Source organism: Lethenteron reissneri, chromosome 10 (genome assembly GCF_015708825.2).
Source record: "Lethenteron reissneri isolate LAM-NWPU_2019-01 chromosome 10, ASM1570882v1, whole genome shotgun sequence".
NCBI lineage: Eukaryota > Metazoa > Chordata > Hyperoartia > Petromyzontiformes > Petromyzontidae > Lethenteron > Lethenteron reissneri.
The window spans coordinates 6,451,042-6,595,220 of NC_083788.1; the positions used below are offsets into that span (position 1 = coordinate 6,451,042).

Below are 144,179 nucleotides of genomic sequence, written 5' to 3' on the forward strand. Positions count from 1 at the left end.
TGTGCTAGTGCTGGTGTTGGGGCTAGTGTTAGTACTCGACTACATGTGTTAGTGCTGGTGTTGGGGCTAGTGTTAGTACTAGACTACATGTGTTAGTGCTGGTGTTGGGGCTAGTGTTAGTACTAGACTACATGTGCTAGTGCTGGGGCTAGTGTTAGTACTCGACTACATGTGTTAGTGCTGGTGTTGGAGCTAGTGTTAGTACTAGACTACATGTGCTAGTGCTGGTGTTGGGGCTAGTGTTAGTAGTAGACTACATGTGTTAGTGCTGGTGTTGGGGCTAGTGTTAGTACTAGACTACATGTGCTAGTGCTGGTGTTGGGGCTAGTGTTAGTACTAGACTACATGTGCTAGTGCTGGTGTTGGGGCTAGTGTTAGTACTAGACTACATGTGCTAGTGCTGGTGTTGGGGCTAGTGTTAGTACTAGACTACATGTGTTAGTGCTGGTGTTGGGGCTAGTGTTAGTACTAGACTACGTGTGCTAGTGCTGGTGTTGGGGCTAGTGTTAGTACTAGACTACATGTGTTAGTGCTGGTGTTGGAGCTAGTGTTAGTACTAGACTACATGTGCTAGTGCTGGTGTTGAGGCTAGTGTTAGTACTAGACTACATGTGCTAGTGCTGGTGTTGGGGCTAGTGTTAGTACTAGACTACATGTGCTAGTGCTGGTGTTGGGGCTAGTGTTAGAACTAGACTACATGTGCTAGTGCTGGTGTTGGGGCTAGTGTTAGTACTAGACTACATGTGCTAGTGCTGGTGTTGGAGCTAGTGTTAGTAGTAGACTACATGTGTTAGTGCTGGTGTTGGAGCTAGTGTTAGTACTAGACTACATGTGCTAGTGCTGGTGTTGGGGCTAGTGTTAGTACTAGACTACATGTGTTAGTGCTGGTGTTGGGGCTAGTGTTAGTGTTAGACTACACGTGTTAGTGCTGGTGTTGGGGCTAGTGTTAGTACTAGACTACATGTGCTAGTGCTGGTGTTGGGGCTAGTGTTAGTACTAGACTACATGTGTTAGTGCTGGTGTTGGGGCTAGTGTTAGTACTAGACTACATGTGTTAGTGCTGGTGTTGGGGCTAGTGTTAGTACTAGACTACACGTGTTAGTGCTGGTGTTGGAGCTAGTGTTAGTACTAGACTACACGTGTTAGTGCTGGTGTTGGGGCTAGTGTTAGTACTAGACTACACGTGTTAGTGCTGGTGTTGGGGCTAGTGTTAGTACTAGACTACATGTGTTAGTGCTGGTGTTGGGGCTAGTGTTAGTACTAGACTACATGTGCTAGTGCTGGTGTTGGGGCTAGTGTTAGTACTAGACTACATGTGTTAGTGCTGGTGTTGGGGCTAGTGTTAGTACTAGACTACATGTGCTAGTGCTGGTGTTGGGGCTAGTGTTAGTACTAGACTACATGTGTTAGTGCTGGTGTTGGGGCTAGTGTTAGTACTAGACTACATGTGCTAGTGCTGGTGTTGGGGCTAGTGTTAGTGTTAGACTACATGTGTTAGTGCTGGTGTTGGGGCTAGTGTTAGTACAAGACTACACGTGCTAGTGCTGGTGTTGGGGCTAGTGTTAGTACTAGACTACACGTGTTAGTGCTGGTGTTGGAGCTAGTGTTAGTACTAGACTACATGTGCTAGTGCTGGTGTTGGAGCTAGTGTTAGTACTAGACTACATGTGCTAGTGCTGGTGTTGGGGCTAGTGTTAGTACTAGACTACATGTGCTAGTGCTGGTGTTGGGGCTAGTGTTAGTACTAGACTACATGTGTTAGTGCTGGTGTTGGGGCTAGTGTTAGTACTAGACTACACGTGTTAGTGCTGGTGTTGGGGCTAGTGTTAGTACTAGACTACATGTGCTAGTGCTGGTGTTGGGGCTAGTGTTAGTACTCGACTACATGTGTTAGTGCTGGTGTTGGGGCTAGTGTTAGTACTAGACTACATGTGCTAGTGCTGGTGTTGGGGCTAGTGTTAGTACTAGACTACATGTGTTAGTGCTGGTGTTGGGGCTAGTGTTAGTACTCGACTACATGTGTTAGTGCTGGTGTTGGGGCTAGTGTTAGTACTAGACTACATGTGTTAGTGCTGGTGTTGGGGCTAGTGTTAGTACTAGACTACACGTGTTAGTGCTGGTGTTGGGGCTAGTGTTAGTACTAGACTACATGTGTTAGTGCTGGTGTTGGAGCTAGTGTTAGTACTAGACTACATGTGCTAGTGCTGGTGTTGGGGCTAGTGTTAGTACTAGACTACATGTGCTAGTGCTGGTGTTGGGGCTAGTGTTAGTACTAGACTACATGTGTTAGTGCTGGTGTTGGAGCTAGTGTTAGTACTAGACTACATGTGCTAGTGCTGGTGTTGGAGCTAGTGTTAGTACTAGACTACATGTGTTAGTGCTGGTGTTGGAGCTAGTGTTAGTACTAGACTACATGTGCTAGTGCTGGTGTTGGGGCTAGTGTTAGTACTAGACTACATGTGCTAGTGCTGGTGTTGGAGCTAGTGTTAGTACTAGACTACATGTGCTAGTGCTGGTGTTGGAGCTAGTGTTAGTACTAGACTACATGTGCTAGTGCTGGTGTTGGGGCTAGTGTTAGTACTAGACTACATGTGCTAGTGCTGGTGTTGGAGCTAGTGTTAGTACTAGACTACATGTGCTAGTGCTGGTGTTGGAGCTAGTGTTAGTACTAGACTACATGTGCTAGTGCTGGTGTTGGGGCTAGTGTTAGTACTAGACTACACGTGTTAGTGCTGGTGTTGGAGCTAGTGTTAGTACTAGACTACATGTGCTAGTGCTGGTGTTGGAGCTAGTGTTAGTACTAGACTACATGTGCTAGTGCTGGTGTTGGGGCTAGTGTTAGTACTAGACTACATGTGCTAGTGCTGGTGTTGGGGCTAGTGTTAGTACTAGACTACATGTGTTAGTGCTGGTGTTGGGGCTAGTGTTAGTACTAGACTACACGTGTTAGTGCTGGTGTTGGGGCTAGTGTTAGTACTAGACTACATGTGCTAGTGCTGGTGTTGGGGCTAGTGTTAGTACTCGACTACATGTGTTAGTGCTGGTGTTGGGGCTAGTGTTAGTACTAGACTACATGTGCTAGTGCTGGTGTTGGGGCTAGTGTTAGTACTAGACTACATGTGTTAGTGCTGGTGTTGGGGCTAGTGTTAGTACTCGACTACATGTGTTAGTGCTGGTGTTGGGGCTAGTGTTAGTACTAGACTACATGTGTTAGTGCTGGTGTTGGGGCTAGTGTTAGTACTAGACTACACGTGTTAGTGCTGGTGTTGGGGCTAGTGTTAGTACTAGACTACATGTGTTAGTGCTGGTGTTGGAGCTAGTGTTAGTACTAGACTACATGTGCTAGTGCTGGTGTTGGGGCTAGTGTTAGTACTAGACTACATGTGCTAGTGCTGGTGTTGGGGCTAGTGTTAGTACTAGACTACATGTGTTAGTGCTGGTGTTGGAGCTAGTGTTAGTACTAGACTACATGTGCTAGTGCTGGTGTTGGAGCTAGTGTTAGTACTAGACTACATGTGTTAGTGCTGGTGTTGGAGCTAGTGTTAGTACTAGACTACATGTGCTAGTGCTGGTGTTGGGGCTAGTGTTAGTACTAGACTACATGTGCTAGTGCTGGTGTTGGAGCTAGTGTTAGTACTAGACTACATGTGCTAGTGCTGGTGTTGGAGCTAGTGTTAGTACTAGACTACATGTGCTAGTGCTGGTGTTGGAGCTAGTGTTAGTACTAGACTACATGTGCTAGTGCTGGTGTTGGGGCTAGTGTTAGTACTAGACTACATGTGCTAGTGCTGGTGTTGGGGCTAGTGTTAGTACTAGACTACGTGTGTTAGTGCTGGTGTTGGGGCTAGTGTTAGTACTAGACTACATGTGCTAGTGCTGGTGTTGGGGCTAGTGTTAGTACTCGACTACATGTGTTAGTGCTGGTGTTGGGGCTAGTGTTAGTACTCGACTACATGTGCTAGTGCTGGTGTTGGGGCTAGTGTTAGTACTCGACTACATGTGCTAGTGCTGGTGTTGGAGCTAGTGTTAGTACTAGACTACATGTGCTAGTGCTGGTGTTGGGGCTAGTGTTAGTACTAGACTACATGTGTTAGTGCTGGTGTTGGGGCTAGTGTTAGTACTAGACTACATGTGTTAGTGCTGGTGTTGGGGCTAGTGTTAGTACTAGACTACAAGTGTTAGTGCTGGTGTTGGAGCTAGTGTTAGTACTAGACTACATGTGCTAGTGCTGGTGTTGGGGCTAGTGTTAGTACTAGACTACACGTGCTAGTGCTGGTGTTGGGGCTAGTGTTAATACTAGACTACACGTGTTAGTGCTGGTGTTGGGGCTAGTGATAGTACTAGACTACATGTGTTAGTGCTGGTGTTGGGGCTAGTGTTAGTACTAGACTACATGTGCTAGTGCTGGTGTTGGGGCTAGTGTTAGTACTAGACTACATGTGTTAGTGCTGGTGTTGGGGCTAGTGTTAGTACTAGACTACATGTGCTAGTGCTGGTGTTGGGGCTAGTGTTAGTACTAGACTACATGTGCTAGTGCTGGTGTTGGGGCTAGTGTTAGTACTAGACTACACGTGTTAGTGCTGGTGTTGGGGCTAGTGTTAGTACTAGACTACATGTGCTAGTGCTGGTGTTGGGGCTAGTGTTAGTACTAGACTACACGTGTTAGTGCTGGTGTTGGGGCTAGTGTTAGTACTAGACTACATGTGCTAGTGCTGGTGTTGTGGCTAGTGTTAGTACTAGACTACACGTGTTAGTGCTGGTGTTGGGGCTAGTGTTAGTACTAGACTACATGTGCTAGTGCTGGTGTTGTGGCTAGTGTTAGTACTAGACTACATGTGTTAGTGCTGGTGTTGGGGCTAGTGTTAGTACTAGACTACATGTGCTAGTGCTGGTGTTGGGGCTAGTGTTAGTACTAGACTACATGTGCTAGTGCTGGTGTTGGAGCTAGTGTTAGTACTAGACTACATGTGCTAGTGCTGGTGTTGGGGCTAGTGTTAGTACTAGACTACATGTGTTAGTGCTGGTGTTGGGGCTAGTGTTAGTACTCGACTACACGTGTTAGTGCTGGTGTTGGAGCTAGTGTTAGTACTAGACTACATGTGTTAGTGCTGGTGTTGGGGCTAGTGTTAGTACTAGACTACATGTGCTAGTGCTGGTGTTGGAGCTAGTGTTAGTACTAGACTACATGTGTTAGTGCTGGTGTTGGGGCTAGTGTTAGTACTAGACTACATGTGCTAGTGCTGGTGTTGGAGCTAGTGTTAGTACTAGACTACATGTGCTAGTGCTGGTGTTGTGGCTAGTGTTAGTACTAGACTACATGTGTTAGTGCTGGTGTTGGGGCTAGTGTTAGTACTAGACTACACGTGTTAGTGCTGGTGTTGGGGCTAGTGTTAGTACTAGACTACATGTGTTAGTGCTGGTGTTGGGGCTAGTGTTAGTACTAGACTACACGTGTTAGTGCTGGTGTTGGGGCTAGTGTTAGTACTAGACTACATGTGTTAGTGCTGGTGTTGGGGCTAGTGTTAGTACTAGACTACATGTGTTAGTGCTGGTGTTGGGGCTAGTGTTAGTACTAGACTACACGTGTTAGTGCTGGTGTTGGGGCTAGTGTTAGTACTAGACTACATGTGCTAGTGCTGGTGTTGGGGCTAGTGTTAGTACTAGACTACACGTGTTAGTGCTGGTGTTGTGGCTAGTGTTAGTACTAGACTACATGTGTTAGTGCTGGTGTTGGGGCTAGTGTTAGTACTAGACTACATGTGCTAGTGCTGGTGTTGGGGCTAGTGTTAGTACTAGACTACATGTGTTCGGGCTGGTTGTTAGGCATGGTGTTAAGGGTGTTTGAGGCTAGTGTTAGTGTGTCAGGGCTAGTGGCAGTGCTAAGTGCTCGTGTTGGGGTTCGAGCTCGTTTGTAGAGCCTCGGTTAGTGTCACGCCTGGTGTCAGTGTATTAGAGCAGGGGTCGGGAACCTTTTTTATTTCATTGAGAGCCATATAGTATTTTTAACGTATAATAAATTAAATATGTCTTACTTTTAATGTGACTTCTGGTCACGGGACCTGTGACCCGTGAAATTTATCTCCAAAACTAATTTCTGTTTACTTTAAAATGACACAGTATTATTAAACAATATTACAAGTTTTTTTTAAATCAGTTCCAAACTGATTTTATTTTAAAAAAAAATTCTTATTTTTTTTCAACTCAAAATTGTCTGGGAGCCCATATGCCGTCACCGGAAGAGCCATATATGGCTCGCGAGCCATAGGTTCCCGACCCGCTGTCAGTTAGAGAGTGTCAAGGCAAGTGCTCTAGCCATGGCTAGTGGTTGTGGGCAGTGCTAGAGAGTTGTTGGAGGAGTCAGTGCTTGTGTTTGGGCCTAGCGGTCATCACATCCGAGTGTCGTAGCGTCAAGGCTACAAACACGATACAGCAGTCAAACTCAAACTCTCACGAACAATCATCGTCCGTGTGTGGTGTTCATACGCAAGGCGTTTGTTCGGCAACTCGTGCGCGCGTCAAGAGTTATCATCCCACGTCTTCAACTCGACAGCGAAATCTTCTTCTTATCTGGCTCGCTTTGCCTCGGAATCCTGTACAGTCAATCTGCCAAAAACGTAACCATTCAACACGGCTGTTAACCAACGCATCAGCATGGTAACCAACGCATCATCATGGTAACGAACGCATCACCATGGTAACCAACGCATCGCCATGGTAACCAACGCATCACCACGGTAACCAACGCATCATCATGGTAACCAACGCATGGCCACGTTAACCAACGCATCACCACGGTGACCAACGCATCGCCGTGGTAAGCAACGCATCACCACGGTGACCAACGCATCGCCACGGTAACCAACGCATCGCCATGGTAACCAACGCATCACCACGGTAACCAACGCATCGCCACGGTAACCAACGCATCACCACGGTAACCAACGCATCGCCACGGTAACCAACGCATCACCACGGTGACCAACGCATCGCCGTGGTAACCAACGCATCACCACGATAACCAACGCATCGCCATGGTAACCAACGCATCGCCATGGTAACGAACGCATCACCACGGTGACCAACGCATCACCATGGTAACCAACGCATCACCATGGTAACCCAGGCAGTGGTACGTACAGTACTGATCCACGTGGTAAGCCAACCAGGCAGTGTGCGTGTGAACCGGTCCTGGGCCTCCCCTAGGTCGACTCAGCCTCAAATGAGTACCTGCTGCCATATGTAAACATCGCCACTGGGGAGACAAAGGCGGCCGGGCGTGGTGCTGGCCATCCACCCCCTCGTGTGCCGCGCCGGCCTTCATAGGTGCTCGCTAACAGCACTTGCCCCAACAGTCTGTAACAGGCTATACGGGGGATCTTTGCCATTTGTTCATTGATGGCGACAATGCTGGGTGGTGGATCGATAATCCTTTCCGGGGGGGGGCAACGTGGATTGGGGGGCTGTCCCGAAATTTCAAAATTTTCTAAATAAAGTTTCGTCTTGATTCTAAGCTTTCGTGACCGCAGGAATCCATACACTTTGGTTCTTATATTTCGATTTAAAGCTTTCGTGACTGCAGGGATTCATCTTCTTGGTTCTTTCGGTAAAGTCACGTAGAATGGAAATAATAAAATTATAAAAATAAAACATAATAAAATACAATTCTCACGACGTTTCGGCCACAACACAAGCAGCCGTCCTCAGGTGGAGAACAGTCTGTCCATTCTACGTGGCTTTACCGAAAGAACCAAGAAGAAAAAAAAGGTGATGTTTCAGTTAACGACCCTTCTCTGCACACCGGCCAACAATGTCGAGTTACCCGTAACCCTCCGACCTCTCTGGCCTCTCTATCTGCTGCCAAAGGCCATTGCCTAAAACGTCGCCTATTTATACATACACATGTTTGTCTTCTCAAGGCCACACACGCAGTGTTATTGATGAATGTGTCAATGTTTTGAAAACTATAATTCGCATTCCATTTATCGCTCCACTGCTGGACGAAGGCTTCCCCGTTCACTGGTGGTCATCACTGGGGGTTGTTTGACCATACTTCACCACGCTGCAAAGTGAGTTGTGGGGGGGAGGGGGGGGAGGGGGGGGGGCTGCGGGGGAGGGAAGGCCCAGGAGTGGTTCACGTTGCCAGCGGCCACCGATAGCCAAGCGACAGGCAAGTCGGGACTATGGGTCAGCGGGTTCATAGCGGCGACACGGTCGCTGCACCGCAGCCGCCACCACCAGCACCACCACCACTCTTCGTCCACAACTTTGGCAGGGATAATGCAGCGGTGAAAGTCGTCTGCGTCGTTAATCGTCGTTAACTGACGATGGCAACGACGATGAGAATTTTTGCGACGACGACGACGATGAAATCTGAGCCCCCTCCGCAGAAGGGGTCGCGATTTAGTGCGCGTGGTGGGCAGAAGGCTTCGCTTCGCCCAGAAAACATGAAAACCAAGTTATTTCAATTGTATATGTATATACACAGAATATATATATATAGTTTGTTTTAAATAACAAAATGTAACGATCTTTTTAACGTGACAGGAAATAAAAAAAACATCCAAGACAATTTTACTTGGGTCGCAATTTTTGGAAAAATAATAATAATAAAAATAATAATTATAATAAGTGCTTTGGCTAGTTTTAGAGTTTATACAATAACGATAATGATAACAGTGGGAAATAATTTAAACAATTACTGGAGTGGTTGAGCGGAGCGAGACGAGCGAGCGTGGGCGATTGGGTCTGTGAGTGTGTCTGTGAGTGTGTCTGTGAGTGTGATTGGGTCTGTGAGTGGGTCTGTGAGTGTGAGTGTGTCTGTGAGTGTGTCTGTGAGTGCGATTGGGTCTGTGAGTGTGATTGGGTCTGTGAGTGTGATTGTGTCTGTGAGTGTGATTGGGTCTGTGAGTGTGATTGTGTCTGTGAGTGTGATTGGGTCTGTGATTGTGATTGTGTCTGTGAGTGTGATTGGGTCTGTGAGTGTGATTGGGTCTGTGAGTGTGAGTGTGTCTGTGAGTGTGATTGGGTCTGTGAGTGTGATTGGGTCTGTGAGTGTGATTGGGTCTGTGAGTGTGATTGGGTCTGTGAGTGTGATTGGGTCTGTGAGTGTGATTGTGATTGGGTCTGTGAGTGTGATTGGGTCTGTGAGTGTGAGTGTGTCTGTGAGTGTGATTGGGTCTGTGAGTGTGATTGGGTCTGTGAGTGTGATGGGGTCTGTGAGTGTGATTGGGTCTGTGAGTGTGAGTGTGATGGGGTCTGTGAGTGTGATTGGGTCTGTGAGTGTGATGGGGTCTGTGAGTGTGATTGGGTCTGTGAGTCTGAGGGTGATTGGGTCTGTGAGTGTGAGTGTGTCTGTGAGTGTGATTGTGTCTGTGAGTGTGATGGGGTCTGTGAGTGTGAGTGTGATTGGGTCTGTGAGTGTCATTGTGTCTGTGAGTGTGATGGGGTCTGTGAGTGTGAGGGTGATTGGGTCTGTGAGTGTGATTGGGTCTGTGAGTGTGATTGGGTCTGTGAGTGTAAGTGTGATGGGGTCTATGAGGGTGAGGGTGATTGTGTCTGTGAGTGTGAGGGTGATTGGGTCTGTGAGTGTGAGGGTGTGGGTGTTTTAGGCTAGTGACAGAGTGGATAAGTGAGTTGGTCAGGTCAGCGAGTGAGTGAGCGAAAGTGCATGTGCGTGAGTGAGTGGGTAAGTGTGCGATTGCATGGGTGAGCGAATGACAGGGAGATTACGAGGGTGAGTAGTTACGTGAGGGATTAAGTGAAGGAATGAGATAGTGGATCAGTGGACGGGTACCTAAGTAAGAGAGTGGCTGAGGAAGTGGTCCTGTGATTGAGTGGGTAGACATGTGGGTGGGTGGGTGATTGAGCGAGTGAATGAGTGGGTAGGTGAAGGAGGGAGCGAGTGTATGAGTGGCTGAGCAAGTGGCTATATGAGAGAGCCAGTGAGTGGGTGGGTGAATTAGGGAGCGAGTGCCTGTGTGAGTGAGCGAGCGAGCGAGCAAGTGTACATGTGAGTTAGTAAGCGAGAGGGCAGGTGAATGAGCGAGCTCATCGCTGAGTGAGCGAGCAAGCGGCTTGAGTTTGTGTGTGGCTAAGCGTGGCAGTGTGTGCGCGTGTGCGCGTGTGTACGTGTGTACGTGCGTGTGTCCGCGTCGCCTCCACCCCTCCACTAAGAGTGCTGCGTGGGTGAGCGCTCACGCGCCTGAAGCGCCGTACTCGCCCCGCGATTCTCCCCCCGGCGCCCGGACAAAGCCCTCACGGCGTCCGACGGCTCCCTCGTCACCACCACCACCTCTTCCTCGTCGTCGTCGTCGTCGTCATCGTCGCCGTCCTCCTCTTCGTCGTCCAGCTCCTCCAAATATTCGTCGTCTTCCTCCGTCGTTGATGACAGCGACGACGCCTTGGCAAACGCCGGGGCGAAAGCGCTCATGGCCCTCGCCTGCGAAGGTCACGCACGGGTTCAGTTTCAGTTCCCTAGAACCGTTATTGCATAATCATAATAATTCTAATCACCATCTTTATTTTCACGTGAAAACATCTCGGAGCCCACTACTACGAGATGATGAAAAATTAACCCGTAAAAACAAAGTTTTTCACTATAAATCCTTTATATGCGTGTTCAATGGGCCACAACCCAGCCAACATTGGTCTTTGAAACGGGCGGCTAGAGTCCTCTCGTCCTCTGGCTTGAGATGGCTGCCACCTATGAGTCAGATGATTGTCTGCTACCATTAAGCAATTGGTAATTAAATAAATAAACTTCCTAAAAGGTGTCAAATTTTGGAACATTTTTTTCACGAAAATACATTGTCACGCACAACGAGTCTGTGTGCAAAATGTCAGCTCGATTGGATCACGGGAAGTGGGTTAAAAAACGACCGAAAGATTTGCACGGTCGTAAGCGCGCAAGCAAGCAAGCAAGCGAACTTAATATAAAGGATTTAAAAATGTAAAAGAGACTGCTTTCACGAGTGTGCATACAACACGATGGGAATGCACTTGCAAACTATGATCGAAGACAATAGTCAATACTAATTATTGATTATTAATCATTATAGTTATTAATACGCCACACTCGCACTGTGGATCGATTTGAAGGACAAACTACAATCGAAGACAATAGTCAATAATAATTATTATTATTAATAACGATCAATTATAATAATTCCACAGTCGAGGTAAAATCCAGTCCGACTGCGGGAAGAGCCAATGAGTAGCAGCACAATCGGGTCTCAAGCTGACACGGCCACAATTCCTGACAGAGGATGGGATCGCTGTGGAAGTGAAAAACAAAAACGGATTTTAGAACAAGTGCGAGATATCCACACTTTACCCCACCAAACGCGACCTGCCAATCGATTGCGGTGCACCCGATGTACAACGCTGTGTCGGGTAAGGGATATATCACGGTCTGCTTTTCACTTGCAAGCTTCAGATGGACTGCAATACACCCGACCTCGCATGGGAAAAAGTCTAAGTACATACGTTAAGTTATATTTTTCACTTCATGGTGTTTGTTTTCAGCTCCGTGTGATTGCCGTGCGGTGAACACTGCAGGGTGTCTAGACGGCACGCCGCTAACACAGGCAAAGATAAGAAGCTGACCTCCAGCGAGCGGGTGAGGGGCGGCCGGACTGAGGGGTCGGAGGTCACAGGGAGCTGCTGGTTCAACTGCACGCAGCTCAGCGCATCTGGACCTGCTCATGCAACACAGAGACAAAGATCCCCCGTATAGCCTTTAACAGACTGTTGGGGCAAGTGCTGTTAGCCAGCACCTTGCGTGTGCTGGCTAACAGCAAGTTCCATGATCACGGTTGGCTACATAGTGTGCGAAAGACGTTCAACGTACATACGTACAGCGCATGAAGGAGTGGGTGGTCAGCACCACGCCCGGCCAACTTTGTCCCCAAGTGGCAATGTTTACACACCTTATGTTGAGTATGGCTGACGATGGTCGTGATGATGATTATGATATTGATGATTACAATAATTACGACGATGATGACAGCACTGCTGCTGCTGCTGATGATGATGACAAAGATAATGACGATGATGATATCAACAATGACAACAAAGGCCGCAACCCCCATCCAGGACTCAAACTTGTACAAAGGGTCAACAACAACAGACAACTATACAATACAAGTTACATTTATACCATCGAAAAGCAACCATATCTCAAGACTTTACAATAAGATCAAATAAAAGGTAAGACGGGTTACAACGATCTTACTATATTAATATATCTGTACAAGAACAACAACACTGAGAAATTAAAGGAAATCAGGTTAAATGTGATGCCGGCAAAAAAGCTAAAATTTCAGAAAAACTCAAAATGTAACTTTTTCAACTGTGTTTAAAAAACAAAAACACCACTGATATGCTCTCGCTAAATTTCAAACAACATTCAAAAAAACGTGTAAAAAGCCCACATGCTCATTTGTGCATTGTGCAACAAAACCATCAGCAATTCCTGCAGAACTGCATTGTGGTTCCTCTCATCTTAGGTCACCTCCAAAATAATCGGTGACCAAATGTGATCGACCGACCGCAGCAGCAGCAGCAGCAGAAGTGATGCAGCGATTGACAAACTGCGATAGACCATTGTCGCCCTACTTAGAACTCATCAGCACGGTATTGTCACCAACCATCCACGTGGAGTCCCCACATCCACACGACAGGGCCAAGGCCAACATTTCATCATCTCCTCGTTTGACACTGACGGTTTGCGGGGGCCTGTGCTACTATCAGAGGTCGCAAACGGGTTTTGATTCCTTACCCGTACCTGTACCCGTCCGCACAAGGGTCGCAAACGGGTACCCGTACCCTACCCGTACCCGGCCGGGTACGGGTAGGGTACGGGTATCGGGTACCTGATTGCGACCTCTGGGATGAAGCCATGTTGCAGGCGCGGGTGGGTTGATTCTAGGAACTTGAATTGCGAGAAGAGACAAGACGTTGGGAAATGAGTGACAAACGGTGACTCACCAGTGACTCACGGTCTACCCGTACCCGTACCCGGCCGCACCAGGGTCGTAAACGGCTACCCGTACCCGGCCGGGTACGGTTAGCCGGCCGGGTACGGGTAGCCGGGTATCGGGTAGGGTACGGGTATCGGGTACCCGGTTGCGACCTCTGACGTGGAGTCCCCACATCCACACGACAGGGCCAAGGCCAACGTTTCAGCATCTCGTCGTTTGAAACGGACGGTTTGCGGGGCCTGTGCTACTATTCAATTGCGATTGGGCCTTCCTCACAATGTACACGTTCCATTTTTGTTTTGTTTTGCTCACCGTGCCGCAGGGGCTTCTGGGAGGGGTCGCTGTGCGGGGCGACGGGGCTGCCCTGGCCGCCGCCGCCTGCCTTGAGCATCTTGGTGGAGGAGGCGGCAGGCGACCCGTGGGGGGACTCCCTGTGGAGCTCCGCGGTGGACGAGGGGCAGGTCACCTCAATGGGGTCGCTGCACAGCGACTGCAGCGGGTCCTTGCCGTCCCGTGCGTCGCCCCGGCGGCGCTGCTTGATGCTGCCCTTCCTCTCCAGGATCAGCTGTGGGGGGAGGCAGTCGCACACACGCACACACACAATTATAAAGGTCTCCCACATAGCCTGTGTAGACTGTCGGGACAAGTGCCGTTGGCGAGTCTACCAGGCCTCGGACCGGTTCAAATAGTCGCCACTGTTTTTGGTCACGAGCGGGAATCGAACTCGGGTTGGCAGTGTGCTAACCACTGCGCTACCGCTCCGCACGCACGCACGTACACGCGCACGCACGCACACGCACGCACGCGCACACACGCGCACACACACACACGCACACACGCACACACACACGCACACACACGCACACACGCGCGCACACACACACACGCACGCACACACGCACGCACGCACACACACGCACGCACGCGCGCACACACACACACGCACGCACACGCACGCGCACACGCACGCGCACACACGCAAACACGCACGCACGCACACACACACACACGCACGCACACACACACACGCACACGCACGCGCACACACGCAAACACGCACACACACACACGCACGCACACACACACGCACGCACACACACGCACGCAAACACGCACACACACACACGCACGCACACACACGCAAACACGCACACACACGCATACACACACACACACACGCGCACACACACGCACACACACGCACACACACACACACAGCTGGCTCACCTCGTACAGGTGGCTTCGGTAATCGTTGACGGCGAGCTGCGTGTTGTCGTCCACGGGAGGAACCACGTCGTAATTGAGGGACGGCTCCGTGGGGGGGTCGTGGAACCTGGAGTGGGGGGCGAGGTGGGGGGGGCAGTGGGGGGCGGGGGGGGGGCAGTGGGGAGCGGGGGGAGGAGGGGTTGGGGGGCGGGGGGAGGAGGGGTTGGGGGGCGGGGCGTTGGGAGAGGCAGCAGCACAAGAGGGTTAAGTGAGCGACGCAGCAGCAGCAGCAGCGTGCCAATTGTCATCCCAGCAAACACAACAATGCACCAGCAACACACGAGCACCTCCGATTAGCACATACATAGCACACATACACACGAGCAACACGCTCCCAACATGCCGGTGTCATACCAGCAACATGCCAATGCCATACATGCAACATGCTTGCAACATGCCAGAATTGTACGTATTTACGAATCGTGCCACCGACTCCACGTCCTGTGCTCCCCTCGTTCTGTTCAAGGTGGTGACCACCGCATTGGCCGCACGCTGACCGGAGAGATTTCCCCCTCGCCCTGCTAACAGAGTGGCTGCCCCCCCCCCCCCCCCAACAACACGACCACCCACTCCGCACGGTCCCCGTTACCGGCACACCAGAGGTCGCAAACGGGTTTTGATTCCTTACCCGTACCCGTACCCGGCCGCACCAGGGTCGCAAACGGGTACCCGTACCCGGCCGGGTACGGGTACCCGTATGCTACCCGTACCCGTACCCTACCCGAAATGAGTGACAAACGGTGACTCACCGGCGACTCATGGCCTACCCGTACCCGGCCGCACCAGGGTCGCAAACGGCTACCCGTACCCGACCGGGTACGGGTAGCTGGGTATCGGGTACCCGGTTACGACCTCTGCGGCACACGTAGGGGTGGGCACTGTCCCCCCCCCAAACCCCCAACACGACCACCCACTCCGCACGGTCCCCGTTACCGGCACACGTAGGGGTGGGCGAGCGCCTCGGCCGCCGTGAGCCTCCGCTCGGGGTTGAAGACGAGGAGACGCGACAGCAGGTCCAGTGCCTCGGGGGGCGCCCCCCTCGCCAGCTCCCCCAGCGAGCGCCGCTTCCTGCTGGGAGAGGGAGATGACCGCAAGCATGCGGGAGTTGGGGCTGGGGCGGCGGTGGCGGTGACGGTGGTGGCGGTGGTGGCAGTGGCGGTGGTGGTGGTGGCGGTGGCGGTGGTGGCGGTGGCGGCGGTGACGGTGGTGGCGGTGGCGGCGGTGGCGGCGGTGGCGGCGGTGGTGGCGGTGGTGGTGGCGGTGACGGCGGTGGTGGTGGTGGCGGTGGTGACGGTGGTGGCGGTGGCGGCGGTGGTGGCGGCGGTGGCGGCGGTGGTGGCGGTGGTGGTGGCGGTGGCGGCGGTGGTGGCGGTGGTGGCGGCGGCGGCGGTGGCGGTGGTGGCGGTGGTGGCGGCGGTGGTGGCGGTGGTGGCGGTGGTGGCGGTGGCGGTGACGGTGGTGGCGGTGGTGGCGGCGGTGGTGGCGGTGGTGGCGGTGGTGGCGGTGGTGGTGGCGGTGACGGCGGTGACGGCGGTGGAGGCGGTGGCGGTGGTGGCGGTGGTGGCGGTGGTGGCGGTGGCGGTGGTGGCGGTGGTGGCGGCGGTGGTGGCGGTGGTGGCGGTGGTGGTGGTGGCGGTGACGGTGGTGACAGCGGTGGTGGCGGTGGCGGCGGCGGCGGCGGCGGTGTTGGCGGTGGTGGTGGTGGTGGCGGCGGTGGTGGCGGTGGTGGTGGTGGTGGCGGCGGGGGTGGCGGTGGTGGCGATGGTGGCGGTGGCGGCGGTGGTGGTGGTGGTGGTGGTGGTGGCGGCGGGGGTGGCGGTGGTGGTGGTGGCGGCGGTGGCGGCGGCGGCGGTGGTGGTGGTGGTGGCGGCGGTGGCGGCGGCGGTGGTGGTGGCGGCGGTGGTGGTGGCGGTGGTGGTGGCGGTGGTGGTGGTGGCGGTGGTGGCGGCGGTGGCGGCGGGGGTGGCGGTGGTGGCGGCGGTGGTTGGCGGTGGTGATGGTGGTGGTGGTGGTGGCGGTGGAGATCAACGTTGGAGACGCGGTACTAGCGGGGCAAGGGGCTGGCACCGTGGGCTTGGGCATGGTCAGGGCACGGCGCCACGTCCGATGCAGCTCCTGGGCACTCGGTAAATTTATTTTGTTCTCCGTTCACAGATATTCGTCAGCGACCAACACCTGTGACGATAATTGTCCGAACCGGTCCTGGGTCTCCCCTAGGGCGACTAAGCCTTAAGAGATGCCCGCTAACAGCACTTGCCCCAACGGTTTGTTAAAGGCTACACGGGGGATGTGTGTGTGTGTGCCTATGGACGTGTGTATGCATACTCACTGAGCCATGAGTCTTTCTACCATTGAACGGCCGTAGTCCGAGCTGATCGCCATGAGTTCTGTGGAACACGGCACGGGACATCTCACATCACTGAGCATCACCGCGTCTCACCGTGTCTCCCCATATCACTGTCTCACAATATCCTGCCCCCCCCCCCCCCCCCCGCGTCTCTCCCAGTGTCTCTCCACCTCTTCATGTGCCTCCCTGTGTGTCCCCCGTTGTCTCCCCGTCTCTCTATGTGTGTCTCCCCGTCTCTCTATGTGTGTCTCCGCGTGTCTGTCTCCTTGTCTCCCCGTCTCTCCATGTGTGTCTCCGCGTGTCTGTCCCCGTTGTCTCCCCGTCTCTCCATGTGTGTCTCCCCGTGTCTGTCTCCTTGTCTCCCCGTCTCTCTATGTGTGTCTCCCCGTCTCTCCATGTGTGTCTCCGCGTGTCTGTCCCCGTTGTCTCCCCGTCTCTCTATGTGTGTCTCCGCGTGTCTGTCTCCTTGTCTCCCCGTCTCTCTATGTGTGTCTCCCCATCTCTCCATGTGTGTCTCCGCGTGTCTGTCTCCTTGTCTCCCCGTCTCTCTATGTGTGTCTCCCCGTCTCTCCATGTGTGTCTCCCCGTGTCTGCCCCTGTTGTCTCCCCGTCTCTCTATGTGTGTCTCTCCGTGTCTGTCCCTGTTGTCTCCCCGTCTCTCTATGTGTGTCTCCCCGTCTCTCCATGTGTGTCTCCCCGTGTCTGCCCCTGTGCCCCCCGCATCTGTCCCTGTGCCCCCCCATCTGTCCCTGTGCCCCCCTTTTCTCTCCGTCTCTCTCTGTGTGTCCCCGCGCTCGCCTCCACGTGCATCTTCACTATGTCCCGCCGCGTACCGTCCCGTGAAGGTGGCGGCACCACGGCCATGATCCGCTCAAGTTGGTTGATGGTTGACTCCCCGGGGAAGAGCGGCTTCCCCGTGAGCATCTCCCCGAGGATGCAGCCCAGGTTCCACATGTCCACGCCCTTCGTGTACCTAGCGTGGCACAACACAAATAGAGACCCCCCCCCCCACACACACACATTGCCTTCAACAGACTGTCGGAGGAGCAAGCGCTCTGAGCGAGGGCGGCCAGCGCTACGCCCGGCCGCCTTTGTCTCCCGCAATGTTACTGTTGTACACATTGCACCAGCAGCACTACGATTGTCAGGCTTTGGATCTTGTAACACAACGACAAAGATTGCCCCCCCCCCCCATATAGCCTGCACAGACTGTGAGGGCAAGGGCTGTTTGCGAGTACTGTCGCACCGACCTGTGGACGCCAACACGGCGCACACGAGGTGGTGGTCAACACCACGCCCGACCGACTTAGTCTCCCCAAAGGCAATGTTTACACACTGCACCAGGGACTGCATTTAAGGCTGAGCCGACCTAAAGGGGGGCCCAGGACCGGCTCAAGTTAAATAATAGACGAAATGCATTGAATCGTGACTTAAAGCTTTCGTGACTGCAGGAAATGATATTTGTTTCGTCTTTCAGTAAAGTCACGTAGATAGGTTCAAATTAACACTGGTAGGAACCTCCTGGTTACACCAGCCCACAGGGGATTATTGTGTCCGTCTGTCCGTCGTGCAGGGAGGGGCTGGGTGGGGAGGAGAGGGCGGGGAGGGGCTGGGTGGGGAGGGTGGGGCTGGGTGGGGAGGTGAGGGGCTGGGTGGGGGTTGGGAGGGGTGGGGCTGGGTGGGGAGGGGCTGGTGACCCCGTGGTGCCCTCATAAAACTAAACGTTTAACCTACTCACGCCGGCTTGTGCCCGCCCTCACAGTCGGGCATATTTGCGGAATACACCACGCCGCTGTTGACCCTGCAGGCCATTGACCGAGCAACCCAACCAGCTCCCTCCGCAGGAGGAATGTGTTAAAAAGTAAGTTTTTGGTTTATTTTATTTTTATTAATTTGAACCTATCTATGTGACTTTACCGAAAGATCCAAACAATACGAATCACATTTTTTATCAATCCCCCCCCCCCTCTTTAAAAACGGCAGCCCCCCCCCCCCCAATATTTTGTCTCCTGACACGTACAACCCCCCCCCCCCCCACCATATCTCGACAAGCCGTGGCCAAGAATTACGCAGCTGCTGATGGCCATTACATCACTAAGCTCCCCAGTCCAGCGGCACACCACGAGGGCGCAAACAGGGAAGGTGGATGGGTGTGCGGGCGGGCGGGCGAGATCTCGATACGCCCAATGGTTGGGTTACCCAGAATCCCTTCGGAATTCTTATCAGCAGAGCAGCGAGGCTTAACATCCCGACCCCCCAACGCGCTCGGCAACGCCGTCGCAGAAGTGGACCTTGTAGAACTACATTCCGAAAATGCCGTGACAAGAGGCGCGCACGAGGGGGCGATGTTCGCCCACGGGCAGCCCTCGGACACCGCCGAAAAAAAGCCAAATCCCCCAGCCCCCCCCTCCTCTCCCGAACGACGAATTGCGACCGGGCCGAATTGTGGGCGCCAAGTCAATGCCATTCGTTGATATTATCGAACTGGAACTTTCTCGATTCGCTGGTGCCGTAACCGACGATGAACGTCCCCCTATTGAAACGCTGCTTGCGTATTTCGCCGGTGATGGTGTCGTCGCAAGCCATTGACGATTTTGCTCACGGGATCGCATTCATTCAATCATACGGCCCCATGCTGATTCACTACGGCTGTGCCATTCCATGTTGCCCCCATTCATTGACGACGTTACTTTGTATTAATTCTATTACTGGTAGGAACCACCTGGTTACACCAGCCCACAGGGGATTATTGTGTCCGTCCGTCGTGCAACCAAAAATGGGAGGGGTGGGGCTGGGTGGGGAGGTGCTGGTCACCCCGTGGTGCCCTTATAAAACTCAACGTTTCACCTACTCACGCCGGCTTGTGCCCGCCCTCACAGTCGGCCATATTTGCGGAATACACCACGCCGCCGTTGACCCTGCAGGCCATTGACCGAGCAACCCAACGTTCCTACCAGCTCCCTCCGCAGGAGGAATGTGTTAATCGATTACCTCGCCGATGTTGCCCCTATTCATCCATGTTACCGATGTTGCCCCTATTCACTGATGGTGCTGCTGATGCTGTCAACTTTGTTGTTGCTGTGTTCATTGGTCAGTAATGCTGTGAACGGTGCCTATTGAATGTGGTCCCTATTCAATTCTTCATCATCATCATCAGCGGCAACGGTCGCCTTTCCGCTGCTGATTTGCGAACATTTCCTAAACGTTCAACTCCTGTCGTGATTCTGTATTGTTTGCTGTTGTAGCGTTCCGACACGCCCCCTACTCGGCATATGTGAACAAGAGCGTTATAGCTCTTCGGATTCCTCCAGGATAAATCATTGCTTTTCTGATACTGATCTCTCACGTCCCTGCACTGTTAGCAATCCACACGGAACTGATTCCATCGCTCCATCCTGCCGGTGGACGCTCCTCTGGGACCGCATTCCATCCCTTGGCTGCCGTTCCGTGATTGCTCTTGACCATCGTCCCATTCGAGACGTGACGCGGTCAGCCCAAGCCAGATGCCGCCACCCAGGTGCACGTGTTCCCTAATCAATGTGTTCCCCGACCCGCGCGTTCCCCGACCCGCGCGTTTCCCGACCCGCGCGTTCCCCGACCCGCGCGTTCCCCGACCCGCGCGTTCCCCGACCCGCGCGTTCCCCGACCCGCGCGTTCCCCGACCCGCGCGTTCCCCGACCCGCGCGTTCCCCGACCCGCGCGTTCCCCGACCCGCGCGTTCCCCGACCCGCGCGTTCCCCGACCCGCGCGTTCCCCGACCCGCGCGTTCCCCGACCCGCGCGTTCCCCGACCCGCGCGTTCCCCGACCCGCGCGTTCCCCGACCCGCGCGTTCCCGACCCGCGCGTTCCCGACCCACGCGTTCCCCGACCCACGCGTTCCCCGACCCACGCGTTCCTCTCTCACGGAGGCTCTCGGTGCAATGCCGACCGAGCGTGCGACACCCCCCCCCCCCCATGCTTCTTAGAATTGATTTTTTGGGGTTCTGTTCAAATTACGTATCTCGATTAATTGGTGCCGTCTGTATTCATATCAAAGCTGCCCCCCTATTACACGACACTGTCCCGAGCCATCGATGCCGCTGTACTCCTTGATCACTGATGCGAGCGGGTTGCTCTGCCCTTTTTTAATTGATGCTGTTTATAATGTCGACTATAATGTGCGTCTATTCATAGATGCTGACGCTGTTTGTTAACGATGCAGTCCTTGGTCATTCATGTTCCTGTTCTCGCTACGTATTCATTGATGTATCTATTCATTGATGAATTACTGGACATTAACTGATGTCTCTGTTGTGTTTCTGATGCTGCTTCTGATGTCTCTGTTGTCTTCTAATGCTGATGCCTCTGATGTGTTTCTGCTGCTGCTTCTGATGTCTCTGTTGTGTTTCTGATGCTGCTTCTGATGTGTTTCTCCGACCCGCGCGTTCCCCGCCCCGCGCGTTCCCCGACCCGCGCGTTCCCCGACCCGCGCGTTCCCCGACCCGCGCGTTCCCCGACCCGCGCGTTCCCCGACCCGCGCGTTCCCCGACCCGCGCGTTCCCCGACCCGCGCGTTCCCCGACCCGCGCGTTCCCCGACCCGCGCGTTCCCCGACCCACGCGTTCCCAGACCCACGCGTTCTCTAACCCACGCGTTCCCCGACCCGCGCGTTCCCCGACCCACGCGTTCCCCGACCCGCGCGTTCTCTAACCCACGCGTTCCCCGACCCGCGTGTTCCCCGACCCGCGCGTTCCCCGACCTGCGCGTTCCCCGACCCGCGCGTTCCCCGACCCGCGCGTTCCCCGACCCACGCGTTCTCTAACCCACGCGTTCCCCGACCCGCGCGTTCCCCGACCCGCGCGTTCCCCGACCCGCGCGTTCCCCGACCCGCGCGTTCCCCGACCCGCGCGTTCCCCGACCCGCGCGTTCCCCGACCCGCGCGTTCCCCGACCCGCGCGTTCCCCGACCCACGCGTTCTCTAACCCACGCGTTCCCCGACCCGCGCGTTCCCCGACCCACGCGTTCCCCGACCCGCGCGTTCTCTAACCCACGCGTTCCCCGACCCGCGCGTTCTTTAACCCACGCGTTCCCCGACCCGCGCGTTCTCTAACCCACGCGTTCCCCGACCCGCGCGTTCTCTAACCCACGCGTTCCCCGACCCGCGCGTTCCCCGACCCGCGTGTTCCCCGACCCACGCGTTCCTCTCTCGCGGAGGCTCTCGGTGCAATGCCGACCGAGCGTGCGACAACCCCCCCCCCCACGCTTCTTTGAATTGATTTTTTGGGTTTCTGTTCAAATTACGGATCTCGATTAATTGGTGCCGTCTGCATTCATATCAAAGCTGCCCCCTATTACACGACACTGTCCCGAGCCATCGATGCCGCTGTACTCCTTGATCACTGATGCGATCAGGTTTCTCTGCCCTTTTTTAATTGATGCTGTTTATAATGCCGACTATAATGTGCGTCTATTCATAGATGCTGACGCTGTTTGTCAACGATGCAGTCCTTGGTCATTCATGTTGCTGTTCTCGCTACGTATTCATTGATGTATCTATTCATTGATGAATTACTGGACATTAACTGATGTCTCTGTTGTGTTTCTGATGCTGCTTCTGATGTGTTTCTAATGCTGCCTCTGTTGTGTTGCTGCTTCTGATGTCTCTGTTGTGTTTCTGATGCTGCTTCTGATGTCTCTGTTGTGTTTCTGCTGCTTCTGCTGTTGCTGCCATCGCTGCTGCTGTTTCTGTTGCTGCTGCTGTTTCTGTTGCTGCTGCTGTTTCTGCTGTTGCTGCTGCTGTTTCTGTTGCTGCTGCTGTTTCTGTTGCTGCTATCGCTACTGCTGCTGCTGCTGTTCCTGTTGCTGCTGCTCTTTCTGTTGCTGCTATCGCTGCTGCTGTTCCTGTTGCTGCTGCTGCTGTTTCTGTTGCTGCTATCGCTGCTGCTGCTGTTGCTGCTGCTGTTTCTGTTGCTGCTATCGCTGCTGCTGCTGTTTCTGTTGCTGCTGCTGCTGTTCCTGTTGCTGCTATCGCTACTGTTGCTGCTGCTGCTGTTTCTGTTTCTGTTGCTGCTGTTCCTGTTGCTGCTGTCGCTACTGTTGCTGCTGCTGCTGTTGCTGCTGCTGTTCCTGTTGCTGCTATCGCTACTGTTGCTGCTGCTGCTGTTGCTGCTATCGCTACTGTTGCTGTTGCTGCTGCTGCTGTTTCTGTTGCTGCTGCTGCTGTTCCTGTTGCTGCTATCGCTACTGTTGCTGCTGCTGCTGTTTCTGTTGCTGCTGCTGCTGTTCCTGTTGCTGCTATCGCTACTGTTGCTGCTGCTGCTGTTTCTGTTGCTGCTGCTGCTGTTCCTGTTGCTGCTGTCGCTACTGTTGCTGCTGCTGCTGTTGCTGCTGCTGCTGTTCCTGTTGCTGCTATCGCTACTGTTGCTGCTGCTGCTGTTGCTGCTATCGCTACTGTTGCTGTTGCTGCTGCTGCTGTTTCTGTTGCTGCTGCTGCTGTTCCTGTTGCTGCTATCGCTAGTGTTGCTGCTGCTGCTGTTTCTGTTGCTGCTGCTGCTGTTCCTGTTGCTGCTATCGCTACTGTTGCTGCTGCTGCTGTTTCTGTTGCTGCTGCTGCTGTTCCTGTTGCTGCTATCGCTACTGTTGCTGCTGCTGTTTCTGTTGCTGCTGTTCCTGTTGCTGCTATCGCTACTGTTGCTGCTGCTGCTGTTTCTGCTGCTGCTGTTCCTGTTGCTGCTATCGCTACTGTTGCTGCTGCTGCTGTTTCTATTGCTGCTGCTGCTGTTTCTGTTGCTGCTGCTGCTGTTGCTGCTGCTGTTTCTGTTGCTGCTGCTGCTGTTCCTGTTGCTGCCATCGCTACTGTTGCTGCTGCTGCTGTTTCTGCTGCTGCTGTTTCTGTTGCTGCTATCGCTACTGTTGCTGCTGCTGCTGTTTCTGTTGCTGCTGCTGCTGTTTCTGTTGCTGTTGCTGCTGCTGCTGTTGCTGCTGCTGCTGTTTATGTTGCTGCTGCTGCTGCTGTTCCTGTTGCTGCTATCGCTACTGTTGCTGCTGCTGCTGTTCCTGTTGCTGCTGCTGCTGTTTCTGTTGCTGCTGTTTCTGTTGCTGCTATCGCTACTGTTGCTGCTGCTGCTGTTCCTGTTGCTGCTGCTGCTGTTTCTGTTGCTGTTGTTGCTGCTGCTGCTGTTTCTGTTGCTGCTGTTGCTGTTGCTGCTATCGCTACTGTTGCTGCTGCTGTTCCTGTTGCTGCTGCTGCTGTTTCTGTTGCTGCTATCGCTACTGTTGCTGCTGCTGCTGTTCCTGTTGCTGCTGCTGCTGTTCCTGTTGCCAGGGCGGCTGCTGCGCGCCTCTTGGTGTTTACGGAGCAACGGCGGCGGTTGCCGAGGAGCCGCGAGCAAAACACGCGGAGCCGCACCGCGCGAGGCACGCACAGGCGTACACACTCACACACTCACTTACACACTCACACACTTACTTACACACACACTCACACACTCACTTACACACTCACACACTCACACACTTACTTACACACTCACTTACACACTCACTTACTTACACACTTACTTACACACTCACACACTTACTTACACACTCACTTACACACTCACTTACACACTCACACACTTACTTACACACTTACACACTCACACACTTACTTACACACTCACTTACACACTTACTTACACACTCACTTACACACTTACTTACACACTCACACACTTACTTACACACTCACTCACACACTTACACACACTCACTTACACACTCACACACACACTCACACACTCACTTACACACTTACTTACACACTTACACACACACTCACACACTCACTTACACACTCACTTACACACTCACTTACACACTCACACACTTACTTACACACTCACTTACACACTCACACACTCACTTACACACTCACTCACACACTTACACACACTCACTTACACACTCACACACTTACTTACACACTCACTTACACACTTACTTACACACTCACACACTCACTTACACACTCACTTACTTACTTACACACTCACTTACACACTCACTTACTCACTTACACACTTACTTACACACTCACACACTCACACACTTACTTACACACTCACTTACACACTCACTTACAAACTCACACACTTACTTACACACTCACACACTCACTTACACACTCACTTACACACTTACACACTCACACACTTACTTACACACTCACTTACACACTCACTTACACACTCACTCACTTACTTACTCACTCACTCACACACTCACTTACACACTTACTTACACACTCACTTACACACTCACTTACACACTCACTTACACACTCACACACTCACACACTACTTACACACTCACTTACACACTCACACACTCACTTACACACTCACTCACACACTTACACACACTCACTTACACACTCACACACTTACTTACACACTCACTTACACACTCACACACTCACTTACACACTCACTTACTTACTTACACACTCACTTACACACTCACTTACTCACTTACACACTTACTTACACACTCACACACTCACACACTTACTTACACACTCACTTACACACTCACTTACAAACTCACACACTTACTTACACACTCACTTACACACTCACTTACACACTTACACACTCACACACTTACTTACACACTCACTTACACACTCACTTACTTACTCACTCACTCACACACTCACTTACACACTTACTTACACACTCACTTACACACTCACTCACTTACACACTTACTTACACACTCACACACTTACTTACACACTCACTTACACACTCACTTACACACTCACTCACTCACACACTCACTTACACACTCACTCACTCACACACTCACTTACACACTTACTTACACACTTACTTACACACTCACTTACACACTCACACACTCACTTACACACTCACTTACACACTCACTTACACACTCACACACTTACTTACACACTCACTTACACACTCACTTACACACTTACTTACACACTCACACACTTACTTACACACTCACACACTTACTTACACACTCACTTACACACTCACTTACACACTCACTTACACACTCACGCACTTACTTACACACTCACACACTCACTTACACACTCACACACTTACTTACACACTTACACACTCACTTACACACTCACACACTTTACACACACACTCACACACTTACACCCTTACACACTTACACACTCACTTACACACTTACACCCTTACTTACACACTTACACACTCACACACTTACACACACTCACACACTCACTTACACACTTACTTACACACACTCACACACTCACTTACACACTCACTTACACACTCACACACTTACACACTCACACACTTACACACACACTTACACACTCACTCGCCCGCTTACACACTCACCCACTTACACACTCGTCACTTACACACTCACCCGCTTACACACTCACTCACCCACTTACACACTCACTCACCCACTTACACACTCACCCACTCACCCACTTACACACTCACCCACTTACATACTCACCCACTTACACACTCATCACTTACACACTCACCCACTTACATGCTCCTTCACTTCCGCACTATTTTACACACTTACATACTTTACGAACGCTCATCCACTAACAAACTTACGAACACACTTAAGTGATAACAGGCGCACACTCACTTATTGCACAATCACCAATGCACACGAATACACGATTTAATAACCCACGTGCACACTCCCTTGCACACTTAAACACTAATTTGTACACTCGCACATATTTACTAACACGCACACACTCACGTACACACACTCGCCGAATAACATAATTACTAACACGTGAACACTTACAAACACTCACTTGCACACTTCCTAACACACTTATTCACACACTCAATTACATACCCACCCACACACACAAAAGACAAAGATCTCCCGCATAGCCTACACAGACTGTTGGGGAAAGTGCTGTTACCAGGCACCTTTAGAGGCCGGCACGGCAAACAAGGGGGTTGGGTGGCCAGAACCGGCCACCTTTATCTCCCCGGTGCCTGATGTTCACACACCACACTGGGTACGAATTTAAGGCTGAGTTGATCTAGGGGAGTCCCAAGACCAGTTCGGCTATTCACCACTGCACTAACGACGCCCCCCCCCCCCCTTCACATCAGAGTCACACTTAGGAATGTACGTGAGTGTACACGTGCATTGACACACACACACAGTCACGAACTTACTAACCCACAAACTTGAAACACAACCCTTGCGGATATACCAGGGAGCGGGGTTGGTGCAGTGATTCGCACGCTACGCTATGAACCCGCCAGCCCAGAGGTCAATTCCTGGTCACACGGCTAATGTCGGTGGCGAGTGATGAGCTTGAACCAAACCCAAACACATTGTCCTACTGCTACGGAGGGAGCTCGTAGGAACGTTGGGTTGCTCGGTCAATGGCCTGCAGGGTCAACGGCCAGGGCGTGGTGGATTCCGCAAATAAGCCCGACTGTGAGGGCGGGCACAAGCCGGCGTGAGTAGGTTAAACGTTGAGTTTTATAAGGGCACCACGGGGTGACAAGCCCCTTCCCACCCAGCCCCACCTCTCCCACCCCCCACCCAGCCCCACTCTCCCCACCCAGCCCTACCGTTCCCACCCAGCCCCTCCCCACTCAGCCCCTCCCCACCCAGCCCCTCCCCTCCCACCCCCCCCCCAGCCCCTCCCTGCACGACGGACGGACGGAAACAATAATCCCCTGTGGGCTGGTGGAACCAGTCGGTTCCTACCAATATCACTCCCTAATGCCCCCCCCCCCTCTCCCACTTTTGCCACAACCCACACCGCAGTACGGATAGTCAAACAAGCAGTGGATCAACAATGGGCTCAAGGTATTAGTATTATTATTACACACAAAGACAAAGGTCCCCCCGGATAGCCACCACAGACTAAATAGGCAGGATGATTCAGATTTGCGCATTTAGAGGGGAAGCGGTGTGTGTGTGGGGGGGGAGGGGAGGAGAGATTTCCACGTTTCACAAGCGCAGAGAAGGCATCACTGTGACAGGGGAGAACTTCGCTTACACACCCACCCACACAGCGTCAGGCAGGTTAGGAAGACGAAAGATCCCCCCGTGACCCCCCGTGACCTCTGTGACACAGACTACTTGCGGGCAGCAGCAGTACCGATGAAGGCCACGAGAGGGTGGGGGTTGGCCAAACGCCACGCCCGATTGTTTACTACACACCGCACCAGTTACTCGTTTGAAGGCCGAGTCGACCTAGGGGAGTGGTTCACAACACTGCGCTACGAACCCGGCGAGTGATATTCCGAACCGATCACGGATCGTTACCTTCACCGACTATTTTTGGTGAAGTATGGTCAATCAACCCCCCCCACACACACCCCCCCCCCCGACTGGAGGCTTTGGATTGACACTAGACGGGCTGGCACGTGATTCTTGTAGGTTGTCACACACTCACACACTTACACACTCACACACTTACACACTCACACACTTACACACTCACACACTCACACACTCACACACTTACACACTCACACACTCACACACTTACACACTTACACACTCACACACTCACACACTACACTCACACACTTACACACTCACTCACATACACACTCACACACTTACACACTCACACACTCACACACTCACACACTTACACACTCACACACTTACACACTCACACACTTACACACTCACACACTTACACACTCACACACTCACACACTTACACACTTACACACTCACACACTTACACACTCACACACTTACACACTCACACACTCACACACTTACACACTCACACACTTACACACTCACACACTCACACACTTACACACTCACACACTCACACACTTACACACTTACACACTCACACACTTACACACTCACACACTCACTTACACACTCACTTACACACTCACACACTTACACACTCACACACTTACACACTCACACACTTACACACTCACACACTCACACACTTACACACTCACTCACATAGTGATGTGTGTACGTAGTGATGCGTGTACGTAGTGATGTGTGTATGTTGCATTTCTTTCGCGCCGTACGTAGCCAAGCGTGCTAAGCGGAGGGGGGTGTGATGATGATAGCTGTGCTGTAGTGATCGCAGAAGCACAAACGTGTGTGTGTGTATAACACAGCTGTGTGTATAACACACTGTGTGTATATAACACACTGTGTGTGTATAACACTGTGTGTGTCTAACACTGTGTGTGTGTAACACTGTGTGTGTATAACACAGCTGTGTGTGTATAACACTGTGTGTGTATAACACAGCTGTGTGTGTATAACACAGCTGTGTGTGTATAACACTGTGTGTGTATATAACACACTGTGTGTGTGTATAACACACTGTGTGTGTGTATAACACACTGTGTGTGTGTATAACACTGTGTGTGTATAACACTGTGTGTGTATAACACTGTAGTGGTGACAGTGACACTGTAGTGGTGACAGTGACACTGTAGTGGTGACAGTGACACTGTAGTGGTGACAGTGACACTGTAGTGGTGACAGTAACACTGTAGTGGTGACAGTGACACTGTAGTGGTGACAGTAACACTGTAGTGGTGACAGTGACACTGTAGTGGTGACAGTGACACTGTAGTAGTGACAGTGACACTGTAGTGGTGACAGTAACACTGTAGTAGTGACAGTGACACTGTAGTAGTGACAGTAACACTGTAGTGGTGACAGTGACACTGTAGTGGTGACAGTGACACTGTAGTAGTGACAGTGACACTGTAGTGGTGACAGTAACACTGTAGTGGTGACAGTAACACTGTAGTGGTGACAGTGACACTGTAGTGGTGACAGTGACACTGTAGTGGTGACAGTGACACTATAGTGGTGACAGTAACACTGTAGTGGTGACAGTGACACTGTAGTGGTGACAGTGACACTGTAGTGGTGACAGTAACATTGTAATGGTGACAGTGACACTGTAGTGGTGACAGTAACACTGTAGTGGTGACAGTAACACTGTAGTGGTGACAGCGACACTGTAGTAGTGACAGTGACACTGTAGTGGTGACAGTAACACTGTAGTGGTGACAGTGACACTGTAGTAGTGACAGTAACACTGTAGTGGTGACAGTAACACTGTAGTGGTGACAGTAACACTGTAGTAGTGACAGTAACACTGTAGTGGTGACAGTAACACTGTAGTGGTGACAGTGACACTGTAGTGGTGACAGTGACACTGTAGTGGTGGTGATGATGTCAGTAGTGGTGGTGGTGGTAGCACCACCACCACCACTGGTGGTGATAGTAGTAGTGGTAGTCCTGTAGTGGTAGTAGTAGTACTGTAACGATGCCAGTACTACTGTAGTGATGACAGTAGTGGTATTGTAGTGGTAGTAGTACTGCTGTAGTGATGACAGTAGTGGTGGTAGCTCCACCACCACCACCACTACTGGTGGTGGTGATGACAGTAGTAGTAGTACTGTAGTGATGACAGTAGTGGTGGTAACTCCACCACCACCACTACTGGTGATGATGGTGGTGGTAGTAGTACTACTGTAGTGATGACAGTAGTGGTGGTAGCTCTACTGGTGGTGGTGATGATGACAGTAGTGGTGGTGGTAGCTCCACTGGTGGTGGTGATGACAGTAGTGGTGGTGGTAGCTCTACTGGTGGTGATGATGATGACAGTAGTGGTGGTGGTAGCTCCACTGGTGGTGATGATGATGGTAGTAGTAGTACTACTGTAGTGATGACAGTAGTGGTGGTAGCTACACCACCACCACCACTACTGGTGGTGGTGATGATGATGGTAGTAGTAGTACTGTAGTGATGACAGTAGTGGTGGTAACTCCACCACCACCACCACTACTGGTGGTGGTGATGATGGTAGTAGTAGTACTGTAGTGGTGACAGTAGTGGTGGTGGTAACTCCACCACCACCACCACTACTGGTGATGGTGATGATGGTAGTAGTAGTACTGTAGTGATGACAGTAGTGGTGGTAACTCCACCACCACCACCAGTACTGGTGATGATGACAGTAGTGGTGGTAGTGGTAACTCCACCACCACCACCACTACTGGTGATGGTGATGATGGTAGTAGTACTACTGTAGTGATGACAGTAGTAGTGGTGGTAGCTCTACTGGTGGTGATGATGGTGGTGGTAGCTACACCACCATCACCACCACTACTGGTGGTGGTGATGGTGGTGGTAGCTACATCACCACCACTACTGGTGGTGATGGTGACAGTAGTGGTGGTGGTAGCTCTACTGGTGGTGATGATGATGATGATGATAGTAGTAGTACTGTAGTGATGACAGTAGTGGTGGTAACTCCACCACCACCACTACTACTGGTGATGGTGACAGTAGTGGTGGTGGTAGCTACACTGGTGGTGATGATGATGATGGTAGTAGTAGTACTGTAGTGATGACAGTAGTGGTGGTAACTCCACCACCACCACTACTACTGGTGATGGTGACAGTAGTGGTGGTGGTAGCTACACTGGTGGTGATGATGGTGGTGGTAGCTACACCACCATCACCACCACTACTGGTGGTGGTGATGGTGGTGGTAGCTACATCACCACCACTACTGGTGGTGATGGTGGTGGTGATTGTAAGAGAGGCGTCACCACGCACACGCACCGCGTGTTTCTGGCGGTCGCTATGTAAACACACGCGCGTTGCTAGGGTTATTAAAGTGTTATTATTACACATCACACACACACACATAACAAACATACACGTGCACACATAGAGACACACACACACATAACAAACATACACGTGCATACATAGAGACACACACACACTCATACAACAGAGGCACAAACACAGACACACACAAACACATAGGAAACAGATACACACACACACAGTCATACTTACACACAGATACATATTATGTATAGATACACACAATGATACACACTTATACACATACACATTGACACATAGCAAACAAACATTGCATGTGCATACATAGAGATACATCAAATAACATTGAAACTCACACACAGAATCACACGTGGTCATACAGTAGTGTACAAAGACAAAGATCCCCCGTATAGCCTCAACAGACTGTAGGGGCAAGTGCTGTTAGCGAGCACCTATGAAGGCCAGCACCACGCCCGACCGCTTTTGTCTCCCCAGTGGCGATGTTTACTGCACACCGCACCAGGTACTCATTTGAGGCTGAGTCGACCTAGGGGAGGCCCAGGACCGGTTCAGATAATCGTCACTGGTGTTGGTATACAGACGCACACACAGACACATAGACAAAGGTCCCCCGTGCAGCCTACACTGGCTGTTAGGGCAAGTGCTCTCATCCGGCACCTATGAATGTGGGTTTGTCTCCCCAGTGCCTGATGTTTAAGGCTGAGTCGACCTAAGGGAGCGCCCTGTCCGTGAGCGTGAATCGAACTTAATGCAGTGCACAAAGACAAAGACCTCCCCGTATAGCCTTGACAGCAGTGGCGGCTCGTCAATAGAGGGCGCAGGGGCGCCGCCCCCATCAATATTCAAGAAATATACATATGCAAAATTTATATAAAAATACATAAATAAAATATTTTTTTCATACGATGTGCCGGCTGGTAGTAAGAAAAGCATCAGCATTTAATAAAAACTGGCTTTAATCGGTCAACTATTTTCTATGTTTTTCAATGTGTTTCATGCGGGGCGCCAGACAAATGGATGTCTATGTGAGACTTTACATTTTCGGACAGCATGTGACCTGAAGCTGGTCTCTAATTGGTTTCTTAAAGATTCTCCTCGGGGCGCAATTCGTTGCGTCCCTGGCCAATCAGAATTGGATACATGTTATTTTATCCAATCTGATTGGTTCTCGTCACCTGTCATTCAAATTTACGCTGTAGGCCACTACTGCGAGTGCGAAGGCGACACCACTTTGACACTTGCTAGGCTGATCAAATTTTTTGTGTAAACAATGGCAGCAGTTCATCCAAATTCTGTAATTTATTTACAAAAAAAACCCTTTCACAAGGCTTTCGCTGGAATAAATAAAAAAGATAAAGGATCTCGGACCGGACCAACCCGATTTACAAATCCAGCAGCAGGCCAGTGACAGAGGACGAAGCTACACACGAAGCTTCACCCGCGCTTGTTATGAGAAACGGAGGTGGCTGGCTGGATGTGATGTTAGCAATTCTCTTTTTTGTTTTCCCTGTCTTTTATTTCAAAGTCTCGGCACTGAAGTTTTGTGGACAACGACGGGGGTAAGAGACCTCAAACATCTCTCTGACAAATGCAAACGTCATGAAAGTAGCCGCAGCCATATTGATAATAGCATGAAACTAACGTTTTTATGTTCAAGTAGGAAACATGCTTTTTGGTACTTTGGTCTGAAATGTATATAAAAGAGAAACATTTATGTTCAAGTAGGAAACATGCTTTTTGGTACTTTGGTCTGAAATGTATATAAAAGAGAAACATTTATGGTCAAGTAGGAAACATGCTTTTTGGTACTTCTTTTGGTCTGAAATGTAAATAAAGATCATCAAAATTTATATTCAAGTAGTCAAAATGGTTTTTGGTACTGCTTTATATTTATTTGCCCCCCTCAATAAAATAAAAAAAATGCGCCCCCCCAAAAATAAATATCACCAGCCGCCACTGCTTGACAGACTGTTGGGGCAAGTGCTGTGAGCGAGCACCTTACATACACACACACACAAATAACACGTGACACACACGACACACACGTGCATTCACCCCGTCTCTCGGTGCAATTCCAAGTATTCACCTCCGCATGCGTCTTCTTGTCAGCTGTTGTTTTATCTGTCAATGTCAGTGTCTCGTGATTGATCTCTCATAGCAGGGAATGCACAGAGGAATGAAACGGCTCCATCGTGGAATGATGCCTCCTTCATTTGTTTTTAGATTCAAGAAGAAGTAAATACAAACACATTCCTCCTGCGGAGGGAGCTGGTAGGAACGTCGGGTTGCTCGGTCAATGGCCTGCAGGGTCAACGGCGGCGTGGTGTATTCCGCAAATATGCCCGACTGTGAGGGCGGGCACAAGCTGGCGTGAGTAGGTTAGACGTTGAGTGTTATAAGGGCACCACGGGGTGACCAGCCCCTCCCCACCCAGCCCCACCCTCCCCACCCAGCCCATCCCCACCCAGCCCCACCCCTCCCACCCCTCCCCACCCAGCTCCTCCTCACCCATCTCACCCAGCCCCTCCCCACCCTCCCCTCCCAACCCAGCCCCTCCCCACCCAGCCCCTCCCCACCCAGCCCCTCCCCACCCTCCCCTCCCCACCCAGCCCCACCCTCCCCACCCAGCCCCTCCCCACCCTCCCCTCCCCACCCAGCCCCTCCCTGCACGACGGACACGATAATCCCCTGTGGGCTGGTGTAACCAGGAGGTTCCTACCAGTATCAACAACTATACCTATCCGGCTTCTCTACGTTATGTGGGGGTGGGGCATTGCCCGAAACGTCGCCTATTATCGATGTGTTTTTTGTCCTACAGCATTGGTTAAGTATTGCTGACACTGCCCCGATTGTGTTGATTTGTTATTTTGCGTGTGCACCACTGCCAACGCAGCAGCATCGCCAAAAAATGTGTTCTGCTCGATCAATTAGGGAGATTTAAAACTTACTTGAATATAGACAGACCCATTAGGCTCATATCGCACACGCTGTGCATTCAATTCTTTCAACTTGGAACGAGCCGCAACCACGCTACTCGCTCGCCCTCGCAGAGAGAGGGGACGACTCAAAGGCCCCAGGAGGACGAAATCAATATATTAAGGTGTTATTGACCAATTAAACTAAAACTGAACAATTTTTTTTTATTTTACCAGGTAAGGCCCACTGAGCCATACGGCTCTTTTTCAGAAGCGACACGGCTACAAACGAAGTAGCTTACCGCGTGGAAATGCATTTCAGCCAAACACTCTGAACGCACATTGATTCTAAATGTGGGGGTAACAACCTGGAGGACCCGGAGAAAAATCCCCGCGACCACGGGGAGAGAGAGAGAGACACCGCACACTCCAAATATACAGCAGCAGGCGTCCAGGTCTGGATCGAACCCTCCGCCTCCTGCATAGCAGGCGAGGTGGTTAACAATCTTGCCACCGTGGCGCCCAATAAATGAGTGTTTGCGTGACAGGAGTAAACCGGAGCACCCGGACAAGACCGACGCGTGTGAAAGGGGCCACGCTCGATCCCGTCCACATTGCACAGCTCGAGTCAACGCTTGCTGCGCCGTCCTCTCCGCGGCAAGCCCAACGTGCGCGCGCGCGGGTGGGTGGGTGGGCGGGTGGGAGGGTGGGTGGGTGGGTGGGCGGGTGGGAGGGTGAGCTGGCGGGTGGGTGGGTGGGTGGGCGGGTGGGTCGGCGGGTGGGTTGGTGGGTCGTTGGGTGGGCGGGCGGGTGGGTGGATGAGTGGGCGGGTGGGTGGGTGGGTTGGTGGGTCGGTGGGTGGGTTGGTGGGTTTGTGGGTGGGTGGGCGGGTGGGTGGGTGGATGGGTGGGTGGGTGGGCGGGTGGGTGGGTCGGTGGGTGGGTTGGTGGGTCTGTGGGTGGGTGGGCGGGTGGGTGGATGAGTGGGCGGGTGGGTGGGTGGGTTGGTGGGTCGGTGGGTGGGCGGGCGGGTGGGTGGGAGGGTGGGTGGGCGGGTGGGTTTAGGGCGGGTGGGAGGGCGGGTGGGTGGGCGGGTGGGCGGGTGGGTCGGCGGGTGGGTTGGTGGGTCGTTGGGTGGGCGGGCGGGCGGGTGGGCGGGTGGTTCGGTGGGTGGGTTGGTGGGTCTGTGGGTGGGTGGGCGGGTGGGTGGATGGGTGGGCGGGTGGGTGGATGGGTGGGCGGGTGGGTGGGTGGGTTGGTGGGTCGGTGGGTCGGTGGGTGGGCGGGCGGGCGGGCGGGTGGATGGGTGGGTGCCCCTTCTCACCTGGGCGTTGAGAGCAGAATCTCGGGCGCGCGGTACCAGCGCGTGGCGACGCATTCGGTGAGCGCCGGGTCGCCCCTCACTCCTCCTCCTCCTCCGACGCCACTGCCCGCGCCGCCCTCCACGGCGAGCGGTCCGACGGAGCGAGCGAGCCCAAAGTCGCACACCTTCACCACGCACTCGCTGTTCAGCAGCACGTTCGACGGCTGCGGAGGAGACACGGCACCGGACGAGTTACGCTTGAAACGGCGCGCCTCCGTGACCTAACGGGACGGCTTGAGAAAGCGGATTCTCTTCGCGTGCGGCGTTGAGGGAGCGGGAGAAAGAAGAAAAGTGGCTGACTGCCCACCCGCCCGCACGTACACACACTCACCTATTCACCCACTACCTTTTTTTTGTCAAGGCGCTCTTCCCCCCCCTCCAACCCAGCTTAAAAAGACGCTCCAAGCCTGGGGTTGTCATTCAGACTCTGTCTTCTCGACAGACCTGTTCTTCACCTGAGGACGGCTGCTTGCTTTGTGGCCGAAACGTCGTGAGAATTATTTTATTATGTTTTATTTTTATTATTTTATTACTTCCCTTCTACGTGACTTTACCAAAAGAACCAAGAAGATGAAGACACCCACTACCTGTTCACTTTGCGCGGCAACGTGCCCGCACACCTGCTCACCCGTTCACTTACTCACCCACTCGCATACCAACCCACTCGCCCACCTCCTCACGCACTCGCTCACCCAATGGCGATGTTTACACACCACACCAGGTACTCATTTGAGGCTGAGTCGAACTAGGGGAGGCCCAGGACCGGTTCAGATATTCGTCACTTGGTGTTAGCCGTGAGCGGGGATCGAACTGCCGTCACTAGTTTCGTAGCTCGGCGCGCATACCGCTACACACTAGCGCTCTGCCACAAAGACGAAGAAAATCCCCTATATAGCCTCAAACAGATTATAGATTTGAAGCTTTCGTGACTGCAAGGAATCATATTCTTAGTTTTTTTCCTAACAGCGTGCTTCAGCCGCACCGAACCTCACAAAAATAATATTCAGGGCCTACCTTGGCTCCTCCCACCCTCAACCAGTATATCTACAAGTACTGTGTTCTTGGAATTTCTCTCACTTGATACAGCTATCGTGCTGTGACAGTTCCACCTGAAGACGGAAGCTTGTGTTGCCTCCGAAACGTCGTGATTTTATTTTTATTTTACTTATATTAATTTTAATTTTTTACCTATGTGACTTTACCGAAAAAACCTAAGAATATCAAACAGACTTTTCAGGGCAAGCGCGCACGCACAACGGCAAAGACGGCGGCAACAACAAGAGCAGCCACCCCGGCTCCGGTTCAACGGCGGGTCATGTCGCTGCGACTCCCGTGCCAGGCTAGGTGCGCCACGAGACCTTGTGATCGCGGTGGATGACGTTGCCGGAGTGGATGTACTTGGTCGCCTTGAGCAGCTGGTACATGATATAGCGCTTGTGGATGTCCTTGAGGATTCGCCCCTTCCTGATCACAGCGTGCAGGTCCGTGTCTGCAGTGACACGCGGATGGGAAGCACGAACGAATGAATTGATGAATGCAGGGGTGTCCAAACTTTCTGCAAAGAGGGCCACATTTGATAAAGTGAAGATGCCCGGGGGGCCAATAGTTCCTTTTGACATTGTTTTAACCACAAAAGTTACGTGGAAATACACACTGTTATAAAAAAAATTCATTGTCACAATTACCTTGATTTTTCAAATGACAATGTAACCAAATATAAGCCACTCAGGCAGACGGGAACAACTCTAAAAACGCAATTCTGTCTTTCATTCAGTCAGATAACATTGAACAAACCGTATAGAATACCTTACATTTCCATGAGTTTTATGATGTATTTATTCTGACAGAGCTGGCGAGCCATAACTAACACGTTATAAGACCGAAGCTGCGGGTCGTATGAAATCTGTCCGCGGGCCGTGATTGGCCCGCGAGCCGGACTTTGGACATGCCTGGATTAATGCAAGGCTTGCGGAGTGTCACGAGGGACTAACCCATGAGCTCACAGTTGACGAGGCTTGTTGTCATCACCAGCGAAACGTCATGCGCGAATTGTAAATGTTGCAGGTTTATTGTCAACACACCGGTGTGCTCAACTAGTAACTAATTGGCACGTTTTGTTTATGTGACAACCCTTACTAATTGGCTGTGGCGGGTTTAACGACAAACTTACGCGATCCAACCCAAGAAAAACTTTTTTTATGGATAATATTGCTCGTGAAAGCCTACCTGTTAAACTGAAAAAAAAAATATTCAGGCGAATTTACGAACAGACAGACAGAAGGGGTGGATGGGAATAAATGAAAGGGCATTGAATGCAAAGGAATTGACAATCTGATAGATGATGGTCGGGAAAGCAGGATAACTGGAGGATGCACAGACGAACGCAAAGGACTGAAAGGAAATTGAAATTGAAAGTGGTGGAATTGACAATCCGACGGATGATGGTCGGGAATGAATACAGGAGAATTGTAGGATGCACAGATGAATTAAAGGGAATGGAAAGGAAGTTCAATGCAGGGGAAATGACAATCTGACTGACGATGGTAGGGAATGAATGCAACTGACCGATGGCCGCATCACCTGAACTGACAACGTAGTTACTACGCCACTGGAATGATTGCATGGGAAGGAGTGCGTGGGAAATAATAATTTAATCTCACATTTCTCCGCATTGCACGTAGCTCCCAGAAAGTGAGACGCACACACTGCACCTTGCGTTCCTGGGTATCTACAAAGTTCTACAAATCGGGCTGAGCTTGTGAGATCCATCAAGATTGGTCAGTCCAGGAGATTCAATCCCAGGCACGAGAGTGTAGTTGTGTACAAGTGGTAGGACTAGGAGTGGTCTGGGGGAGAGGTAATGTAGTGGTCAGCGCACTGCGCCGCACACCTGGTGCGTGATCCAGGTTCCTGCTTACGGCCGAGGATCAGTGATGAGAATTTGAACTGACCCTGGTCTTCCCCAAGGCCGAATCGGCATTAAATAACAACCTGGAGCGGCGTGTAAAACTTCAGCTCTGGGGAGACAAAGGCAGCCGTGCTCGGAGCGAGTTGCATCTTCGTTGTGCTCGTGGGAGTATACATGCAGCGTCTGTGCGATCCCAGTTTGAATACCGCCCTTGGGTAACATCAGCGGCAAACATCTGAACCGGTGATGGGTTCGACTGGGCGTCAAATCAGCTCCTGGCGTGGTGTGTGAATGTCGTAGGGGCTGGGAAGGCCTTCATATTAGAGAGCTCGCAAGCAGCACTTGGCCCAAGAATCTGTGTAGGCTACACCAGGGGGCAGGGGCGGTGGGGAGCTTTGTCTTTGTCATTGTGGCAGGAGGAGGTTGTGGGGTCACGAGGAACGAACCCATGAACTCGAAGATGAGATAGATGTCACGGTCGTTGTCCGCGCGGATGATGTTCTTGAGTTTCACGATGTTGGGGTGGTCAAACTCCTGGTGACAGGGAGACCGAGGAAAGTCATCGATTGGCAATCTTAGAGTTGAAGAATCATAATTAATTCACCAAAAATTCGTACCTTGTAAGAAGGGCCATTGTTCAAAATGTCACCTATTATAACTGATAAGTGTTTTATTTTTATTATTATTAATTGTGCTTGTGCATCAGCATAACCTAAACATATATATATCTTCTTGGTTCTTTCGGTAAAGTCACGTAGAAGGGAAGTGAGAAATATATTATTATATATTATTATATAATAATATAACATTATATAATAATATAATATAAATGTATTATATTATATTTTTATATATTTTTTATATTATTTAATTATGTTTTATTTTTATTATTTTATTACTTCCATTCTACGTGAATTTACAGAAAGAACCAAGAAGATTAATCCCTGCAGTCACGAAAGCTTTAAATCGAAATATATATATAACTAATTAATTGGTCGTTCAAAACCGAAGCTCAAATGGGTGCAGAGCAGTGCTCAGCTCTGGTGGAAGAAATGAGCCAGTGGTGGACATTGCACATTCTCATGAGAAAGACCAGGCTACCAATAAGATGACCACCGTTAGCTTTGGATGGATGATGGTGCTGATAATAATAATGATGATGATATGATGAGCACATAAATGATGATTAAGATGAAACTGATGATCACAATGATGAAATGATGATTACCATGATAACAGGGATGATGATAGTTACGATGAAATAAACACTTTAAATTAGCTCACCTTTAAAAACATTACTTCTCGAAATGTTCTCTGTATAGAAAAATAAACCCACACACGCGCACACGCGCACGCATGATTAAAAATATACACGACATACATTGTACACACGCCACCTTACAAATACGCACATCTCTAAACACTCATACCACCATACTTTATCCATTACAAATTGACCAAAAATATTCTCAAATCTCATTTTGTGTTCAGGTTTCAAATGTGAGTTACCGGTTATTTGTGAACTTTCTCATAAATTCTGAAAGAAATATTTCATGCGGTCGCTGGTAGGGTGGAGTAGGAAAGTCTATAAGTCACAGCTGTAGCGAGGGGTAGACTGGATGTTGTATGCCGAGCCGGAGAAACCCGGTTGCAAATTAAAGCCTGCAGATTTGACCTTTGATCAATTGTAAAACTTTAGCTCGCCAGAAATCGAGTTTTCAATATTCATACCACAGACCAGGGGTCGGGAACCTTTTTGACTGGGAGAGCCATAAAAGCCAAATATTTCTAAATATCTTTCATTGATAGCCATATAGTATTTTTAACGTATAATAAATTAAATACGTCTTACTTTTAATGCGACTTGTGGTCACGGGACCCGTGACCCGTGAAATTTATCTTCAAAACTAATTTCTGTTTACTTTAAAATGACACAGTATTATTAAGCAATATTACAAGTTTTTTAAAATCAGTTCCAAACTGATTTTTTTTTAATAAAAAAAAAAAATTTTCAACTCAAAATTGTCTGGGAGCCATATGCCGTCACCGGAAGAGCCATATATGGCTCGCGAGCCATAGGTTCCCGACCGCTGCCACAGATAATCAATGATGGGGGAAATTGAGTGTTAGGAAAATAGAGTGACAAATAATTGCATTTCAGATTTCTGAGTATTGAGAAATCGAATGTTTAAAAATCGAGTTTTCGATACCGAATTGCAAATATTTGAGTCTCAGATTATTCAGCAGCTAATGAATCAAGTTGGAATATGACTTTACGGCAAGTAATATAATTCAGTTTTGCATAATCGAGTCTCTCATAATGGTTTTTGATAAGTGAGTTGGAGATCGTCGGATAACCAAATTACAGATGAGCAAGTTTGAGACAATCAGGTTACAAATGGGAGAGTTGAAGAGAAATGGAATTGAGGCTCTTTGGGTTTACAATAATCTAGCTGCATATTCTTAGGTTTTTTCGGTAAAGTCACGTAGGTAAAAAATTAAAATTAATAAAAGTAAAAAGTAAAAAAAAAAATCACGACGTTTCGGAGGCAACACAAGCTTCCGTCTTCAGGTGGAAACGTCACAGCACGATAGCTGTATCAAGTGAGATAAAATCCCAAGAAAACAGTACTTGTATATATACTGGTTGAGGGTGGGAGGAGCCAAGGTAGGCCCTGAATTTTTGTTTTTACTTTTATTATTTTTTTACCTACGTGACTTTACCGAAAAAACCTAAGAATATAAATCCTTGCAGTCACGAAAGCTTCAAATCTAGAATCCAGCTGCAGGTGCGAGGTGGATTCCCAGTCAAAATGGAACGTTGGGTCAACGTTGCAAGTTCACTGAGTTGTGGCATCGCAATAGCGCAAGAGGTGGTGGCGGCGGTGGCGGTGGCTTGTGGAAGCCTTCATCCAGCAGCGGATTGCCCCTGGCTGGCCACGCTGATGCTGTGCCGCTGATTCGGCTTGCCTGTGCGTCCGTACGGTTACGGAATGCGTCGAAAATTTTCTTGATGGCGACAACTTCTTCTGTAGTGCGGTCGATGGCCTTCCACACAATCCCATAGGCCTACACGCACACAGACATCACACACACACACACCGTTATACACACTACCTCCATGCATTTATATTTATACAGGCGACACAAAACACACGACTCTTTCCATAACCCTTCCACACAATCCCATAGGCCAACACGCACACAGACATCACACACACACACACACCGTTATACACACTACCTCCATGCATTTATATTTATACAGGCTACACAAAACACACGACTCTTTCCATAACCCTTCCACACAATCCCATAGGCCTACACGCACACAGACATCACACACACACACCGTTATACACACTACCTCCATGCATTTATATTTATACAGGCTACACAAAACACACGACTCTTTCCATAACCCTTCCACACAATCCCATAGGCCAACACGCACACAGACATCACACACACACACACACCGTTATACACACCTCCATACATTTATATTTATACAGGCGACACAAAACACACGACTCTTTCCATAACCCTTCCACAAAATCCCATAGGCCAACACGCACACAGACATCACACACACACACACACACCGTTATACACACTACCTCCATACATTTATATTTATACAGGCGACACAAAACACACGACTCTTTCCATAACCCTTCCACACAATCCCATAGGCCTACACGCACACAGACATCACACACACACCGTTATACACACCTCCATGCATTTATATTTATATAGGCGACACAAAACACACGACTCTTTCCATAACCCTTCCACACAATCCCATAGGCCTACACGCACACAGACATCACACACACACACCGTTATACACACTACCTCCATGCATTTATATTTATACAGGCGACACAAAACACACGACTCTTTCCATAACCCTTCCACACAATCCCATAGGCCGACACTCATAGACGTGAAGGCAAAGACAAAGATTCCACGCATAGCCTTAACAGGCGTTTGTGGCAAGTGTTGTTAGTGAGTACCTTTGAAGGCAACACAGCACACGAGGGAGTGGATGGCCATCCCACGCCCGGCCGCCTTTGTCTCCCCACTGGCAATGTTTACACACCACACCAGGTACGAATTTGTGACTGAGGCAACCTTGGGGAGGCTCAGCACCGGGTGGTTCAGATAATCGTCAATGGTGTGCTAACCACTGCGCCACCGCTCCCCATATTTTTACACAAAAACAAAGATCCCCTTATAGCCTTAACAGACTTTTGGTGCACACACACACACACACCACAATACAAACACACGCTACGTACACACACACACACACCACTCTTACCCTAACCCTTCAGCACCAACCGATACGCACACGGTAATCATCTCCATGTGTACATGACAATCAGCTAATCTGCATTGTGTGTGTACAATTACCCAGGCCATTTCAATGAATGAGAAGTAATTTGGGAATCTATGGTGGCCGTTTACGCAAATGACGTCTAACTACGGCGGGGGGGGGGGGGAGACCTTTACAGCTGATTATTCGGCTTTTCGACCGTTCAAGTGTCTCAATATGAATTTGTTTAGCCAAGTTGGGAAAAGTCATCAAGTCACCGGGGCTAGGATTGCGAGGGTGACCTTTACGCATCGAAATGACAGAAGCCAAACGAACAAAATAAAGTCACGAGGCAAGGAAGCAAACGTAAATCTGGACGACAACAACAACAACAACCGCGGCACGAGAGGCAATGAAAATACGGTATTGCAGGAACACAAATCGATGGCAAATACATTCCGTGTGACGCAAATCGGCTCGGGTAGATGAACCCTATCGATTTTAGATTTGAAGCTTTCGTGACTGCAATGATTCATATTGTTAGTTTTTTTTCGGTAAAGTCACGTAGGTAAAAAAATAAAAGTAAAATAAGAATAAAATAAAAATCACGACGTTTCGGAGGCAACACAAGCATCCGTCTTCAGGTGGAACCGTCACAGCACGATAGCTGTATCAAGTGAGAGTTTTACTTTTATTAATTTAACTTTTCTACCTACGTGACTTTACCGAAAAAACTAAGAATATGAACCCTATCGACTTATCACGACACAATTACAAATGGAGTCAACAAGCAGGTAACTATTGATCTTAGCATGCAATGAGAATAACTTATACTGGAGGAATCCGATGAGCTATGAAGCTCTTTTTAAATCCTTTATATTAAGTTCACTTGCTTGCTTGCGCGCTTACGACCGTGCAAATCTTTCGGTCGTTTTTTAACCCACTTCCCGTGATCCAATCGAGTTGACATTTTGCACACAGACTCGTTGTGCGTGACAATTTCTTTTAGTGAAAATTTTTTCCCCAAAATTTTACACTTTTTAGGAATTTTTTTTTTCATATTTTATTTAAAATACCAATGTGATAAAAATGAAACTCTTACTCAAGAAAAACAGAAATTAATAATAAAATAAAACTGATGCCACGCATATAAAGGATTTATAGTGAAAAACTTTGTTTTTACGGGTTAATTTTTTCACATGTCCAGTCGGGGCGTGTAAGATCGTTACAACAACAAACAAAACAAAGACACGATCATCGTGCGATCAGACAACGGCATGCGACTCACGTGCAAATTCCACCTTAAATTGACGCTGAGAATCTACGGTTTTGCACCGAATCGTGCCATTAAGATGGGAGAGTAAAGACACCAATGATTTCGATTTAAAGCTTTCGTGACTGCAGGGATTCATCTTCTTGGTTCTTTCGGTAAAGTCACGTAGAATGGAAATAATAAAAGAATACAAATAAAACATAATAAAAACGTCGTGAGAATAATTTTATTATGTTTTATTTTTATTATTTTATTATTTCCATTCTACGTGACTTTACCGAAAGAACCAAGAAGATGAACACCAATGATGTATTTGAAGCGAAGAAATCGGCGGTGTTTTGTGCACTCGTCCACAGGGAGCGAATGAGCACCACGTGATGTTTTGGGGGGCACGTGTTCGTTGGCAGGCAAAGGTGCAGCCCTGCAACTGCCTCCACTCGAGCCAGCTCTCGAGGGTATTTGGTCTACTCTTTCACGTTCACTAGGCATATCCAAAGAGGTGGGTGGACCCTTGGGAAAGTGGTGGGGGGGGGGGGTGCAGGGGGAGGGAGTCGTTCAATTTTAATGGGATTCCCCGTAGTGGGTATCGTTGTACATGCACACAAAGACAAAGAACCCCCGTATAGCCTTACCATACTTTTGGGGAAAGTGCTGTTAGCGAGCGTGGCCAGCACCACGCCTCGCTGTTTTTGTCTCCCAAGTGGCAATGTTTACACATTGCACCAGGTACTAAGTCGACTTACACACACACACTATACATAAACACGCGACATTGTGTACGTACACACAGAACAGCATTACCATAACCTCCCCATACAATATAATACATTACTGTATTGTGCTTGCACATGCATCAAAATAAACAAATACCATCAACCGCATCATCAGTATCATCACCAGGCCAATGCGCATACCTCCTTCATACATCAAAAAAACAGACACAATGTATGTATGTTCAACTTGTGATAATTGGTTTTTTGTGAGACTAGGCTCTAAGAAAAGCTGTCACATGGTACACCATGTGAGACTAGGCTCTAAGAAAAGCTGTCTCGGGTGTGGACCAATCAACTTCAAGGACAGTGCATACATTATCAGAGTTGTGTTTTTTGTTTGCATTATGACTGCAGGTATTGTGGTCTATGCAAACATGACTCCTCGCAAAAAAGGTGTCAGTTTTGTTGCCAGATAAAAGGGTAAAAAACCAATTATCATATTTTGCTACTGGCAAATGAGGTTCCAATGGTATGTTCAACTTATTTCGCACAATTCTTAGCCAACCTTGCCACAGCGTGAGACTGTGGCCATGCAAGGCAAACCATGGGCCAATACAGGAAACCCACACAGCCACATTGAGGTATGCAGAGGCCCACACAGATACAAAGAGACTCACAGAGACTCATAGAGACCCATAGAGGCCCTTAGGGATATATTGAAGACAAGCCACAGTTGAGCAATTGTGGCCACGAAACGCAAACTATGATCTGCGCCCAATGAACAGAGGGACAGCGACATGAACACTGTCTATGCTGAAGCCCTCTCATCGTGGCTAGCAGCAGCAGACCTCAACTCTGGCGTGGAGATCTTGAATCACATTTCTGCCACGCACAAGAATAGAAAAATCACTTTACCAGTGGCAAAATATAGTAATAGGTTTTTACCCTTTCAACTGGTACAAAAACTGACACTGAAAATCATTATCATTATCAGAGTTGTTTCTTTTGACTGCTTGTGTTGTGGTTATTGCAAACATGATGCCTTGTATAAAGGTGTCAGTTTTTGTACCAGTTGAAAGGGTAAAAACCTATTACTATTAAAACTACTACTCAAGTAAAAATATTGTTTACCAGGTAAGACCCACTGAACTTATAGCTCTTTTTCAGAAGCGACCTGGTCACAAATGATAGCTCAACGAAGTGGCTTGTCGTATGGACATTTATAGCAGCCAAATACTCCGAACTCGTGATGTTGATTCTAAATGTGGAGTACAAAACCAGAGGACCCGGAGAAAAATCCACGCAACCACCGAGAGAGCAAATTCCAAATATACAGCAGCAGACATCAGGGTCAGGATCGAACCCATGACATCATGTATACCAGGCGAGGGAGATAACATCTCACCACCGTGGTGCCCACACATACTTACACGCATATCACGATCTATCGATGGATAGATTGACGTTATTTTGTAGAACTTTGAGTTCTCCTTTTGAAGGGCGACCCGAGTCATAGATTTGCAACGATCTACACCAACATGTAAATAATCTGCAATAGGAGCTTTTCGTATGGAGCCAAATGCAAAACAACACCATTAGGAAATTGCACACAATACACTCAAACGTCTGTCCATATGCACGTAAACATACATACACAGAGACAAAGATACCCCGTGCAGCCTTCACGAATTGTCGGGGCAAGTGCTGATAACGAGTAGCTCCGATGAAGGAGACACGGCACACGAGGGGGTGGTGTGGTCAACACCGTCCGGGCGGCCTTTGTCTCTCCACTACTGACTCATTTAAGGGTTGTGCTGACCTAGTGGAGTCCCAGGCCGGGAATCGAACCTAGAACTCCGGGTTAGAAACGTAGTGCGCTAACCACTGACCCACCGCTACACCCATCCACACACACCACTACCCACCCACCACCGTACCTCCAATACAAATGATTTGGTGACACTGCATTGGCAGTGGTGGACAAGTTGATATTGTAATAGGCGACGTTTCGGGCTATGGCCCTTTGTCATAATATATAGGACGGCCAGAGAGAGATAGAGTAGATAAGAGTTGGATACTGCTGTATACACTGCGGGACTGCACTAAACACCAAAGAAATGCCACAATACACATCACCAACACATTCCTGCTGCGGAGGGAGCTGGTAGGAACGTTGGGTTGCTCGGTCAATGGCCTGCAGGGTCAACGGCGGCGTGGTGTATTCCGCAAATATGCCCGACTGTGAGGGCGGGCACAAGCCGGCGTGAGTAGGTTAAACGTTGAGTTTTATAAGGGCACCACGGGGTGACCAGCCCCTCCCCACCCAGCCCCACCCCTCCCACCCCCCACCCAGCCCCACCGTTCCCACCCAGCGTCTCCCCACCCAGCCACACCCCACCCAGCCCCTCCCCACCCAGCCCCACCCCTCCCACCCCCCCACCCAGCCCCACCGTTCCCACCCAGCGCCTCCCCACCCTCCCCTCCCCACCCTCACCTCCCCACCCAGCCCCTCCCCACCCAGCCCCTCCCCACCCAGCCCCACCCCTCCCACCCCCCACCCAGCCCCTCCCCACCCAGCCCCTCCCCATCCTCCACTCCTCACCCAGCCCCTCCCTGCACGACGGACGGACACAATAATCCCCTGTGGGCTGGTGTAACCAGGAGGTTTCTACCAGTATAACACGTGCCAATAACGCACGTGTACCATGCGTCTGAATGTACGTACAAGATAAAGGCGCAGCCCTGCAATAGCTCGCTCTCACGCCACTGCTGGCGGAAGGGCTTCCACTAGAGGGAGCTCTAGAGGAGGTTTAACTCTTCCATACGTCCTCGAAAGAGTTGTAAGTTACCCACATTTTAGACCTATTGACGTCTGAGTGCAGGTGGCTGTGTGGGGTGGGAATTTAGAGAGAGAGAGCGAAATAAACTTGCCCTTCTTCTTGGTTCTTTTGGTAAAGTCACGTAGAAGGAAAATAATAAAATTACAAAAATAAAACATAATAAAATAATTCTCACGACGTTTCGGCCACAACCATTACATCACATCACAGCAGCAGCAGCCTTACCGCGTGTGCATACATGTGCGTGCTTATATATATTAATGCGCGCGTATATTGTACAATATTTACGGTACGTGTCTGTGTGTGTGTGTCAGTCAGCTGTGTGCAGTTTCACGTCTCCCGAGTGTAACAGAGGGTCTCTGGCTCCATTAGGCTCAGAGCGAAACTTCCGTGTCGCCGACTCTAAAATGTTTACTCCGTTGCCAGGTAAACAGAAGCGCTGTTCACGTATCCCACCATCATCATCACCACCACCACCGCAAACCCCCCACACCCCAACCCGCACCAGCCACGGATACGGGCATCGTTTGCAATGCCCTCTCTCTCTCTGTGTCTCCTGTAGACTTGACATAGGGAACACGAGGAGGGCAAAAGCTGCTACAGCTGCCGCTGCTGCTGTTGCTGCTGGGTCAATGAAACCCGTCTCTCTGCCTCTCTCTCGATCTCTGTGTGTGCCCTCTTTGTCTCTCTCTCTCTATCTGAATGTCAAAAACCGGTCCACGGTTTGGTGGTTTTGAACGCAGTTGCCAATCGGTGGTAATTGTGCGCGCTCAAAAAGTGTCGCGTGGAATAATAACACTGGTCAACACACTTTTTCTGGCATAAGGTATTCCAACGGTGTTAATGTAATTTTGGGGTGCTGATTCCAAATCTGGCATCAGTTTTTGTCTATCACATCAGGTTTTTGAGATATCAAATATTGCATTTTCAATAAAAACTGCAGAAGAAAAATATTAAATCAATTTGGATATCTACGTAAAATGATATTATAAACACACTATCCTAAAAATACAGCACCATATTTTAACACTAAAGCAGTCACTGACTCGCAACAACTTGCAATCATAAGTGACAGAGTTAATTTCAGGTAAAATCAATGAAAATGGGGTAAGCCGATAGCATAAAAATGAGATGTGATAGAGCAAATCTGAGATCAGATTTGGAATCAGCACCCTGAAATTAGTCTAAAACAGCTGCAAAAGTCCAGGCCAGAATTTTTTTTTGTTGATCAGTGTAATCATGTGATGTGTGAAAAAAGGTCTGGTGGTTTCTCAAATATTTTTTGGGGTTTTTCGGTGAAGTCACATAGATGGGTTCAGGAGGAGGACGACCGCTTGTGTTGTGATCGAAACATCGTAGTTTTTTTCTTTCTTTGAACCTATCTACGTGAATTTATCGACAGCTTAGACGGTGTCAGCTAACCCCAGCCCATGTTCTCCGATGCAAGTGTTTCGCATTCTAATTATGATCTTCGTAAAGCTTTGACGATCGTATCATCATAATCGGCCACGATCAATCCAAGCCGCCGCTAAATCTCGCGGTCTCGTGGATGATGTCATCGTTCCATCTCAATATCTGTGTGAAGAATAGTAATTTAAAAAGACATTAACATTAATGTGCTATGAAGAATTGTATTTTTTTCCCCCCCACGAAACGTCGCCAATTTTTGTTCCCTTTTAAGGCCACGCACAAGCGGTGTTATTGACGGGCTGTGTTGTGGTTTTCTGTTGTTGTTGTCGTTGTTGTTTATTAATTGTGGACCGCTGTTAGCGCAGCGACCTCGCAAAATAATGATTTTTCTTACAAAAAATTGAACGGTTACACCAAGTCCTCGCGACCCTAACACCACCACCACCACCACACTCCCAATTTACTACTCCCCATTCAAATTAACTCCTTCCACGCTGCCCGATTGTTAAATACGTCCCATGCGACGGACTAAGCAATTGATGCCATGTTCGTCGCGTTCAACACGTGTACATGTACACACACACGCGAAGCACGCGTACAAACACACACATGGAACACGTGCAAACACAAATACAAAGCTAAATATCCCCCGTATAGCCCAAACATTATTTTGGGCCAAGTAAACACGTCGAATGCTTTGCGCGCGGCGTGTTTAACAATCATCCGGCGCGTGCGGCGTGCAACGAGTTTCATTTAAATGGGAAGGGGTACATTGGTCTACGCTGACAGACGCAGCGTGGTGGCCGTGGGGGGTTTGCGATGAATGAAGTCTGGAAGACCCCGAGTACTTACTGACTGAGCTTGCATGGTGGGGTGGAGAGGGGGGGGATAAAACAAATGTGGACACTACAAACTGAGAAACGGACTCGGAGACACACTTTTTGCCAAAGAATACCGCGTCAACCCATACGGATTAGTCCTTATTCTTGTCCGGAGAAATTGAGTTTTTAGGTCCATATGGCATCCAGCCGTTTTAATACGAGCAACTCTTTTTGTGTGTGTATTTGTGTTTGTGTTTCTCCCTTGCGATGGGACTTTGGAGGATGAAGGTTGAGATGTATCAGGGAGCACGGGGTGACCACTACGGTCTGAATTGGTCTGTAATAAGGTAGGGGCACTGATAAGGGGTTGACAGGTATGCCAAAGCCATTCACAGCGACCACCAGGATATGTTTTTCCCCACAACTCGTCGTATATGGCAGCGACATTATATGGCCACGTGCTAATAAAGAAGGTACATTGCCCAAAACGTCACAAATTATACATTTGTTCTCCTTATAAGGGCACACGCGCGCACACACATGGGTTTTAACGGAAAGTGTTGAGCTGATTTTATTGTTATTGTTTTTATCGCAGTAATCAAATATATATCCATCCACTGACCAATTCTTGCTGGCATCAGCACGTCCTTTGGTTTTGGTCGTTCGTGCTTTCGCGAGCCTGACTCTGCTCTGCTGATGAGGCCAAATGATCAAAACCGGTCCAAAGTCTTAGTGTTGAATACAAATAATGCTGCAGGGTTGCCAAATGTTATCGGGGTGAGGATAGGGTCCTGTAGGTTTCTTCATGCACTTTCAGATACAGCAATTAGATCAGCTCAAGTGATCTCGCTCAGCAGTGGATAGATCAAGGTTGACGATGGTTAGGTGTTTTTATAAAGTATCACGGTCATAATTGTTCATATCTTCATCGTTATTACGTCATCACCACGATGAAAATTTTTGGCATGACCATTGTAAACATAATCATGATGATGTATCATTATTAACACCAGCAAAAGCATCGGCATCATACGGATCACCATTATCAACAGCAAAAGCATCATCATCAAGAGCAGCATCAGTTAGCAGCAGTATCATCATCTGCAACAGCAGGGGTAGAGGTCACCCACATTACAATCAGCATCATCATCATCAAGGCAACTTAATCATTATCATCATTACCATCTGTAATTTTAAATGTATCAGCGGCGTTGTGTAAAGTAAAGCCCACACAGACCTACTCTTTGGTTCTTTCGGTAAAGTCACGTATAAAAAGAAAATAATACATTAAATACGAGCATACGACGTTTCGATTGCAACACAAGCAATCATCATCAGGTATAAATGAAATAGAAACACAAATCTAGTATTACATTATGTATTACATCACATTTCTAAGTATACTAGATTTGTGTTTCTATTTCATTTATACCTGATGATGATTGCTTGTGTTGCAAATCTAGTATACTTAGAAATGCAATGTAATAAATACATTAATACATTACATTTCTAAGTATACTAAATTTCTGTTTCTATTTCATTTATACCTGATGATGATTGCTTGTGTTGCAATCGAAACGTCGTATGCTAGTATTTAATTTATTATTTTCTTTTTATACGTGACTTTAATAATGCAGTCACGAAAGCTCCAAATGAAGATCCCACACACAGACTGCCACAAATCACGCCGCACACACAGTGACATCTCATCGCAGTGGCTCCCCGTGTTGTTTGCATCTGTCACAAGATCGCCCGTGCAAAATTAATATCATCACAGTGGGCTGTCAGCCGGTACTGTGAAAAAATACTGAATGAGTTACCCACACGCTCACTCTCCACATCACACTGACCACACTCGTGCACGATCACGTACATACCAGCAACCACACTTACCACACCACACGACATCACACTCACCATAAAAACCTTAGCACCGCACACACGCACCGCAAATCACGCTGTATCGCCTCTCCATACACACCAATCACAGACACCACAGCAATCACCCCACGTACAGATACTACAACATACTCCCACATCGCACCCACTCCACAAAGACAATCACTCATCACAATACAAATCAACAATTACATACACATCACACTCACCGGTGGCGCACCGCACCGCACCAGGTACTCAATTTAAGGCTGAGTCGATCTAGGGGTTGCCCAGCACCTGTTCAGATAATCGTCATCGGTGTTGGTGGCCGTCCGTGAGCGCGATTGGAACTCGGGAAAACCAGCTTCGCAGCGCAGCGCGCTAATCACTGCGCCACCGCTCCCCACACACACACACGCCACTCACACACACACGTCACTCACTCACACACACTCACGCCACTCACTCACTCACACACGCCACTCACTCACTCACTCACACACGCCACTCACTCACACACTCACTCACACACTCACTCACACACACACACTCACACACGCCACTCACACACACACACTCGCCACTCACTCACTCACACACTCACACCCACACGCCACTCACTCACTCACACACACTCACACACGCCACTCACACACACACACTCGCCACTCACACACTCACTCACACACACACGCCACTCACTCACTCACACTCACTCACACACACACCACTCACTCACACACACACACTCACACCCACCCACTCACACACACTCACACACACACTCACTCACTCACACACACTCACACACACACACCACTCACTCACACACACACACACCACACACTCACTCACTCACCCATTCACACACTCACTCACTCACACACACACACGCCACTCACACACACACGCCACTCACACACACACTCACACCCACCCACTCACACACACTCACACACACTCACACACACACGCCACTCACACACACACGCCACTCACTCACTCACACACACTCACATACACTCACACACACTCACACACACACTCACTCACACACACACGCCACTCACACACACACTCACACACACTCACACACACACCCACTCACACACACACACGCCACTCACTCACTCACACTCACTCACACACACACACGCCACTCACACACACACGCCACTCACACACACACTCACACTCACCCACTCACACACTCACACACACACTCACACACGCCACTCACACACACTCACACTCACCCACTCACACACTCACACACACACTCACACACGCCACTCACACACACACACTCACCCACCCACCCACTCACACACACTCACACACACACACCACTCACTCACACACACGCCACTCACTCACACACACTCACTCACACACACACACGCCACCCACTCACACACTCACACACACACTCACACACGCCACTCACTCACACTCACTCACACACTCACACACACTCACACACACCCACCCACTCACACACCCACTCACACACACTCACTCACCCCTTTGCCGAGTCTCTTGCGGATCGCGTATCTCTGCAGGACTCCCTGGTCGAGGTCCCCGCTCATCCCGCCAGCGGTTGGGACGCGGCACCAACAGCCGGGGCAGCTGAAGCAGGGAGCACGGACATTCACATCCAGCACGGCTCCTACAGGCTGCACAAACACAGCTACTACCACAGCTCCTACAGGCTGCAGAACCACAGCTACTACAGGCTGCACAAACACAGCTACTACCACAGCTCCTACAGGCTGCAGAACCACAGCTACTACAGGCTGCACAAACACAGCTACTACCACAGCTCCTACAGGCTGCAGAACCACAGCTACTACAGGCTGCACAAACACAGCTACTACCACAGCTCCTACAGGCTGCACAAACACAGCTCCTACAGGCTGCACAACCACAGCTACTACAGGTGGTAGAACCACAGCTACTACAGGTGGTAGAACCACAGCTACTACAGGTGGTAGAACCACAGCTCCTACAGGCTGCACAACCACAGCTCCTACCACAGCTCCTACAGGCTGCACAAACACAGCTCCTACAGGCTGTAGAACCACAGCTACTACAGGCAGTAGAACCACAGCTCCTACCACAGCTCCTACAGGCTGCACAACCACAGCTACTACAGGCAGTAGAACCACAGCTACTACCACAGCTACTACAGGCAGTAGAACCACAGCTACTACAGGCTGCAGAATCACAGCTCCTACAGGCTGCAGAACCACAGCTACTACAGGTGGCAGAACCACAGCTACTACAGGTGGTAGAACCACAGCTACTACAGGCTGCAGAATCACAGCTCCTACAGGCTGCAGAACCACAGCTACTACAGGTGGCAGAACCACAGCTACTACAGGTGGTAGAACCACAGCTACTACAGGTAGTAGAACCACAGCTACTACAGGTGGTAGAACCACAGCTACTACAGGTGATAGAACCACAGCTACTACAGGCGGTAGAACCACAGCTACTACAGGTGGTAGAACCACAGCTACTACAGGTGGTAGAACCACAGCTACTACAGGTAGTAGAACCACAGCTACTACAGGCGGTAGAACCACAGCTACTACAGGCGGTAGAACCACAGCTACTACAGGTGGTAGAACCACAGCTACTACAGGTGGTAGAACCACAGCTTCTAATATTCACAGAATCCACATGTGCTACAGGCAGCAAGCACACGTGTTGTTGGCAACAGCAACATCCCGGCATTCTCACCTTACTATGAGTGGTGTATAGTTGTGTCTGTGTGTGTGTCTGCGTGGTTGGAGGAGGCTTTGTGTGTGAATGTGTGGTATGGATATGAGACTACCTGTGTGTGTATGGGGATGTCTGTGTGTGTGTGTGTGGTGATGGGAATGTGTGTCTGTGTGTGTATGGTGATGGGTACGTGATCGTGTTTGTCTGCGTGATGTGTCTAATTGCGTGTCTGTGTGTATGGCTATGTGACTGCTTGTGTATTATGTATGGGGATGAGACTGTGCGTGTGTGTGTGTGTTAGGTGCTCGCTAACAGCACTTGTCCTAAGAATCTTTACCTTTGTACGGATATGAGCCTAAACCTGTACGTTTATGAACGTGTGTGTGTAAATGATTGTCTTGTTGTGTTGTTGTTGTTGTTGCTGTTGTTTAACTTGCATGAATATGACACAACATGTGAATGAACGTGTGTGTGTACATGATTGTCTTGTTGTGTGTTGTTGTTGTTTAACTTGCATGAGTATGACACAACATGTGAGTGAACATGTGTGTGTGTAAATGTTTGTCTTGTTGTGTGTTGTTGTTGCTGTTGTTGTTGTGTTGTTGTTGTTGCTGTTGTTGTTGTGTGCTTGCACGAGTATGACACAACATGTGAGTGAACGTGTGTGTGTGTACATGTTTGTCTTGTTGTGTGTTGTTGTTGTTGTTGCTGCTGTTGTTGTTGTTGTGTGCTTGCATGAGTATGACACCATGTGAGTGAACATGTGTGTGTGTACATGTTTGTCTTGTTGTGTGTTGTTGTTGTTGTGTTGTTGTTACTGTGTGCTTGCATGAGTATGACACAACATGTGAGTGAACGTGTGTGTGTGTAAATGTTTGTCTTGTTGTGTGTTGTTGTTGTTGTTGCTGCTGTTGTTGTTGTGTGCTTGCATGAGTATGACACAACATGTGAGTGAACGTGTGTGTGTGTACATGTTTGCAGGACTGTCTTGTTGTGTGTTGTTGTTGTGCTGTTGTTTAACTTGCATGAGTATGACACAACACGTGAGTGAGTGTGTGAGTGTGTCTCTGTGTGTATCACGGGACTGCCGTGACTCGATGTATGCGCACTATCACAACCGTGCAAGTGCATCGTTGCTACTCACGTCTGTGTACTCCCGCACGTGCACGCGCTTGCACGGATATCACAGGCGCGCGCGTGCATCGAGGGCGCGCGTGCACGTGGACGCGCGTGCACGTGGATGCGCGTGCGTCGCGAGTGGAGCGCGCACGTGGATGCGCGTGCACGTGGACGCGCGTGCACGTGGATGCGCGTGCGTCGCGAGTGGAGCGTGCACGACGTGTCGGTGCATGCGCGCACACACGTGCTATTCCTCAACGTGCACGCATCAGCGTGCGTATCTCGGGGTGTGCGTGTGTGCGTGTGTGTTATGGTGTGTGTGTGTGCTATGGTGTGTGTGTGTTATGGTGCGCGTGTGTGTGTGTGTGCTGTGTGTCTAACACGTGCACGCGATACGCGTGTGTGCTATGGTGTGTGTGCTATGGTGTGTGCTATGGTGCGTGCGTGCGTGTTATGGTGCGTGTGTGTGTGTGCTATGTGTCTAACACGTGCACGCGATGCACGTGTGCGTGTGTGCTATGGTGTGTGTGTGTGTGTGCTATGGTGTGTGTGTGCTATGGTGCGTGTGTGTGCGTGCGTGTTATGGTGCGTGTGTGTGTGTGCTATGTGTCTAACACGTGCACGCGATGCACGTGTGCGTGTGTGCTATGGTGTGTGTGTGTGCTATGGTGTGTGTGTGCTATGGTGCGTGTGTGTGCGTGCGTGTTATGGTGCGTGTGTGTGTGTGCTATGTGTCTAACACGTGCACGCGATGCACGTGTGCGTGTGTGCTATGGTGTGTGTGTGTGTGCTATGGTGTGTGTGTGCTATGGTGCGTGTGTGTGCGTGCGTGTTATGGTGCGTGTGTGTGTGTGCTATGTGTCTAACACGTGATACACGTGTGCGTGTGTGCTGCTCTGGTGCGTGCGTGCGTACGCATGGCGCAGTGTGTGTGTGTAGAGGCGAGCGTGCGCCTGCCTGTGTGGTGGTGGTGGTGGTGCAACTCAAGCGGCATATGAGTGCGTGCGACTGGCTCCGATGACAACACGATACATGTGCGTGTGTGTGTGTGCACGTACGGCGTTCAGTATGTGTGTGTGTGCGTGTTTTCTACGAGTCTTCGTGAGTATGTGTGTTCTTCTCTTGTGTACGTGTGTGTGTGTTGAAGTGTGTGTGTCTGTGTGTGTGTGTGTTTGTCTACGGCAGTCTCTTTTGACAAAAGCAGCCTCAACTCAGCCCGGTCACACACACACACACGGTGGGATGGGGATGGGGGTGGTGGTGGTGGAGGAGGAGGAAGAGACGGTGGTGGTGGGTGGGTGGGTGAGCGAGGGGTGTGTGGAGGTTGGGGTGGGTGTTGGTGTGACAGAGTGTGTGTGTGTGTGTGTCTTTGTGTGTGTGTGTGTGCTTCTGTTATGTCTATGGTGCGATGTGTGTCTATATTGTGCGCGTGTCTGTGTGTCTCTGTGTCAATATCTCTGTGTGTGCGCGCGTGTCTGTGTTTACCTTTGTTGTTTGTGTGTGTGTGTGCTTCTGTTATGTCTATGGTGCGATGTGTGTCTATATTGTGCGCGTGTCTGTGTGTCTCTGTGTCAATATCTCTGTGTGTGCGTGCGTGTCTGTGTTTACCTTTGTTGTTTGTGTGTGTGTGTGCTTCTGTTATGTCTATGGTGCGATGTGTGTCTATATTGTGCGCGTGTCTGTGTGTCTCTGTGTCAATATCTCTGTGTGTGCGCGTGCGTGTCTGTGTTTACCTTTGTTGTTTGTGTGTGTGTGTGCTTCTGTTATGTCTATGGTGCGATGTGTGTCTATATTGTGCGCGTGTCTGTGTGTCTCTGTGTCAATATCTCTGTGTGTGCGCGCGTGTCTGTGTTTACCTTTGTTGTTTGTGTGTGTGTGTGCTTCTGTTATGTCTCTGGTGCGATGTGTGTCTATATTGTGCGCGTGTCTGTGTGTCTCTGTGTCAATATCTCTGTGTGTGCGCGCGTGTCTGTGTTTACCTTTGTTGTTTGTGTGTGTGTGTGCTTCTGTTATGTCTATGGTGCGATGTGTGTCTATATTGTGCGCGTGTCTGTGTGTCTCTGTGTCAATATCTCTGTGTGTGCGCGCGTGTCTGTGTTTACCTTTGTTGTTTGTGTGTGTGTGTGCTTCTGTTATGTCTATGGTGCGATGTGTGTCTATATTGTGCGCGTGTCTGTGTGTCTCTGTGTCAATATCTCTGTGTGCGCGTGCGTGTCTGTGTTTACCTTTGTAAGACCTTTATTCTCAATAAGAGTCCTCTGACCTGAATGAACAATAAAGAACCATCCCCCTGAGCTGCCCACGTGTTCTGTCGCATGCGAACATCCCAGCCCCTTCATAGGTAGGTGCTCGCTGACCGGCACTTGCCCCCAAGGCTGTACGGGGGATCTTTGCCTTTTGTTGCGAGGCCCTGCGAGGAGCGGTGGCGCAGCGGTTAGCGCCGGTGACGAATTTACTGAACCGGTCCTGGGTCTCCTCCCCCTGGGGCGACTCGGCCCAAAATGATTTTCCTGGGGCGGTGGGGGAGACAAAGGCGGTCGGGCGTGGTGCCTTCATAGGTTGTTCGCTGACAGCACTTGCCCCTACAGTCTGTTAGAGGCTATACGGGTGTGAGGGGGATCTTTGTCTGTGTGTGGCTGTATCCATGAACATGTGTCTCAAGTAACGTCGTATGTTCTTACACACACGTGTGTATGCATCTATACCCATGTGAATGATTACGTCTTTGTAGGCACGGTGTCTGTGTCTGTGTGCACGCGTGATTGTGTACCTGTGTGTGTGTGTTTGTGTGTGAAGAGTGTGAGTGATTGATGTTGAGTGTTTTGCTTGTGTGTGTGGTGTGTATGTGTGTGTGGTGTGTGTGTGGTGTATATGTGTGTGGTGTGTGTGTGTGGTGTGTGTGTATGTGTGTGTATGTGTGTGTGTGGTGTGTGTGTGTGTGGTGTGTGTGTGTGGTGTGTGTGTATGTGTGGTGTGTGTGTGTGGTGTGTATGTGTGTGTGTATTGTGAATGCGTGTGTGTGTATGTGTGTGTATGTGTACATGTATTGTGAATGCGTGTGTATGTGTATGTATGTGTGTGTGGTGTGTATTGTGTATGTGTGTGTATTGTGAATGCGTGTGTGGTGTGTGTGGTGTGTGTGGGGTGTATGTGTGGTGTATATGTGCGTGTGTGTGTATGTGTGTGTATCTGTGTGTATGTGTGTACGTGTATTGTGAATGCATGTGTATGTATGTGTGTGTGGTGTGTATTGTGTGTGTGTGTATTGTGAATGCGTGTGTATGTGTGTGTGTGGTGTGTATTGTGAATGCGTGTGTACGTCTATTGTGAATGCGTGTGTGTGTGTAAGCGTGTGTGTGTATGTGTGTGTATTGTGAATGCGTGTGTATGCGTGTGTATGTGTGTGTGTGTATTAGCGTGTGTAGGGGCGTATGAATGTGCGTGTGTGTGAGTGTGTGTATGTGTGTGGTGTGTATGCGTGTGTGTGTATGTGTGTGTATTGTGAATGCGTGTGTATGCGTGTGTATGTGTGTGTGTGTATAAGCGTGTGTAGGGGCGTATGAATGTGCGTGTGTGTGAGTGTGTATCCGTGTGTTGCGCTGTGAGTCGTGGTTGTCACGGCGTAGCTTGGCAACAGGTCGCACACACACACACAAACACACACACACACACCCCCCATACCACTTCTCGCTGTGTGTGTGTGTGGATATACAACCGGGGAGCGGTGGCGCAGTGATTAGCGCTACGAACCCGGCCACCCGAGTTCGCTCACGATTATCTGGATCGGTCTTGGGCACCTCCCCTAGGTCGACTCAGCTTCAAATGAGTACTTGGTGTGTAGACATCGCCACTGGGGAGACAAAGACGGTCGGGCTGCGTGCTGGCCTTGATAGGTGCCCGGAAAACAGCACTTGCCCCAACATTCTGTCAAGGCTATACGGGGGATCTTTGTCTTTGTTTTCAACATAACCACACACGAGATGCATGTATACACGTGTACACATACTGTACACGCATGCATGCATGAATGTATTATCCGAACAAGCAACCAAAGCATCTCGTATTCAACGATGTGATATTGATCTTGAATAGCAATCCGATGATTATTATTATTATTTTATATAACAAATGTTGAAATCCATTGTTTGACTTGGGGGGTGCGGGTGGGGAGGGTCTTGTAAGTTTATCATCGGTTGACCCCGTTGCACGTATTCTCACGCGTTTGTGTTGTTATTCCTCGAAGGTCTAAAAAGGTCGGCCAGCCAAATGCCATTGTCCCGTGACCTTACTGGGGTCAACCCGGGTCACCGGCGAGTTTTCAACGCACGCGTGCGCAAGTCGAAGCTGACAACAAAGACACAGATCTCCCGCTACAAAGATGTTCACGTTTGTGAACATCTTTGTGAACATCTTTGTACGAAAAGGGCGGTCAGCACCACGCACGGCTTGCCTTTGTCTCCCCAATAAATAGACATCGGGAACACAAAGATGCCAACGATCAGCACTGGTTTGTGACCCAACCATGATGAACCCTCGTGTGCCGTGCCGGCCTTAAAAGGTGTTTGCTAACAGCACTTGCCCCAACAGTTTGTTCATGGCTAGACGGGTTATCTTTGTCTTTCTGTCTGTGCGTCTGTCTCTGTGTGTGTGTCTGTGTGTCTGTACGTGTGTGTGTCTGTGCGTGTGTGTGTGTCTCTGTGTCTCTCCGTGTATGTGTATCTGTGTGTTTCTCTCTGTGTTACAGAACGTGTATCTTTGTCTTTCTGTGTCTGTGCGTGTCTCTGTGTGTGTGTGTCTGCACGCGTGTCTCTGTGTGTCTGTGTGTGTGTCTCTGTGTGTGTCTCTGTGTGTCTGTGTGTGTGTGTCTGTGTGTGTGTCTCTGTGTGTGTGTCTCTGTGTGTCTCTGTGTGTGTGTCTTTGTGTGTCTGTGTGTGTGTCTCTGTGTGTGTCTCTGTGTGCGTCTGTGTGTTTCTATGTCTGTGCGTCTCTGTGTGTGTGTGTCTGTGTGTGTCTGTGTGTGTGTGTCTGTGTGTGTGTCTGTGTGTGTGTCTGTGTGTGTGTGTCTGTGTGTGTGTGTCTGTGTGTGTGTGTCTGTGTGTGTGTCTGTGTGTGTGTGTCTGTGTGTGTGTGTGTCTCTTGTGTGTCTCTGAGTGTGTGTGTCTGTGTGTGTGTCTGTGTGTGTGTGTCTGTGTGTGTCTGTGTGTGTGTGTGTGTCTGTGTGTGTCTGTGTGTGTGTGTGTGTCTGTGTGTGTCTGTGTGTGTGTGTGTGTCTGTGTGTGTCTGTGTGTGTGTGTGTCTGTGTGTGTGTTGTTGTGTGTGTGGTTGTGTGTGTCTCTGTGTGTGTGTGTGTCTGTGTGTGTCTGTGTGTGTGTGTCTGTGTGTGAATCTGTGTGTGTGTCTGTGTGTGTCTGTGTGTGTCTCTGTGTGTGTCTCTGTGTGTGTGTCTGTGTGTGTCTCTGTGTGTGTGTCTGTGTGTGTGTGTCTGTGTGTGTCTCTGTGTGTGTGTCTGTGTGTGTCTCTGTGTGTGTGTCTCTGTGTGTGTGTCTGTGTGTGTCTCTGTGTGTGTGTCTGTGTGTGTGTGTCTGTGTGTGTCTCTGTGTGTGTCTGTGTGTGTGTGTCTGCGTGTGTCTCTGTGTGTGTGTGTCTGTGTGTGTGTGTGTCTGCGTGTGCACGCGGGGTACAGTGGAGCTCGCGCGCTCTCCCAGGAGCCGCGCTGTTGACGCCGTCGCCATGGAGACGGCGTCAACACGCGGGCGGCGCGCGCGCGTTCTGAGGCGGCGCGGGTCACGTGCGCCGCGCGGGCGGATTCCGCGCGCGTGCGTCCCCACCCCCCACTACCCCCCACTACCCCCCACTACCCCCCACTACCCCCCCCTACCCCCCACTACCCCCCCCACTACCCCCCATTACCCCCCACTACCCCCCACTACCCCCCCTACCTCCCCTACCCCCCACTACCCCCCACTACCCCCACCCTACCTCCCCTACCCCCCCTACCCCCCACTACCCCCCACTACCCCCCCATTACCCCCCACTACCCCCCACTACCCCCCACTACCCCCCCCTACCCCCACTACCCCCCACTACCCCCCTACCCCCCACTACCCCCCACTACCCCCACTACCCCCCACTACCCCCCCCCTACCCCCCACTACCCCCCCACTACCCCCCATTACCCCCACTACCCCCCACTACCCCCCCTACCTCCCCTACCCCCCACTACCCCCCACTACCCCCTACCCCCTACCTCCCCTACCCCCCTACCCCCCACTACCCCCACTACCCCCCCACTACCCCCCACTACCCCCACTACCCCCCACTACCCCCCCCTACCCCCACTACCCCCCACTACCCCCCTACCCCCCACTACCCCCCACTACCCTCCACTACCCCCCACTACCCCCCCTACCACCCCCCCTACCCCCCACTACCCCCCCTACCCCCCACTACCCCCCACTACCCCCCACTACCCCCCCTACCCCCCACTACCACCCACTACCCCCCCTACCCCCACTACCCCCCACTACCCCCCCCCTACCTCCCCTACCCCCCACTACTCCCCACTACCCCCACTACCCCCCACTACCCCTACCCCCCATTACCCCCACTATCCCCCACTACCCCCCCACCTCCCCTACCCCCCACTACCCCCACCTCCCCTACCCCGCACTACCACCCCCACCTCCCCTACCCCCCACCTCCCCTACCCCGCACTACCCCCCACCTCCCCTACCCCCCACCTCCCTACCCCGCACTACCCCCCACCCCCCACTACCCCCACTACCCCCACCTCCCCTACCCCCCACTACCCCCCACCTCCCCTACCCCGCACTACCCCCCACCCCCCACTACCCCCCACTACCCCCCACCTCCCCTACCCCCCACTGCCCCCACCTCCCCTACCCCCACCACCCCCCACCTCCCCACCTCCCTACCCCCCACTACCCCCACTACCCCCACTACCCCCCACTACCCCCCCACCTCCCCTACCCCCCACCCCCCACTACCCCCCACCTCCCCTACCCCCCACTACTCTCCACCTCCCCTACCCCCCACTGTCCCCACCTCCCCTACCCCCCACCTCCCCTACCCCCACTACCCCCACCTCCCCTACCCCCCACCTCCCCTACCCCCCACTACCCCCCACCTCCCCTACCCCCAACTACCCCCACTGCCCCCCACCTCCCCGACCCCCCACCTCCCCTACCCCCCACCTCCCCTACCCCCCACTACCCCCCACCTCCCCTACCCCCCACTAATCCCACTACCCCCACCTCCCCTACCCCCCACCTCCCCTAGTTCCCACTGCCCCCCACCTCCGCTACCCCCCACTACCCCCACTGCCCCCCACCTCCTCGACCCCCCACCTCCCCTACCCCCCACCCCCACTACCCCCCACTACCCCCCACCTCCCCTACCCCCCACTACCCCCCACCACCCCTACCCCCCACTGCCCTCACCTCCCCTACCCCCCACTACCCCCCACCTCCTCTACCCCCCACTGCCCCCCACCTCCTCTACCCCCCACTACCCCCACCTCCCCTACCCCCCACCTCCCCTACCCCCACTACCCTCACCTCCCCTACCCCCACTACCCCCACCTCCCCTACCCCCCACTGCCCCCCACCTCCTCTACCCCCCACTACCCTCCTCTACCCCCCACTACCCCCCAACATGGTTTACTGCTCGCCGCTAACTCCACTCAGTGATTCCTTCGCCCGCGTTGATAGCTTTTGTCCAGCAGGCACCACCGCAGGTAACAATAGATCACCCTCTCATCCACTACATTACACTGGCGAGACGTTGACTACGTCGCCCGGTGTACAGGAGATCATGGGTTCGATTGCGACCCTGACGCCTGCTGCTGTATATTTGGAGTTTGCGTGTCTCTCTCTCTCTCATCATCATCATCACGGTGGCTAGGAGGTGTTAACTACCTCACCTGATCTACAAGAGGTCATGGGTTCGATTCCGACCCTGACGCCTGCTGCTGTATATTTGGAGTTTGCGTGTCTCTCTCCCATCATCATCATCACGGTGGCTAGGAGATGTTAACTACCTCGCCTGGTCTACAGGAGATCATGGGTTCGATTCCGACCCTGACGCCTGCTGCTGTATATTTGGAGTTTGCGTGTCTCTCTCTCATCATCATCATCACGGTGGCTAGGAGATGTTAACTACCTCACCTGGTATACAGGTGGTCGTGGGTTCGATCCAGACCCTGACGCCTGCTGTGTATATTTTGAGTTTGCGTGTCTCTCTCTCATCATCATCGCGGTGGCTAGGAGATGTTGACTACCTCGCCTGGTATACAGGAGATCATGGGTTTGATTGCGACCCTGACGCCTGCTGCTGTATATTTGGAGTTTGCGTGTCTCTCTCTCATCATCATCATCACGGTGGCTAGGAGATGTTAACTACCTCACCTGGTCTACAGGAGGTCGTGGGTTCGATCCAGACCCTAACGCCTGCTGTGTATATTTTGAGTTTGCGTGTCTCTCTCTCATCATCATCGCGGTGGCTAGGAGATGTTAACTACCTCACCTGGTATACAGGAGATCATGGGTTCGATTGCGACCCTGACGCCTGCTGCTGTATATTTGGAGTTAGCGTGTCTCTCTCTCATCATCATCATCACGGTGGCTAGGAGATATTAACTACCTCACCTGGTATACAGGAGGTCGTGGGTTCGATGCCGACCCTGACGCCTGCTGCTGTATATTTTTAATTTGCGTGTCTCTCTCTCACCATCATCATCACGGTGGCTAGGAGATGTTAACTACCTCGCCTGGTATACAGGAGGTCGTGGGTTCGATCCCGACCCTGACGCCTGCTGCTGTATATTTGGAGTTTGCGTGTCTCTCTCTCTCCCCGCGGTCGCTTGGATTTTCCTCCGGCTCCTCCGGTTTCTCCCTCCACATTTAGAATCAACATCACGCAATTAGAGTATTTGGCGGCTATACATTTCTACATGATAAGCCACTTCATTGGGCTACTATTTGCGGCCAGGTCGTTTCTGAACAAGAGCTACATAGCTCAGTAGGTCTTACCTGGTAAAATAAGAAAAAAATCGCTATAAGTAAATAGTCACAATAACTCACTCACTCACCACACTGCAGGTTACCATAAATCACTAACCCACCACACTGCTGGCCACAACACATATCGTTCTGCTTCTTCCCCCACGCACTGCTCCGATTTAAAACATCTCTCCCATCATCTCTTTCCACCACTTTCTTCCAATAACAAACTTTCTCAATTCAATAATTGCGTCGACTCGTATCTAATGCGGCTTCAAGAGTGCTGCTTGTCGCTGGCCGCTTGGGCCTTTTGAGCCAGAGCTCAGAAATTGTTTAAAACAAAACACGAGGAAAAAGCCATCATCACATCGCACCAGCCTCACCCAGGAAGGAAGGTCTCGGATGTGGCACACATTTCGAGATGCCACTCAGAGCCACCAATGGGGGTCGCCGTCTGGGGTCAATTCTTGTCTGTGAGTGCGTGTGTCTGTATGTGTGTGCGTGTGTGTGTCTGTGTGTGTGTGTCTGTATGTGTGTGTCTGTATGTGTGTGTGTCTGTATGTGTGTGTGTCTGTATGTGAGTGCGTGTCTGTATGTGTGTGCGTGTAAGTGTCTGTATGTGTGTGTGTGTCTCTATGTGAGTGTGTGTCTGTATGTCTGTGTGTCTGTATGTGTGTGCGTGTGTGTGTCTGTATGTGAGTGTGTGTCTGTATGTGTGTGTGTGTCTGTATGTGTGTGAGTGTGTGTGTCTGTATGTGTGTGCGTGTGTCTGTATGTGTGTGTGTGTCTGTATGTGTGTGTGTCTCTGTGTCTCTGTGTGTGTCTGTATGTGTGTGCGTGTGTGTCTGTATGTGTGTGCGTGTCTGTATGTGTGTGCGTGTGTGTGTCTGTATGTGTGAGAGTGTGTGTGTCTGTATGTTTGTGAGTGGTTGTCTGTATGTGTGAGTGTGTGTGTCTATATGTGGGTGCGTGTGTGTGTCTGTGTGTGCGTGTGTGTGTCTGTATGTGTGTGTGTCTGTATGTGTGTCTGTGTGTGGGCGCGTGTGTGTGTCTGTGTGTGCGTGTGTGTCTGTATGTGTGTGCGTGTGTGTGTCTGTATGTGTGTGCGTGTGTGTGTCTGTATGTGGGTGAGTATTTGGTGCGGTGCGTACACATCGCCACTAGGGAGACAAAGGCGGCCGGGCGTGGTGTTGCCCACCCACCCCCTCGTGCGCCGTGCCGACCTTCATAGGCGCTTGCTAACACTTGCCCCAACATTCTGTTAAGGCTGTATGGGGGATCTTTGCTTTGTGTTTCTGCGTTGGGAGCGGTGGCATAGTGGTTAGCGCGCTGCGATACAAACCCGGTGACCCGAGTTCGATTCCCGCATCACGGTCAACACCAGTGACGATTTTTTTAACCGGTCCTGGGCCTCCCCTAGGTCGACTCAGCCTCAAATGAGTACCTGGTGCGATGTGTAAACATCGCCACTGGGGAGACAAAGGCGGCCGGGCGTGGTGCTGGCCACCCACCCTCTCGTGTGCCGTGCCGGCCTTCATAGGTGCTCGCTAACAGCACTTGCCCCTCCAGTCTGTTGAGGCTACACGGGGGATCTTTGTGTGTATCTATGCACGTGAGTGCGCTCACTGTGTCGTGAATCTCCACCACCACCGATGTCGCCGTTGAACTCATTGAGTGCTCAGTTACAGCAATGTACACAATGCATGGAGTAGATACAGCATTGCATTGGCAAAAGGGCTCACTGTAGACTCGTGTTATGATAAATATTACTACACAAGTGGTTACTAATATGTAGACATTGCATAAGCAGTAGATATACAATTGTACTTAATGACAAGCATTTATTTACACAACGGCCTACAGGCATACGTGTATATACTTTGACCAGACTTATATCACTATAGTTGGCATCATCATAATTATTTCCATAATTATCTTGTTACCAACTGCAGCCATAGCATCAACCATAGCAACGGCATTAGCGATACAATTACATCATGAATAATAACGTCAACATCATCATCAGCAGCAGCAATAACAGCAGCATAATTAATATCAGCAGCAGCAATAACAGCAGCATAATCAACATTATCAGCAGCAGCAATAACAGCAGTATAATCAATATCATCAGCAATAACAGCAGCATAACCAATATCAGCAGCAACATAATCAATAACATCACCAGCAGCAGCAGCAAAGTCAACAACAAAATCAATGTCATTAGCAGCAGTAGCGTGAGCTGGTTTTCACATTGGTGTTAAATATTTGTCAAACATTTTTTACCTTTGTATAATAATTTAGATGGGGGGAGGGGGGTCAACCGGGCTCCCCACCCTCGACGCTACGGGGCTGACCATCATCATCATCAGCAGCAGCAATAAAAGCATCATCAGCAGCAGCAGCAGCATCATCAGCAGCGAGAAGGGGATTGTGTGGGACGTGCTCGTCCGACCGGATTGTGCAGGAGCCGTGTTTGTGTCTCTGGCTCCATGGCGACAGCGCTAGTCTGGGCAGAGATCAAACCCCATTCGTGTTGTCTGCGAGACACAGAGAGACACAGAGAGACACAGAGAGAGACACAGACAACGGGAACAAGACAGGGAGACAGGATGACTGGGTGGGGAGGCAGAGGGGGGGGGGTATGCAGGCAGACATACACAGAGACATTCTAGATTTGAAGCTTTCGTGACTGCAAGTATCCATCCATACTCTTAGTTCTTTCGGTAAAGTCACGTAGGTAAAAAAATTAAATGAAAGTTAATAACAATAAAACTATAAAAAAAATACAACCATCAACGTGATTTTAATTTTTTATTGTTTTATTTTTATTAATTTTAATTTCATTTTCTACCTACGTGACTTTACCGAAAGAACTAAGAGTATGAATCCTTGCAGTCACGAAAGCTTCAAATCTAGAATGTATCTGTGTATGTCTGCATGCATGTCCCCCCCCCCCTGCCTCCCCACCCAGTCATCCTGTCTCCCTGTCTTGTTCCCGTTGTCTGTGTGTCTCTCTCTGTGTCTCAACGTGATTTTTGATTGTTTTATTTTTATTAATTTTAATTTCATTTTTTTACCTACGTGACTTTACCGAAAGAACTAAGAGTCTACACAGAGACAGACAGACAAGGAGACGGACAGAAGGACGGATGAGAAAACACGAAGACAGACAAGAAGACACAAAGATGCAGAAACATGCCAAAAAAAAAATCCACAGGTTCATTCCGAATTCTAAAGCGTGGGCAATGTTTATTTATTCACTTCAAAGCCTCGTCGCGTCTCCCCGGCCAATCTCAAAGCACTCACTCAGTAGTAACATCTTCAAACTCTCTCCTCTGTGGGAGAGAGAGAGAGAGAGGTGCCGTCGCATTGGGAACATTCAATCAGCCGCTGCAGATGAAAAGGCAAAGAGGGGCATTAGGAATCCGTGCGGGGTGTAGTATTATCAAAATATTATACTTACTATACGTAAGTGGACCGCACTGCAAATGGACAAAGGACACACCCAGATACATAGACAAAGATCCCCCGTATTGCCTTACAGACTTTTTGGGGCAAGTGCTGTTGGGGGAGCCATCGAACAACAAAGACGGTGCACCGCATCGCGTTACTTTTTTAGATGCGCTTCTGGGCCGTCTGGGACGCTCCTCCGATATGAGTAAGCCGATGGAGCTGTGCTCTTTCAAATCATCTACATTGTAAACGAATCTCTTTGAGAACTGCTTTTTGCCTTTCGTTTCTTGTCCTTCCCCCGTACCGCCGATTGGCACGGATGGCTTGCGTACGGTGCGAAAGAAGTTCAACATACGTACGTACAAGGCCGGCACTGGTGGACGAGACAACACCCAACGTTGACATCTGCAAACAATGACCCCCCCCCCCTCAATGTTTACCCTTTCAGAGACTCTTGTGGCAAGCGAATGTTGTCAGCGAGCATCTTAGAAAGGCTGACACGATGCCCCCCAAGGGCACCGCGCCCGAACGTGTTTGTCTCCCCCAGTGCTGACGTTTAACACGACGCCGAGTTGACCTCTGGGATGCACCTCCCGAACGGACCACGAGTGCCGTCACCACGGGCGTGACAGACGCGAACGGGAATCGAACTCGGGTGGCCGAGTTCGTTAGCGCAGTGGCTGCGCTGATCACTCGGCTCACGTTCGTGGCTTTATTTTGGTGATTTCGAAAAGTGTATTGATTTGGCCATGTTTGTTTGTTGTAGTACGGAGTTAGACTGATGGCCTTAATCTAAGTTGTCTTGTGGTTGTTGTTGTTGTTGTTTGACTTGCATTCTACTGGGATTGTTGCACACAGCGTTGGTTTACGGTGTTTTTTATTCAATATTTTGCTGTCTTTTCTTGGATTTTCTGTTTGCACTTAGTCACATATTCACTTTAATATGTTTTTTGTTCATGTTTTGTTTTTTGTTTGTTGCGGTTGCACCAGATTCAAGAGCCGAATGGCTCACAGGGCTATACCTAATACATGAACTTGAACTAGAACCTTGACACACGTGGGCCCTGTGGGGGTGTTCCCACCCGTGAGGCAGTGGTTGTGGCGAGAAGCCACGCCCGGCCGCCTTTGTCTCCCCCACAGTGCGCGTGTTTTACGCAGCGCACCAGGAACTCGTTATTTAAAGTTGAGTTGACCTCGAGGGAAGCCCTGGATCGGTTCAGATATTCGTAAAACTATGTTGGTCGATGAAATACATGCATATCCCTGAACCGCATCTAAGCAAATACAAAGATCCCCCTTATAGCCTTGAACAGATCTTTGTGGAAAATGTTGTCGGCACTCGAGGGGGTGAGTGGGACCAGCACTCCACGCCCGGCCGTCTTTGTTTCCCGAGTGGCGATGTTCACACACCGCACCAGGAACTCATTCGAGGCAGGGTCAACTTTGGGGATGCACAGGACTGGTTCGGTTAATCGTCAGTGGTGTCGGTGGCCGTGAGGACTGGTTCGGTTAATCGTCAGTGGTGTTCGTGGCCGTGAGCGGGAACGAATACGGGTCGTCGGGGTTCCGTAGCGCAGAGCGCTAATCACTGCGCCACCGCTCTTCAAAGACCGGCACACAAAGTGGCACCTCCGATTAGCACGGCTAGCTACGCAGGGTGCGACATAAGTTCAACATACATACGGCAAGACACGCGCAATTAGACGCGTGCGTGCGTGCGGGCTACCAGAGGACAGGACCCAGGTGATGAGTGGTGGGGATGTGTGGGGGAGTCGTCACACAAACAGAAGCTGTGTTTTACTCCGGTATCCAAGGATTATTAATGAGTGGGCGGCTCACATGCTCACGGGTGTTTGGCAAGAGAGTTTGGGTGGAGGTTGGAGATCGGGGGGGGAATGGGAGAGGGTGGAGATGGGGGGTGAACGTGGAGATGGTGATGGTGGTTACGGTGGAGATGGGGATGGGGTGAGTGGTGAAGATGGGGTGAGCGTTGCGAGGGTTGATGTTGGTGATGGGAGTGAGGGTGGAGATGGAGGTGAGCCTAGTGAGGGTGGTGATGGCGGTGATGGAGATGAGGGTGGTGATGGGGGTGAGGGTGGTAATGGAAATGAAGTTGATGATGCTCAGTAATGGCGCTGGCTCGATTGGAAGCCTTAAGCAGAATGTATTTGAGTACCCCCGCCTTTCGTTTAGCGATGTGACAGACGAGCTATTGGACGAGAGATGTTGTGAGACGAAAGGAAAATCGAGAATGGACAGAGGTGTAGGGAGATGAACGATGTCGACCAGAGCCACGATATTGACGTTCGGCAGGAGATACAACATGGATATGAGAGCGGATATGTGATGGCCGGGGTCAATAGGTCATTGCGCGCTCGCTTGTATGAATGTTGAACTCTTTCCCACCGCACGTAGGCAGTCGTGCTAATCGGAGGTGTTTCATTCCTACTCTCTCAGCTGTTGCCCAGCGGACACCTGAACTTTCAAGCTTGGCTTGACCATCATCATCATCATCTCCACTATCGCCACCATCCTGGGGCAGGTCTTCGCCTCGATACGCAGTAGGCGCGACCTTCAAGGCTCGCTCGTAAATAACATCTCATCATCGATCGTCACCATTATTACCATCGCGACCATAATGTATCACGTGTTGCATTTCTTGCACAGATGATACTCGCCCTTCAAGTGACTGTCTTCGAGTGAAATTTGTATAATCATCATCATCATCACCACCACCATAATCATCATCATCACCACCACCACCATAATCATCATCATCATCACCACCACCATAATCATCATCATCACCACCACCACCATAATCATCATCATCATCACCATCACCATAATCATCATCATCATCACCACCACCACCATAATCATCATCATCACCACCACCATAATCATCATCATCATCACCACCACCACCATAATCGTTATCATCACCACCACCACCACCATAATCATCATCACCACCACCATAATCATCATTATCACCACCACCACCACCATAATCATCATCATCACCACGTTACGATTCAGGTCTTCTTCTTGTTACACCGACGGCTCATCCTTCAAGGACCTGTCTCAGAGTCGGTATGATCACCACACGAAGATCGTCTGCCTTTGGATTTTGTAACACAACAACAAAGATCCCGCTTATAGCCCGAACAAACTGTTTGGGCAAGTATACTCTTAGTTTTTTCGGTAAAGTCACGTAGGTAAAAAAATGAAATTAAAATTAATAAAAATAAAATAATAAAAATCACGACGTTTCGGAGGCAACACAAGTCTCCGTCATCAGGTGGGACCGTCACAGCCAGATTTGCTGTATCAAGTGAGGCAGAGATTCCAAGATGCAAGTTCTTAAATACAAGTTAAGGGGGGAGGAGGGAGGAGCTTATCTGAATGTGGTAGCCAATGAATGGAACGTATTGGGAGGGGGGGGCAAGGGCTGTTACCGAGTAGCACTTATGAATGCCAACACGACACACGAGGTTGTGTGGTTGCCAACACCACGCCCGGCCGCCTTTGTCTCCCCAGTGCTGATGCTTATACACACAACACCAGGTACTCATTTAAGGCCGAATCGACCTAGGGGAGGCCCATGATCGGTTCAGATATTCGCCACCGTTAATGATCGAATCTCTCCGTAGCGCAGTGCGCTAACCACTAACGCCACTGTTCTGCATCACACATTCATACATATGTATAGACCCATAAACAGACACACATTCACAAAGAGACACACTCATACACGCACATGTACAGTCACGAACACTTGCACGCATAGACACGCTGGCACTCACGTGAATTCGACCTGGCACGAGAATCTAACCCAGGTGCCCACCTCCATCGCGGCTGGTGAGCAGACATCCAATAAAGCCAAATGTACCCCGTATAGCCTGCATGGGCTGTTAGGGCAAGTGCTGCGTTAGCGAGCACGTGAGGAGGGGCTGGTGGGACCAGTAACACCACGCCCGGCCGTCTTTGTCTCCCTATTGCTGGTGGTTACACACCGCACCGGGTACGCTCATTCAAGCCCTATTTATGCCATTTATTGTGAAAATTCCGTCACAGTTCCTATGATTGCTTTTTCATTGCTTTCATGGCTTTATTTTGGTGATTTCGAAAAGTTTACTGATTTGGCCACGTTTGTTTGTTGTAGTACGGAGTAAGACTGATGGCCTTAATCTAAGTTGTCTTATGGTTGTTGTTGTTTGACTTGCATCCCACTGGGATTTGTGCACACAGCGTTGGTGTACGGTGTTTTTTTCTGCAATATTTTGCTGTCTTTTCTTGGATTTTCTGTTTGCACTTAGTCACATATTCACTTTAAGATGTTTTTTGTTCGTGTTTTTGTTTTATGTTTGTTGCGGTTGCACCCGATTCAAGAGCCGAATGGCTCACAGGGCTATACCAAATACATGAACTTGAACTTGAATTTAAAGAGACCAATTCTGATCTTCGCCACTGATGTTGGCCGTGAAGCAGGAATCTGACTCGGGTTTCCCGGGATCGAAGTGCACTGCATACACACAGGTACACACATTGATAAGCTAAACGTCGCAATACAATTAAGTCAACTTCGTTGTTTGATTTGTTTATCCACTCTCCCGCAGCAAACGTTAACAATCACACACGCAAATATAAACTCACGTGGACTACGAGAATTCACATCTACACACACACCTACACACACCTACACACACACCTACACACACCTACACACACCTATACACACCGACATACACCTACACACACACCTACACACACACCGACACACACACACTCCTACACACACACCTACACACACACACACCTACACACACCTACACACACACTACACACACACACACCTACACACACACCTACACACACACCTACACACACACCTACACACACGTGCAGAGAACAACCCATCTCGCTCTTGTTCCATTGCACTGCTGGATGGAGGCCACCCCACGCCACATCGATCATGGGAATTACTCAAATTAAGTTTGAATCATGGGAATGCTGGACCATACTTCACTTCACCGTGCTGGTCAGTGCGGCTTTGGTGAAGACGAGAGACCCAGCAAGCGAGGTCAAGCTGTGATATCACTTGCCACCGATGTTAGCCGTGCTCGGAAATTGAACTCAGGTGGTCAGGGTTCATAGCGCCAGTGCGCTATCCATCACCGCTCCACCCCGTATACATGTCAGCGAGCACCTATCACACTCACTCACTCACACACTGGCGTGTGGGGCAGCTTTGGTAGGCATTCCAGAATTAGTCTCCTAGACGACCCTGCCTGCCACGTGCGTGTGTGTGGGCGTATGCACGTGTCATCTACACACACGGACACACACACACACACACATGCATACAAAGACAAAGATCCCCCCTGTAGCTTAGACAGACTGTTGAGGCAAGTGCTGTTTAGTTGAGCGCCAATGAAGGCCGGCACGTCACCCCGGGACCTGATGTTTTACACACACCGCACCAGGAGAGGTTCAAGCCCGGTTCACATATTCGTCACTGGTGTTGGCCGCGAGCGGGAATTGAACTCAGGTTTGCCGGGTTCGTGCGGCTGTGCGCTAACCAACGCGTATGTCTTCTTGGTTCTTTCGGTAAAGTCACGTAGAAGGGAAATAATAAAATAATAAAAATAAAACATAATAAAAGACAAAATAATAAAATAATGAAAATAAAACATTATAAAATACAAAATAATAATATAATAAAAATAAAACATAATAAAATACAATTCTCGCGACGTTTCGGCCACAACGCAAGCATCCGTCCTCAGGTGAAGAACAGGTCTATCGGAAAGACAGCGTCTGAATTTTCCATAAATATGCTAAATTCCTCTGTTGATATGCTAATTCCTTTGTCAAGGCGCCCTTCCTCCTCTAACCCAGCTTAAATATACGCTGCCAAGCTTGGCGGTGTTCATTCAGACGCTGTCTTTCCAACAGACCTGTTCTTCACCTGAGGACGGCTGCTTGCGTTTTGGCCGAAACGTCGTGAGAATTGTATTTTATTATGTTTTATTTTTATTATTGTATTATTTCCCTTCCACGTGACTTTACCGAAAGAACCAAGAAGATGAATCCCTGCAGTCACGAAAGCTTTAATTCGAAATTCAACGCGTATGTGTATGAGAATGGATTTATTATTTTACAAAATTTAGCGAATGCTGTTTTGAGGGTGAGTAGGCCTTCGCTGAGTCTGTGGATTGGGCAGACTTCTAGGATGTTGGTGCATGGTTTGCTCTACCCCACAAGCACATAAGGGGCTTGTTCTTAAATCGTGACTTAAAGCTTTCGTGACTGCAGGGATTCATATTCTGTGGGTCTTTCGGTAAAGTCACGTAGATAGGTTCAAAGAAAATAACAAAAAACTACGACGTTTCGGTCGCAACACAAGCGGCCGTCATCAGGAAAAGGAGGTTAGCCTCTAACGGCAAACTGTTTATAAAGGTTTTAGATGTGCGTAGCCCAAGTGTCATCAGCATGTGCGGAGCAGCTGATGTTAATGTAAGTGATGGTACTCTAGAGGGCAACGATGGCGCTGGTCATGGGCTTCCACCAACAAAGGGCTACTGCTAGTGATGATGGCAGTAGTGGGCAGTGATGGTCCTGGTGGTGGGCTTCCACCAATTAAAGGGCTACTGCTAGTCGTGATGGTAGTAGTGGCCAGTGATGGTCACGGTGGTGGGCTTCCACCAATTAAAGGGCTGCCAGGTCTAAAATGGAAACATGACAGCCAGTTATGACTTCAACTGGTTGATAACGTCCTTCCAGTGACTGCTGAGTTTGTATCCATCTTCTCGGGCTTGATCTTGTGCCTCATTGGTGGAGGTTGAACCTGTTGAGGGTGGACCACTCCTTCCTGGGGAGGTTGTGTGGGGGTAGTGATGAGGTACTTATTTGCCAGGTCCAGTGACTCTCATTCTTGTGTCCAGGTGAGATTTGTGTTTAAGTCGTGAGTGGCTGGGTCTTTCCAAATCGGCTTTCTTGAGGGGGAGGCACCATCTTTGGTGGGTTGAAGAGGTCCTGGTGGAGTGGCAGGTGTGCGGCGTTGTGGACGTTTTCAACCATTTTCTGGGTTATTGCGAGTCTCCGGACATGTGGGGTGGGGGGGGGGGGGGGGGTGATGTTTGCCAGGAGGACAGGAAGCCAGAGAAGAGGGGTGAATGGTAGTGTAGCAGTGACAATGCGCATGGTTGTGTTTGGCTGTGCGATGACCTTGACCTGACAGGTGCACAGTGTTCTGCTGCTGAGAACGAGAGTGCTCGTGCTGCGGTATGGAGGAGGGTGGTGGTAGCGGTGCCCCATGTTGAGACAGCTTGTTTGGAGATGAGGTTGTTCCTGGTTTTGATCTTGGCTGCTGTCGTCCGCAGGTCCTCCCGGAAGCTGAGTGACCTCTCCAGGGTCACCCCGAGGTATGTGGGGGTGGGGTGGTGCTGTAGCTTGTGGTTGTTCGTCTGGATGTTGAGCTCTTTATTGGCCTTCGCGTTGTAGAGGTGGAATACACTGGGCACAGTTTTTTGCAGGGCTTGGTTGAAGTCGCCATGTGTTGCAGTGTTGTTCGAGTTTTTCTGTATCCTCGTTTAGGGTCTGATCCAGGGTGTCGAAGTTGGGAGCTTGCGTTGCCAGGCAGATGTCGTCAGCGTATATTAATGTTTGGGATGTGGTTTCTGGGTGGTCATTTGTGTGGAGGCTGAAAATAATGGGGGCCAGCACTGGGCCTTGAGAGAAACCGTTGGAATGTATCGTCCACGTGCGCTTTGCCTCTCCAAGCTGAACTCTGAAACGTCTATTGCTCAGTAGTTGCGGTGATCATTTTGATTGCCCAGTCGGGGAGGGACCGCGATAGCTTCAGGAGGAGGCCAGTGCGCAGAGGTCGCAAACGGGTTTTGATTCCTTACCCGTACCCGGCCGCACCAGGGTCGCAAATGGGTACCCGTACCCAGCCGTACCCGTACCCTACTCGTACCCGGCCGGGTACGGGTAGGGTACGGGTATCGGGTACCTGATTGCGACCTCTGGGATGAAGCCATGTTGCAGGCGCGGGTGGGTTGATTCTAGGAACTTGAATTGTGAGAAGAGACAAGACGTTGGGAAATGAGTAACAAACGGTGACTCACCAGTGACTCACGGTCTACCCGTACCCGTACCCAGCCGCACCAGGGTCGCAAACGGGTACCCGTACCCGGCCGGGTACGGGTAGCCGGGTATCGGGTAGGGTACGGGTATCGGGTACCCGGTCGCGACCTCTGCCAGTGTGCCAGACGGTGTCATCGGCGGCTGTGAGGTCGAGGAAGACAGCTCCTGTGTTCAGGCTTTTCTGGAAGACATTTTAGATGTTAGTGGTGAGGGCCGGAACCTGTTCTGCTGTGCTGCGGCCCTTGTGGAAATATGAGAACGGAGAAAGAGGAATACGTGGATTAGAGAACATACACCGGTTAGAGAGATCACATTGACTGCTATAAACAGACTTGGGCAGGACACGTCAAGGCTAGAAGGGATCGTGGATGGTGGTCAAGACTAATTATGGAGTGGGAGACAAAGGAGAGAACACACGGCCAAGTGAATTGTATTTAACCAAGATGAGTTACCTGCTGGGGCATTAGTCTGCCAGTAGGGGTATGTGATTATTGCTGCTGTGCGTATAATCCCAAGTGAGTCATTTGCGGCGGTGGATTGTAATTTTAGAATTTGGCAGATTTGGCGCCTGACGCCGGCACAATAATGACCTCCTCTTGCGAATGACATCAGGGGATCTTTAACGTCCACTGTGAGTGAAGAAGGCGGTGCGTGTAACATGATTACTGTATTACCGTAATTACAAACGCTGATCTTCTTGGTTCTTTCGGTAAAGTCACGTAGAAGGGAAATAATAAAATAATCTAAAATAAAACATAATAAAATATTATTTTATTTTATAATATTTTATCATGTTTTATTTTATTATATTATTATTTCCCTTCTAATAATAAAAATAAAACATAATAAAATATTATTTTATTTTATAATATTTTATCATGTTTTATTTGTATTATTTTATTTTTTCCCTTCTACGTGACTTTACCGAAAGAACCAAGAAGATGAATCCCTGCAGTCACGAAAGCTTTAAATCGAAATTTTACAAACGCTGAATTAATCAGGGCGGCCACTGGATTTCGAACCGTGAGCCTCTGCAACAACAAGCAGCTTGAGGACAGGGACATGCACCGCAGATATGCTAATGGCGATGGCTTGGAGAGGCTTTCATCCAGCAGTGGAATGATGATGACGATGACGATGTTGTAAATAATCGAATCGGTTTACGTATCATGAACATTATGCATCTTTCGTAATCGCTGGATAAGCGCATTGTTACGCGTCTCTAATTTCTGGTTAGACGCTCAGAGCAAAGACGGCCATACTCTACCGCCTCCTTGCGGCGAAGTCGACCTGGAGTCCGACAGAGGGGAAGGACATTGTTTACTGGCTTATAGAACTTACTCCTCAGGGCGCATTGGTGGCGATGTGTATACAGGGGGTCGTGGGATCGATCCCGATCGCGACCCTGACGCCTGCTGCTGTATATTTGGAGTTTGCATCTCTTTCTCTCTCATCATCATCACGGTGGCTATGAGATGTTGACTACCTCGTCTGGTATACAGGAGGTCGTGGGTTCGATCCCGACCCTGACGCCTGCTGCTGTATATTTGTAGTCTGCGTGTCTCTCTCTCTCATCATCATCACGGTGGCTAGGAGATGTTAACTACCTCGCCTGGTCTACAGGAGGTCGTGAGTTCGATCTCGACCTTGACGCCTGCTGCTGTATATTTGGAGTTTGCATATCTCTCTCTCTCATCATCACGGTGGCTATGAGATGTTAACTACCTCTCCAGGTATACAGGAGGTCGTGGGTTCGATCCCGACCCTGACGCCTGCTGCTGTATATTTGGAGTTTGCGTGTCTTTCTCTCTCTCCGCGGTCGCGTGGATTTTTCTCCGGGTCCTCCGCATTTAGAAACTTGCGTTTAAAGTATTTGGCTGCATTTTTTTTTCGATTTAAAGCTTTCGTGACTGCAGGGATTCATCTTCTTGGTTATTTCGGTAAAGTCACGTAGAAGAGAAATAATAAATTAATAATAATAAAACATAATAAAATAATTCCCACGACGTTTCGGCCACAACGCAAGCAGCCGTCCTCAGGTGAAGACCAGGTCTGTCGGGGAGACACTTATTTCACACCGTACAAAGTCAAATGTACCCACTCACCTACTCACTAAGCTACTCGTTCCATTCACCTACTTGTCCACGCAATCACCCCCTCACTCAAGATTCCCTCAAGCTCTCTGCCTCTGCGTCTACTACACCTCTGGTACAGTACTGCCACTCTGTGTGCACGGTACTGGCTGTGATGCATTGTTGTACGGATGCATGTTGAACTTCTTTCGCACCGTACGTAGCCAACCGTGCTTATTGGAGGTGCGGGGGAAGGACAACAAACTAAACACGAAAAGTATTTCTCAAGAAATTAGTTTTTAATCTGGACTTTAAAGTGCATAGCTCCAGTGGCTTCCTAATATTGGAAGAGCGTTCCAGACGGCCGCAAAAGCGCATCTGAAAGCGCTCTATGCAGTGACCGTCTTTGGTGGTGATTTCGAAAAGTTTACTGATTTGGCCACGTTTGTTTGTTGTAGTACGGAGTAAGACTGATGGCCTTAATCTAAGTTGTCTTGTGGTTGTTGTTGTTGTTTGACTTGCATCCCACTGGGATTTTTGCACACAGCGTTGGTGTACGGTGCTGTTTTCTGCAATATTTTGCTGTCTTTTCTTGGATTTCTGTTTGCACTTAGTCACATATTCACTTTAAGCTGTTTTCTTGTTCATGTTTTTGTTTGTTGCGGTTGCACCCGATTCAAGAGCCGAATGGCTCACAGGGCTACACCTAATACATGCACTTGAACTTGTTCGATGCCCCCCACAGAAGTAGATATAGCTGCACTGCCCTCTGCTGCCCAGCACACGAACCCGGGCAGCCGCCGAAAACAACATCCATGCAAAATGTTGACGGCCGCCTATTCAAGTAATATCCAGGCTTAAGCCTGCTTAGCTTATGATGTGATCGTTTGTTTGTTTGTTTGAGCAGCAAGGCCAGTGGTGGCTACGCACGTGGCCTGTAATCCAGCCCTTTGGAGAGAGTGATGGTTGATGGATCACACTCAAATGTTGTGGAATTCTCTTCCCCTGGGGCATCAAGGAGGAGGTGCAAAACCTGGCTGGCCAGGAGAAACCGGTACAAGAAAGTTTTGACTTCACCTGTTCCATCTCTATGGATAAGTTGTCTTGTGGTTGTTGTTGTTGTTGTTTGTTGACTTGCATCCCACTGGGATTTTTGCACACAGCGTTGGTGTGCGGTGATTTTTTTCTGCAATATTTTGCTGTCTTTTCTTGGATTTTCTGTTTGCACTCAGTCACATATTCACTTTAAGATGTTTTTTTGTTCATGTTTTTGTTTTTTGTTTGTTGCGGTTGCACCCGATTCAAGAGCCGAATGGCTCACAGGGCTACACCTCATACATGAACTTGAACTTGAATACAATGTATCTCCCTCTCACGCATTGGGTTTCTCTTTAATTGGCCGAAACACCTTCATATATAAAGGACATCAGAGCTTGAGCAATTGTTGGTAGCGTGTGGCTGCTGCCTCCCCCGCTTATCTGTGGTTGCTCCTCGCGCCTCTGATTCCTTCTCTCCCTCTCTCTACGACAGCGAGTGGTATAAGTTGACATCATTATACTGTAATTATATAGTGCATTCCAGATGATTTGGTCATAGGCAATGACAGCAACATTTGTGCAAATGAATGTCAGCTTTGCCGTGATCATAAAGTTTCCGAAATATTTGGCTCAGCTCATTGCCTAAGAATGAGCAAAAAATTAGCGAAGAATCTGTAAACTTTCTTCGCGTTGTTTTTTTTTTCAGAGGGTGCGACCTGATCTGAAGAGTGGGCAAAACGTATTTAACGGGCAGGACTAATATCTCGATGACCACCCCCTCACTGCCATCTGCGAGTAGCAAAGATATGGACATTGAGCTGTCACTGCTGATAAGACACTGCAGTTTTGACACCGATCCTGGGCTTTCTTGGTCTTGAAACAATGCTGGTGAAATGATGCCACTCCCAGAAGACCGTCCGTGCGACCAGTGGGTTATGTAATAAAAAAATGTTTTATGCCCAGAGACGGATATATAAAGGAGACACCGTCTTGCTTATTTATTTAGGAAATTACCGAAGAGTGCTGGTGGGGGTGTCGTACTCTGCACCATGAACTCGACGACACAAGGAGTACTATTCCTGACCAGTGGCGGCTCCTGCAAAATCTCTCAGGGGGGGCAAATGTCTGGATGATTGATAAGGATAAGGTCCACCCATGCAATAAATAAATTAACAGCTTAAGCATGTAAAGGCAACTTCACTTCTTTAATATTAATGAAAAATAAAGTGACTCTTACAATACATCTTGTTTGTTTCTATACTCACTATTAATACAATCCACTCAAGTTTCTTTTATTAAAGATTCCACTAGGTGGCGACAAATTATATTGTTGGATGAAACGTGCTTACGTATGATGACGTAAGCACGTTAGTGCGAGCCCTCCCGGAAGCCGTAGAGAATGCATTGTAGCGCCCGCCGTTCGAAAAAAACATCTTTCAATGTAAGTCTATGGGGCCACTCGGGGCGATTCTCAGCCGGAGTGAAATTGCCCAAAAAGAGGCAGTACTCCACAGAACGTGACATGACGCTGATTGGACTATATCCAGAGGCACAGTGACGGCTAGCGTGACTCTGTGGTTGAATGACATTGGTGGTGCGTCGCCCAATCGCCTTAATGAAGAAACCGCCCCTGTTCCTGACCACGGCGAACATCAGTGGCAGTGGCGAGTGATCTTCTCACCGGTTCCAAGGCCTCCCCACCTTCAACTTTCTTCCTACCTCACCCCCCAGTCCCTCATCTGCCGTGATTTCCACTGCCCTCACTGACCAGGTGTGCTGAAGTATCGTCAACTGACCACCATGATCCACACGGCGACCTGGATCATCGTGGGGACATCTTCATCCAGGAGTGTATTGACGCTGACAGGCTGTACAGAATAAGAGTTTTAATACTGCAGGAAATCCGATGAGCTGTAAAGCACTTTTCAGTAGAGGCAGGTCAAAACGTTACGAGAACAAATGATTAAAAAACAATAGGAGTGCAAAGAATAGGAAAGGTAAGCGCATCACTTAAAATATATGCTAATTAAACTAAATTATTGTTTACCTGAGACCTCCTTTACCAGTGGCAAAATATAGTAGGGTTTTATCCTTTAAACTGGTACAAAACTGACACCTTTATACAAGGCATCATGTTTGCAATAACCGCAACACAAGCAGTCAAAATGCAAACAAAAATAAACAACTCTGATAATGGTAATGATATGCACTGTCCTTGAAGTTGATTGGTCCACACCCGAGACAGCTTTCCTTAGAGCCTAGTCTCCATTGGTGTTTTTGAGTTGTACGCCTTTTGGGTGTCATCTGGTCCAACACCAATGGAGACTAGGCTCTAAGAAAGCTGTCTCGGGTGTGGACAATCAACTTCAAGGACAGTGCATATCATTACCATTAACAGAGTTGTTTATTTTTGTTTGCATTTTGACTGCTTGTGTTGCGGTTATTGCAAACATGATGCCTTGTATAAAGGTGTCAGTTTTGTACCAGTTTAAAGGGTAAAAACCTACTACTATTGTTTACCTGAACAGGTAAAGCCCACTGAGCTATTAGCTTATTTTTCAGAAGCGACTCAATTGGAAAACACATAGTAGCAACCGTCCTGTGAAAACCTGGCAGAACCCCTCCTAAAAAAAGAGAGATGCAACTCAGCGAGGATTGTATGGGTAGAGTAAACAAATGCAATAATAAATAGTAACAACACATCAATATTAATACTGGTAGGAACCACCTGGTTCCACCAGCCCACAGGGGATTATTGTGTCCGTCCATCGTGCATCCAAAAATGAGAGGGGTCGGGCTGGGAGGAAAGGTGAGGGTGGGGTGTGCTGGGTGGGGAGGGTGGAGAGGGGCTAGGTTGGGAGGGGAGTGTGGGGAGGGGCTGGGTGGGGACGGGGGGGCTGGGTGGGGGGTGGGAGGGGTGGGGCTGGGTGGGGAGGGGCTGGTCACCCCGTGGTGCCCTTATAAAACTCAACGTTTAACCTACTCACGCCGGCTTGTGCCCGCCCTCACAGTCGGGCATATTTGCGGAATACACCACGCCGCCGTTGACCCTGGCCATTGACCGAGCAACCCAACGTTCCTACCAGCTCCCTCCGCAGGAGGAATGTGTTCTCTTAGCGAGGAGCGTGGAGGGGGTTATATAACTCTGTGCATCGTCATTTGCGGTGAACAGACCGCAACTGTGTGCATGGGCTTGGCTGCTGCGGGTGACCGCCAGCTCTAACGACCACCTGAGCGTGTCCGGCCAGTCATTAACGATCTGCGGAAGCAAGGTGCGAACTTGTAATTAAAACGCCCCGCACAGATCAAAATGACGAATTAAAAGATCTCAAAGAATCGCTTTCGTCATCTTGTTCCTCTGCGGCGTGCGGTCCGCTCGTGCGGTGGTGGCGAGGGCGGGGGATCTGTCCTCCTTGATTCTCTCCCACCTCACTAATTCCTACCCTGGGCCACGATTGCCACATTCACTCCACACTTCTCAATTGCCTTGCCACCTCCCTGTGTCTTCTTCTTCTTCTTATTCCCCGTGTGTGTGTGTGTGCGTTGAATTTATGTCGCATCGTACGTAGCCAACCGTGCTCATTGGGCTCTGCCTCCCTTGGCATTCTCTTTCTCTCCACACTCACATCTGCCCTGGGCCATCATATTTCAACGTCCACGTCACACTCCTTCACCTCTTCGTTCACCATTTGGAATCACCTCGTCGTTTTCTCGGGCTGCCTCTCGATCTACAACCCTGCCCGGTGCTTTCACGTTCATCGACTTTATTCCACCGATAGCAGGTTTTCCTCTCGAGGTTTCACCCTCCACGTCTAGAAACACGCGTCTCGATTATTTTGCTGCTATAAATGTCCACGAGATAAGCCACTTCATAATAATAGGGGCTTTTCCCCGTTTTTCTGGCAACAAAACTGAAACCTTTTTTACAAGGATTCATGTAACTGCATTAACCACAATACCTGCAGTCAAAATGCAAACAACAAAAAACACACTTTGATAATATATGCATTATGGGAACCTCATTTGCCAGTATAAATATGATAATTGTTTTTTTTACCCTTCTATCTGGCAACAACGCGCCTTTTGGCGTCATCTGGTCCAACCCATGTGAGACTAGGCTCTAAGGAAAGCTGTCTCGGGTGTGGACCAATCAACTTCAAGGACAGTGCACATTATCAGAGTTGTGTCTTTTGTTTGTATTATGACTGCAGGTATTGCGGTCTATGCAAACATGACTCCTTGTAAAAAGGTGTCAGTTTTGTTGCCAGATAGAAGGGTAAAATACCAATTATAATATATGCATTGTCCTTGAAACTGATTGGTCCACAGCAAGGGATGGCTTTCTTTTGAGCCTCGACCCAATTGGTGCTCGACCAGAGGATGCCAAAAGGCGTACAGCTCAAAGACAATGATGCACTATAAAAGTAATGAGGGCTCGGGGTGAGCATCTACATCATTAGACCTCCTTTGCCAGTAATAATAGAAATGTAGCATTCTCAGGAAGAACGTAATCAACCAGATAGGGTGTTGACTGTTATGTTTTCCGACTCTCTGTTGTATTACATTACATTTCCAAGTATACTAGATTTGTGTTTCTATTTAATTTATACCTGATGATGATTGCTTGTGTTGCAATCGAAACGTCGTATGCTAGTATTTAATTTATGATTTTATCTTTATACGTGACTTTACCGAAATAACCAAAGAATAAAGAATTAAAAGGACAATGCATATATTATCAGAGTATGTTTTTTGTTTGCATTTTGACTGCAAGTATTGTGGTTAATACAGACATGAATCCTTGTAAAAAGGTGTCAGTTTTTTGCCAAAAAAACGTGGGAAACCCCCCTATTATTATATTTTGGGTACTGGCAAAGGAGGTCTGATGAATAAGCCACTTCGTTGAGCTATCATTTGCGGTCAGGTCGCTTCTCGAAAAATAATCTAATAGCTCAGTTGGCCTTACCTGGTAAGACACAAAATTGTTTAGTTCTATGTGTACTGTATACAGTGATCCCTCGTTTATCGCGGTTAATGGGGACCGGAACCCCTCGTGATAGATGAAAATCCGCGAAGTAGGATTGGCCCCCTAGGAATTTCCGTATATGTGTGTGTGGGTACCAGAATGTTTAACATATGTATATTTATAGTTTATAAATATTTTACTTGAATCTATTTAATTATAAAACCTTAATATTATACATTCACTCTCTCTCTCTCATACGATACGTATTATGGTGTTCTACACTCACCAATGACAGTAATATCTTGAGACTTGACTCCAGTAATGACAACGACGACGATGACAATGACAATGACGACGATGACAGACCTGTGCACTTCGATGAATGTGATGATGAATGATGATGATGGTGTTCAGTGATTTGTTTACATTTTTAATAATTCACACTCCTATCGTGTTGTTCTATTGTTGGCTGTTGTCATGTTCTGACCCGCCCCAACAGGACATCTGTGGACGAAAGCTTTAGAGTTCATCGGATTCCTCCAGGGTAAATAAAGATTCTAATACATGCCACCACGTGGTTCTGTCCAGAATGCCCTACGCGAGACTTCCAAAAACAAGTCTTCTTTGGCGAGCTGAAGAATGGCAAGCGAGCACAAGGTGGCCCCAAAAAGCGCTACAAGGACACCCTAAAAGCTTCCTTGAAGAGCTTTGGCTTCGACCTGAAAAGCTGGGAATCCCTAGCACAGGACCGACCTGTCTGGAGAAGAAAAGTACAGGACGGTGCAGTCCTCTGTGAGAGTAGGAGACGCTCCTGTGCCATCTTGAAGAGGCAGCAGCGCAAATCTACCAAGGAAGGACGTGTGGCTGCACCTCAGAGCTCTACATCCTCCCTGACCTGCTGTCCAGTGTGCCACAGAGAACTCCGGGCTCGGATTGGCCTCTTCAGCCATCTGCGCACTCATCAAATCCCAACAAAATGACAAACGTGCAATGGTCATCATCAACTTTGATGGACGAACAAAAAGGTTATGTCCATACCCACCCCACCCCACCCATCCTCGCTAACAACACTCAACCCAACATTCTGTTAAAGGCTTCCACGTGGGATGTTTGCGTGCACGTGTGTGCGTGTGAGTGTCTCCACGTGTAGACGTCTGGAGCAGTGCGCGCGTGTGTGTGTATGAGCGTGCGTGCTATTTCCAACCATTGACGTGATGCCTCGAACACTCGCTTCCCTTCCTCCCTCTCTTCGATTTTTTTTTACGAGCAGAGGAAACAAAAAGATGCTCGGTGTAGTCGGCACTTTGCTTCGTTCATCATTTAGTTTTGTTTTAATGCTTTGCTTTATGTAAACCCGCCCCCCCCCACCACCCTTTTTTAATGAAATATTTCACAATAGATTTCACGCTCTGCTCTCCTTACCCATTCCCTCTCTCTCTACCCCCCCCCCTCTCTCTACCCCCCCTCTCTCTCTACCCCCCCCTCTCTCTCTACTCCCCCTCTCTCTCTACCACCCCCCTCTCTCTCTACCCCCCCCTCTCTCTCTACTCCCCCTACCCCCCCCTCTCTCTCTACCCCCCCCCTCTCTCCCCCCCCCCTCTTTCTACCCCCCCCCCCCTCTCTCTACCCCCCCTCTCTCTCTCCCCCCCCCCTCTCTCTACCCCCCCTCTCTCCTACCCCCCCCCCCTCTCTCTACCCCCCCCCCTCTCTACCCCCCTCTCTCTCTACCCCCCCTCTCTCTCTACCCCCCTCTCTCTCTACCCCCCCCTATCTCTCTCTACCCCCCCCCCCTCTACCCCCCCTCTCTCTACCCCCCTCTCTCTACCCCCCCTCTCTCTACCCCCTCTCTCTCTACCCCCCCCTCTCTCTCTACCCCCCCCCCCCTCTCTCTCTACCCCCCTCTCTCTCTACCCCCCCCCCCCCTCTCTCTCTACCCCCTCTCTCTCTACCCCCTCCTCTCTCTACTACCCCCCCCTCTCTCTACCCCCCCTCTCTCTACTCTCCCCCCCCTCTCTTCTACCCCCCCTCTCTCCTTACCCCCCTCTCTCTCTACCCCCCCTCTCTCTCTACCCCCTCACTCTCTTTCTACCCCCCCCTCTCTCTCTCTACCCCCCTCTCTCTCTACCCCCTCTCTCTCTTTCTACCCCCCCCTCTCTCTCTCTCCTCTCTCTAACCCCCCCTCCTCTCACCCCCCCTCGCTCTCTACCCCCCTCTCTCTCTACCCCCCCTCTCTACACCCCCCCCCCCCCCTATCTCTCTACCCCCCCCTCTCTCTCTACCCCCCCTCTCTCTCTACCCCCCCCTCTCTCTACCCCCCCCCTCCTCTCTACCCCCCCCTCTCTCACCCCCCCCCCTATCTCCCTACCCCCCCTCTCTCTCTACCCCCCCTCTCTCTCTTTCTACCCCCCCTCTCTCTCTCTACCCCCCCTCTCTCTCTACCCCCCTCTCTCTCTCCCACCCCCCCCCCCTCTCTACTCTCTACCCCCCTCTCTACCCCCTCTCTCTACCCCCCCCCTATCTCTCTACCCCCCCTCTCTCTACCCCCCTCTCTCTCTACCCCCCTCTCTACCCCCCCTCTCTCTACCCCCCCCTCTCTCTCTACCCCCCTCTCTCTACCCCCCCCCCCTCTCTCTCTACCCCCCCTCTCTCTACCCCCCCCCCTATCTCTCTACCCCCCCTCTCTCTCTACCCCCTCTCTCTCTACCCCCCCTCTCTCTAACCCCCCTCTCTCTACCCCCCCCTCTCTCTACCCCCCCCCCTCTCTCTCTACCCCCCCCTCTCTCTCTTCCTCCCTCTCTCCAATTCCCCACCCACACCAACCACCTCATCCATCTCTTCTCACCATATGTCTCCCTCCAAAGACAAAGATACCCCCCCCCCCAACCACCCTTATAGCTCGTCAGAGACTGCTGGGCAAGTGCTGTTGGCGATTAGCGGCAAGCTAATACTTGTAGGAACCTCCTGGTTACACCAGCCCACAGGGGATGATTGTGTCCGTCCGTCCGTCGTGCAGGGAGGGGCTGGGTAGGGAGGGTGGGGCTGGGTGGGGAGGGGAGGGTGGGGAGGGGCTGGGTGGGGAGGGTGGGGAGGGCCTGGGTGGGGAGGATGGGGGTGAGAGGGATGGGGCTGGGTGGGGAGGGGCTTAGTGGAGAGGAGGAGGCAGGGGTGGGGCTGGGTGGGGAGGGGCTGGGTGGGGAGGGTGGGGCTGGGTGGGAGGTGGGAGGGGTGGGGCTGGGTGGGGAGGGGCTGGTCACCCCGTGGTGCCCTTATAAAACGCAACGTTTAACCTACTCACGCCGGCTTGTGGCCGCCCTCACAGTCGTGCATATTTGCGGAATACACCACGCCGCCGTTGACCCTGCAGGCCATTGACCGAGGAACCCGACGTTCCTACCAGCTCCCTCCGCAGGAATGTGTGAAGTCTGGCACGGCACCATGCGCGACCGCCTTTGTCTCCCCAGTGGCGATGTTTTTACACATTGCACCCAGGTACTCATTTGAGGCTGATAAAATCACGACGTTTCGGAGGCAACACACAAACGTCGTGATTTTTATTTTATTTTACTTTTATTAATTTTAATGTTTTACCTACGTGACTCTACCGAAAAAACCTAAGAATATGAATCCTTGCAGTCACGAAAGCTTCACATCTAGAATTTGAGGCTGAGTTGACCTCGGGGAAGGCCAGGACCGTACTCACACATACATTCCGCATAAAAAAAAACAAATTTATTGAAAAAATGTGCATGAGGCGGTGCCCTTTTATGTAGAGCCTCAAGCCAGTGGTGAGCATTCCACGTTCCTATGGCGGAGGCGAGTACATCCATAGAACAACCACTGTTAACTTCCCCAGAAAGGGCATTACACGTCTACTGTAGACATACAAACCGGTAACCGTTATAAATGGTTTCGGTATCGAACCGGTAACCGTTTCCAGTGGAATGTTACTGACGAATGCACTGATGAGATCTGACCCGATGATGATTATAATTCGTAACAAGTAAACCCGTAAAAACAAAGTTTATCACTATAAATCCTTTATATGCGTGGCGGCTAGAGTCCTCTCGTCCTCTGGCTTGAGATGGCTGCCACCTATGGGTCAGATGATTGTCTGCCACCATTAAGCAATTGGTAATTAAATATTTAATTTGTTTTCCCTAAACAGTGTAAAATTTTGGAAAAAAATTTTCATGAACATTAATTGTCTTGCACAACGAGTCTGTGTGCAAAATATCAGCTCGATTGGATCACGGGAAGTGGGTTAAAAAACGACCGAAAGATTTGCACGGTCGTAAGCAAGCAAGCAAGTGAACTTAATATAAAGGATTTAAAAATACAAAATGTTTCCTGATTGAACGGGCTTCCTCCAATTTGTGTTCCTGGGTAGTAAGTGTTATTTTCTAATTGTTTATGCCTCAAAAGTATAGAAAATGGCTATTATTGGCTATTATTGCCCACAAACGTTTATGTGAAGGAAATTACACAAATGCACACCACGTTTTCTCATTGAAAATAGGTATATTTCAAAAATATCACTGTCCTGGTCACAAAAGCAAAGTTTATGGGCAATAATAGCCATTTCCTATACTTTTGAGGAATAAGCAATTAGAAAATAACACTTACTACCCAGCAACAAAAAAAAAATATTTATTTTGTTACACTGTGAATTATTGGGGTGATGAATTAGCAGTGGCACTGTTCGTTGTACCAACTGGCGGTGACGTCACCCCGCTGAGGAGGGCACCGACGAACGACGCGATGACGTCACCGCGCATCACACACGACATGACGTCACCCGCGTCGTGATGACGTCATCTCTCCCTCCTCTGCTGTGTAGCGGTGCGCTACGAAACCCGGCGGAGCCGATTTCGATTCCCGCTCACGGCCACCAACACCGCCGAGTGAGGATCATTACCCTGAACCGCTCCTACCCACCTAGGTCGACTCAGCCTCAAATGAGCTTTGTGTTTTTGGTGACGTCATCCCCCGCGCCCCCGCCCCCCCTCGTGGGAACGTCACGTGCCGCTGGCTCACGTGACCGGAACTGCTACCGGGGGGGGGGAGTGGCGGCGTGGTGGCTGCTCAACATCAACAACAGCAACAACAACAACAGCAGCAACAACAACAACAACAGCAGCAGCAACAACAGCAACAACAACATCAGCAGCGACAACAGCGGCAGCCGGTCGCGACGACAGCGGTAAGAGCGGCATCGTTACCATTGCCGACGTCATTCGGCAGCAGCTGCAGCATCGCAACCACCACCACCACCACAGTCATTCGCACTCAGCGCTGTAGAAGTCAACAACAACAACATCATCAACAACATCATCATCATCAGTCATCGCGCGACCATTGAAAAAGTTCGGCATGGGCATAATTAACGGCGGCGTTATAATCATCATCATCAACATCGTTTCACCGTGAGCGTCGTCGTCAGGACCAGCATGAAACATCAACATCATCACCATCACCACGTGTCCTTGTGAAATCTGTGTGGCTATCACCACCACCACCATCACCACCACCATCACCACCATCACCACCACCATCACCACCACCACCACGTGTCTCACCACCACCATCACCACCACGTGTCCTTGTGAAATCTGTGTGGCTATCACCACCACCATCACCACCATCACCACCACCATCACCACCATCACCACCACCATCACCACCACCATCACCACCACCACCACCATCATCATCACCACCACCGCCACCATCACCACCACCATCACCACCACCATCACCATCACCACCACCATCACCACCATCACCACCACCATCACCATCACCACCACCACCATCACCACCAGCACCATCATCACCACCATCACCACCACCACCACCATCATCATCATCATCACCACCACCATCATCATCATCATCGTCACCACCACCACCACCATCACCACCACCATCACCATCACCACCATCATCATCACCACCATCATCATCACCACCACCATCACCACCACCATCACCACCACCACCATCACCACCAGCACCATCACCACCACCAATCATCACCACCACCATCACCACCACCATTACCACCACCACCAGCACCATCATCACCACCAGCACCATCACCACCACCAATCATCACCACCACCATCACCACCATCACCACCACCAATCATCACCACCACCATCACCACCACCATCACCACCACCATCACCACCACCACCATCATCACCACCACGTGTCCTTGTGAAATCTGTGTCTATCAGCATCACCACCACCATCATCATCATCATCACCACCACCATCACCACCACCACCAGCACCATCATCACCACCACCATCACCACCAGCACCATCATCACCACCACCATCACCACCATCACCACCAGCACCATCACCACCACCAATCATCACCACCATCACCACCAGCACCATCACCACCACCAATCATCACCACCACCATCACCACCACCATCACCACCACCATCACCACCATCACCACCACCACCATCATCACCACCACGTGTCCTTGTGAAATCTGTGTCTATCAGCATCACCACCACCATCACCACCACCATCATCACCATCACCACCACCACCATCATCACCACCACCACCATCACCACCACCATCACCACCATCACCACCACCACCATCATCACCATCACCACCACCACCATCACCACCACCATCACCACCATCATCACCACCACGTGTCCTTGTGAAATCTGTGTGGCTATCAGCAGCAGAAGCAGCAGCAGTTGCGAGAGGGGGTGGAGGAGTCAATGGAGGCCACCAAAGAGATGAAGAGGGAGGAGGAGGAAGAGGAGGAGGCCTTCTACCTGGAGCTGGGGCCCAACCCGGTCCGCTTTGAGGAGATCTCCACCATCAACAACGTCTTCTTTGACGAGGCCAACAAACAGGTTTGTGTGTTGTAGTACACAGTTAGACTGATGGCCTTAATCTAAGTTGTCTTGTGGTTATGCAAACATGACTCCTTGTAAAAAAAAGTGTCAGTTTTGTTGCCAGATAAAAGGGTAAAAAAACATCATCAGTGTGAGGTAGGTGGTGGTGGGTGGGTGGTGGGTAGGTGGTGGTGGGTAGGTGGTGGTGGGTAGGTGGTGGTGGGTGGGTGATGGGTGGGTGGGTGGTGGTGGGTGGGTAGTGGATAGGTGGTGGGTGGGTAGGTGGTGGGTGGGTAGGTGGTGGGTAGGTGGTGGGTAGGTGGTGGTGGTGGGTAGGTGGTGGGTAGGTGGTGGGTAGGTAGTAGGTGGTGGTGGGTAGGTGGTGGTGGGTAGGTGGTCGGTGGTGGGTGGGTAGGTGGTGGAGGTGAAGGCTGGGGGGCGACGGATAACGACGACCTGCGATGCTGTCAGCGACGCAAGTTTGGGTTGAGGTGACGCAAATCAAGTAGCGGTGTTAATAAAGTGCCGACGTGTTTGCGAAACGCCGTAAAAGGGGGGAAGACGTAAATCGGGGTACTTTCTGTACTTGGTGACATTTCGGCCAATTTTCACTGACCCAGTGTTCACAGTGAGGCATACGCGCCGTCTGCTTCCCAGTGGCCTCATTGGCAATAGTGACCCATTGTGTGCCGGCGTGATGGTACAACTTTGCCAAATGAGAAAAATTAGACCGCAGATTAATCCATTGCAATATACATAGCAATGATCGCCCCACCCCCCAGCATACGTAGCAATTATTGCCACAACCCTTACTGCGAAAACTTGGCAGGACCCTCTTGAAAAAATAATTATAGGACTCTGTGAGGCTCATCTGGGTTAACAAATGTAATAAAATAAATGTAAAATATTGGGTGCAGGGTGACGTGTGCGGTGTGGAGGATGTGTGCGGTGCCGGGTTATGTGTGCGGTGTGGCGTGGTGGGTGATGTTTGCGGGGTGATGTGTGTATTGTGGGTGATGTGTGCTGTGTGTGTGCACATAGCCTGGCACAAGCGTCGTGGTGACGTCACCGCCACTTAGTGGCGAATGGCGGTTGTTGTGGGCGATGTGTGCCATGTGATGTGTGGGTGATGTGTGGGTGATGTGTGGGTGCTGTGTGTGGGGAGCCATGTGATGTGTGGGTGATGTGTGGGTGATGTGTGCCACGTGATGTGTGGGTGATGTGTGGGTGATGTGTGTGGGGTGACGTGTGGGGTGACGTGTGCGGTGCTGGGTGATGTGTGCCATGTGATGTGTGGGTGATGTGTGGGTGATGTGTGTGGGGTGACGTGTGCGGTGCTGGGTGATGTGTGCCACGTGATGTGTGGGTGATGTGTGGGTGATGTGTGTGGGGTGACGTGTGGGGTGACGTGTGCGGTGCTGGGTGATGTGTGCCATGTGATGTGTGGGTTATGTGTGTGGGGTGATGTGTGGGTGACGTGTGTGGGGTGCCATGTGATGTGTGGGTGATGTGTGCCATGTGATGTGTGGGTGATGTGTGCCATGTGATGTGTGGGTGATGTGCGCCGTGCCAGGTGTTCGCCGTGCGTGCCAGCGGAGCCATTGGTGTGGTGGTGCGAGGCCTCGATGAGAAAATTACCATCAACTTCCGGTGATGAGCCATACCGCGCCACAGCGTGCCACTACACAGAACCGTGCTGCCTCAAACCGTACAACGCGTAGCATTGCGCCCATCGAGTCAAAACCGCACTGCAGAACACTGCACCGCTCAGTCACTCAATGACGCAAGTCCGTGTTGTATGAACACATTGCGTTGTACTGCACTATCCGCACTGCAATGCGGTGTACGATATTGAATTAGCGTGCACCACACTATACCTTGCCATGTCAATCACCCTGGCACGTATCACACCACGCCGCAAGGGTTATCTGCCGTGCACGGCACCTCTCCATGCCTCCATAGCTCCGCACGCAGCCACTCCGCGATTGTGTGCACCGCCACTACCCCTCCCTTGACACTGGACTACGGCCATCGGTAACGCTGTCCCAACCACACCAGACCTCGCCTGCCTCGTGTCTCCACTGCGTGTCATCTTTTGCGTGTTGACTCACCTTGCCCTGTACAGATTGACCATGGGACCCAGGCCAGATCTCTCACTTGTCGGTGCCACTGGAGGTGGCATAACTTTAGCTGTTCTAATTTGTGTACGTGACCAACGTATGTGTATATATGTTGAACTTATTTCGCACCGTACGTAGCCAGCCATGCTAATCGGAGGTGCCGGATTGTGTGTGAACCATTTGAAATGATTCTAGATTTGAAGCTTACACCTGATGAAGGAAGCTTGTGTTGCCTCCGAAAACGTCGTGATTTAACTTAGTTTTATTTTATTTTATTGATTGTCTTACCTACGTGACTTTACCGAAAAAACCAAAGAACATTTGAAATGAGTAGGGTTACCACATATATAACTGGTAGGATATATTAATGGGTTCGAATAAAGTTTTTCTATTTTAGGTCATACCTGTTTCCGATCTGGCCCACGGACTATGACCGTGTGTGTATCTGGGAACAAGCAGTGCATTGGGTCGTGTATCGTGCTACGGAGCTCAGAAACCTGGGTTAAATTCCTGGTGGTGGCTGAACCCTGTCCTGGGCTCAGCCTTAAAATGATGAGGTCTGCCTGGTGTGGCATGTGGGCTGTGGTGCCATTCCCGGCCTTAATAGATGCTCACCAAACAGGGTCTATAATGCTTCTAGATTTGAAGCTTTCGTGACTGCAAGGATTCATATTCTTAGGTTTTTTTCGGTAAAGTCACGTAGGTAAAAAAATTAATTAATAAAAGTAAAATAAAATAAATAAAAGCACGACGTTTCGGAGGCAACACAAGCTTCCATCTTCAGGTTTAACCGTCACAGCACGACTGCTGCATCAAGTGAGAGAAATTCCAAGAAAACAGTCCTTGTATATATACTGGTTGAGGGTGGGAGGAGCCATTGTGAGGTTCGGTGCGGCTGAAGCACGCTGCTAGCAATGAGCCTTTGTTTGCTTCATTGTGCTCTCTGCCTTTGCGCGCGCGTGTGTGTGTATTCGTGTGGTCTCCAGACTTGAGGACAAAGGGGAGATTAAGTCCATCAAGTTTTCTGTTGGGAACAAAATTCTGGCAGTGCAGAGGACGCCCAAATCTGTGGTGAGGACCTATACTTGTGTTTCATAAGACTGTCAACCTCGAGGAGGCTGCCTGCCTCCGGGGCTCATAATGGCCATGTCAGAGCACTGAGCTACTGTTGCTGAGCTTCGTGAAATGGTGGGGGGGGGGGCATCTTTGAATGTGTGTCCTAATGCGCGAGTGTGTGTACAGTTTCGTGTGTGTGCATGTATGTGTGTATCTGTGTGCGTAGGGAGCGGTAGTGTAGCGGGTTTAGCGCGCTGCGCTACGAACACGGGAACCCGAGTTCGATTAACCGCTCGTGGCCAACGTCAGTGACGAATATCTTAATTGGTCTCGAGCCCTCCTCTAGGTCGACTCATTCTGTAGTGAGTAACTGCTGCGTTGTATAAACATCAGCGCTGCAGAAGGTAACGTGAGTGGCACAAGTGCCTCGGTGACGTCACCGCCACTTAGTGGCGGATGAAGTCTGTTATCGTGGTGAGCGGTGGCGCAGTGGTTAGCGCGCTGCATTATGAACCCAACGACCCAAGTTTGATTTCCGCTCACGACCAATAACAGCAAATATTTGAACCGGTCCCGGGCCTCCCCTAGGTCGCCTCAGCCTCAAATGAGTACCTGGTACGGTAAACACCGCCACTCGGGAGCCATAGGCGGGCGGGCGTGGTGCTGGCCACCCACCCCCTCGTGTGTCATGCCGGCCTTCATAGGTGCCACACGCTAATAGCACATGCCCCAACAATCTGTTCAGGCTAAAATGAGGGATCTTTGTATCGGTGTGTGTGTATCTGTTTATGCGTCCTTGTTTGTGTGCTTATGTGTCATTGCATGTAATCCGCCATGTATCCTTGTGTGCTCTCTTAATGTCTCTGTCCCAACAGGAGTTCATTAACTTCATCCCGGACCTGAGTAGTTCCGAGTATTCGCAGGAATGCAAGGTGAGGAGGGGTGGGACAGGAGAGACGCTTGCTTTGGGCATCAGCACCGTGGCCCCCCACCCTACCCCCGCCGTCAACTTCGTAGCTCAAAGAATTGTCACCGTTCTGATTCTGGGGTTGTGGTTTAATGCAGGAGCTCATTCTTAAATGTCTCTTTCATGCAGTGTAGTTTTAATTAATTTTTGGTCTACTTTGACAAGTTTCGTTATCCGACTGCCCGCGATTCATACATACTTTGTTCCATGAGATGCATGGATTTCGATTTAAAGCTTTCGTGACTGCAGGGATTCATCTTCTTGGTTCTTTCGGTAAAGTCATGTAGAATGGAAATAATAAAATAATAAAAATAAAACAAGCTTGGTGGTGTTCATTCAGACGCTGTTTTTCCGACAGACCTGTTCTTCACCTGAGGACGGCTGCTTGCGTTGTGGTCGAAACGTCGTGAGAATTATTTTATTATGTTTTATTTTTATTATTTTATTATTTCCATTCTGCGTGGCTTTACCGAAAGAACCAAGAAGATGCATGGATTTATTTGAGCACAAGGTTTTGAATTTTATGGATATATCAACGGAGATGCGTGCCGCCCCCGCGACCGAGGCGCGGCAGCGGCGGGCGCTGACCTTTGCGACGTTGACATCGATTCTTGTTGCAAAAGAGGCGGAAATTGCCGAGCTACTGCTCGGCATCGTTCCACCGACCCGGTACTCACGGCCGCGTCCGCCCTGTTTGTCGCAGACGAGGAACGCCAAGGTGACAGGATTTTGCTGGACCAGCGCCTACGAGATCGTCTTTGTCACCGACTTTAGCCTCGAGTTTTACCAGGTGAGCGAGCCAGCCAGCCAGTACCATCGGTGTCCGCGCCCACAACTAGCTCAGCGCTGGCGACGATGGTAAGCGGCGGGTTGACGGGCGTGGACTGGACCGCGTGTGGATGGTCTGATAGAAGAATGGGTGGATTTTGTTTATAAGTAAATACACTGATTGGTGGATAGATGAGTGAATGGACTGATGCATTTGTCAATTAATGCATCATTGAAAGGATTCTTGAAAGGTAGAAAAAATTATAGATCACGACGTTTTGATCGCCACACAAGCAATCGTCTCTGTTCCACCTGAAGACGATTGCTTTTGTGGCGATCGAAACGTCGTGATCTATGATTTTTTCCACCTACATGACTTTACCAAAAGAACCAAAGAGTATGATTTCCTGCAGTCGCGAAAGCTTCAAATCAAGATTGATTCTTGGAAGGATTGGCGAGTGGATGAAGCAACTAATGCGTTAATGATGGGCTGGTCGAAGTATGGATGGACTAATGAATGGGTGGATTCGTGAATGGCTGGATTTACGAACAGGTGAGCCGATGCCTGAATCTGTAGCCAGAATCGTAAGCTGATGCGTTGGCAAATTTACAAGCTGATGGGGCTAACGAATCCTTGATCTGACCGATGGACATGTGGACAGATGGACGAGCCGATTGCCGAGTGAAATCTCTGACCGTCTTGTTTTGCCCCATGGGTCGACTCGCACTCAGGTCCTCCCAGAGAAACGCTCGCTCAAGCTGCTCAAGAGCCAGAGCCTCAACGTGAACTGGTTCGTGTACTGCCCAGACAGCAGCGTGGTGCTGGCCTCCACCACCGTGCTGGGCAACGTCATCCAACCCTACCACTTCAAGGTGGAGACGCGGGTGCAGACGCGGAGGAGACGCGGGGGAGGTGCAGGGAGACTGTGGGGAGACGCGGGGCAGACACACACACGACAGATGCGGGGGAGACACGAGGGAGACGCGGGGGAGACACGGGGGAGACGCGGGGGAGACGCGGGGGAGACGCGGGGGAGACGCGGGGGAGACGCGGGGGAGACGCGGGGGAGACACAGGGGAGACACGGGGGAGACACGGGGCAGACACACACACAACAGATGCGCACACACTTAGACCAGGCCACCACCACGGGGGGCTCCACAGGCTGCATGCTGCCTCGCGGGCCACAGTTTGCCCAGCACTGACACAAACGATGGTGCATCGCCGGTCTACGTGTGCGGCACTTCTGACCTTAACCGCTGCTCATTTACTGCGCTCGGCCCGGCCTCATGCTGCAGGGGGTTGTCTCTGTGTTTGTTCCCCCGGTCCGTGGGCGGCGAGGCAGCCGGGTTCCATGACGAAGCTGAGCAAGTTCGAGGTGGAGGTGCCGCTGGTGCCCAAGCCCGCCAAGCTGTGCCTGCAAGAGCGAGACATCTCCATGGCCTCCATGTGCGTCGCCCCTCGCACACCGTGCAACCACTGGCACACGCGTTGCCCACACGCAGCCGCTCGTGTGTTGTGCACCCTCGGTCCTGCGCACAGACGTCTTGCATATATGTATGTACGTATGTATGTAGAGCTTTTGTCACGCTGTGCGTAGCCAACCGTGCGAATCGGAGGTGCAGGGAAGTACAAGAAACTAAACATAAAAAAGCCATTCTCAACAAATGAGTTTTCAATGATAGGTAGCGTCAGAGGTCGCAAACGGGTTTTGATTCCTTACCCGTACCCGGCCGCACCAGGGTCGCAAATGGGTACCCGTACCCGGCCGGGTATGGGTACCCGTTCCCTACCCATACCCTACCCGAAATGAGTGACAAACGGTTACTCACCAGTGACTCACGGTCTACCCGTACCCGGCCGTACCAGGGTCGCAAACGGGTACCCGTACCCGGCCGGGTATCGGGTAGGGTACGGGTATCGGGTACCCGGTTGCGACCTCTGGGTCGCGTACACGATTTACACGCCTCGCAGAGCGCGCGTGGTAGCCGCGCGACCTAGCTCTCTCCTCTCTCGGCAGATACGGGCAGCTGTTTGTGGCCGTGCTGCGACACACGGTGCGCACGACGGCGCAGCCCGGCGCCGAGGTGCTACTCTACCACCTGCCCAAGTGAGCGCACCGAGGGGCCTCCACACGGGTTTCCAACTTGCCACCACGACGCGCGTGGGCCAAACCCTTAAATCGTAACGCCGCTGACGCCGCCACTCTCCCCTTACGCTGCCTCGTTCTCCCGCTGGCGCCCAGGGACGGGCCGTGCCGCAAGCAGCACGTGCTGAAGCTCAACACGACGGGGCGCTTCGCGGTCAACGTGGTGGACAACCTCTTCATCGTCCACCACCAGACCTCCAAGGTGGACGCGCGGGGGAAAGGGCCGGATTGTTTCGGCCCGCCGTCTGTGCCTAACGACGCATACATCTGTCTTCTGTCTATTCGTTGACCTTTCGGGCCCATCATCTACCTCTCCACATGCATGATGGGTCTCTGTCCGTCGTGTTGGACAACGTCTGCATAGTCGACTACCAGATCTTCGGCCCGCAGTCTGTGCCTCGCGATGTATAAGTCTGTTGCCTGTTCATTCTCCATACATCTTTCGATTTAAAGCTTTCGTGACTGCAGGGATTCATCTTCTTGGTTCTTTCGGTAATATTTCCCTTCTACGTGACTTCTCCGTATATCATCAGTGTCTGTCGTGTTGGACAACCTTTGCATAGTCCACCACCAGATCTCCAAGGTGGATGCGCAATTTGGACGCTTCGATTTATCTGTCCATCTGCCTTACGCAGCTTTCGGTCATCCTCACGTATCAGTCGTTCTCGCTGTATAGCCAACTATTCGGTTATCCTTCAATCGGTATTTCTATTTCTTTGTCCATCTGTTGGTGTAGATATCCAGCTGTCTAGTCATCTGTCAGATTATAGATGAACCCATCACATTCTGTATCTTTATTCATATCCATCCATCTAAAAGAGTTTGTATATATATATCTGTCCTTTCAATCTATCAATCTGTAACTTGCCGTAGAGACATCAGAAAGGAGGGGGGCGTTCGGTCCATCCGGCTCATGTCGTTGTTGGTAGGAGATCGATTCTAGGATCTCATCGAGGGATGTCTTGACGAGTCCCAGTGAATCGGCTTCTACCATTGCCACGTGTTGCGTGAACAGCCGGTTACACATTTCCACCGCTCTCTGCCTATAAATCACGATCACCTCGCTCCCGGCCTCGCCGCGGTGGCAAGATGTTGACTGCCTCGGCGACCCAGGCTTGCACAGATGCAGGTACCGTGAATTCTTTATTTGTTGGTTTCAGACGTCCTTGGTTTTCGACATCCGGATGGGGAAGGAGTTTGACGGCCACGTCAACATTCACTACCCGGTGCTGCCGCCGGCATCCATCCGCCCCTATGCCCTGCAGAGTCGCGCCGGTCTGCACACGCACACACACACACACACCACCGATTCGCATTGTTGGCTACGTATGGTGCGAAAGAAGTTCAACATGCATACATATAAACATACACTCACGCAAATGCATGAATACGCATGCACACACACACACGTGGCATCGGTCTACAAACACACGCATGCATTCACATGTACACACTCGCGAATGCACGTACGTACGCAAGTGCATGCTGTTGGGGCAAAGTGCTGCAAGTGAGCACGACACATGAGGGGGGTGGGTGGCCAACACCACGCCCGGCATACGCTACGTACGCATGCACACGCGCACTTGCATTGCACGCTCTTGTACACCTGCACAATGAACTGATTGCACAGCAGCCACTCGCTTGTGTTATTGTACACGCTAGTGGCCGCACACCGACTCGCATGCTCAGCTCGCTCGCTCACTGAGACTCTCCAAATGACACTCACACGTGGTCACTCGCACCCGTTGCTGATGCTCCCGCCCATGAACTAGCACGATCATTCTCTCGCTCGCCCGCTCACACATTGGCTCATACGTAGCCCAACACGCTCGTCGCTCTGGCTCGCTCGGACTCGCGTACACGAGCTGTGGATCTGGGGAGGAAGTTGTTTGATCTTTTTTTTGTTTCCGACTCCCAGGTCCCACGGCAGCACTGGCGCCCGCACCGATCCCGTTTGAGCTGTGTATCCTTGACACGGCACCGCAGGGGCAGCATTGGCTCTCACGTCAGCACCGCCAACACCGCCGCATCACCACGACCAACACCGGCGCATCGCCACTACATCACCGGCGCATCACCACCGCTAACACAGCCGCATCACCACTACATCACCAGAGCTAACTCCACCACATCACCGCCAACACCGCCGCATCGGCACCGCTAACACCACCACATCACCACCGCCAACACTGCCGCATCACCACGACCAACACTGGCGCATCATCACTACATCACCAGAGCTAACTCCACCACATCACCGCCAACACCGCCGCATCGGCACCGCTAACACCACCACATCACCACCGCCAACACTGCCAAATCAACATCGCCAACACTGCCCCACACCACCAGCGCTGAAACCACCACATCACTAATGTCACTGACATCACCACTGCTGACATCACCAGATCACCACAACCACTACCATCTCCACCATGACCTCTATCATCACCATCACCACCGTGACCTCTTACCATCACCACACCACAACCACAACCGCGACCATCATTATCACCAGCACCACAGCCGCTATCAGCACCGCCGCCACCATCCATGGTGTGCGTCTCCCCGGGTTAACCCTTGACCTTCTGCCCAGACTCTTCCAGCTGGATTGTGTTCCAGCCCAACATCATCATTGACGCCAAACTCGGTGAGTGGCCTCACCGGGCCTCCCCTGGGTCCACTCAGCCCGAAATTAGTCCGTTGCCCTTATCTGTATCTGCTGCGTCGATTGCGCAGGCTGTATGCGTGTGTGTTGTATGAATTGTGTACATGTGCGTTGTATGAATTGTGTACATGGTGTGTGCGTTGCGCAGTCTGTCTGTGTGCGTGTGTGTTGTATGAATTGTGTACATGTGTGTGCGTTGCGCAGTCTGTCTGTGTGCATGTGTGTTGTATGAATTGTGTACATGGTGTGTGCGTTGTATGAATTGTGTACATGGTGTGTGCGTTGTAGGAATTGTGTACATGGTGTGTGTTGTATGAATTGTGTACGCGTGTCTTGTATGAATTGTGTACATGGTGTGTGTTGTATGAATTTTGTACATGTGCGTTGCGCAGGCTGTCTGTGTTGTATGAATTGTGTACATGTGTGTTGTATGAATTGTGTACATGTTTGTGCGTTGTATGAATTGTGTACATGTGTGTTGTATGAATTGTGTACATGGTGTGTGCGTTGCGCAGGCTGCCTGTGTGCGTGTGTGTTGTATGAATTGTGTACATGTGCGTTGTATGAATTATGTACATGGTGTGTGTTGTATGAATTGTGTACATGGTGTGTGTTGTATGAATTGTGTACACGTGTGTTGTATGAATTGTGTACACGTGTGTTGTATGAATTGGGTACACGTGTGTTGTATGAATTGTGTACACGTGTGTTGTATGAATTGTGTACATGGTGTGTGCGTTGCGCAGGCTGCCTGTGTGCATGTGTGTTGTATGAATTGTGTACATGTGTGTTGTATGAATTGTGTGTGTGTGTTGTATGAATTGTGTGTGTGTTGTATGAATTGTGTGTGTGTGTTGTATGAATTGTGTGTGTGTGTTGTATGAATTGTGTGTGTGTTGTATGAATTGTGTGTGTGTTGTAAGAATTGTGTACATGTGTGTGTGTGTTGTATGAATTGTGTGTGTGTTGTATGAATTGTGTGTGTGCGTTGCGCAGGCTGCCTGTGTGCGTGTGTGTTGTATGAATTGTGTGTGTGTGTGTTGTATGAATTGTGTGTGTGTGTGTGTGTGCGTTGCGCAGGCTGCCTGTGCACACTGCAGCTGTGCCTGGAGCCCGTGCTCGACGCGTTCTCCGACCGCTCGCGTCTCATGGAGTTCCTGCTGCAGCGGCGCGAGTGCCGCTCCGTCATGCTCACCGTGTGCCGCCAGTGTACGCACGCACCCGGGGGGCACGCGGGGGACACGCGGGGGACACGTGGGGGGCACGCGGGGGACACGTGGGGGACACACCCGGGGGACACGTGGGGGACACGTGGGGGACACGTGGGGGACACACCCGGGGGACACACCCGGGGGACACGCGGGGGACACGTTGGGGACACACCCGGGGGACACGCGGGGGACACGTGGGGGACACACCCGGGGGGCACGCGGGGGACACGTGGGGGACACACCCGGGGGACACGTGGGGGACACGTGGGGGACACACCCGGAGGACACGCGGGGGACACGTGGGGGACACACGTGGGGGGCACGCGGGGGACACGTGGGGGGCACACGTGGGGGACACACCCGGGGGACACGTGGGGGACACACCCGGGGGGCACGCGGGGGACACGTGGGGGACACACGTGGGGGACACACCCGGGGGACACGTGGGGGACACACCCGGGGGGCACGCGGGGGACACGTGGGGGACACACGTGGGGGACACACGTGGGGGACACGTGGGGGACACGTGGGGGGCACCACGGCAGGGGATGGGGACACGCGGGGGACACGTGGGGGACACGTGGGGGACACACCCGGGGGACACGTGGGGGACACGTGGGGGACACGTGGGGGACACACCCGGGGGACACGCGGGGGACACGTTGGGGACACACCCGGGGGACACGCGGGGGACACGTGGGGGACACACCCGGGGGGCACGCGGGGGACACGTGGGGGACACACCCGGGGGACACGTGGGGGACACGTGGGGGACACACCCAGAGGACACGCGGGGGACACGTGGGGGACACGTGGGGGACACACCCGGGGGACACGTGGGGGACACACCCGGGGGGCACGCGGGGGACACGTGGGGGACACACGTGGGGGACACACCCGGGGGACACGTGGGGGACACACCCGGGGGGCACGCGGGGGACACGTGGGGGACACACGTGGGGGACACACGTGGGGGACACACGTGGGGGACACGTGGGGGACACGTGGGGGGCACCACGGCAGGGGATGGGGACACGCGGGGGACACGTGGGGGACACACGTGGGGGACACACGTGGGGGACACACGTGGGGGACACACGCGGGGGATGGGGACACGTGGGGGACACGGGGGGGACACACGTGGGGGACACACGTGGGGGACACGTGGGGGACACACGTGGGGGACACGGGGGGGACACACGTGGGGGACACACGTGGGGGACACACGCGGGGGATGGGGACACGCGGGGGACACGGGGGGGACACACGTGGGGGACACACGCGGGGGATGGGGACACGTGGGGGACACACGGGGGGGACACACGGGGGGGACACGTGGGGGACACACGGGGGGGACACACGGGGGGGACACGCGGGGGACACGTGGGGGACACACGTGGGGGATGGGGACACGGGGGGGACACACGTGGGGGACACGTGGGGGACACACGCGGGGGACACGGGGGGGACACACGTGGGGGACACACGTGGGGGACACACGCGGGGGATGGGGACACGCGGGGGACACGGGGGGGACACACGTGGGGGACACACGCGGGGGATGGGGACACGTGGGGGACACACGTGGGGGACACACGTGGGGGACACACGGGGGGGACACGTGGGGGACACACGGGGGGGACACACGGGGGGGACACACGCGGGGGACACGTGGGGGGTGGGGACACGGGGGGGACACACGTGGGGGACACACGTGGGGGACACACGGGGGGGACACGTGGGGGACACACGGGGGGGACACACGGGGGGGACACGTGGGGGGGCACCACGGCGGGGGATGGGGGCTTGCGGGGGGCACATGGGGAATACGCGGGGGACACGCCGGGGGGGGACACGTGGTGAGACACCGGGGGGCAGAGGGGGGGAACACCCGGGGGGAAATGTGGGGGACACGCGGGGGATGGGTACACGCGGGGTGCGGGGGACAAGTTTGGGAAAGCGGGGGACAAGCAGTGGACATGGGGGGGGAAGAGGGGGGGACGGGGACATGCAGAGGACGTGTGGGGGACACGTGCAGAACACGCACGGGGCATGTAGGGGACATAGGATTGCAAGGGATGTGGGGGATGGGGATATAAGGAGACATGGGGACATGGGGAGGATATAGGAGAAACACGGGTACTGGGAGACCCAGGGGGCAAGTGGCAACAGGGCAAGATGGAACACGGAGACACAGGGACACGGCGAGATGGTGATACGGGGGAGGCATATGGATATGGGTAGACAGGGAAATGGGAGATGTGGGGATACAGAAAACACAGGGGATATGAGGACACACGAGGGATATGGGAATACACAGAGATGCACAGGAAATGGGGGCATGGATAAACATGGTATGAGAGACATGGGTGTGTGTGTATCGCTTATGTGTGTATATACTGTGTGCGCATCGTGGAGAGGGGTAGTATCGCAGTTAGCACACTGCACTACGAACCCAGTGACCCAAGTTCGAGTCCCGCTCACAGCTAACACCAGTGACGATTATCTGAACTGGTCCTGGGCCTCCCCTAGGTCGACTTAAAATGAGTACCTGATGCGGTGTGTAAAACATCATCGCCACTGGGAAGACAAAGGTGGTCGGGCATGGGGCTGGCCACCCCACCCTCTCGTGTGTCATGCCGGCCTTCATAGGTGTTACTCGCTAACAACACTTGCCCCAAGCCTGTTGAAGCTTTCCGGGTGATCTTTGTCACCGTGTGTGTGTGTGTCTGTGCTGTGTGTGCGTGTCTGTGCTGTGTGTGCGTGTCTGTGCTGTGTGTGTGTGTGTCTGTAATGTGTGTGCGTGAACTGCGTGTGCGTGTCTGTACTGTGTGTGCGTGTCTGTGCTGTGTGTGTCTGTACTGTGTGTGTGTCTGTGCTGTGTGTGTGTGTCTGTGCTGTGTGTGTGTGTCTGTGCTGTGTGTGTGTGTCTGTGCTGTGTGTGTGTGTCTGTACTGTGTGTGTGTCTGTGCTGTGTGTGCGTGAACTGCGTGTGCAGTGCTGTACGCGGCGCGGCAGGAGAGTCTGCCCACGGTGGCCGCCGTGTTTGACAAACTCAACCAGGTTTACCACGAATGGCTCAGCACAGAGCTCGCCTACCAGCAGGCATTCCACCGCAGCAACATCACCACCACCAGTACCACCACCATCGTCACCACCAGTACCACCATCATCATCACCACCATCGTCACCACCATCGTCACCACCAGTACCACCACCATCGTCACCACCAGTACCACCACCATCGTCACCACCAGTACCACCACCATCGTCACCACCAGTACCACCACTATCATCACCACCATCGTCACCACCAGTACCACCAGTACCACCACCAGTACCACCACCATCATCACCACCAGTACCACCAGTACCACCACCATCATCACCACCAGTACCGCCACCGTACCCGATACCCGGCCAGGTAGGGGTAGCTGGGTATCGGGTAGCGTATGGGTATCGGGTACCCGATTGCGACCTCTGGGATGAAGCCATGTTGCAGGCGCGGGTGGGTTGATTCTAGGAAATTGAATTGTGAGAAGAGACAAGACGTTGGGAAATGAGTGACAAACGGTTACTCACCAGTGACTCACGGCCTACCCGTACCCGGCCGGGTATCGGGTAGGGTACGGGTATTGGGTACCCAATTGCGACCTCTGACACCAGTACCACCATCATCACCACCATCAAAGAAAACGATCCCCCTTATAGTCTTCAAAGACTTTTGGGGCAATGTCTGTTCGCGAGCACCTAAGAATGCACTCTGACCACCATCACCACCCCGGGTCACCATAACCACAATCATATCTATCATCATCATCATCACCAATAACACCACATAAATACAAATGTCCCCCATATAGCCTTAACAGACAAATCTAGACTGTTTGGGGAAAGTGGTGTGAGCTAGCACTTACAAAATATGGCATGGCACAGAAAAGGGTGGGTGTGGTGGCCGTGAATGGGAATCGAATTTGTGTGACCGTGTTAGTAGCGCAGCATGCCAGCTCCTACATTACCACTCCCCACACTCAAAGCCACGGCATCCCCACAGCTTCTACTTTGTCCAATAGAGGGTGCTAAGTTAGCACAGTACGGAGCACAGAGACACAATTGGCAGTCGCCTTTCAGTTAACCAATGAACACTTGCCAGCAGCGAGTCTTCCACACACTCCACGTGATAGCCTCAAAGTGCACCTAGCCTGGCGCAAGCACCGTGGTGGTGACTGCTGGTTGGTGGCGAATGGCATCCTCTGATGTTTGTGTTGTGCGCAGGCTTTGGAGTCTGGCCAGTACAAAGGCTCCTCTCAACTGAGCCGGCACCAGCAGAAGCAGTCGGTGATCGACCAGTCCACCATGTACACGCACGTGCTGTCAGCCTTCACCGAGAAGCGGGTACGGCACCAGCGCCAGCACCGAGGCTGCGTGTCTGAGAGACACCAGGCTGCGTATCTCACTTACAAGAGGGTCACAACTGCCGTGTCGGAGACGGCTAGCCACCAGGGCTGTGTGTCGTCTCAAGGGTTTAAGCGTTTGTCCGATTGGGTTCGTACTCTCCCATGGTGGTCGCGTGGTCTGGAGCTTTCTTCCCCCAGCCATCCATGCTGTTGACTCCCCACCACCCCTGTTCATATCTGGACTTCCAAGATATTATTTTTTTTTTACTCTGCCTTGACCTGTCTCTCTCAACAAATAACATGCGGACCGTTTCTTGCACAGTGTCTGGAGATGGGGCCGCGCACGTAGATGCTGCATGAATCCACATTTGTATTGGCTCTATCGGAGACACTGAGGCCGAAATGCTAAGATTTACGGCTCATGACCTTGAGGCTTCATATATAACTGTATTAGCTGTAACTACCCGGCTTTGCCCGGGACTTGGATCCGCCACACCCGGCCGCCTTTGTCTCCCCAGTGGCGATGTTCACACACCACACCAGTTACTCGTTTGAGGCTGAGTCGACCTTGGGGAGGGGTTGGGCTGAGTGGGGAGGGGCTGGTCACCCCGTGGTGCCCTTATAAAACTCAACGTTTAACCTACTCACGCCAGCTTGTGCCCGCCCTCACAGTCGGGCATATTTGCGGAATACACCACGCCGCCGTTGACCCTGGCCATTGACCGAGCAACCCAACGTTCCCACCAGCTCCCTCCGCAGCAGGAATGTGTCAATGTCCATGCCAGAGACGCTGTGCCCGAGTGCAACTGAAGTTTCAGGTTGTAGCCCTTGCACCTCTTGTATACACCGGTGGGGGGGGTTCATGACGGCCGTGTTTTTCTTTTCTTCGCGTGGCAGGAAATCTCGTACAAGTTCATCGTCGCGGTGCTCATGGAGTACATCCGCTCACTCAACCAAGCGCAGATAACCGTGCAGGTGAGTCTCAGCCCTGCCTCACACATCCCCCCCCCCCCAATGTAGGTGGAGGATATTTCGATTTAAAGCTTTCGTGACTGCAGGGATTCATCTTCTTGGTTCTTTTGGTTAAAGTCACGTAGAATGGAAATAATAAAATAATAAAAATAAAACTTTCAATAATTCTCACGACGTTTCGGCCACAACGCAAGCAGCCGTCCTCAGGTGGAGAGCAGGTCTGTCGAGTAGACAGGTCGCGACAGACCTGCTCTCCACCTGAGGACGGCTGCTTGCGTTGTGGCCGAAACGTCGTGACAATTATTTTATAATGTTTTATTTTATTATTTTATTATTTCCATTCTACGTGACTTTACCGAAAGAACCAAGAAGAGGTGGAGGATAGTTACAGTTCAACCTGTTGGGTATCGTCTCCGCTTATCATCTTCCCTTTTGGGGGGGGGGGGGGGGTTGGGTCGCTAAAGTGAGTACTGCTTTGCGGCGAGTTAATATTGACGTGTCCTATGGATAGACTTGTCCGCACCATAGGAATGTGGAATTGCCAGAACTGGTTCAGAGCTGTGGGATGAACAAGGGGCGGACGAGGCGCTTGCACGTGTGTGCTCTCCCCTGTTACGTGGGAGGCCGCTGTGAGGCCCGGCACTCACAAGGGGGCGCCACGTGGCTCTGTGTTTCCAACCGCCGCTCCCAGCTGCTTGCCACGTGTTGTACAGGGCTGGGGGCAGCGTGCGCGTTGTTTGACACGATGTCCGACGTTTCGCTCCACGTGCTGCTGGGAGCTTCTTCAGGAACTGAATTTAACGGCGTTTTTTTTTTTACGCCGATTGGCTCATTGGCCCAGCCTCTGCGTGGGTGGCTATACAATCAAGGGACAAAGTGCCGTGAAGAAAGAGGGCCATTCCACATAACGCCGACTTGTATTTCTTCCTTTTAAGGCCAAACAATAGTTGTTGACGTGTTAGTAGCATTTATTTGCTGAGATGCTTTAGTAATTTTTATGAACCCTGCAAAGATGGTAAAGATAATGATGGCGATGATGGGCTGAGTTGGCCCACAACTGGGCTTTGAACTCGTACCCTTTTTATTACACGCTTTCATTTAACTCACTCTGTCTGTTGTTGTCGTCGTTGTTGTATCTTCAAATCTTGTAACTCAATTTTAACCCACTTCCCAATGTGGTATCGACTGCAAAACGTGGTATACTTTTGTCTAACTGATGACAATACTATATTCTATCATTAAAAATGTAAATGGATTTTTAAACTATCTTTTTACACGCTTTCTATTAACTCACTCTGTCTGTTGTTGTTGTATCCTCAATTTGTAACTCAATTTTAACCCACTTCCCAATGTGGTATCGACTAAAAACTTCATATACTGATGACTATATTCTATCATTAAAAATTTTTTTTTTTAACTTTTTTTTTTAAACATTATTTTTTATATGTTATGTTTCGGCTTGGGTCGGATTGTCCACGGTAAACTGACGTTGGCTGTAATTCACCAACGCTCCCTTACGTTATGGCAAGCTTCGGGGCCACTTCCTGGAGTCGTGGAGTTCTTCCATTACTCGTACATTTCATAAAAGCGCGTTTAAAAAAAAGTTTTTTTTTTATATTTATTGTGAGTCGAGCACTCGGGTCAAGTTTAGTTTCTTGAAACCAGCTTTGGACTCGAGGTAGCAGAATGCGTCTCACTTGCAGGCATTTACCTGGGTCACCAAAAATCATGAAAAATTGCAAACAAAACATCGCAGCAAGCTAAGTAAATGTAAATCGGAAAAAAAACAACTGGACCACTACGCCATCCAACCCCCGGGTCGCAGCGGTGCCGTGCGTACATCAGACTGGACGGCTGACGAGCCAAGTCGAAATTAACCCCGTGATCGCCTACTTCCAGGAGGGCATCCTCCTGTATGCATGTTGAACTTCTTTCGCACCGTACACAGCCAAGCGCGCCAGATCGAAGGTGCAGGGGGGAAGGACAACGAAATACAAAATATAACCCGTAAAAACAAAGTTTTCACTATAAATCCTTTATATGCGTGGCAGCGAACTTAATATAAAGGATTTAAAAATATATTCGCCTGTGGAGGACGCGGGGATCGATCCCGCGACCTTTGGCATGGGAAGCGAGGGCGCTACCAACTGCGCTACTCCGCCACGGCCTGTGGAGGGGTTACGCTCTGGGCTCTTATACTGTGACGTTCAGCCAAAGCCAAGAATGAGTTCTATTTGAATATATGTAAAATACATTTTTTTTGCCTAAAAAGTGTAAAATTTTGGGAATTTTTTTTCACAAACATTAATTGTCTGGCACAACGAGTCTGTGTGGAAAATGTCAGCTCGATTGGATCACGGGAAGTGGGTTAAAAAACGACCGAAAGATTTGCACGGTCGTAAGCAAGCAAGCCAGCAAGCAAGTGAACTTATTATAAAGGATTTAATAAAGCAGTTATAAAGAAGTTAGTTTTCAATCCAGATAAAAAAAATGCATCTCTCCAGCGGCTTCCTAATATCGGAAAGAAGAACAGTCCAGACGGCCGTAGAAGCGCATCTGAAAGCGCGCGATACAGTGACCGTCTTTGTTCGATGGCGTTGTAGTTCATGCTCCTTGACGAGATCAGCTAGTTTATTTGTGGCAAACACTTTGTTCGTGATAAGTGCGACTTTATAACAATGTATTAATTCGGCAACCTGGAAGCCATACTGCTTGGCGAGCACTGGACGGACACAGTCAGATCGGAAATGGTCAGCTGGGGGAGCCTCATACCGAAACCCATGTGGTCATTGTTGTTGTTGTTGCCAGCACTACCTGTACGAGCTCGTGATCAACACGCTGGTGCAGAACAACCGCTTCTACCAGCTGCACCAGCTGCTGCAGTACCACGTGCTCAGCGACTCGAAGCCGCTGGTGAGTAACTCGTTGGGGGGGCGGGGAGGTAATTGTAGACGCGCGCCACCACCAGCCAACCGCGGCGGTCCCCGTGTCGCCGCTGTCGGATGTGCCGCGACGAACATCGTCGGCACTGGGGAGACAAAGGCAGCCAGGCGTGCACAGCAGCCGATGCAACGACAGTGCAGCCACGCAACCTAAAGACAATGTTGCCAGACAGCCTGTGTATGGCTATGAGTGGGGTGGGGGGGGGGACCTTTAGCTTTATTGCGTTCGTGCGAGTAGATGTGTCCTTTCGTGACTGCAGGGATTCATCTCCGTGGTTCTTCCGGTAAAGTTACGTAGAAGGGAAGTAATAAAATAATAAAAATGAAACATAAAGTAATTCTCACATTGTTTTATTATGTTTTGTTTTTATTATTTTATTAGATGGATGTGTCCTGTGTGTACGTGGAGCGGTGGCGGCGCAGAGTGTCGGCGCAATGCGCCACGAACTCGGCAGCGCGGGTTCGAATATCGGCCGTGGCCACAATCGGCGGCGAATATCTGCACCTGTCCTGGGCTGACTCGGCCTCAAATGAGAAGCTGGTGCGGTGTAAAACACGAGTGCTGGGGGAGACAGAGGCACCCAGGCGTAGTCCTGGGCAAACCACCCCCTCGTGCACCAGGTGCTCGCCAAGAGCACTCTCCCCAACAGCCTTTGCAGACTCTATGGGGGTATATTTGTCGGTAAAGTCACGTAGGTAAAAAATAGCAAAAGTAAAATAATAAAAAATGAAAATAAGTCAATAAAATCACGACGTTTCGGAGGCAACACAAGCTTCCTTCAACGGGTGTAAAAAGGGGCACAGCAAAATAACTGTCGTTGTTTTGCTGTGCCCCTTTTTATTTTCATTTATTATTATTAATTTACTTTTGTTATTTTTTACCTACGTGATTTTACTGAAAAAACTTAATAGTATGAATCCTTAAATTTCGATTTAAAGCTTTCGTGACTGCAGGGATTCATCTTCTTGGTTTTTTCGGTAAAGTCACGTAGAAGGGAAATAATAAAAGAATAAAAATGAAACATAATAAAATAATTCTCACGACGTTTCGGCCACAACGCAAGCAGCCGTCCTCAGGTGAAGAACAGGTCTGTCGGAAAGGCCACAACGCAAGCAGCCGTCCTCAGGTGAAGAACAGGTCTGTCGGAAAGACAGCGTCTGACGCTGTCTTTGAGGACGGCTGCTTGCGTTGTGGCCGAAACGTCGTGAGAATTGTACTTTATAATGTTTTATTTTTATTATTTTATTATTTCCATTCTACGTGACTTTACCGAAAGAACCAAGAAGAAGTATGAATCCTTACAGTCACAAAAGCTTCAAATCTAGAATTAAAGGTATATTTGTCATTGTGTTGTGCGTGCGTTTCCATGTTCGTGTGTGTGTGTGTGCGTCTGGCAGAGGTCTCACTCCGAATCAGTCGAGCGGCAATATCTTTTCATCGGTTGCGTAACGCTGTGTGGAAGCTACCTGGTCTGTTGCTCCGCACGAAGCTTCAGGTCTTCTCGGCCACGGTCATTCCCTCCCTTCTCTACGCTTGCGAAACGTGGACCCCCCTAGTGGAGCATCTTCGCCGGTTGGAAACATTTAGGCTGGCCTGCCTACGATCCATCCTGGGTTTAACCAGGCTGGATTGTGTGAGGAGCTCACAAGTCCTTGAAAGATCTGGGCAAAGTCCCATCAGTGAGCTCCTCCGGCAGGCAAGGCTGCGTTGGCTGGGTCATATAGCCCGCATGCCCAGCCACCGCATGCCTAAACAGCTTTTGTTCGGCCGGATCGAGGGGGCTAAACGGGCGCGGCACGGGCTAGAGAAGAGATGGAGTGATGTGGTACAGGAGGACGTGGAGCTGAGTGGACTTGCCGATGACTGGTACCAGCGGTGTCAAGATCGGCCTCAGTGGAGGAGGCTCGTGAAGGACGCTACTGGGCAGTGGAGGCAGTCGCCCTCCAACAACAACGGAGGGCGGAGAAGCGACGCTCACAACAACGAGCGGAGCGCCGGGTGGCTAAAGCACAGCAAGTTGGTACAGTAGGGGGCACAGGTGGCGCATCAGCCAGTCATCTCGGTCATCTCGGTCAGTCGACCCGTGGCACCTGGGTCTGCCCCGTGACCTCCTGCCAGCGGGCGTTCGACACTTCACGTGGCCTCAAGGTGCACATGGCCTGGCACAAGCGTCGTGGTGACGTCACCGCCACTTAGTGGCGAATGGCGGTTGTTGTTGTTGTTGTCTGGCAGCTGGGCGTGGTGCTGACCACCCACCGCCTCGTGTACCGTGCCGGCCTTCATAGGTGCTGCTCGCAAACATCACTTGAATCGACAGTCCACTAATGGCTATACGGGGGGGGGGGGGGCTCTTTGTTTTTGTACTTGCAGGCCTGCCTAATGCTCTCCTTGGAGAGCATCTATCCACCCGCTCATCAGCTGGCCTTGGACATGCTCAAGGTATCGAGTCGCTGACACAAAGAGTCACCGTTTCGTTTTTTTGCGTTGTTCCTCTTATCCATTTCCCGTTGCAAGATGTCTGCGAGTTGCAGGGTGCGTGTCCCGTTCACCGCTGAATCTCAGGAAATGTGCAAGCGGTGGTTCAGCGTAAATTTTATTTAGAGAGGCATAGCGCCGCCCTCCCCACATCGCTAACCATTGTGCCACCGCTTATTATCTTCATCAGCATATCGTTGGTACCTCTCATGAGTGTGACGGGTGTGACATCACCCTTGCCAAGCCTCGTTGAATGCGAGGTGGTCAGGGGATGGCAGAACATTCTAGATTTTAAGCTTTCGTGACTGCAAGGATTCATACTCTTAGGTTTTTTCGGTAAAGTCATGTAGGTAAAAAATTATAATAAGAAAATAAAATAATAATAATAAATGAAAATAACTAAATTAAATCACGACGTTTCGTGTTCAGACTCGTGTTGCCTCCGAAACGTCGTGATTGAATTTAGTTATTTTCATTTATTATTATTTTATTTTATTACAATTTTTTACCTACGTGGCTTTACCGAAAAAACCTAAGGGGATGGCCGGTTTCTCATTCACCTGCAGAGCAGAACTCTTTTAGAAATCAACTTCATGTCCTTATTCTGCTACTGGCGTCGTGTAATAAATACCGATTAATTGGCTGAGCACAGCTTAAGTTTCGATTTAAAGCTTTCGTGACTGCAGGGATTCATCTTCTTGGTTCTTTTGGTAAAGTCACGTAGAAGGGAATAATAAATAATAAAAATTAAACATAATAAGATAATTCTCACGACGTTTCGGCCACAACGCAAGCAGCCGTCCTCAGATGAAGAACAGGTCTGTCGGAAAGATAGCGTATGAATTATTTGATTATGTTTTATGTTTATTATTTTATTATTTCCCTTCTACGTGACTTTACCGAAAGAACCAAGAAGAAGAGACCAGGATAAAGTTTCACTTGCACGAGTGGACCCGAGTCCCCAAAAACTATGAAAGCAATAAAGTGAATTACTGCGGTGACGCAAACAGAAACCGGAGCGAAACAACAGCGTTGCAGAAGATATCAAAACAACTCTAACAAGCGAAACCATACTTAAAAAATTAACAAGTGAAACCATACTTTACAAATTAACTCGGCCCAAACATCGCCGTGGCGGATTCTACTGAACACAGCACTTCGCAACTCGGCGAGGCTTTCTGGGAAAAAAAGCTAAACGTTGAAACATTTCAGTTATTTTCAAAATGCGCAACAGATGTTCACTCCGACGATTGCACGGGAGATATATTGCCTCGAGCCTAAAGTTACAACGATGCTGGTTTGCGACACCGGTCGCGAGCCCCAACTCTGTTGTGTGCCAAGTTCCGTGGCAGCCAAACGCCAGTGGGTAACAGGACACGTGTTTACCAACACAGCGTCGCGTTTGAGAAAGCATAGAGGGGGCAAAGCTTAATCGGTCCGTCGAGCTGAGCTCGGACGAGCGGCAATGCCGCACCTCCGATCGGCGGCAGGAGGTATCGATGCAGACGCACCTCCAATTTCACACACCTACGATTAGCACGCTTGGCTACGTGTGGTGCCAAAGACGTTAAACATACGTACATACATACACATGAATAACACACGTACGTACAACGAGTGGAGTGGAAAGTTTACGGGGGTGGAGGGGGGGGGGTCTGGGTGCCTCGCTCACTGTTTACGTGGAGCTTTAATAATTGCCCTGTTGGTAACACTACGCCAGCGCCGCTGAGATACTGGCGTTGAGCTCGGGGCAAGGTCCGTCGTCTCTCCATTTGTTTTGTAAATGTTCTAAACTTTATTTATTTTATTTTATTTGACAAGGTCAGGCTCACTGAGAGCTACACAGCTATTTTCTCAGAAGTGACCTTGCTATCACTAATGATGGGTCAACCAAGCGGCTTATCGCGTGGAAATTTAACGGAGCCGAATACTCTAAATGCGTGATGTTGATTCTAAATGTGGAGGGGAAAAAAACTGGAGTGTCCGGAGAAAAATCCGCGTGACTACGGGGAGAGAGACACCGCAGACTCCAAATACGTAGGACGATCCTAACTACAAGTCGGATAACGATGACACGCACTACATTCACGATGACGGTGGTGAAATGATAACAACGGCGACTGAGATAAGAGTGACAACCATTACAACAATGATAATGATAACTACAGCAATAATGAAGTATTGACTAATCGCATATCTGCATTTCCCATAAATATTCGAAATTCCTCTTGATAAGCAAATTCTTTTGTCAAGGCGCTTTTCCCCCTCCAACCCAGCTTAAATATACGCTCCAAGCCTGGTGGTGTTTCATTCAGACGCTGTCTCCCCGACAGACCTGTTCTTCACCTGAGGACGGCTGCTTGCGTTGTGGCCGAAACGTCGCGAGAGTTATTTTATCACGTTTTATTTTTATTATTTTATTACTTCCCTTCTACGTGACTTCACCGAAAGAACCAAGACGATGAATCCCTGCAGTCACGAAAGCTTTAAATCGAAATTCAACGCGTATGTGTATGAGAATGGATTTATTCTCTTACAAAATGTTGCGAATGTTGTCTTGAGGGTGAGTAGGCCTTCGCTGAGTCTGTGCATTGGGCAGACTTCTTTACCGAAAGAACCAAGAAGAATAATGAAGCTGACGACCTTTCCTCCTCCATTGCCGACCCCTTGCTTTCTGCGCTACCCTCGCCCCCCCCACCCTTCATCGCCACCCCCTCCCCTCTCCCCCCCCCCGTTGGTTAGCGGCTGGGAACTGCGAACGACGAGATCGTCGAGGTGCTGCTGTCGAGGCAGCAGGTGCTGGGCGCCGTGCGCTTTGTGCGCGCCGCGGGCAGCCAGGACGGCGCGTCGGCGCGCAAGTTCCTGGAGGCGGCGCGCGCGACGGAGGACGGCGCGCTCTTCTTCACCGTCTTCCGCTTCTTCCAGCAGCGCAACGCTCGCCTGCGCGGCAACCCTCGCTTCAGCCCCGGTGTGACCTATGCGGGGGGATCGATGGATCGATTGATTAATCGATCTTTAATTTATTTTGCGTTCCGATATCGCCCTCAAATAAGTAGGCATCGGTGCGTGTCGTGGCGGAATGGGAGCGGTACGGTGGGGGAGGGGGGGGCATGGGAGAAACCCGTCACGCCACCATCACCAGCTAACACCGGCTGAACAAAGTTAATTGCGACTGAGCACAAAATATCGTGCTGCCGTGCGCTACGAATCACACAAGAAGGGTATTTATTAAAACACATTCCTGCGGAGGGAGCTGGTAGGAACGTTGGGTTGCTCGGTCAATGGCCAGGGTCAACGGCGGCGTGGTGTATTCCGCAAATATGCCCGACTGTGAGGGCAGGCACAAGCCGGTGTGAGTAGGTTAAACGTTGAGTTTTATAAGGGCACCACGGGGTGACCAGCCCCTCCCCACCCCTCCCACCCCCCACCCAGCCCCTTCCCACCCTCCCCTCTCCACCCAGCACCACCCCTCCCATTTTTGGATGCACGACGGACGGACACAATAATCGCCTGTGGGCTGGTGGAACCAGGTGGTTCCTACCAGTATAAAAGTAAATGACAAGTAAAGAGGCAATTTTGACTTTTGAAATGTTGACGTTATGTAAAGTCAAGTGTGAATAGGTATGCCTTGCACAGACCATTTAATTGAGAGACGTTCGGTGCTTTTTGGATGTCCGGTGTCTTGTGTGTGTCTGCATCACAACATCCTGTGTCTTAATTTTGTATGTCTGTAAATGTGTGTATCTATGTATGGAGTGTCACTTAGTATGAGTGTGGTATGTACTGTATATATAGAAGTGTCACTGTGTGCGCATGTCTGTAAATGTGCGTGTATGAATGTGGGCTTGTTTTTATGTATGTATGTATGTGTGCATGTATGTGTTTGTGGGGAGCGGTGGTGTAGCGGTTAGCGCGCTGCGCTATGAACCCGGCAACACGGGTTCGATTCCCGCTCACGGCCAACACCAGTGACGATTATCTAAACCCGTTTTGGGCCTCCCCTAGGTCGACTCAGCCTCACATGAGTACCTGATGCGGTGTGTAAACATCGCCGCTAGGGAGACAAAGGCGGTCGGGCGTGGTGCTGGCCACCCTCCCCCTCGTGTACCGTTCCGGCCTTCATAGGTGCTCGCTAACAGCACTTGCCCCTACAGTCTGTTAAGGCTATATGGGGGATCTTTTTTTGTGAGTGTTGGCAGCGGTATTGTAGCGGTTAGCGCACTGCGCTTACAAACCCAGCGATTCCTGTTCTCAACCAACACCGGTGACAAATGTCTGAACCGGTCCTGGGCCTCACCTAGGTCGATTCAACCATAAACTAGTACTGGAGAAAAAAAGGACGCTGTTTCTGCCTGTGCAGTGCTGGCTTTAATTAGTGCTCAATAACAGCATTTACCCCAACAGTCTGTCGGCTGAACGGAATATTTGTCTTTTGAGTTGTACATTCTTAGCTGTGTGCGCTGGTGTGTGTACAAACCCCTGTGCTCCCCCACACCCCGTGTGCAGGCGAACACTGCGAGGAGTACGTGCAGCATTTCGTGGAGCTGTTCGGCAACGAAGCATTGGCCCTGTGCACGTGAAGTCCCCTCCCATCCCTCCATCTGAACCCCCCCTCCCAGACTCCTGCAGACAGTGTTCTCAAAGTGTCATGATGTTCAAATCAGCAGTAACCTGCTGCTGTAGATTGTGTCGGTAAACAAGAGGTGGCGGAAAGTTTCGGATGGTCCACAATTGCAGTGGCAGAGCTGCTGAACCAGCACCGATGAGATCCTGGGCTCAGGCCCCAGTGGTTTGGTGTCTTTGCGCTCTCTCACAAGAGCTTCATAGTGGTCATGTCGGAGACACAGCCAGAACCACCGAGAGCTTGGTTACGAATATGGGTTTTAGCAGCTCAACTGCGGGTGAAACCAGGTTCTCGGGTGTCACGCATTTGATGTCTCAGCCAAGTGACCAACAGTTGTACAAAATGTAATTTTAAATACAATTATAATAAGTTCTTTCTCTAAAAGCCACGACCCAAGAGCATCTCCTGTAGATCTTCTTGGTTCTTTCGGTAAAGTCACGTAGAAGGGAGATAATAAAATAATAGAAATAAAACATAATATTTATGATTTTATTATGTTTTATTTTTATTATTTTATTATCTCCCTTCTACGTGACTTTACTGAAAGAACCAAAAAGATGAATCCCTGCAGTCACGAAAGCTTTAAATCGAAATCTCCCTTAGATGTTTACTGAGATAAGAGCTCTTGTAGATATGTACCGAGATAAGTCGTTGCTTTTTTTTAGTTTCATTGCCCCCTTGATTCAGCCGCTCTACCAAGGCCCAGGACTGAACTGTGTTGATTTTTTTTGTGGTTGACTGACAGGCGGGGGAACCCGCCCACTGTGCAGTGCGGATGAAGCACCGTCCGAGCGTTGGGTGGGAGAGGCCTTTTGAAGGCCAGACACCTCCGAGTAGCGCTCAGACCTTTGTCGGTTTGCGAAATCATGCGCGCTGCAAGTTATTATTATTATGGAAGTGTGGTTTAGTCTTTCGGGACAAGTTCCCTGACCCACTGACCTGACGATCCTCTGCCAGTCCAGAGGTCTGCTGCTACCGTAACTTAATGGAGCAAATAACGTAAAGTTTGATTGAGTTGTCTACGAGACATTTAAAAAAATAAATTATTGCCATTTATTTGCGAGACGTGCAATATTGTACGAAAAAAACGAGCGTCACGAACGCTCGCTAATGTGCAACGGTGACGTAATAAAATGCGGCGAGGGTGCACAGTTCGGATTGCTCAAATTTTGTACGCTTTTGAATTTTAACGCAAATAAAAAATTGGCGTAGCCAGTTGCTTTTTCCGGGAAATGTTTTTTAGACGCGTGCTTTCGTTCACAAAGCGACGCACACTTGACATGGCAGGAGTCGAGTTTGGCGGTCGGAGGTCGTACATTTGACACGGGTTTTTATCGAGTTTAGCAGATTATTTACGTAGTTCAAAATCAGTGATGTATCCATGTGGAACTTATTTCGCACTGTACGTAGACAAACGTGCTAATCGGAGGTGCGAGAAATGATGATGTTGACCATGACACGAAGAAGATGATCATTTTGATTTAAAGCTTTCGTGACTGCAGGGATTCATATTCATGGTTCTTTCGGTAAAGTCACGTAGAAGGGAAATAAAAAAAAAAATGTTTTATGACTTTACCGAAAGAACCATGAATAAGATGATAATTGACGATTCAATTCAAGATGACGACTGTCATGGTGACACCACGCCAATGATTAAGCACGACGATGATGATGATAATGACGATCATGGGTCCAATGTGACCTTGACGCAACATTTTAATATTCCAATCCACACGCACGAGCTTTGTGTGCCCCAAGCCCCGTCATTTCCAGACACTGGGCAGAGACCCGTCCTTGGACCCAGAACCTCCGGCCCAGTCCCCTTTGCCCCAGAGAGGGAGACCCAGATAGGACATGTTGGCAGGCAGACACGGGGTGGCTGGCGAGGATAGATGTGGAGGGCGGAGGTGGGGGCTGGTGTTGTGGAAATCATGTCTAAAAGCAGTATGTGTTTGCTTAGGAGATGGAAATTTCTAGGTGGCCAGGTGGTACGGGGGGAGGGGGGGGTGTTCATGATGGCAATGGTTAGAGCCATGCACCAGCGTCGCTGACAACATGGTTTTCGAATCCACTTTTTAGGCACCCGTGGTTAAATTAATCAACGAGAATCAAATCCACAGGTCTGCTGTGTGCTGTACACACAAATATTTTAGTCTAGGCCAGGATTTAATTCTAGATTTGAAGCTTTCGTGACTGCAAGGATTCATACTCTTAGTTTTTTCGGTGAAGTCACGTAGGTAAAAAATGAAATTAAAATTAATACAAATAAAATAATAAAATCACGACGTTTCGGAGGCAACACAAGTCTCCATCATCATGTGGGACCGTCACAGCCAGATTTGCTGTATCAAGTCTGGCTGTGACGGTCCCACCTGATGACGGAGACTTGTGTTGCCTCCGAAACGTCGTGATTTTTAAATTATTTTATTTGTATTAATTTGAATTAAATTTTTTACCTATGTGACTTCACCAAAAAACTAACAGTAGGTCAGGATTTGTCAAACTCCAGTCCTCGCAATGCACCACGCTACTTCTTTCTGCACTTACCGTTGTAACGCCGTTCAATTACACACCGAGTCGTTCAGCACCGCACGCGCCTGATGATTGTTAAACCTGCCCCACGTGACGTTCGGCAATGAACGCTGCGCACATCACGCGTACATACACGCACTTTAATCTCAAATCTTAATTTCAATCGGCTTGAGTAAGCCTATTTTATTTAAGATTGAGGTCTCGCTGTGCGCGCATAAGATGTTGTAGGGTTGTGGATCGCGAGTGCTGGAATTTGAATCTCTGGTCCAGACTTAATTACAGCCTTATATCATAACCACCTTATGGGGTATTGTTTCAGGCGATGCAAGGTTTGTAAAGCACCGTATTCATACAAAAAAAAAGCTGAGATGGAGCCATGGATGGCACCGATGAAAATAAACTAAACACGAGGAGCAAAAGAGAAAAATATTTTCAGTCCGGTCTTAAAAGTGCCGATTGTTACGTCTGAGCACGGACTTAAGTTGGAAGAGACCGTTCCAGATCGCAGAGGAGGACTGCAGCTCCGTACCGGTTGAGCGTAGTGAGCACACTTCACTACGCCGGTTCGGAATCTTAAGACATTATTAGTCGCTACCGATGTTGGGCCGTGGCCGTGAATTGAACTCTGGTGTAGCTGCCTTCACGGTTTGGCCCTCAAACCCATGGTTGCGTACGGTATCGAATACTGTGCTGCTTAATCCAATGTATGACACGTGTGACCTTTGACCCATACCCCCCCCCCCTAAAAAAAAACCCCTGAAAATTGTCTTCATTCTAATCATAGGCAGTGGAGGGTTCTGGAAGTGTTATTTTAACCTTTCCCAAATCCATCTTCTTGGTTCTTTCGGTAAAGTCACGTAGAAGGGAAATAATAAAATAATAAAAATAAAATATAATAGACGCTGTCTTTCCGACAGACCTGTTCTTCACCTGAGGATGGCTGATTGCGTTGTGGCCAAAACGTCGTGAGAATTGTATTTATTATGTTTTATTTTTATTATTTTATTATTTCACCTTCTACGTGACTTTACCGAAAGAACCAAGAAGATGAATCCCTGCAGTCACGAAAGCTTTAAATCGAAACTTTCCCAATCCCCTCATTTTCCTATCTTTTTAATGAGACAAAACACTGCAAATGGTCACCGCCTCAAGGCTCGTTTGAGCAACAACTCACTCCCGTGTGACTCTTGCATCGATCAAGGTGGGCTCTGTGAGCAGAGCTGTCTCACACGGGCATGGCGAATCGGGTACGACCGCCCCAAGCCCCGCGCTCCAACGTCAGTCTTCTTCCTAGCGTTGTTCCCGCTGTTGCGCAGGGTCTGCTTTTCGGCATTGTCTTCTCCGTTTGGCTCGGTCCAGGGCATCTTCGGGGGATGCGTTGACCGTCTTCACGTCTTCCTTTATTCGGGCCATCCATCGCTTCTTCGGACGTCCGCGTGGACGGCGGCCCTCTGGCTCAATACGCACGGCAGTCTTGGCCACTGATGACTCTTCACTTCGCATCACATGGCCGTACCACCGAAGCCTTGCCTCAAGCATCTTGTCCGCAATGGGGGCCACACCAAGTCGCTTCCGAACGTCTTCGTTCCTGACACGATCCCATCGAGTGAGCCCGAGGCTCCATCTGAGCATCCTCATCTCCATGGTGTGGAGAGCTTGTTCGTGTACAGTCGTGGCTGGCCAGCACTCGGATCCATAGAGTGCCACCGGTCGGACGATGGTCTTGTATATTTTTCCCTTCAGCCTATCCGGCATTTTCCGATCACAGAGGACTCCGGTGACTTCCCTCCATTTCATCCACGCCGCATTGACTCAGTGACCTCACATCCAATGTCAGTGTCGGATGTAAAACGTCCAGTTTAGTTTAAAGCATGGGGTGGAAAAACCCGATTTTTCCAGCGGCAGGCATCGGGTTTTTTTTCTTTAATACAATTAAACCCGATTTCGGGGAATTAAAACCTGGTTTAATGAATACGAAACTCTGATCCAAGGCTTAGGCTGCTTCCTCGTCGGTGCTGCTATCGTACTCGGGGGGGCCGTCGGGCACGGGGTAGTCGTAGAATGCGGCGGGCAGGTTGGTCTTGATGAACACGAGGAGCTTCTCCTCCACAATCGTGGGCGCCAGTGAGTTCCTTAGCTTGGAATGGATGAAGCCCCATCGTTGAGAAGTGCGGTTCTGCAATTAGAACCAATTACACCGGATTTCTCCCAATCTCAGATGATCGTGTTAATATGAAAAGACACTTAAACCCGACTGTGCCACCCTTGGTTTAAAGGCGTCGGGGCGTGTGGGGAACCCCCACAGTGCGATTTGCCCCGGGCACCTGACCCCACTGTGGCCGGCCCTGGTTATGAGAATCAATCTCAATCGATGAACCCCGATGCACGGTTACACCCGTGCTATTCTTAGAGGGAGGAACATCGGGGCACAGTATGTCCCTTGCATTAGATGAAATAGCTGCGCGGAGCGACTTCGCACAGATGGTTTGTGGATATATTTTGAGATTGTATTCCGTGCGCATGTTTGTCTATTTTTAAGCGAGCAGTAGCACCTATAAAGGCTGACACGGCACACTAGGGAGTGGGTGGCCAGCACCATGCCCGGCCGCCTTTGTCTCCCTAGTCGCAGTGTTTGCACATCGCACCAGGCACTTATGCGATGCTGAGTCGACCTAGGGGAGGCCCAGGACCGATTCAGATCATCGTCACTGGTGTTGACCGTGAGCACTTGCCCTAAGTCTGTTCAGGTTATACGGGGGATCTTTGTCTATTTTTAAGCCCAACTGGAATTCGTCAAAGTCTTATTTCAGTTTTCTCCGGATTGTAAGACGCGTCGACCTTGTATGTAGCATGTGGGGCTTGCGTCTTAGAATTCGGTAACTGTGTGTGTGTGTGATACTAGGTGCGTGCTGTCAGCCTTCGTGTGCTCGCCAACAGCACTTGCCACCAACATTCTGTTGAAATTTCTACGGGTTATCTTTGTGTTGTAAGACAGAGTGTGTGTGAGTGAATGTTTGGCCGTCTCAGCCTTAAATTAGTTTCTGGTGCGGTGTGTGTGTGTGAATGGTGTTAGAGTGGTAAGAGTGGTGTGAGGGTGGTGAGAGTGGGGTGTGAGTGGTGAGAGTGGGGTGTGTGTGAGAGTGGTGAGAATGGTGTGAGGGTGGTGAGAGTGGTGTGTGTGTGAGAGAGTGGTTGTGTGTGTGTGAGAGAGTGGTAAGAGTGGTGTGAGGGTGGTGAGAGTGGGGTGTGGGTGAGAGAGTGGTGTGTGGATGAGAGAGTGGTTTGTGTGTGTGTGTGTGAGGGTGGTGAGAGTGGGGTGTGGGTGAGAGAGTGGGGTGTGTGTGAGAGAGTGGTGTGAGGGTGGTGAGAGTGGTGTGTGGGTGGTGAGAGTGGGGTGTGGGTGAGAGAGTGGTGTGTGGGTGAGAGAGTGGTTTGTGTGTGTGAGTGAGAGTGGTAAGAGTGGTGTGAGGGTGGTGAGAGTGGTGTGTGGATGAGAGAGTGGTTTGTGTGTGTGTGTGTGAGGGTGGTGAGAGTGGGGGGTGGGTGAGAGAGTGGGGTGGGTTTTCGTGAGAGGCGTCATGGCACAGTGAGTTATCCGTGCCAGCGATTCTCAGAAAAGTCTCTCAATCTGGAGGCCCCCCGCTCTAAACGGGGCCCCATGCCACCTGACCCTGGACTCAAACCCTCGCGCCCTCCCTCCCACCGTCTCCAGCACCCTCTCTTGCCTCCCTCCATCTCTCACTCCGCCTCTCACTCCACATACATTTCCCTATCTCCATCCATTCAGATCTCTGCAAATCACTTCCTCGCTCGCCATCTCCCAATCTCACTCCATCCCTCCCTCACTGGCGCTTTTTTTCAGGAGGATCCTGCCAAGTTTTTGGCGATGATTGCTGCCTAATTGAGTAATTTGCGGGTAATATTCGCATTTTTTTCAAATTAGGCCCATGACGGCCGGCGAACGCAATCATGGCATCCTATTCCGAATGATGTCACGGGACCATCAATAATCCACTCTAGTATATGTTTACGGCTAACACACGCCGCAATATTTTAAACAAACAAACCTTTGACTGTTTGGGCAAGTGGTGTTAGCGAGCACCTATGAAGACGGGAACGGCACACGAGGGTGTGGGTGGCCAGCACCACGTCCATCCGCCTTTGTCTCCTTAGCGGCGATATTTTTACGCACCACACCAGGTATTCATTTGAGACTGAGTCGACCCAAGGGAGGCCCAGGACTGCATCAGATAATCGTCACTGATGTTGGCCGTAAGGGGGAATCGTACTCGGATCGCCCGGTTCGTAGCGCTACACTACCGCTCCCCGTTGAGCTACAGAGATCTTTTTCAGAAGCGACCTGGCCACAAATGATAGCTCAAAGAAGTGGCTTATCATGCAGGAATTTATAGCAGCAAAAAATACACTAAACGTACGATTCTAAATGTGGAGGGAAAAAAACCCCGGAGTAGCCGGAGAAAAATCCACGCGACCACGCGGAGAGAGACACCGCGAACTCCAAATACACAGCAGCAGGGCGTCAGGGTCGAGATCGAACCCTACGAACTCCCCGTATACCAGGCGAGGTAGTTAACATCTCCTAGCCACCGTGTGGCGCACATTGATGAAGATGGCCGCTGGGAAATCGAATCGTGAACCTCTGCGACACAGAGGTCGCAACCGGGTACCCGATACCCTACCCGATACCCGGCTACGGGTACCCGTTTGCGACCCTGGTGCGGCCGGGTACGGGTACGGGTAGATCCTGAGTCACTGGTGAGTCACCGTCTGTCACTCATTTCCCAACGTCTTGTCGCTTCTCACAATTCAAGTTCCTAGAATCAACCCACCAGCGCCTGCAACATGGCTTCATCCCAGAGGTCGCAATCGGGTACCCGTACCCTACCCGATACCCGGCCGGGTACGGGTATCGGGTACGGGTACCCGTTTGCGACCCTGGTGCGGCCGGGTACGGGTAGACCGTGAGTCATCCCAGAGGTCGCAATCGGGTACCCGTACCCTACCCGATACCCGGCCGGGTACGGGTAGCCGGGTATCGGGTAGGGTACCTGTTTGCGACCCTGGTGCGGCCGGGTATGAGTAAGGAATCAAACCCAGTTTGCGATCTCTGCTCTGCGGCGAGGGGCGGACGCTTCAGCGCTCGGCCACGTCACTCTCCACGGCTGCAGGGAGCGTGCAGCCGGTGCTATTTTGGGATTGTTGCTGCCTGAAGGTGACACGCACAGAGGGTCCCTGCCACATCGAACGAGGAGGGGGCGGGGTGGGTGGGTGGGTGGAAGGGGGCGGGGTGGGTGGAAGGGGTTATGCAAATTAGGATGAGATTGAGGAATCATACTCGTAGTTCTTTCGGTAAAGCCACGTAGGTAAAAAATGAAATTAAAATTAATAAAAAATAAAAACAAGAAAATCACGACGTATCACTTGATACAGATTTTTTGCTGTGACAGTTTCACCTGAAGACGGAAGCTTGTGTTGCCTCCGAAACGTCGTAATTTTATTGTTTTTATTTTTTAATTAATTTTAATTTCATTTTTTACCTACGTGACTTTACCGAAAGAACTAAGAGTTTGAATCCTTGCAGTCACGAAAGCTTCAAATCTAGAATGAGATTGAGGAACTTGGGGCGGCGAGTCTGGACACGTTAATTGCAAATGAGAAGTCATCTACTCAAGGAATGTTCAGGGTGAAATATATTTTGAATATTATAATTTCATATTCTTAGGTTTTTTTCGGTAAAGTCACGTAGGTAAAACATTAAAATTAATAAAAGTAAAATAAAATAAAAATCACGACGTTTTGCCTACATGACTTTACCGAAAAAAACCTAAGAATATGAATCCTTGCAGTCACGAAAGCTTCAAATCTAGAATTAATGTTATAATTTTTTTGAAAAACAGAACTCTAAATGATGTGCGGAACTGGAAACTAATAATCTCGTAATAATTTATTTGATTAAAATACTGATGAACGATGTTTATAATTATTGAACGTGCAATTTGGGTGTTTTTTCCCACAAGAGTTGAGAAACTACTGGAAATGACCATCATTTTTTAATATATATTTTTTAATCTTATACGTGAGTTTATGAAGAAAAAAAACTTCCAACGAAGTGGACAAACATAAAGAGAATATCGTGTGGTGCTGTGTATCGCTTCAGTGGAGTCTCTTCCCGTTTTTACTTAATTTGGAGCTTTCGTGACTGCAGGAATTATTCTTTGGTTCTTTCGGTAAAGTCACGTATAAAGATAAAATAATAAACTAAATTAAATACTAGCATACGACGTTTCGATTGCAACACAAGCAATCATCATCAGGTATAAATGAAATAGAAACAAAAATCTAGTATACTTAGAAATGTAATGTAATACAACAGAGAGTCGTATAACATAACAGTCAACACCCTATCTGGTTGATTGCGTTCTTCCTGAGAATGCTAAATTTGAGAGAGAGATTAAACACAGAACCAGAAACATAGACAGACATATAAGCAGACAGATATCGCAGAGATACATAGAGATAGAGCAAACATAGGCACAAAGAGACACTACGCCTCTGTGTCGAGGCCTTAAATAGAGAAAGGGGGGGCGGGGGCGGGGAGAGAGGGAGGGGTTAGAGAAATTAGCATGTCCATGAGTGGAAACGGTGAGTGGCAAGGTGTAAAAAAGCTTTTTAGCATTCTTTATACGTGACTTTACCGAAAGAACCAAAGAATCTCTTCCCGTTGTTTGTCCATTGTCTGCGATCCTCCAGATGGCTGTCGGAGCAAACCGCTCCTAGCAATCTGAAGGGTTGCGAGTTCAAAACTTGGTTGGTACTCAATCCATCATCCCCCTCTTTCCGGAGTTGATCAAGTAAACACATTCCTGCGGAGGGAGCTGGTAGGAACGTTGGGTTGCTCGGTCAATGGCCAGGGTCAACGGCAGCGTGGTGTATTCCGCAAATATCCCCGACTGTGAGGGCGGGCACAAGCCGGCGTGAGTAGGTTAAACGTTGAGTTTTATAAGGGCACCACGGGGTGACCAGCCCCTCCCCACCCAGCCCCACCCTCCCCACCCTCCCCCTCCCTCCCCACCCAGCCCCTCCCTGCACGACGGACCGACGGACACAATAATCTCCTGTGGGCTGTTGGAACCAGGTGGTTCCTACCAGTATAAATAAAATAATTACCATCAAATCTATCATTACCATTTTGTGGGAGATAATGAACATTGTCCTATGGATGGACTTGATCAGGAGATGAGCACCAATGCCTCAAATTAACCTTTTGGCGGAATTCCGGGGTCCCATAAGCCCCCGGCTCTCGCATAAACATTGCATTATAATGTAAACAACAACTTTGCTCTCTGTCTCTAAAAAACTGAAAACTACTTACCTGCAGTACCTCTATTTAAATACACAACCCGTTTTAAACCTTTAATAAACTCCTTTAAAAACGGTTTTATTTTTAAGCGCACTAAAAAGTAAAGAACTCGATTCTACAGCGGAAAGTGGACCACGTCTAGATTACCAGAGACAACGCGGCACCTGCTTTTTTGTTGCGAGCCGATTCCACAGTTTAGGGACCGCGGCGTTTTTCACCTCCACAAAAATATATAATTAATATGCCGTCCATACAAAAAAAATGTATTGCTTGAAAGGAGGCAATTCATTGATGGTTTGATGCTGATTTTAATACAGGCACGCATTGTCACCGGATCTGAGTACGTGTGCAAAATAAGGGATTGATTAGACAGCGGGAAGTGGACGAAATGTAGATTACAAGATTTGACCATGACACAAAAGTCAAGTTAAGTAAAACCGTCGAAAAAGTCTGCGGTCAGCAGCTTCCCCCCCTCTTTTTTTCTCCTGATGACGATCGCTTGTGTTGTGATCGAAACGTCGTAGTTTTTTTGTTTATTTTACACTTATTTTTATTCATTTGAACCTACCAGAAAGACCCAATGAATATCTGCCGGTAATAGGATTGTCATCGATTGATCCTGGCTGCAGACATTGATAGGTCACAAATAATAATGAAGATAAGAGAGCAGTTCCACTGTTTTATGCATTCCATGATGACAAATAAAGGACTTAAGTCGTCTAGGCAGTTTGAGCAGCTTTGGATAAGACTGATGATTCTGCCCAAACCCGAGCATTGAGTGCATTCGCTTGTTCAGCTCTTCTGAGCATTCGTCCTCGCTGCTGCTGCGCTTGGACACGACATGACAACAGAATGATCAGCGCCAGGCGGGTCGCTGTGTTTATGTGCGCGGTGGGACGGAGTCGTCAAAAATACACTTTGTTTTTTTTCGGTAAAGTCACGTAGGTAAAAAAAAATGCTGTATCATCTTGATACAGCGATTTTGCTTTGACGGTTCCACCTGAAGACGGAAGCTTGTGTTGCCTCCCTTTTTTTTACCTACGTGACTTACCGAAAAAAAACAAAGAGTATGGACCCTTGCAGTCACTAAAACTTCAAATCTATAAAAGAAAAAAAAAACATTTATTCATTACGATTTTGACTTCTGCCATAAAGTTCAAATGCCAATTTGGAGCGGGAACCACTCTGACCGTAGTCCATAGCGCATTTTTGTTTTTTCCACGTTGTATTTGCTCAGAAAACCCACTTCGCTCGCTCGTCCCCCATTCATCCATACTCGGTCTCTGTATGAGACGTCCCCTGGCGCGTCCCTCGCGTGTGTCTTCTGGGCGCACCCCACGAATCCCACAGCCCCAACCCAAGCGAGACACGTCCCACCGCCCTCAAATCCGGTGCGCGCCGGTTCACCGGTGACAGTAAAACCCCGCCGCGCCGATTGAATGCCTGACTCACAACGACCCCCAAAAATAAACACGGATCGCACCGCCCAGCGACCTCCCATCGACCACCAACTCACCTCCTTCATCCCACCCCCCCCAATACCTTCCCCTTGCTGTTGCACTCCACACACACACGGGAGGGCCGGTGGTGGGGGGGGGGGTCACCATGTGCGCGCGGAGTCACGGTCACCGCGTGGCGCGGTCGCATCAACGCACGCGCCGCCGAACGCAGCAGCAGCAGCAATGCGCATTATCGGCTGGCCAACATTTCCAGGGTCCTAACGAGCAACGCAACAATTGTTGACAGCGACGCGCCGGCAACACGACGACACTCGAGGAGTAAGAAAATTTAACCCGTAAAAACAAAGTTTTTCACTATAAATCCTTTATATGCGTGGCATCGGTTTTATTTTATTATTCATTTCTGTTTTTTTCTTGAGTAAGAGTTTCATTTTAATCACATTGGTATTTTAAATTAAATATGAAATAAATTTTTTTCTAAAAAGTGGAACCTTTTTTTCACGAAAATTAATTGTCAAGCACAACGAGTCTGTGTGCAAACATGTCAGCTCGATTGGATCACGGGAAGTGGGTTAAAAAAACTACCGACAGATTTGCACGGTCGTAAGCGCGCAAGCAAGCAAGCAAGTGAACTTAATATAAAGGATTTAACAAGTATAACCCGTAAAAACAAAGTTTTTCACTATAAATCCTTTATATGCGTGGCGGCTAGAGTCCTCTCGTCCTCTGGCTTGAGATGGCTGCCATCTATGGGTCAGATGATTGCCTGCCACCATTAAGCAATTGGTAATTAAATATACAAAACATTTTCCTATAAAGTGGAACATTTTTTTCACGAAAATTAATTGTCACGCACAACGAGTCTGTGTGCAAAATGTCAGCTCGATTGGATCACGGGAAGTGGGTTAAAAAAAACGACCGAAAGATTTGCACGGTTGTAAGTGCGCAAGCAAGCGAGCAAGTGAACTTAATATAAAGTATTTAAAAAATACACCGACAAACACATGCACGTGTACCCCGTGCAAACCAATGTTTGAAGTCAACCTACTGCCGCATGGAGGGCCTTCATCCCACGCCACGCGGATGACCAATGCCTCGCGTTCCATCGCTCGATATTTGCCTGCGTGTCGTGGCAGCGTTTGTGTTTCACACTCGAGATGAAGGACGTGGGCAGGTGTTCCAAATCGAGGGCAAGCACATTTATTTATTGTGGTTCATATGAATCTTGGGAAGAACAACACCGTCACATATATCACAAACGAACAATTCAAAGCCAAGCTTAAAGTCTAAAACAAGTCTAGAGCAAGTCTAGAACATTTATATAACGCTCAAAAACAACCTTTGGGTCCTTTACCTGTAAAATGCAACAGCGCGTGTTACACGCAGCAAATCTTCCGAGACGCCATTAACCATGTGGCTGGTCTACACGTGCGGTTATTCATTAACCCTGCCAGCCACCTACAGGCCCGATTCAGACATTACATGCTGCTGTACACACATGCACTGATGCATTGCACAGCACATCAGGACCTTCACAGAACCACACTTTACTCCCTTGCTGCACAAGGACATACTTAAAAGAGTGATCCATTCCTAATGTGCCACATTTGGCCGAGGGTAGCATGAATATTTTCCAGACATCAGCACCCCCCCCCCCGACTCCCTCCATCCATGCCTCCCACCGTTCCGACTGCTGCCCAGACAGTTCCAGCTGAAATGAAGCCATGCGTGGAGGGAGAGGAGTGGGAGGGGGAGGTCAGGGAGGGATCTAGTAACACATCACGGGGGGGTGGTGGGGGGGTGTATGTTGAACTTATTTCGCACCGTACGTTGCCAACCGTGCTCAGCGGAAGGCGCATGGAAGGACAACAACAACAACTGGACACAAAAAGTCGTTTAAAAGAAATTCGTTTTCTTGACTTAAAGCTTTCGTGACTGCAGGAATTCATATTCTTTGGGTCTTTCGGTAAAGTCACCTATAATATTAGAAGGAAGAGTGTTCCAGACGGCCGCAGAAGCGCATGTTAATATCGGTGCTGGATGTTGTGGTAGTGGTAATTAATGTAGTGATGATAGTGGAGGAGGTCGTCCTAGTGGTGATAGTGGTGGAGGTAGTGGTGATGATGGTGATGATGCAGGTGAAGGTAGTGCTAATAACGGTGATGTTCGCGGTGGTGGTGATGGTTGAGGTAGTGGTGGTGATGCTGTTGGTGGTGGTGGTGATGATGGATGTGATGGTGTAGGTCGTGGTGATGATGGAGGTGATGGTGTAGGTAGTGGTGATGATGCTGCTGGTGGTGGTGATGATGGAGGTGATGGTGTAGGTAGTGGTGATGATGCTGCTGGTGGTGGTGATGATGGAGGTGATGGTGTAGGTAGTGGTGGTGATGGAGGTGGTGGTGGTGATGATGATGGAGGTGATGGTGTAGGTAGTGGTGATGATGCTGCTGGTGGTGGTGATGATGGAGGTGATGGTGTAGGTAGTGGTGATGATGCTGTTGGAGGTGGTGATGATGATGGAGGTGATGGTGTAGGTAGTGGTGATGATGCTGCTGGTGGTGGTGGTGATGATGGAGGTGATGGTGTAGGTAGTGGTGATGATGCTGTTGGAGGTGGTGATGATGATGGAGGTGATGGTGTAGGTAGTGGTGATGATGCTGCTGGTGGGGTGGTGATGATGGAGGTGATGGTGTAGGTAGTGGTGATGATGCTGTTGGAGGTGGTGATGATGATGGAGGTGATGGTGTAAGTAGTGGTGATGATGCTGCTGCTGGTGGTGGTGATGATGGAGGTGATGGTGTAGGTAGTGGTGATGATGCTGCTGGTGGTGGTGTAGGTCGTGGTGATGATGGAGGTGGTGGTGTAGGTAGTGGTGATGATGCTTTTGGTGGTGATGATGATGGAGGTGATGGTGTAGGTAGTGGTGATGATCCTGCTGGTGGTGATGATGATGGAAGTGATGGTGTAGGTAGTGGTGATGATGCTGCTGGTGGTGATGATGATGGAGGTGATGGTGTAGGTAGTGGTGATGATGCTGCTGGTGGTGTAGGTAGTGGTGATGATGGAGGTGATGGTGTAGGTAGTGGTGATGATGCTGCTGGTGGTGTAGGTAGTGATGATGATGGAGGTGATGGTGTAGGTAGTGGTGATGATGCTGCTGGTGGTGTAGGTAGTGGTGATGATGCTGCTGGTGGTGATGATGATGGAGGTGGTGGTGTAGGTAGTGGTGATGATGCTGCTGGTGGTGATGATGATGGAGGTGATGGTGTAGGTAGTGGTGGTGATAGAGGTGGTGGTGTAGGTAGTGGTGATGATGCTGCTGGTGGTGGTGATGATGGAGGTGGTGATGATGATGATGGAGGTGGTGGTGATGGAGGTAGTGGTGGTAATGTTTGGTGGTGGGGATGCTGATTGTAGTGTTTCTGCCAATGATGGCTATAAATTAATCAGTGAAGTATTATTAACCATTCATTACATGCAGTCAGACTCTACACTATCCTCAGTCTGTGTTGCTGTGAAGAGCGTGACTCATTATAACGAAGCCACTAACTCACATTCCGTGCCTGCACGCGTGGCTCGCAATGGCAAACTTCTACGAGCAGTGACGTCACCGCGTGTCCACCACGCGGCGCAGTCGTGATCACCCCCTAGCCCCTCCCCCTAGCCCCCCGCCCCTAGCCCCTCCCCTCACCCACTCCCCCTCACCGCACTCCCTCCCCTTACCCACTCCCCCCTCACCCCTCCCCTCACCCACTCCCCCCTCACCCCTCCCCTCACCCACTCCCCTCACCCCTCCCCTCACCCACTCCCCCCTCACCCCTCCCCTCACCCACACCCCCTCCCCTCACCCCTCCCCTCACCCCTCCCCTCACCCACACCCCCTCCCCTCACCCCTCCCCTCACCCACTCCCCCCTCACCCCTCCCCTCACCCCTCCCCTCACCCACACCCCCTCCCCTCACCCCTCCCCTCACCCCTCCCCTCACCCCTCCCCTCACCCACACCCCCTCCCCTCACCCCTCCCCTCACCCACACCCCCCTCACCCCTCCCCTCATCCACTCCCCCCTCACCCCTCCCCTCACCCCTCCCCTCACCCACTCCCCTCACCCCTCCCCTCACCCACACACCCTCCCCTCACCCCTCCCCTCACCCCTCCCCTCACCCCTCCCCTCACCCCTCCCCTCACCCCTCCCCTCACCCACACCCCCTCACCCCTCCCCTCACCCCTCCCCTCACCCACACCCCCTCCCCTCACCCACTCCCCTCACCCACTCCCCTCACCCCTCCCCTCACCCACACCCCCTCCCCTCACCCCTCCCCTCACCCACTCCCCTCACCCACTCCCCCTCCCCTCACCCCTCACCCCTCACCCCTCCCCTCACCCACTCCCCTTCACCCACACCCCCTCCCCTCACCCCTCACCCCTCACCCCTCCCCTCACCCACTCCCCCTCCCCTCACCCCCCATCCGCACACATATCCCCTAACTCGCTTCCTCCTCCTCACCACTCCTCTCATTATGCCCCCCCCCCCATCCACATTTCCCTCACCCCCCTACTCACCCCTTTCACCTCACATACCCCCATAACCTCCCCCCCCTCGCCGTCATTCTCACCCACATCAACACCCTCCCTCCTCACCCCACCCACTCGTGTACCCCCATCTACATATCCCTCACCTCTTCACTCACCCGTCTCCTCACCCCCTTTCACCTCACCTAACCCCTAAGCACCCACCCTCACCCCTCCCCTCACCCACTCCCCTCACCCTCACCCATTCCCCTCACCCACTCCCCCTCCCCTCACCCCTCGCCTCACCCACTCCCCCTCCCCTCACCCCTCCCCTCACCCCTCCCCTCACCCACTCCCCATCCCCTCACCCCTCCCCTCACCCACTCCCCATCCCCTCACCCCTCCCCTCCCCTCACCCCTCCCCTCACCCACTCCCCTCAAGCAGCGACACCTCTTCGTGTTGGCTCACCTCGCGCCTCACCCCTCATCCCCTCGCCCCTCTCGCCAACTCCACGGGAGGGGAGCCAATTAGGTGGTGGGTCAGAGCATCCAGCTCGTGGACGAGGCGACAGGGGGGAGTGTTGGATGACTGAGTGAGTGGTGGGTGGTGTGGTTGGGTGGGTGAGTGGTGGGTGGTGTGGTTTGGTGGGTGAGTAGTGGGTGGTGTGGTTTGGTGAGAGTGTGGTGGGTGGTGGGTGATGTGGCTGAGTGAGTGTGGGTGGTGTGGTGAGTAGTGGGTGGTGTGAGTAGTGGGTGGTGTGGTTTGGTGAGTAGTGGGTGGTGTGGTTGGGTGAGTGGTGGGTGGTGTGAGTGGTGGGTGGTGTGGTTTGGTGAGTAGTGGGTGGTGTGGTTGGGTGAGTGGTGGGTGGTGTGAGTGGTGGGTGGTGTGGTTGGATGACTGAGTGAGTGGTGAGTGATGTGGGTGGGAGAGTGCGTGGTGAGTTATGTGGCTGGGTGAGTGTGTGATGAGTGTGCGGTGGTGGTGAGTGATTGTGGCTGGGTGAGTGTGTGGTGGGTGATGCGTGATGTGGCTGGGTGAGTGTGTGGTGAGTGACGGAGCTGATTTACTGTGTGCTGGGTGGTGAGTGATGTGGCTGGGTGAGTGTGTGATAGGTGGTGAGTGATGTGGCTGGGTGTGTTGTGGGTGGTGAGTGACGTGGCTGGGTGAGTGTGTGGTGAGTGATGTGGCTGGGTGAGTGTGTGATAGGTGGTGAGTGATGTGGCTGGGTGTGTTGTGGGTGGTGAGTGACGTGGCTGGGTGAGTGTGTGGTGAGTTATGTGGCTGGGTGAGTGTGTGGTGAGTGACGTGGCTGGGTGAGTGTGTGGTTGTGTGGCTGGGTGAGTGTGTGGTGAGTTATGTGGCTGGGTGAGTGTGTGGTGAGTTATGTGGCTGGGTGAGTGTGTGGTGAGTGACGTGGCTGGGTGAGTGTGTGGTGAGTTATGTGGCTGGGTGAGTGTGTGGTGAGTTATGTGGCTGGGTGAGTGTGTGGTGAGTTATGTGGCTGGGTGAGTGTGTGGTGAGTTATGTGGCTGGGTGAGTGTGTGGTTGTGTGGCTGGGTGAGTGTGTGGTGAGTGACGTGGCTGGGTGAGTTTGTGGTGGTGTTGCTGGGTGAGTTTGTGGTGAGTGATGTGGCTGGGTGGGTGTGTGGTGGACCTGGTGCTGGCCACCCACCCCCTCGTGTGCCATTCCGGCCTTCATAGTTGCGGTTCGCTAACAGCACTTGCCCCTGCAGTCTGTTAAGGCTACACGGGGGAACCTTTGTCTTTGTGGGGGTGATGAGTGACGTAGCTGGGGTGAGTGTAAAGTGGCTTTATTCGTGTGCATGTTGAACTTCTTTCGCACCGCACGTAGCCAAACGTGCTAATCAAGAGGTGCGGGAGGGAATGGAGGGATGAGGACGTGCGAATGAAGAATTGGGTGCGGCAAGAGGAGGAGGGGAATGAAGCAAGCAGAGGGAATGATGCAGCGACGGGGTAGGCGGGGAGGGAGGGAGGGAGGCGAGGAGTGAGATAGGGGCAAGGGTGGGAGATGGAGGGTGACGGGTGGGGGAAGGAGTGCATTGGGCGGTGTCAGATTCCAGTGCTCCGGGTATAAGAGTGGCGCTCGTGGTACGGACTTGCACGCACTGAACACAGCCGACCGGTCCGACATCAACACACAGACACCCACTTAGCTAGAGCCGGTGAGTCCAATTCTGTCGCTCTCTCTCTCTTTCTTGATCATCTCTCGTTGTGCATTGTGGACCTGGCGAGGTGACGGTGTGTGATGGAGTGTTTATATATATGTGTGTGTGTGTGTTTGTTTACATGGCCGTGCGGTATTTATTTTGTACGATTTGATTTCATTTCCTGGACTTTGCACTCCGTGTGTTTGTTTGTGTCCTGTGTTGTTCGTTGTAACTTTCTGACCCGCCCCCCCCAAAAGTGCTTCATAGCTCATCGGATTTCTCCAGGATAAAAATCCAGGTTCTGATTGTGACCTCCACAACGTTGGGCTGCAACGCGCGTGTTTAAAATAGCTTCTTCTTCGTGGCAAATTTGGTTGATCCAGCTGAACTCGGATGTCTTTGTCAGTGGGTGTGTTTTGAGTGTCATCTTAGGAGTGTACGTTTTAGTGTGCCGCGTGTGTGTTGTTTGTGCGTGTTTTTATCATGAACAGACGGATACTATACCTATTAATTAATTCGCACGCACAAAGACAAAGATCCCCCGTGTAGCCTTAACAGATTGTCGGGACAAGTGACGTTAGCGAGCACCTATTAAGGCCGTTACGGCACACCAGGGGGTGCATGACTAGCACCACGCCCGACCGCCTTTGTCTCCCCAGGCAGCGATGTTCACACACCGCACCAGGTACTCATTTGAGGCCGAGTCGACCTAGGGGAGGCCCAGGGCCGTTTCAGAAAATCGTCACTTGGTGTTGGCCGTGAGCGGGGGGAATCGAACTCGAGTAGCCGAGTTCGTAGCGCAGCGCTAACCGCTGCACCACCGCTCCCCGCACATTATCACACATTCACTCACACGCACAAACGCGTGGGTCCGATACCGTACTAGCCTGGTAAGTTGTGTGTGTGTGTTAATGTGTGTTTGTGTGTGTTTATGTCAACGTGTGTATGTGTATATATACTTTAAGCATTTTTACACAAGTCGACTGGGTCTCAAATGGGTACCTGGTGCGGTGTGTAAACATCGGGGAGACAAAGGCGGCCGGGCGTGGTGCTGGCCACCCACCCCCTAGTGTGCCGAGAGCACTTACCTCAACCGTCTGTTAAGGCTACACGGGGGGTCTTTGTCTTTGTATGTGTGTTAGTATCTTTGCCTCTGTGTGTGGTCGCGTGATATGTGAATCTGTAATGGGAGTTCTTGGTGCTGCGTGTTTAAAAAAACAACTCAAATAAAGAGACTGTGGTTGATGACGGGGCGTGGTGCAAGCCACCCATGCCCATCAGCTCTTGCCCCAATAGCCTGTGTGAGGCTACCCCGGGAACCTTTATATTGTTGTTGTTGTTCTAATCCCTGTGCTGCTGCTGTTGTTGTTTTATGTCACAGAGTCAAAAGTCTCAGAGCGATGGCTTCAATCCCATCCGCGAACTCCCTCCTGGCTCGCAGAGAGTTCTACAGAAGTGAGTAACATCGTAAACATGCTCACTCCACTGCTGGATGAAAGCCATCCCAAACCTTTGCCATCTCTCACGATCACCAACCATCATCCGATGGTATTTGTGTGTGTGTGTATATATACGACTAGCTGTACTACCCGGCTTCGCCCGGGACTTGTATCCACCACGGCCGGCCGCCTTTGTCTCCCCAGTGGCGATGTTAATACGCTACAGTAGTTAAGTTACTCGTTTGAGGCAGAGTCGACCTAGGGGAGGTTCAAATAATCGTCACCGGTGGTGGCCGTGAGCGGGAATCGAACTGGGTTTGCCGGGTTGGTAGCGCAGCGTAGCGTTAAGCACTACACCCACCGCTCCTCACACACCACACACGCACAGACACACACACAGACACACACACAGACACACGCAGACACACACAGACAGAAACACACACACAGACAGCACGCTAACCACTACACTACCGCTCCCCACACACCACACACAGACACACACACAGACACACACACAGACACACACACACAGACACACACACACAGACACAGGCAGCACGCTAAGCACTACACTACCGTTCCCCCTACACAACACACGCGCGCGCGTCCATAGGTACACATACACGCGCTTGCTGCAGACACACACGACTTTCAGGGTGCATACGGCAGTAAACGACTGAAATAATAAAGCGGCAATGCTGTGTAAGGAACGCCTTAGACCCGCATTATACATTTGTGTAATGTGAGCGTAAACACACAAACACACACAAACACATACACAATACACACACACATACATGCAGACACACAGACAGACACATAACACACATACATACACACACATACAAACACAGAAACACATACACACACATACATAGACACACACATACATACACACAAACACATCCACAGACGTACATACACACATACATACAGGCACGCAGACATACACATAAACACATACAAAAAAACCCACATACATACACACACACATACATACACACAAACACATGCACACACATACATACACACATGCATACAGACACACAGACATACACATAAACACATACACACATACACATGACCCGGCTTCGCCCGGGACTTGGATCCACCACGGCGGCAAAACCGACATACATACACACACAGACATACACACAAACACATACACACACATACATACACACATGCATACAGACACACAGACATACACATAAACACATACACATGACCCGGCTTCGCCCGGGACTTGGATCCACCACGGCGGCAAAACCGACATACATACACACACAGACATACACACAAACACATACACACACATACATACACACATGCATACAGACACACAGACATACACATAAACACATACACATGACCCGGCTTCGCCCGGGACTTGGATCTACCACGCCCAGCCGCCTTTGTCTCCCAAGTGCCGATGTTAATACGCCACACCAGTTACTCGTTTGAGGCTGAGTGGACCTAGGGGAGGTTCAAATAATCGTCACCGGTGGTGGCCGTGAGCGGGAATGGAACTGGGTTCGCCGGGTTGGTAGCGCAGCGTAGCGTTAAGCACTACACCCACCGCTCCTCACACACCACACACGCACAGACACACACACAGACACACGCAGACACACACAGACAGACACAGACAGACACACACACACACAGACACACAGACAGCACGCTAAGCACTACACTACCGCTCCCCACACACCACACACGCACACACACAGACACACACACAGACACACGCAGACACACACAGACAGACACAGACAGACACACACACACACACAGACACAGACAGCACGCTAAGCACTACACTACCGTTCCCCCTACACAACACACGCGCGCGCGTCCATAGGTACACATACACGCGCTTGCTGCAGACACACACGACTTTCAGGGTGCGTAAGGCAGTAAACGACTGAAATAATAAAGCGGCAATGCTGTGCGAGGAACGCCTTAGACCAGCAACACATTTGTGTAATGCGAGCGTAAACACACAAACACATACAAACACATACACACACATACATACACACAAACACATACACACAGACATACACATACACACAAACACACACATACATGCACACAAACACATACACAATACACACACACACATACATGCAGACACAGACAGACACATAACACACATACATACACACACATACACACACATACATAGACACACACATACATACACACAAACACATGCACACACGTACATAGACACATACATAGAGACACGCAGACATACACATAAAGACATAAAAAAAACCCACATACATACACACACACATACACACAAACACATACATACACATACATACACACATACATAGAGACACACAGACATACACATAAACACAAACACACATACACATGACCCGGCTTCGCCCGGGACTTGGATCCACGATGCCCCGCCGCCTTTGTCTCCCCAGTGACGATGTTCACACACGACAGCAGTTACGCTTTTGAGGCTGAGTGGACCTAGGGGAGGGCCAGGTCCGTTTCAAATAATCGTCAGCGGTGGTGGGCGTGAGTTGGAATCGAACTGGGGTCGCTCAAGCAGCTTAATGACTGTTTGTACAAAGAACATATAAAGAATCGATTATAATAACCAGGCAAGAGTCCACATTATAGACTGCCAGTACACGCACTCAGCTTCATAAGCAGGCTAGAGTGTACATGATAGAGTGGCAGTACGCTCACCGAGCTTAATAAGCAGGCTACAGTGTACATGATAGACTGGCAGTACGCTCACCCAGCTTAATGAGTATTTGTACAGTGAACATTAAAGTAATCGATTGTTGGCGCGTTGGGTTTAAAAGTAATATTAATAGCACACATTGTGGTGGGGGTGTAGTGAAGAGTAGGAAAAACTTTGATGAATTTACCTCAGAGTGGCGTGGTGGGTGTCGAGGCCTAGTAGCGTGCAAAGCCTGCGGCCTCGCCTAAAATTGTCGGCTTGGAAGAGGCAGGGTACGGGTGGCGTTCCTTCCCCCCCCCCTAGCGCTCCAACAATACTGTGTAATGGCTATTATTTAATTAAATACGGAGCTTATGAAAGTGGCGAAGGCGTGGCTAGCCGTTGGCAGGGGCAACCGCCGTCCAATGAAACTGCAGCCCTTGGCGAAGGCGTGGCTAGCCGTTGCCAGGTCCAATGAAAGCGGCGAAGGCGTGGCTAGCCGTTGCCAGGGGCAACCGCCGTCCAATGAAAGTGCGTATGGGCCAAAGTCCACACACACACACACAGACAGACAGACATGAACGATTTTATATATATAGATGATACGTATGATCATTAGATGTTAATGTTACTTCGATATTATTTCGCCACACCGTCATTCCCACTATAATAGGTGCTCGCTAACAGCACTTGCCCCAACTCTTGACAGCAGATCTTTGTCTCTGGCCTGTAGATACGAATAGAGAGTATACGGCAAAAGGATCAAGAAGGGCAATTGCCCGAAACGTCATCCTATTCTACGTGTTAGTTGCAAGGCAGTGTTAATAACTACGGGTTTGAGATGTTTTATTTATATAATAATAATAATACGTGAGTCAATTATGACAATTGTATTATTGGTTCTAGATTTGAAAAAAAAAACCTAAGAGTATGTATTATTGCTAATGATTATTGTGAAAGTGTGCTGCTGGCTATACCGCACCTACTCCTGTGCTGTACAGGAACTCTGTAGCAGCAGCAGCACTTGCCCCAGAAGTCCACGTAGGCTACCCGGGAGATCTTTGTCTTTGTATTGATCTTTGCTAACTCCCCTTCTTGAATCTCTCCTCTTCCCCGTGACCTCAGTACGAGCCGGATCTGATGCGAGCTCCTCCTCCTCCTCCGCTGGGTCTTGGGATCAAGGCCCTTCAGAACGATTTCCTCCTCCGCCAACCCCAGGTACATCCCCCTACAGCACCGCCCTACATCAGCCGGCAGACGCACACACACCAGAGGTCGCAAGCGGGTACCCGATACCCGTACCCTACCCGATACTCGGCTACCCGGGTACCCGATACCCGTACCCTACCCGATACTCGGCGGCTTCGTAGCTCATCGGATTCCTCCAGTCTACACAAAGATGGTGATTCTGATGTGTGAACCAGGGATCACTTAAAGACGACGAGATCCCGGAGACGAGCTCTGTGATATCCTGCTTCCCAGGAGAGGTTGCGCTGCTCTCCCGAGACCTCCCAAAGGATTCTCGGTCCCGTGACGCGACACCAAATATCACAATCGGGATAAAATTGGAAAAGGTGTGCGTATAGCAGAGGTCGCAACCGGGTACCCGATACCCGTACCCTACCCGATACCCGGCTACCCGTACCCGACCGGGTACGGGTACGGGTAGGCCGTGAGTCACTGGTGAGTAACCGTTTGTCACTCATTTCGGGTAGGGTACGGGTAGGGAACGGGTACCCGTACCCGGCCGGGTACCCGTACGGGTACGGGTAGACCGTGAGTCACTGGTGAGTAACTGTTTGTCACTCATTTCGGGTAGGGTACGGGTAGGGAACGGGTACCCGTACCCGGGTACGGGTACCCATTTGCGACCCTGGTGCGGCCGGGTACGGGTAAGGACTCAAAACCCGTTTGCGACCTCTGACACACACACAAACGACAGACAAAAACAAAGATCCCCCGTAGAGCCTGAACAGACTGTTGGGGCAAGTGCTGTTAGCGACCAACCTAATGAAGGCCGGTGTACCGTTTACCCTGGCGGATCTGAGTTTGATTCCCGCTCACGGTCAACACCAGCGAAAATTATCTTAATCGGTCCTTGGCCACCCCTAGATCGACTCGGCCTCAAATGAGTACCTGGTGCGATGTATAAACATCGCCACCGGGGAGACAAAGGCGGCCGCGCGTGGTGCTGCCCCCTGCCCCTCGTTTGCCCTGCCGGCCTTCATAGGTGCTCGCTAACAGCACTTGCCCCTACAGCCTTTACGGGGGATATTTATCTTTGTTCAAGTTCATCAACACGTGCTTGGGTCACTGTTCAAGTTTAACTTGTAAGCCGGTGAGAGCTCAGTAGACCAGGATAAGAGTCTCATTTGCAAGTGGGACCCGGGGCATTAGTCTGTCAGTCGCGGGCGATGGTCACTACGTTTGGTCCCAATTGAGTAATCTGTGGGGTCATTTTGGAATCTGCCAAAATTTGGACCCCGACGCGGGTACACAATGGTTCACTCGAGTGATTGCGTGTCTCTCTGTGTGTGTAAGCAAATACGTGTGGGTTAGGCTGTCCCAAAGTCCATAAACACGCGACTGCATCACAGTGTGTCTGTCTCTGTGTGTGTGTGTGTGTGTTACAGCATCTGTGTTAAAGTTCGTAAACAAATGCTCACGTCACTGTTCTGTGTGTGGGTCGACGTGTCTTGAGTGTGTGGGCATGTGTGTGGATGAACCCGGCGACCCCAGTTTGATTCTAAAAACAGTGGTGAATATTTGAACCGGCCCTGGGCCTCCCCTGGGTCGACTCGGCCTCAAATGAGTACCTGGTGCAGGTTGTGGAACCATCGTCACTTGGAAGACAAAGGCGGTCGGACGTGGTGTTGGCCACCCACCCCCTCGTGTGTCGTGTGCCTTGCCGGCCTTCATAGGTGCTCGCTAACAGCACTTGCTCCAACAGTCTGTTACAAGCTATACGGGGGGATCTTTGTTTTAGTCATGCACGTGTATGCTTGCCGATGTGTGCGTGCGTACGTACGTGCACGTTTACAGACCCCAGTAAAGATCCTAAGAAATAACAGCATCGCAGCGGGTCCACCAACTTTCCAACTCCCGTGTCTAACTTTTCCACGTGTCTTCCCTGTGCACAGATCTCCCTTCGGCGACCGCAGAGAAGCGCTGGTGGGATAAATATTTCTTCTCAGCCGGAGCGACTCCCATCATCGCTGCCCAGTAAGGGACACAGCTGCTTACCCCCCCCCCCCCCCCCCCGTGTGTGTGTGTTTTATAGGGGATCGTGTGTGTGTGTTTTATAGGGTAGCGTGTGTGTGTGTGTTTTATAGGGGATCGTGTGTGTGTATGTGTGTGTTTTATAGGGGATCGTGTGTGTATGTGTGTTTTATAGGGGATCGTGTGTGTGTTATAGGGGATTGTGTGTGTGTTATAGGGGATTGTGTGTGTGTGTATTATAGGGGATTGTGTGTATAGGGGATTGTGTGTATAGGGGATTGTGTGTATAGGGGATTGTGTGTATAGGGGATTGTGTGTGTGTGTTATAGAGGATCGTGTGTGTATGTGTGTGTTATAGGGGATTGTGTGTGTGTTATAGGGGATCGTGTGTGTGATAAGGGATCGTGTGTGTGTGTGTGTGTGTTGCCTGTTAAAGGCGAGTGCGGGGATCGTTGTGTGGGGAGCGACAGTGCACTTGCCCCAACAGTGTGTTAAGGCTATAGGGGGATCTTTGTCTTTGTGTGTCATAACCGTGTTACGTGATCTCCCTCCCGCAGACACCAAGCTTGACGTCGCTCCCCAAAGCTGCATCCCAGCCCAAGGGAATCACATGTGAAGATGATGGCACTGATGCTGGAGATGGTGGTGGTGGTGGTCGTGGCTGGTGGTGATGATGGTAGTCGTGGCGTCCTATCTAGAGCCCATCAACCATCCGAATGACTCACCTGCACATACCCACGTTGTTTCAACTGTATTTTTTTTTATGCAAAGGACAATGTAAGGGCATGTATGCATAACTAGTCCGATTACATTGACTCAAGATACACACGTGAAATTTAATGCAAAAGCAGATTTTATAACGAGTATTTTTTACTTTGCAATTTTAGGGAAAAGTGGTTTTACTTGCTTTCATTAAAGGACAAGTAATTGGACTATTTAGTTTTTAAAAAAACTATAAATTAACACTTTTTAAAAATAAATATACTCGTTCAACTGTTTGACTTATGAATGGACTTGTCCTGTCACGGCAAATGTGGATTTTCCACCACTGGCTGAGGGCCATCCAAGTGCCTCGTTTGAACATTGTAATATCAATTCAACGTTTTAAGCAAGAGTTGGGCCATGGCTCTTAACTGCTGCGTGTTATTTTACTGAACGCACACTCAACCATGCTGTGTGTGCAGACATATACTACTGGCTTATCAGCTGCATTAGTTTCAGCTGCCAGTTACTGATGTGCAATATATTTAGTGTAGAGCGTAATCTCTGCTGCTGCACATGTACATGTGTTGTGTAATGC

At 50.5% G+C, this 144,179-nt stretch overlaps 2 protein-coding genes and 3 long non-coding RNA genes across 12 annotated transcripts in view; 4 read left to right on the top strand and 1 right to left on the bottom strand.

Annotated features, from left to right (window-relative positions):
- Positions 1-9,274: 9,274 nt before the first annotated feature.
- LOC133340849 (extracellular signal-regulated kinase 2-like) lies at positions 9,275-59,412 on the bottom strand. Of its 5 annotated transcripts, none has more exons than XM_061549281.1 (14): positions 55,566-56,088; positions 53,218-53,323; positions 41,406-41,504; positions 39,720-39,749; positions 38,882-38,969; positions 36,886-37,016; positions 35,489-35,691; positions 17,427-17,566; positions 16,576-16,633; positions 15,180-15,314; positions 14,208-14,313; positions 13,293-13,545; positions 11,605-11,696; positions 9,275-10,438 (listed from the first exon to the last, which is right to left on the bottom strand). In XM_061549281.1, the coding sequence occupies exons 1-14, from the start codon at positions 55,622-55,624 to the stop codon at positions 10,169-10,171; spliced, it is 1,770 nt and encodes a 589-aa protein (XP_061405265.1). In that variant the 5' UTR covers positions 55,625-56,088; the 3' UTR covers positions 9,275-10,168. The 5 variants fall into 5 exon arrangements, with proteins under 5 accessions (XP_061405265.1, XP_061405264.1, XP_061405269.1 ...); XM_061549280.1 differs by having other exon boundaries at positions 9,279-10,438; positions 15,180-15,317; XM_061549285.1 differs by lacking the exon at positions 55,566-56,088 and adding an exon at positions 59,313-59,412 and having other exon boundaries at positions 9,281-10,438; positions 15,180-15,317.
- On the top strand, positions 18,333-24,009 carry LOC133340546 (uncharacterized). The gene is made up of 3 exons (XR_009754919.1): positions 18,333-18,454; positions 19,956-20,110; positions 23,896-24,009. It is a non-coding gene; the product is annotated as an uncharacterized LOC133340546 (long non-coding RNA).
- Positions 59,413-75,321: 15,909 nt separating the features above from the next.
- Positions 75,322-80,398, top strand: LOC133340544 (uncharacterized). Its single transcript, XR_009754917.1, has 3 exons — positions 75,322-75,443; positions 79,147-79,293; positions 79,983-80,398. It is a non-coding gene; the product is annotated as an uncharacterized LOC133340544 (long non-coding RNA).
- An 8,839-nt stretch (positions 80,399-89,237) lies between these two features.
- On the top strand, positions 89,238-118,686 carry RMC1 (regulator of MON1-CCZ1). Of its 4 annotated transcripts, none has more exons than XM_061549273.1 (21): positions 89,259-89,442; positions 90,960-91,139; positions 92,695-92,771; positions 94,228-94,312; positions 95,173-95,229; positions 95,968-96,054; positions 96,765-96,905; positions 97,378-97,481; positions 98,053-98,142; positions 98,278-98,383; positions 99,342-99,456; positions 100,100-100,144; positions 100,778-100,831; positions 101,930-102,058; positions 105,059-105,165; positions 106,336-106,455; positions 107,355-107,432; positions 110,238-110,342; positions 112,743-112,811; positions 115,590-115,815; positions 117,354-118,686. In XM_061549273.1, the coding sequence occupies exons 2-21, from the start codon at positions 91,002-91,004 to the stop codon at positions 117,425-117,427; spliced, it is 2,007 nt and encodes a 668-aa protein (XP_061405257.1). In that variant the 5' UTR covers positions 89,259-89,442; positions 90,960-91,001; the 3' UTR covers positions 117,428-118,686. The 4 variants fall into 4 exon arrangements, with proteins under 4 accessions (XP_061405259.1, XP_061405257.1, XP_061405258.1 ...); XM_061549274.1 differs by having other exon boundaries at positions 90,963-91,139; positions 105,059-105,123; XM_061549272.1 differs by having other exon boundaries at positions 89,260-89,442; positions 90,963-91,139.
- Positions 118,687-135,442: 16,756 nt separating this feature from the next.
- Positions 135,443-144,179, top strand: part of LOC133340539 (uncharacterized) — a 9,341-nt gene continuing 604 nt past the window's right edge. Inside the window, exons 1-5 of the long non-coding RNA XR_009754912.1 lie at positions 135,443-135,538; positions 136,905-136,978; positions 140,786-140,878; positions 142,801-142,882; positions 143,437-144,179. The exon at positions 143,437-144,179 is cut by the window's right edge and continues 604 nt beyond it. This is a non-coding gene — a long non-coding RNA (uncharacterized LOC133340539). The remainder of the gene's footprint in view (positions 135,539-136,904; positions 136,979-140,785; positions 140,879-142,800; positions 142,883-143,436) is intronic.

What these genes read in the sequence shown, in the direction of transcription:
- LOC133340849 (XM_061549280.1), bottom strand. Translation starts at nt 55,624, where the DNA reads ATGCACGCGCGCGCCTGTGATATCCGTGCAAGCGCGTGCACGTGCGGG. An exon ending in GCAAGAGACTCGGCAAAGGG is followed by an intron (nt 41,505 to 53,217) that starts GTGAGTGAGTGT and finishes GTGTGCGTGTAG; the next exon opens with GCCTATGGGATTGTGTGGAA. An exon ending in GTAGAAAGACTCATGGCTCA is followed by an intron (nt 15,318 to 16,575) that starts GTGAGTATGCAT and finishes TCCCTCTCCCAG; the next exon opens with CAGGAAGCGGCGCTCGCTGG.
- RMC1 (XM_061549273.1), top strand. Translation starts at nt 91,002, where the DNA reads ATGGAGGCCACCAAAGAGATGAAGAGGGAGGAGGAGGAAGAGGAGGAG. An exon ending in TTGACGAGGCCAACAAACAG is followed by an intron (nt 91,140 to 92,694) that starts GTTTGTGTGTTG and finishes GCGCCGTGCCAG; the next exon opens with GTGTTCGCCGTGCGTGCCAG. An exon ending in GACATCTCCATGGCCTCCAT is followed by an intron (nt 97,482 to 98,052) that starts GTGCGTCGCCCC and finishes CTCTCTCGGCAG; the next exon opens with ATACGGGCAGCTGTTTGTGG.